Raw genomic sequence first — 144179 nt, 5'->3', positions numbered from 1 at the left:
ACTCTACTGGGTGGTGAGATGGAATCATGAAGGAGACCCATGGATCAGGACAATACTGGGTGATGATATGGAATCATGAAGGAGACCCATGGATCAGGACTCTACTGGGTGGTGAGTTGGAATCATGAAGGAGACCCATGGATCGGGACAATACTGGGTGATGATATGAAATCATGAAGGAGACACATGGATCAGGACTCTACTGGGTGGTGAGTTGGAATCATGAAGGAGACCCATGGATCGGGACTCTACTGGGTGGTGAGTTGGAATCATGAAGGAGACCCATGGAGCGGGACTCTACTAGGTGGTGAGATGGAATCATGAAGGAGACCCATGGATCGGGACAATACTGGGTGCTGAGATGGAAAAATGGAGGAGACCCATGGATCGGGACTCTACTGGGTGGTGAGTTGGAATCATGAAGGAGACCCATGGATCGGGATTCTACTGGGTGGTGAGATGGAATCATGAAGGAGACCCATGGATCGTGACTCTACTGGGTGGTGAGTTGGAATCATGAAGGAGACCCATGCAGCGGGACTCTACTGGGTGGTGAGATGGAATCATGAAGGAGACCCATGGATCGGGATTCTACTGGGTGATGATATGGAATCATGAAGGAGACCCATGGATCGTGACTCTACTGGGTGGTGAGTTGGAATCACGAAGGAGACCCATGGAGCGGGACTCTACTGGGTGGTGAGATGGAATCATGAAGGAGACCCATGGATCGGGACAATACTGGGTGATGAGATGGAAACATGAAGGAGACCGATGGATCGGGACTCTACTGGGTGGGGAGTTGGAATCATGAAGGAGACCCATGGAGCGGGACTCTACTGGATGGTGAGTTGGAATCATGAAGGAGACCCAATGAGCGGGACTCTACTGGGTGGTGAGATGGAATCATGAAGGAGACCCATGGATCGGGACTCTACTGGGTGGTGAGATGGAATCATGAAGGAGACCCATGGACCGGGACAATACTGGGTGATGATATGGAATCATGAAGGCGACCCATGGATCAGGACTCTACTGGGTGGTGAGAGGGAATCATGAAGTAGACTCAAGAATCGGGACAATACTGGGTGATGATATGAAATCATGAAGGAGACCCATGGATCGGGACTCTACTGGGTGGTGAGTTGGAATCATGAAGGAGACCCATGGATCGGGACTCTACTGGGTGGTGAGTTGGAATCATGAAGGAGACCCATGGATCAGGACTCTACTGGGTGGTGAGTTGGAATCATGAAGGAGACTCATGGATCGGGACCCTACTGGGTGCTGAGTTGGAATCATGAAGGAGACCCATGGATCAGGACTCTACTGGGCGGTGAGTTGGAATCATGAAGGAGACCCATGGATCGGGACTCTACTGGGTGGTGAGATGGAATCATGAAGGAGCCCCATGGATCGGGACAATACTGGGTGATGAGATGGAAACATGAAGGAGACCCATGGATCGGGACTCTACTGGGTGGTGAGTTGGAATCATGAAGGAGACCCATGGATCGGGACTCTACTGGGTGGTGAGATGGAATCATGAAGGAGACTCATGGATTCAGGACAATACTGGTTGATGATATGGAATCATGGAGGAGACCCATGGATCTGGACTCTACTGGGTGCTGAGTTGGAATCATGAAGGAGACCCATGGATCGGGACTCTACTGGGTGGTAAAATGGAATCATGAAGGAGACCCATGGATCGGGACAATACTGGGTGATGATATGGAATCATGAAGGAGACCCATGGATCGGGACTCTACTGGGTGGTGAGTTGGAATCATGAAGGAGACCCATGGAGCGGGGCTCTACTGGGTGGTGAGATGGAATCATGAAGGAGACCCATGGATCGGGACAATGCTGGGTGATGAGATGGAAACATGAAGGAGACCCATGGATCGGGACTCTACTGGGTGGGGAGTTGGAATCATGAAGGAGACCCATGGATCGGGACTCTACTGCGCGGTGAGTTGGAATCATGAAGGAGACCCATAGATCAGGACTCTACTGGGTGGTGAGTTGGAATCATGAAGGAGACCCATGGATCGGGACTCTACTGGGTGGTGAGTTGAAATCATGAAGGAGACCCATGGATCGGGAATCTACTGTGCGGTGAGTTGGGATCATGAAGGAGTCCCATGGATCGGGACTCTACTGGGGGATGAGTTGGAATCATGAAGGAGACCCATGGATCGGGACTCTACTTGGCGGTGAGTTGGAATCATGAAGGAGACCCATGGATCAGGACTCTACCGGGTGGTGAGTTGGAATCATGAAGGAGACCCATGGAGCGGGACTCTACTGGGTGGTGAGATGGAATCATGAAGGAGACCCAGAAATCGGGACAATACTGGATGATGAGATGGAAACATGAAGGAGACCCATGGATCGGGACTCTACTGGGTGGTGAGTTGGAATCATAAAGGAGACCCATGGATCAAGACTCTACTGGGTGGTGAGATGGAATCATGAAGGAGACCCATGGATCAGGACAATACTGGGTGATGATATGGAATCATGAAGGAGACCCATGGATCAGGACTCTACTGGGTGGTGAGTTGGAATCATGAAGGAGACCCATGGATCGGGACAATACTGGGTGATGATATGAAATCATGAAGGAGACACATGGATCAGGACTCTACTGGGTGGTGAGTTGGAATCATGAAGGAGACCCATGGATCGGGACTCTACTGGGTGGTGAGTTGGAATCATGAAGGAGACCCATGGAGCGGGACTCTACTAGGTGGTGAGATGGAATCATGAAGGAGACCCATGGATCGGGACAATACTGGGTGCTGAGATGGAAAAATGGAGGAGACCCATGGATCGGGACTCTACTGGGTGGTGAGTTGGAATCATGAAGGAGACCCATGGATCGGGATTCTACTGGGTGGTGAGATGGAATCATGAAGGAGACCCATGGATCGTGACTCTACTGGGTGGTGAGTTGGAATCATGAAGGAGACCCATGCAGCGGGACTCTACTGGGTGGTGAGATGGAATCATGAAGGAGACCCATGGATCGGGATTCTACTGGGTGATGATATGGAATCATGAAGGAGACCCATGGATCGTGACTCTACTGGGTGGTGAGTTGGAATCACGAAGGAGACCCATGGAGCGGGACTCTACTGGGTGGTGAGATGGAATCATGAAGGAGACCCATGGATCGGGACAATACTGGGTGATGAGATGGAAACATGAAGGAGACCGATGGATCGGGACTCTACTGGGTGGGGAGTTGGAATCATGAAGGAGACCCATGGAGCGGGACTCTACTGGGTGGTGAGATGGAATCATGAAGGAGACCCATGGATCGGGACAATGCTGGGTGAGGATATGGAATCATGAAGGAGACCCATGGATCGGGACTCTACTGGATGGTGAGTTGGAATCATGAAGGAGATCCAATGAGCGGGACTCTACTGGGTGGTGAGATGGAATCATGAAGGAGAACCACGGATCGGGACAATACTGGGTGATGAGATGGAAACATGAAGGAGACCCATGGATCGGGACTCTACTGGGTGGGGAGTTGGAATCATGAAGGAGACCCATGGATCGGGAATCTACTGGGCGGTGAGTTGGGATCATGAAGGAGACCCATGGATCGGGACTCTACTGGGTGGTGAGTTGAAATCATGAAGGAGACCCATGGATCGGGAATCTACTGTGCGGTGAGTTGGGATCATGAAGGAGTCCCATGGATCGGGACTCTACTGGGGGATGAGTTGGAATCATGAAGGAGACCCATGGATCGGGACTCTACTTGGCGGTGAGTTGGAATCATGAAGGAGACCCATGGATCAGGACTCTACCGGGTGGTGAGTTGGAATCATGAAGGAGATCCATGGAGCGGGACTCTACTGGGTGGTGAGATGGAATCATGAAGGAGACCCAGGGATCGGGACAATACTGGGTGATGAGATGGAAACATGAAGGAGACCCATGGATCGGGACTCTACTGGGTGGTGAGTTGGAATCATGAAGGAGACCCATGGATCAAGACTCTACTGGGTGGTGAGATGGAATCATGAAGGAGACCCATGGATCAGGACAATACTGGGTGATGATATGGAATCATGAAGGAGACCCATGGATCAGGACTCTACTGGGTGGTGAGTTGGAATCATGAAGGAGACCCATGGAGCGGGACTCTACTGGGTGGTGAGATGGAATCATGAAGGAGACCCATGGATCGGGACAATACTGGGTGATGATATGGAATCATGAAGGAGACCCATGGATCGGGACTCTACTGGATGGTGAGTTGGAATCATGAAGGAGACCCAATGAGCGGGACTCTACTGGGTGGTGAGATGGAATCATGAAGGAGAACCACGGATCGGGACAATACTGGGTGATGAGATGGAAACATGAAGGAGACCCATGGATCGGGAATCTACTGGGTGGGGAGCTGGAATCATGAAGGAGACCCATGGATCGGGAATCTACTGGGCGGTGAGCTGGGATCATGAAGGAGTCCCATGGATCAGGACTCTACTGGGCGGTGAGTTGGAATCATGAAGGAGACCCATAGATCAGGACTCTACTGGGTGGTGAGTTGGAATCATGAAAGAGACCCATGGATCGGGACTCTACTGGATGGTGAGTTGAAATCATGAAGGAGACCCATGGATCCGGAATCTACTTGGCGGTGAGTTGGAATCATGAAGGAGACTCATGGATCTGGACTCTACTGGATGGTGAGTTGCAATCATGAAGGAGACCCATGGATCGGGACTCTACTGGGTGGTGAGATGGAATCATGAAGGAGACCTATGGATCGGGATAATACTGGGTGATGATATGGAATCATGAAGGAGACCCATGGATCAGCACTACTGGGTGGTGAGTTGGAATCATGAAGGAGACCCAGGGAGCGGGAATCTACTGGGTGGTGAGATGGAATCATGAAGGAGACCCAGGGTTCGGGACAATACTGGGTGATGAGATGGAAACATGAAGGAGACCCATGGTTTGGGACTCTACTGGGTGGTGAGTTGGAATCATGAAGGAGACCCATGGATCGGGACTCTACTGGGTGGTGAGATGGAATCATGCAGGAGACCCATGGATCGGGACAATACTGGGTGATGATATGGAATCATGAAGGAGACCCATGGATCAGGACTCTACTGGGTGGTGAGAGGGAATCATGAAGTAGACTCAAGAATCGGGACAATACTGGGTGATGATATGAAATCATGAAGGAGACCCATGGATCGGGACTCTACTGGGTGGTGAGTTGGAATCATGAAGGAGACCCATGGATCGGGAGTCTACTGGGTGGTGAGTTGGAATCATGAAGGAGACCCATGGATCAGGACTCTACTGGGCGGTGAGTTGGAATCATGAAGGAGACTCATGGATCGGGACCCTACTGGGCGGTGAGTTGGAATCATGAAGGAGACCCATGGATCGGGACTCTACTGGGCGGTGAGTTGGAAACATGAAGGAGACCCATGGATCGGGACTCTACTGGGTGGTGAGATGGAATCATGAAGGAGCCCATGGATCGGGACAATACTGGGTGATGAGATGGAAACATGAAGGAGACCCATGGATCGGGACTCTACTGGGTGGTGAGTTGGAATCATAAAGGAGACCCATGGATCGGGACTCTACTGGGTGGTGAGATGGAATCATGAAGGAGACTCATGGATCGGGACAATACTGGTTGATGATATGGAATCATGGAGGAGACCCATGGATCTGGACTCTACTGGGTGGTGAGTTGGAATCATGAAGGAGACCAATGGATCGGGACTCTACTGGGTGGTAAGATGGAATCATGAAGGAGACCCATGGATCGGGACAATACTGGGTGGTGAGTTGGAATTATAAAGGAGACCCATGGATCGGGACTCTACTGGGTGATGATATGGAATCATGAAGGAGACCCATGGATCGGGACTCTACTGGGTGGTGAGTTGGAATCATGAAGGAGACCCATGGAGCGGGACTCTACTGGGTGGTGAGATGGAATCATGAAGGAGACCCATGGATCGGGACAATGCTGGGTGATGAGATGGAAACATGAAAGAGATCCATGGATCGGGACTCTAATGGGTGGGGAGTTGGAATCATGAAGGAGACCCATGGATCGGGACTCTACTGCGCGGTGAGTTGGAATCATGAAGCAGACACATAGATCAGGACTCTACTGGGTGGTGAGTTGGAATCATGAAGGAGACCCATGGATCTGGACTCTACTGGGTGGTGAGTTGAAATCATGAAGGAGACCCATGGATCGGGAATCTACTGGGCGGGGAGTTGGGATCATGAAGGAGTCCCATGGATCGGGACTCTTCTGGGCGGTGAGTTGGAATCATGAAGGAGACCCATGGATCGGGACTCTACTTGGCGGTGAGTTGGAATCATAAAGGAGACTCATGGATCTGGACTCTACTGGATGGTGAGTTGCAATCATGAAGGAGACCCATGGATCGGGACTCTACTGGGTGGTGAGACGGAATCATGAAGGAGACCTATGGATCGGGACAATACTGGGTGATGATATGGAATCATGAAAGAGACCCATGGATCAGGACTCTACTGGGTGGTGAGTTGGAATCATGAAGGAGACCCATGGAGCGGGACTCTACTGGGTGGTGAGATGGAATCATGAAGGAGACCCATGGATCGGGACTCTACTGGGTGGTGAGATGGAATCATGAAGGAGACCCATGGATCGGGACAATACTGGGTGATGATATGGAATCATGAAGGAGACCCATGGATCGGGAATTTACTGGGCGGTGAGTTGGGATCATGAAGGAGTCCCATGGATCGGGACTCTACTGGGCGGTGAGTTGGAATCATGAAGGAGACCCATGGATCGAGACTCTACTTGGCGGTGAGTTGGAATCATAAAGGAGACTCATGGATCTGGACTCTACTGGATGGTGAGTTGCAATCATGAAGGAGACCCATGGATCGGGACTCTACTGGGTGGTGAGATGGAATCATGAAGGAGACCTATGGATCGGGACAATACTGGGTGATGATATGGAATCATGAAGGAGACCCATGGATTAGGACTCTACTGGGTGGTGAGTTGGAATCATGAAGGAGACCCATGGATCGGGACAATACTGGGTGATGATATGGAATCATGAAGGAGACCCATGGATCGGGAATTTACTGGGCGGTGAGTTGGGATCATGAAGGAGTCCCATGGATCGGGACTCTACTGGGCGGTGAGTTGGAATCATGAAGGAGACCCATGGATCGAGACTCTACTTGGCGGTGAGTTGGAATCATAAAGGAGACTCATGGATCTGGACTCTACTGGATGGTGAGTTGCAATCATGAAGGAGACCCATGGATCGGGACTCTACTGGGTGGTGAGATGGAATCATGAAGGAGACCTATGGATCGGGACAATACTGGGTGATGATATGGAATCATGAAGGAGACCCATGGATTAGGACTCTACTGGGTGGTGAGTTGGAATCATGAAGGAGACCCATGGAGCGGGACTGTACTGGGTGGTGAGATGGAATCATGAAGGAGACCCAGGGATCGGGACAATACTGGGTGATGAGATGGAAACATGAAGGAGACCCATGGATCGGGACTCTACTGGGTGGTGAGTTGGAATCATGAAGGAGACCCATGGATCGGGACTCTACTGGGTGGTGAGATGGAATCATGAAGGAGGCCCATGGAGCGGGACTCTACTAGGTGGTGAGATGGAATCATGAAGGAGACCCATGGATCGGGACAATACTGGGTGATGAGATGGAATCATGGAGGAGACCCATGGATCGGGACTCTACTGGGTGGTTAGTTGGAATCATGAAGGAGACCCATGGATCGGGACTCTACTGGGTGATGATATGAAATCATGAAGGAGAAACATGGAATGGGACTCTACTGGGTGGTGAGTTGGAATCATGAAGGAGGCCCCTGGAGCGGGACTCTACTAGGTGGTGAGATGGAATCATGAAGGAGACCCATGGATCGGGACAATACTGGGTGATGAGATGGAATCATGGAGGAGACCCATGGATCGGGACTCTACTGGGTGGTGAGTTGGAATCATGAAGGAGACCCATGGATCGGGATTCTACTGGGTGGTGAGATGGAATCATGAACGAGACCCATGGATCGGGACAATACTGGGTGATGATATGGAATCATGAAGGAGACCCATGGATCGGGACTCTACTGGGTGGTGAGTTGGAATCATGAAGGAGACCCATGGAGCAGGACTCTACTGGGTGGTGAGATGGAATCATGAAGGAGACCCATGGATCGGGACAATACTGGGTGATGAGATGGAAACATGAAGGAGACCCATGGATCGGGACTCCACTGGGTGGGGAGTTGGAATCATGAAGGAGACCCATGGATCGGGACTCTACTGCGCGGGGAGTTGGAATCATGAAGGAAACTCATGGATCGGGACCCTACTGGGCGGTGAGTTGGAATCATGAAGGAGACCCATGGATCGGGACTCTACTGGGCGGTGAGTTGGAATCATGAAGGAGACCCAAGGATCGGGAATCTACTGGGTGGTGACTGGTGAGTTGGAATCATGAAGGAGACCCATCGAACGGGACTCTACTGGGCGGTGAGTTGGAATCATGAAGGAGACCCATGGATCGGGACTCTACTGTGCGGTGAGTTGGAATCATGAGGGAGACTCATGGATCGGGACAATACTGGTTGATGATATGGAATCATGGAGGAGACCCATGGATCTGGACTCTACTGGGTGGTGAGTTGGAATCATGAAGGAGACCAATGGATCGGGACTCTACTGGGTGGTAAGATGGAATCATGAAGGAGACCCATGGATCGGGACAATACTGGGTGGTGAGTTGGAATTATAAAGGAGACCCATGGATCGGGACTCTACTGGGTGATGATATGGAATCATGAAGGAGACCCATGGATCGGGACTCTACTGGGTGGTGAGTTGGAATCATGAAGGAGACCCATGGAGCGGGACTCTACTGGGTGGTGAGATGGAATCATGAAGGAGACCCATGGATCGGGACAATGCTGGGTGATGAGATGGAAACATGAAAGAGATCCATGGATCGGGACTCTAATGGGTGGGGAGTTGGAATCATGAAGGAGACCCATGGATCGGGACTCTACTGCGCGGTGAGTTGGAATCATGAAGCAGACACATAGATCAGGACTCTACTGGGTGGTGAGTTGGAATCATGAAGGAGACCCATGGATCTGGACTCTACTGGGTGGTGAGTTGAAATCATGAAGGAGACCCATGGATCGGGAATCTACTGGGCGGGGAGTTGGGATCATGAAGGAGTCCCATGGATCGGGACTCTTCTGGGCGGTGAGTTGGAATCATGAAGGAGACCCATGGATCGGGACTCTACTTGGCGGTGAGTTGGAATCATAAAGGAGACTCATGGATCTGGACTCTACTGGATGGTGAGTTGCAATCATGAAGGAGACCCATGGATCGGGACTCTACTGGGTGGTGAGACGGAATCATGAAGGAGACCTATGGATCGGGACAATACTGGGTGATGATATGGAATCATGAAAGAGACCCATGGATCAGGACTCTACTGGGTGGTGAGTTGGAATCATGAAGGAGACCCATGGAGCGGGACTCTACTGGGTGGTGAGATGGAATCATGAAGGAGACCCATGGATCGGGACTCTACTGGGTGGTGAGATGGAATCATGAAGGAGACCCATGGATCGGGACAATACTGGGTGATGATATGGAATCATGAAGGAGACCCATGGATCGGGAATTTACTGGGCGGTGAGTTGGGATCATGAAGGAGTCCCATGGATCGGGACTCTACTGGGCGGTGAGTTGGAATCATGAAGGAGACCCATGGATCGAGACTCTACTTGGCGGTGAGTTGGAATCATAAAGGAGACTCATGGATCTGGACTCTACTGGATGGTGAGTTGCAATCATGAAGGAGACCCATGGATCGGGACTCTACTGGGTGGTGAGATGGAATCATGAAGGAGACCTATGGATCGGGACAATACTGGGTGATGATATGGAATCATGAAGGAGACCCATGGATTAGGACTCTACTGGGTGGTGAGTTGGAATCATGAAGGAGACCCATGGATCGGGACAATACTGGGTGATGATATGGAATCATGAAGGAGACCCATGGATCGGGAATTTACTGGGCGGTGAGTTGGGATCATGAAGGAGTCCCATGGATCGGGACTCTACTGGGCGGTGAGTTGGAATCATGAAGGAGACCCATGGATCGAGACTCTACTTGGCGGTGAGTTGGAATCATAAAGGAGACTCATGGATCTGGACTCTACTGGATGGTGAGTTGCAATCATGAAGGAGACCCATGGATCGGGACTCTACTGGGTGGTGAGATGGAATCATGAAGGAGACCTATGGATCGGGACAATACTGGGTGATGATATGGAATCATGAAGGAGACCCATGGATTAGGACTCTACTGGGTGGTGAGTTGGAATCATGAAGGAGACCCATGGAGCGGGACTGTACTGGGTGGTGAGATGGAATCATGAAGGAGACCCAGGGATCGGGACAATACTGGGTGATGAGATGGAAACATGAAGGAGACCCATGGATCGGGACTCTACTGGGTGGTGAGTTGGAATCATGAAGGAGACCCATGGATCGGGACTCTACTGGGTGGTGAGATGGAATCATGAAGGAGGCCCATGGAGCGGGACTCTACTAGGTGGTGAGATGGAATCATGAAGGAGACCCATGGATCGGGACAATACTGGGTGATGAGATGGAATCATGGAGGAGACCCATGGATCGGGACTCTACTGGGTGGTTAGTTGGAATCATGAAGGAGACCCATGGATCGGGACTCTACTGGGTGATGATATGAAATCATGAAGGAGAAACATGGAATGGGACTCTACTGGGTGGTGAGTTGGAATCATGAAGGAGGCCCCTGGAGCGGGACTCTACTAGGTGGTGAGATGGAATCATGAAGGAGACCCATGGATCGGGACAATACTGGGTGATGAGATGGAATCATGGAGGAGACCCATGGATCGGGACTCTACTGGGTGGTGAGTTGGAATCATGAAGGAGACCCATGGATCGGGATTCTACTGGGTGGTGAGATGGAATCATGAACGAGACCCATGGATCGGGACAATACTGGGTGATGATATGGAATCATGAAGGAGACCCATGGATCGGGACTCTACTGGGTGGTGAGTTGGAATCATGAAGGAGACCCATGGAGCAGGACTCTACTGGGTGGTGAGATGGAATCATGAAGGAGACCCATGGATCGGGACAATACTGGGTGATGAGATGGAAACATGAAGGAGACCCATGGATCGGGACTCCACTGGGTGGGGAGTTGGAATCATGAAGGAGACCCATGGATCGGGACTCTACTGCGCGGGGAGTTGGAATCATGAAGGAAACTCATGGATCGGGACCCTACTGGGCGGTGAGTTGGAATCATGAAGGAGACCCATGGATCGGGACTCTACTGGGCGGTGAGTTGGAATCATGAAGGAGACCCAAGGATCGGGAATCTACTGGGTGGTGACTGGTGAGTTGGAATCATGAAGGAGACCCATCGAACGGGACTCTACTGGGCGGTGAGTTGGAATCATGAAGGAGACCCATGGATCGGGACTCTACTGTGCGGTGAGTTGGAATCATGAGGGAGACCCATGGATCAGGACTCTACTGGGCGGTGAGTTGGAATCATGAAGGAGACTCATGGATCAGGACCCTACTGGGCGGTGAGTTGGAATCATGAAGGAGACCCATGGATCGGGACTCTACTGGGCGGTGAGTTGAAATCATGACGGAGACCCATGGATCGGGACTCTACTGGGTGGTGAGATGGAATCATGAAGGAGCCCCATGGATCGGGACAATACTGGGTGATGAGATGGAAACATGAAGGAGACCCATGGATCGGGACTCTACTGGGTGGTGAGTTGGAATCATGAAGGAGACCCATGGATCGGGACTCTACTGGGTGGTGAGATGGAATCATGAAGGAGACCCACGGATCGGGACAATACTGGGTGATGAGATGGAAACATGAAGGAGACCCATGGATCGGGACTTTACTGGGTGGGGAGTTGGAATCATGAAGGAGACCCATGGATCGGGACTCTACTGCGCGGTGAGTTGGAATCATGAAGGAGACCCATAGATCAGGACTCTACTGGGTGGTGAGTTGGAATCATGAAGGAGACCCATGGATCGGGACTCTACTGGGTGGTGAGTTGAAATCATGAAGGAGACCCATGGATCGTGAATCTACTGGGCGGTGAGTTGGGATCATGAAGGAGTCCCATGGATCAGGACTCTACTGGGCGGTGAGGTGGAATCATGAAGGAGACCCATGGATCGGGACTCTACTTGGCGGTGAGTTGGAATCATGAATGAGACTCATGGATCTGGACTCTACTGGATGGTGAGTTGCAATCATGAAGGAGACCCATGGATCGGGACTCTACTGGGTGGTGAGATGGAATCATGAAGGAGACCTATGGATTGGGATAATACTGGGTGATGATATGGAATCATGAAGGAGACCCATGGATCAGCACTACTGGGTGGTGAGTTGGAATCATGAAGGAGACCCATGGAGCGGGACTCTACTGGGTGGTGAGATGGAATCATGAAGGAGACCCAGGGATCGGGACAATACTGGGTGATGAGATGGAATCATGAAGGAGACCTATGGATTGGGATAATACTGGGTGATGATATGGAATCATGAAGGAGACCCATGGATCAGCACTACTGGGTGGTGAGTTGGAATCATGAAGGAGACCCATGGAGCGGGACTCTACTGGGTGGTGAGATGGAATCATGAAGGAGACCCAGGGATCGGGACATTACTGGGTGATGAGATGGAAACATGAAGGAGACCCATGGTTCGGGACTCTACTGGGTGGTGAGTTGGAATCATGAAGGAGACCCATGGATCGGGACTCTACTGGGTGGTGAGATGGAATCATGAAGGAGACCCATGGATCGGGACAATACTGGGTGATGATATGGAATCATGAAGGCGACCCATGGATCAGGACTCTACTGGGTGGTGAGAGGGAATCATGAAGTAGACTCAAGAATCGGGACAATACTGGGTGATGATATGAAATCATGAAGGAGACCCATGGATCGGGACTCTACTGGGTGGTGAGTTGGAATCATGAAGGAGACCCATGGATCGGGACTCTACTGGGTGGTGAGTTGGAATCATGAAGGAGACCCATGGATCAGGACTCTACTGGGCGGTGAGTTGGAATCATGAAGGAGACTCATGGATCGGGACCCTACTGGGCGGTGAGTTGGAATCATGAAGGAGACCCATGGATCAGGACTCTACTGGGCGGTGAGTTGGAATCATGAAGGAGACCCATGGATCGGGACTCTACTGGGTAGTGAGATGGAAACATGAAGGAGACCCATGGATCGGGACTCTACTGGGTGGTGAGTTGGAATCATGAAGGAGACCCATGGATCGGGACTCTACTGGGTGGTGAGATGGAATCATGAAGGAGACTCATGGATCGGGACAATACTGGTTGATGATATGGAATCATGGAGGAGACCCATGGATCTGGACTCTACTGGGTGCTGAGTTGGAATCATGAAGGAGACCCATGGATCGGGACTCTACTGGGTGGTAAAATGGAATCATGAAGGAGACCCATGGATCGGGACAATACTGGGTGATGATATGGAATCATGAAGGAGACCCTTGGATCGGGACTCTACTGGGTGGTGAGTTGGAATCATGAAGGAGACCCATGGAGCGGGGCTCTACTGGGTGGTGAGATGGAATCATGAAGGAGACCCATGGATCGGGACAATGCTGGGTGATGAGATGGAAACATGAAGGAGACCCATGGATCGGGACTCTACTGGGTGGGGAGTTGGAATCATGAAGGAGACCCATGGATCGGGACTCTACTGCGCGGTGAGTTGGAATCATGAAGGAGACCCATAGATCAGGACTCTACTGGGTGGTGAGTTGGAATCATGAAGGAGACCCATGGATCGGGACTCTACTGGGTGGTGAGTTGAAATCATGAAGGAGACCCATGGATCGGGAATCTACTGTGCGGTGAGTTGGGATCATGAAGGAGTCCCATGGATCGGGACTCTACTGGGGGATGAGTTGGAATCATGAAGGAGACCCATGGATCGGGACTCTACTTGGCGGTGAGTTGGAATCATGAAGGAGACCCATGGATCAGGACTCTACCGGGTGGTGAGTTGGAATCATGAAGGAGACCCATGGAGCGGGATTCTACTGGGTGGTGAGATGGAATCATGAAGGAGACCCAGGGATCGGGACAATACTGGTTGATGAGATGGAAACATGAAGGAGACCCAAGGATCGGGACTCTACTGGGTGGTGAGTTGGAATCATGAAGGAGACCCATGGATCAAGACTCTACTGGGTGGTGAGATGGAATCATGAAGGAGACCCATGGATCAGGACAATACTGGGTGATGATATGGAATCATGAAGGAGACCCATGGATCAGGACTCTACTGGGTGGTGAGTTGGAATCATGAAGGAGACCCATGGATCGGGACAATACTGGGTGATGATATGAAATCATGAAGGAGACACATGGATCAGGACTCTACTGGGTGGTGAGTTGGAATCATGAAGGAGACCCATGGATCGGGACTCTACTGGGTGGTGAGTTGGAATCATGAAGGAGACCCATGGAGCGGGACTCTACTAGGTGGTGAGATGGAATCATGAAGGAGACCCATGGATCGGGACAATACTGGGTGCTGAGATGGAATCATGGAGGAGACCCATGGATCGGGACTCTACTGGGTGGTGAGTTGGAATCATGAAGGAGACCCATGGATCGGGATTCTACTGGGTGGTGAGATGGAATCATGAAGGAGACCCATGGATCGGGACAATACTGGGTGATGATATGGAATCATGAAGGAGACCCATGGATCGGGACTCTACTGGGTGGTGAGTTGGAATCATGAAGGATACCCATGGAGCGGGATTCTACTGGGTGGTGAGATGGAATCATGAAGGAGACCCATGGATCGGGACAATACTGGGTGATGAGATGGAAACATGAAGGAGACCCATGGATCGGGACTCTACTGGGTGGGGAGTTGGAATCATGAAGGAGACCCATGGAGCGGGACTCTACTGGGTGGTGAGATGGAATCATGAAGGAGACCCATGGATCGGGACAATACTGGGTGATGATATGGAATCATGAAGGAGACCCATGGATCGGGACTCTACTGGATGGTGAGTTGGAATCATGAAGGAGACCCAATGAGCGGGACTCTACTGGGTGGTGAGATGGAATCATGAAGGAGAACCACTGATCGGGACAATACTGGGTGATGAGATGGAAACATGAAGGAGACCCATGGATCGGGACTCTACTGGGTGGGGAGTTGGAATCATGAAGGAGACCCATGGATCGGGAATCTACTGGGCGGTGAGTTGGGATCATGAAGGAGTCCCATGGATCAGGACTCTACTGGGCGGTGAGTTGGAATCATGAAGGAGACCCATAGATCAGGACTCTACTGGGTGGTGAGTTGGAATCATGAAAGAGACCCATGGATCGGGACTCTACTGGGTGGTGAGTTGAAATCATGAAGGAGACCCATGGATCGGGAATCTACTGGGCGGTGAGTTGGGATCATGAAGGAGTCCCTTGGATCAGGACTCTACTGGGCTGTGAGTTGGAATCATGAAGGAGACCCATGGATTGGGACTCTACTTGGCGGTGAGTTGGAATCATGAAGGAGACTCATGGATCTGGACTCTACTGGATGGTGAGTTACAATCATGAAGGAGACCTATGGATCGGGACTCTACTGGGTGGTGAGATGGAATCATGAAGGAGACCTATGGATCGGGATAATACTGGGTGATGATATGGAATCATGAAGGAGACCCATGGATCAGCACTACTGGGTGGTGAGTTGGAATCATGAAGGAGACCCATGGAGCGGGACTCTACTGGGTGGTGAGATGGAATCATGAAGGAGACCCAGGGATCGGGACAATACTGGGTGATGAGATGGAAACATGAAGGAGACCCATGGTTTGGGACTCTACTGGGTGGTGAGTTGGAATCATGAAGGAGACCCATGGATCGGGACTCTACTGGGTGGTGAGATGGAATCATGCAGGAGACCCATGGATCGGGACAATACTGGTTGATGATATGGAATCATGAAGGAGACCCATGGATCAGGACTCTACTGGGTGGTGAGAGGGAATCATGAAGTAGACTCAAGAATCGGGACAATACTGGGTGATGATATGAAATCATGAAGGAGACCCATGGATCGGGACTCTACTGGGTGGTGAGTTGGAATCATGAAGGAGACCCATGGATCGGGACTCTACTGGGTGGTGAGTTGGAATCATGAAGCAGACCCATGGATCAGGACTCTACTGGGCGGTGAGTTGGAATCATGAAGGAGACTCATGGATCGGGACCCTACTGGGCGGTGAGTTGGAATCATGAAGGAGACCCATGGATCGGGACTCTACTGGGCGGTGAGTTGGAAACATGAAGGAGACCCATGGATCGGGACTCTACTGGGTGGTGAGATGGAATCATGAAGGAGCCCATGGATCGGGACAATACTGGGTGATGAGATGGAAACATGAAGGAGACCCATGGATCGGGACTCTACTGGGTGGTGAGTTGGAATCATAAAGGAGACCCATGGATCGGGACTCTACTGGGTGGTGAGATGGAATCATGAAGGAGACTCATGGATCGGGACAATACTGGTTGATGATATGGAATCATGGAGGAGACCCATGGATCTGGACTCTACTGTGTGGTGAGTTGGAATCATGAAGGAGACCAATGGATCGGGACTCTACTGGGTGGTAAGATGGAGTCATGAAGGAGACCCATGGATCGGGACAATACTCGGTGATGATATGGAATCATGAAGGAGACCCATGGATCGGGACTCTACTGGGTGGTGAGTTGGAATCATGAAGGAGACCCATGGAGTGGGACTCTACTGGGTGGTGAGATGGAATCATGAAGGAGACCCATGGATCGGGACAATGCTGGGTGATGAGATGGAAACATGAAGGAGATCCATGGATCGGGACTCTAATGGGTGGGGAGTTGGAATCATGAAGGAGACCCATGGATCGGGACTCTACTGGGTGGTGAGATGGAATCATGAAGGAGACCCATGGATCGGGACAATACTGGGTGATGATATGGAATCATGAAGGAGACCCATGGATCGGGAATCTACTGGGCGGTGAGTTGGGATCATGAAGGAGTCCCTTGGATCAGGACTCTACTGGGCTGTGAGTTGGAATCATGAAGGAGACCCATGGATTGGGACTCTACTTGGCGGTGAGTTGGAATCATGAAGGAGACTCATGGATCTGGACTCTACTGGATGGTGAGTTACAATCATGAAGGAGACCTATGGATCGGGACTCTACTGGGTGGTGAGATGGAATCATGAAGGAGACCTATGGATCGGGATAATACTGGGTGATGATATGGAATCATGAAGGAGACCCATGGATCAGCACTACTGGGTGGTGAGTTGGAATCATGAAGGAGACCCATGGAGCGGGACTCTACTGGGTGGTGAGATGGAATCATGAAGGAGACCCAGGGATCGGGACAATACTGGGTGATGAGATGGAAACATGAAGGAGACCCATTGTTTGGGACTCTACTGGGTGGTGAGTTGGAATCATGAAGGAGACCCATGGATCAGGACTCTACTGGGTGGTGAGATGGAATCATGCAGGAGACCCATGGATCGGGACAATACTGGTTGATGATATGGAATCATGAAGGAGACCCATGGATCAGGACTCTACTGGGTGGTGAGAGGGAATCATGAAGTAGACTCAAGAATCGGGACAATACTGGGTGATGATATGAAATCATGAAGGAGACCCATGGATCGGGACTCTACTGGGTGGTGAGTTGGAATCATGAAGGAGACCCATGGATCGGGACTCTACTGGGTGGTGAGTTGGAATCATGAAGCAGACCCATGGATCAGGACTCTACTGGGCGGTGAGTTGGAATCATGAAGGAGACTCATGGATCGGGACCCTACTGGGCGGTGAGTTGGAATCATGAAGGAGACCCATGGATCGGGACTCTACTGGGCGGTGAGTTGGAAACATGAAGGAGACCCATGGATCGGGACTCTACTGGGTGGTGAGATGGAATCATGAAGGAGCCCATGGATCGGGACAATACTGGGTGATGAGATGGAAACATGAAGGAGACCCATGGATCGGGACTCTACTGGGTGGTGAGTTGGAATCATAAAGGAGACCCATGGATCGGGACTCTACTGGGTGGTGAGATGGAATCATGAAGGAGACTCATGGATCGGGACAATACTGGTTGATGATATGGAATCATGGAGGAGACCCATGGATCTGGACTCTACTGTGTGGTGAGTTGGAATCATGAAGGAGACCAATGGATCGGGACTCTACTGGGTGGTAAGATGGAGTCATGAAGGAGACCCATGGATCGGGACAATACTCGGTGATGATATGGAATCATGAAGGAGACCCATGGATCGGGACTCTACTGGGTGGTGAGTTGGAATCATGAAGGAGACCCATGGAGTGGGACTCTACTGGGTGGTGAGATGGAATCATGAAGGAGACCCATGGATCGGGACAATGCTGGGTGATGAGATGGAAACATGAAGGAGATCCATGGATCGGGACTCTAATGGGTGGGGAGTTGGAATCATGAAGGAGACCCATGGATCGGGACTCTACTGGGTGGTGAGATGGAATCATGAAGGAGACCCATGGATCGGGACAATACTGGGTGATGATATGGAATCATGAAGGAGACCCATGGATCGGGAATCTACTGGGCGGTGAGTTGGGATCATGAAGATGTCCCTTGGATCAGGACTCTACTGGGCTGTGAGTTGGAATCATGAAGGAGACCCATGGATTGGGACTCTACTTGGCGGTGAGTTGGAATCATGAAGGAGACTCATGGATCTGGACTCTACTGGATGGTGAGTTACAATCATGAAGGAGACCTATGGATCGGGACTCTACTGGGTGGTGAGATGGAATCATGAAGGAGACCTATGGATCGGGATAATACTGGGTGATGATATGGAATCATGAAGGAGACCCATGGATCAGCACTACTGGGTGGTGAGTTGGAATCATGAAGGAGACCCATGGAGCGGGACTCTACTGGGTGGTGAGATGGAATCATGAAGGAGACCCAGGGATCGGGACAATACTGGGTGATGATATGGAATCATGAAGGAGACCTATGGATCGGGACTCTACTGGGTGGTGAGATGGAATCATGAAGGAGACCTATGGATCGGGATAATACTGGGTGATGAGATGGAAACATGAAGGAGATCCATGGATCGGGACTCTAATGGGTGGGGAGTTGGAATCATGAAGGAGACCCATGGATCGGGACTCTACTGGGTGGTGAGATGGAATCATGAAGGAGACCCATGGATCGGGACAATACTGGGTGATGATATGGAATCATGAAGGAGACCCATGGATCGGGAATCTACTGGGCGGTGAGTTGGAATCATGAAGGAGACCCATGGATCAGGACTCTACTTGACAGTGAGTTGGAATCATAAAGGAGACTCATGGATCTGGACTCTACTGGATGGTGAGTTGCAATCATGAAGGAGACCCATGGATCGGGACTCTACTGGGTGGTGAGACGGAATCATGAAGGAGACCTATGGATCGGGACAATACTGGGTGATGATATGGAATCATGAAAGAGACCCATGGATCAGGACTCTACTGGGTGGTGAGTTGGAATCATGAAGGAGAGCCATGGAGCAGGACTCTACTGGGTGGTGAGATGGAATCATGAAGGAGACCCAGGGATCGGGACAATACTGGGTGATGAGATGGAAACATGAAGGAGACCCATGGTTCGGGACTCTACTGGGTGGTGAGTTGGAATCATGAAGGAGACCCATGGATCGGGACTCTACTGGGTGGTGAGATGGAATCATGAAGGAGACCCATGGATCGGGACAATACTGGGTGATGATATGGAATCATGAAGGAGACCCATGGATCGGGAATCTACTGGGCGGTGAGTTGGAATCATGAAGGAGACCCATGGATCAGGACTCTACTGGGCGGTGAGTTGGAATCATGAAGGAGACCCATGGATCGGGACGATACTGGGTGATGATATCGAATCATGAAGGAGACTCATGGATCGGGACCCTACTGGGCGGTGAGTTGGAATCATGAAGGAGACCCATGGATCAGGACTCTACTGGGCGGTGAGTTGGAATCATGAAGGAGAGCCATGGATCGGGACTCTACTGGGTGGTGAGATGGAATCATAAAGGAGCCCCATGGATCGGGACAATACTGGGTGATGAGATGGAAACATGAAGGAGACCCATGGATCGGGACTCTACTGGGTGGTGAGTTGGAATCATGAAGGAGACCCATGGATCGGGACTCTACTGGGTGGTGAGATGGAATCATGAAGGAGACTCATGGATCGGGACAATACTGGTTGATGATATGGAATTGTTAGGGAGAATTCTCTGTTTAGGCTGAATTTCCCTACCTAGTGAGTCCCCCAGCAGCTTTGCTGGATTTCTGGGGTTTAATTTTTTTCTCCTGCCAAGAGTGAGACTCTTTTACCCTCACTCTTGGACATGTTGAAGTGTGTTTTCTTGGTTAAACCTTGTGTTGAATGGGCTATGGGGTCTTTTACTCCATAGGGCCTCATGTATTTTTGTGATGTGGGTCACACAGCACCCTCTGTGCCGTGACCCAGGGGTGTCCTAGGGACTCCCCAACATAGACTCCATACCCTGGGACTGACTACTGTCTCCCAGGGCATGTAAAGTCACCAAAGACTTTGCTAGTCTTGAATCCTGAACAGAACCAGTACAAACCATCATATTGTGGACGTACTGGCTGGGGCAATTCGATTGCCCCAGGGTCTGTTAGTCGAGGGGGCACGTCTCCGTCCCCCCTGATCGAGTTTTGGCTGGTGGCAGTGGAAACTACTTTTTATATTCGACCGCGAATATTTCCCTATGGGATTTCCCATTGTTTTAGGCTAACACATTTAATTATTTATTTACGGTAGCCTTAAACATACCGCCGGTTTATATATTTATTTTTATAACTCCGGTTGGGACTTTTTGCCAAAACTTGATTCTAAAATGGCGTTGGTGTTCGCCTCTGTAACTCTGACCCAAAGTGGAGCCCTTTGTTCCACTTTTGGCGGGCTTCTCCACAGAAGCCCTCCAAAGTGGTGCCACTCTGTCTGGGGTACTTAGGAGGGGTGGAGGGGGATTTAGGCACCCTGGACTGAGTTACCTTGGTAACTCAAGTCGCACTCCGTCCTGATTGGCCCAAGTGGTGAGCCGCCCGGCTCACCACTTAGCATGTTTGAGTGACAGCTAGGCTGGGTGAATGGGGGTTTGCTGCATAAAAGCAGGGCTTTGGGGACTGGGACTTCAGAAGTCGCCACAGGACCAAGAATCCGACGAGGGAAGAGCTGAGCCGACCTGCTTCGACGACACCACCCGGTGGAGCCCTGCTGAACCGTCTCACCACTTTTTCCCGACGACCGAGGAGAACTCTTAACGGAGTGGCTCCTTCCCTTGACTGGTGGGGACAACCAGTTTTCGCCTTCTTTCCGTCCTTTAGAGGTATCTCGTGGCCGCCTTGCCTGTGCCAAGCACCCCGGCATCCGGAATACCACACTTTACCCCCATACCGCGAAAGTCGGTACCAACCCTTTAACCGGAGGACTCCGCGGCTGGTTTCTTCCCGGGCAGTGCTACGACCTTTCTCTTCTGCTCTTCAGCGAGATATTCTTCTCCCCTGACCGACGTCGAGCCTTGCTGTCGCTGCCTGGAACAACTGCCCCCGCTGGAGGATCCTTTCCGCTTAAGGTACTGTGTTCCGCCTGGCTTCCCTTGCTACCGACTGTACGGGGTAGATTTAGTCCCCGGCTTTCGAACCTGGGAGTGCCTGGGACACTTTGGCTAAACTTTCTGAGCCACTCTAAACTCTTTTCGACTCTTTGCAAGACTTTGAATCTCTAACTAACAGTGTGATCTTGGGCACATTTTCGCTCCGGCTACTCTAAGAGTGGGCCCTGCCTAGTGACTTTTGCTCACCTGTGACTTTATTCTTCTTTAAGCCTATTGCAAGTGTTCTGGACCTTAGAGTGGTGTGTCTAACCTATTTCTGCTGTTTCTCTCCCTTTCTTGGAAACTACTAGAGTGTCATCTAACGTTAAGCACTCACCTCTGTTTTAATTAAGTGGTGTTAACCTAGAGTTGTCTAGATAGGAGAAAGGATTGAATTTACTTTCAGTATAACTGTGTTGAAGTGCTTTTACTATATTTTTGCTAGAGTGTTTTTAACTTATGTGTATTTTAAATAAATAACTATATACTTTTGAAACCAAGCTCTGGTCAGTGTTTGCTTGTGCTATTGTGTCTTGGTACATATTGTGTATACTTTACATACTGCCTAACTCTTCTTGAGAGAAGTCTGACTGCTCAGCCACAGCTACCAGGTAAATCTGGGTGGTACAGACTGCTACCAAAGGGGTTTACTGCTCTACCTGTAGTCTTAAATCTTTTGCAGTGTTCCCCAAGGGAACTGCACAGGTTTCTGCCTAACACTGGTGTACAGCGGTGGGATTTGTATTGAGTATACATTTTATTGTGCTTAGATACCTTAGTGCAACTAACCACAAAGCTTAGCACTGAAAAAGTAAAACCTCTAACATGTCAGTTATAGAAAGCTATAGTCAAGAGTCCCTTGCAGCCAAAACTGCTGATTGTTTAAGAGTGCTCTGTAAACATAAGGATCTCCTGACTAAGGGCAAGAAAATGGAGCTGATTGAAAGATTGTTAGCTAACCAAAGTCTGGGTGATGGTTCAGAGGAACCTACCACTCCAGCAACTGTAGATGACAGTGTTGAAGTTAACATGGAGCAAAATGTTGATGTTTCTGAGGAAGAGTCAGAAGAGGAGGGTGAGGCTGTTGTAACTGTCCCCCCTAGGCCTCTGCCTGCTCTACCTGCTGTGCCTACTGGACCTTTACCAGGTCCCACATTTAGTCCTCAGTACTTTGAACTGGAGAAAATGAAGCTAGAATTGGAGTATAAGAAACTTAATGCTCAAACTGACAAAGAACTAAGGCTAAGGGAAATGGAGCTCAAGTATGACTTAGAAATGAAGAAATTATCTGTTGAGAATGTTTCTCTCTCTGGCTCCTCTAGAAGTTCCAGTCCTAAAAGACCCCGGATGCCTAAAGAATTGGTTGGTATGTATGAGCCTAAGTTGGATGTGTTGGATTGGTTGTCTCTGTTTGAATATAATCATGGGCTCCAGAACATCACAGGAAATGACTTACTCACCTGGTTGTTCTCTAGGCTTCCCCCTGTTGCAACTGATGTGGTAATGGAGATGGGGGAGGAGGATAGGAAGGACTATGAATGTGTGAAACTAGCTTTGATAGCTAGGTTTGGGAAGACCCCTTCCCAGTATCTTAAGAGGTTTAGGAGCCTCAAAAAGCATGATGGTACCCCTTGGGCTACCTGGGTGAGTGAATGTTTGAAAAACTTAGAGGGATGGATTAAGGGTTACAAGGTGAACACTTATGAGGGGATGAGAAATCTCTTTATGTTGGAGTCAATTTATGATGCCTGCTCTCCTGAGCTCAGACAGCACTTGGCTGACTCACAGGAATTGGATCCTAGGAAGCTAGCTAAGGCTGCTGACTTGTGGGTTGCCAACAGGGCCACTCACAAGGATTCTGGGGTAACTCAGAAGAAGGATGGGGAGAAACAGCCTAAAAAGGACTCCAAAGAGAATTCTAATACCTCCCATACCCAAGAGGGCCACAAACAACCAAATAACCAGGGTAAGCCCCAGGGTAAACCGAATCAGGCTAGTGTACCTTCTGGCCACAAGCCAGAAGGAGGTCAGAACAAGCCACCCTTCCAGAGAGCATTTGGACAATGCTATGTCTGTCAGGGTACTGATCATATCAAAGGAGATCCCAAGTGCAAGGGTAAACCTGCAGGGATCAGCACAGTCTCCTTAGCCTTCACTCCTGAGGATGAAGTACAGATGGCTAGTGCCCACTTTGAACTCTTTGCTGAAGAACCCTTGGGTCTTCAAGCAACTGTAAATTTAGAGCCTATGGGTCTGGTTAGCCCCCAGAATAGGGTTGTGTATAACTCCCTACCTGTTAACTCTAAGGTGTATTATGTGGACAGTGTTCTTGTCAATGGCCAGGATACTCCTGCCAGGAGAGACACTGGGGCCAGCAGAACAGTAGTGGATGAAAGCTTCTTTCAACCTGAGGATGTGGCCAAAGCACCCAAAGGTCCCACTAAGATGTCTGGAGGCCCTGTCCAAATGGTTCCTATTCTACCAGCCCTCATTCAATGTAACAACATGACAGTAAGGATCCCTGTCAGTGTTCAGGCTGAGGTACCTGGGAAGGTCCTGTTAGGGAATGACCTAAGAACTCTAGGAGTAGTGTCACATACCCCCAGGCCTCCCAGTATGGAGAAGCAGAACTTAACCAAATTGGCTAGACAGGCTACCTTGAAGGACCCTTCTAAGCCTGTGGGACCCTCTACTGAGAACCCCACTACAAGCCCTGGTGTTAGTAAGTTGACCTCTAACCCAGGCACATTTCAGGATAGTATGCTAGGAACATGGGCGCCCCAACCAAGCTCCATCATTGTTCCCCTAGTCTCAGAGTCTCTGACTCCCCCTGCTTCTGAGGAAGAGGTGGATAGACCAACTAGGCCCCTATCTGAACCTGAGAGAACTGGTAATTCTCAGTGCTGGTGGAAAACCAGAAAAGAAAAGTCTAAGGCCAAAAACCTTCAGACTGTTGGACCTTCTACTGAAGACCCCAACTCAAATCCTAATATTAGGGGGGAAACTCCTAAAATAGGTAAGGGTAGATCTAAGAGGAAAGGGAAGCAGGTACATTGCCTAACCCCAACCCCTCCAACCAAGAGGCCTAAGACCCAACCTGCTCCCACAAGAGAGGTGGTGAGGAACCTTGGAGGCCCCTCTAGATCTAAGGGAATCCTTTATAAGGACCCCTTGAAAAAGCCTAACATAGGTTCAGGAGTTGTACCAACTTCTGAGGGACTGGTCAACCAGATCCCCTATAACAAAAAGACTGATGTTCCTCAAAGGGTTTGTAGGTCCTTTAGCTTGCAAAAGAAAACCTTTGAGTTCTCCCTTAAGCAAAGGTCAAGGTGTCACCATCAAAATGCTGATGGACTCTCTAGGATGTATATCATCGACTAGAGGTATGAGGTTCATCCAGGAGTGGATTAAATCCTCCTGTCCCTTAGTCTGGGGGGGGCGAGTGTTAGGGAGAATTCTCTGTTTAGGCTGAATTTCCCTACCTAGTGAGTCCCCCAGCAGCTTTGCTGGATTTCTGGGGTTTAATTTTTTTCTCCTGCCAAGAGTGAGACTCTTTTACCCTCACTCTTGGACATGTTGAAGTGTGTTTTCTTGGTTAAACCTTGTGTTGAATGGGCTATGGGGTCTTTTACTCCATAGGGCCTCATGTATTTTTGTGATGTGGGTCACACAGCACCCTCTGTGCCGTGACCCAGGGGTGTCCTAGGGACTCCCCAACATAGACTCCATACCCTGGGACTGACTACTGTCTCCCAGGGCATGTAAAGTCACCAAAGACTTTGCTAGTCTTGAATCCTGAACAGAACCAGTACAAACCATCATATTGTGGACGTACTGGCTGGGGCAATTCGATTGCCCCAGGGTCTGTTAGTCGAGGGGGCACGTCTCCGTCCCCCCTGATCGAGTTTTGGCTGGTGGCAGTGGAAACTACTTTTTATATTCGACCGCGAATATTTCCCTATGGGATTTCCCATTGTTTTAGGCTAACACATTTAATTATTTATTTACGGTAGCCTTAAACATACCGCCGGTTTATATATTTATTTTTATAACTCCGGTTGGGACTTTTTGCCAAAACTTGATTCTAAAATGGCGTTGGTGTTCGCCTCTGTAACTCTGACCCAAAGTGGAGCCCTTTGTTCCACTTTTGGCGGGCTTCTCCACAGAAGCCCTCCAAAGTGGTGCCACTCTGTCTGGGGTACTTAGGAGGGGTGGAGGGGGATTTAGGCACCCTGGACTGAGTTACCTTGGTAACTCAAGTCGCACTCCGTCCTGATTGGCCCAAGTGGTGAGCCGCCCGGCTCACCACTTAGCATGTTTGAGTGACAGCTAGGCTGGGTGAATGGGGGTTTGCTGCATAAAAGCAGGGCTTTGGGGACTGGGACTTCAGAAGTCGCCACAGGACCAAGAATCCGACGAGGGAAGAGCTGAGCCGACCTGCTTCGACGACACCACCCGGTGGAGCCCTGCTGAACCGTCTCACCACTTTTTCCCGACGACCGAGGAGAACTCTTAACGGAGTGGCTCCTTCCCTTGACTGGTGGGGACAACCAGTTTTCGCCTTCTTTCCGTCCTTTAGAGGTATCTCGTGGCCGCCTTGCCTGTGCCAAGCACCCCGGCATCCGGAATACCACACTTTACCCCCATACCGCGAAAGTCGGTACCAACCCTTTAACCGGAGGACTCCGCGGCTGGTTTCTTCCCGGGCAGTGCTACGACCTTTCTCTTCTGCTCTTCAGCGAGATATTCTTCTCCCCTGACCGACGTCGAGCCTTGCTGTCGCTGCCTGGAACAACTGCCCCCGCTGGAGGATCCTTTCCGCTTAAGGTACTGTGTTCCGCCTGGCTTCCCTTGCTACCGACTGTACGGGGTAGATTTAGTCCCCGGCTTTCGAACCTGGGAGTGCCTGGGACACTTTGGCTAAACTTTCTGAGCCACTCTAAACTCTTTTCGACTCTTTGCAAGACTTTGAATCTCTAACTAACAGTGTGATCTTGGGCACATTTTCGCTCCGGCTACTCTAAGAGTGGGCCCTGCCTAGTGACTTTTGCTCACCTGTGACTTTATTCTTCTTTAAGCCTATTGCAAGTGTTCTGGACCTTAGAGTGGTGTGTCTAACCTATTTCTGCTGTTTCTCTCCCTTTCTTGGAAACTACTAGAGTGTCATCTAACGTTAAGCACTCACCTCTGTTTTAATTAAGTGGTGTTAACCTAGAGTTGTCTAGATAGGAGAAAGGATTGAATTTACTTTCAGTATAACTGTGTTGAAGTGCTTTTACTATATTTTTGCTAGAGTGTTTTTAACTTATGTGTATTTTAAATAAATAACTATATACTTTTGAAACCAAGCTCTGGTCAGTGTTTGCTTGTGCTATTGTGTCTTGGTACATATTGTGTATACTTTACATACTGCCTAACTCTTCTTGAGAGAAGTCTGACTGCTCAGCCACAGCTACCAGGTAAATCTGGGTGGTACAGACTGCTACCAAAGGGGTTTACTGCTCTACCTGTAGTCTTAAATCTTTTGCAGTGTTCCCCAAGGGAACTGCACAGGTTTCTGCCTAACAGGAATCATGGAGGAGACCCATGGATCTGGACTCTACTGGGTGCTGAGTTGGAATCATGAAGGAGACCCATGGATCGGGACTCTACTGGGTGGTAAAATGGAATCATGAAGGAGACCCATGGATCGGGACAATACTGGGTGATGATATGGAATCATGAAGGAGACCCATGGATCGGGACTCTACTGGGTGGTGAGTTGGAATCATGAAGGAGACCCATGGAGCGGGGCTCTACTGGGTGGTGAGATGGAATCATGAAGGAGACCCATGGATCGGGACAATGCTGGGTGATGAGATGGAAACATGAAGGAGACCCATGGATCGGGACTCTACTGGGTGGGGAGTTGGAATCATGAAGGAGACCCATGGATCGGGACTCTACTGCGTGGTGAGTTGGAATCATGAAGGAGACCCATAGATCAGGACTCTACTGGGTGGTGAGTTGGAATCATGAAGGAGACCCATGGATCGGGACTCTAATGGGTGGTGAGTTGAAATCATGAAGGAGACCCATGGATCGGGAATCTACTGTGCGGTGAGTTGGGATCATGAAGGAGTCCCATGGATCGGGACTCTACTGGGGGATGAGTTGGAATCATGAAGGAGACCCATGGATCGGGACTCTACTTGGCGGTGAGTTGGAATCATGAAGGAGACCCATGGATCAGGACTCTACCGGGTGGTGAGTTGGAATCATGAAGGAGACCCATGGAGCGGGACTCTACTGGGTGGTGAGATGGAATCATGAAGGAGACCCAGGGATCGGGACAATACTGGGTGATGAGATGGAAACATGAAGGAGACCCATGGATCGGGACTCTACTGGGTGGTGAGTTGAAATCATGAAGGAGACCCATGGATCAAGACTCTACTGGGTGGTGAGATGGAATCATGAAGGAGACCCATGGATCAGGACAATACTGGGTGATGATATGGAATCATGAAGGAGACCCATGGATCAGGACTCTACTGGGTGGTGAGTTGGAATCATGAAGGAGACCCATGGATCGGGACAATACTGGGTGATGATATGAAATCATGAAGGAGACACATGGATCAGGACTCTACTGGGTGGTGAGTTGGAATCATGAAGGAGACCCATGGATCGGGACTCTACTGGGTGGTGAGTTGGTATCATGAAGGAGACCCATGGAGCGGGACTCTACTAGGTGGTGAGATGGAATCATGAAGGAGACCCATGGATCGGGACAATACTGGGTGCTGAGATGGAATCATGGAGGAGACCCATGGATCGGGACTCTACTGGGTGGTGAGTTGGAATCATGAAGGAGACCCATGGAGCGGGACTCTACTGGGTGGTGAGATGGAATCATGAAGGAGACCCATGGATCGGGACAATACTGGGTGATGAGATGGAAACATGAAGGAGACCCATGGATCGGGACTCTACTGGGTGGGGAGTTGGAATCATGAAGGAGACCCATGGAGCAGGACTCTACTGGGTGGTGAGATGGAATCATGAAGGAGACCCATGGATCGGGACAATACTGGGTGATGATATGGAATCATGAAGGAGACCCATGGATCGGGACTCTACTGGATGGTGAGTTGGAATCATGAAGGAGACCCAATGAGCGGGACTCTACTGGGTGATGAGATGGAATCATGAAGGAGAACCACGGATCGGGACAATACTGGGTGATGAGATGGAAACATGAAGGAGACCCATGGATCGGGTGGGGAGTTGGAATCATGAAGGAGACCCATGGATCGGGAATCTACTGGGCGGTGAGTTGGGATCATGAAGGAGTCCCATGGATCAAGACTCTACTGGGCGGTGAGTTGGAATCATGAAGGAGACCCATAGATCAGGACTCTACTGGGTGGTGAGTTGGAATCATGAAGGAGACCCATGGATCGGGACTCTACTGGGTGGTGAGATGGAATCATGAAGGAGCCCCATGGATCGGGACAATACTGGGTGATGAGATGGAAACATGAAGGAGACCCATGGATCGGGACTCTACTGGGTGGTGAGTTGGAATCATGAAGGAGACCCATGGATCGGGACTCTACTGGGTGGTGAGATGGAATCATGAAGGAGACTCATGGATCGGGACAATACTGGTTGATGATATGGAATCATGGAGGAGACCCATGGATCTGGACTCTACTGGGTGCTGAGTTGGAATCATGAAGGAGACCCATGGATCGGGACTCTACTGGGTGGTAAAATGGAATCATGAAGGAGACCCATGGATCGGGACAATACTGGGTGATGATATGGAATCATGAAGGAGACCCATGGATCGGGACTCTACTGGGTGGTGAGTTGGAATCATGAAGGAGACCCATGGAGCGGGGCTCTACTGGGTGGTGAGATGGAATCATGAAGGAGACCCATGGATCGGGACAATGCTGGGTGATGAGATGGAAACATGAAGGAGACCCATGGATCGGGACTCTACTGGGTGGGGAGTTGGAATCATGAAGGAGACCCATGGATCGGGACTCTACTGCGCGGTGAGTTGGAATCATGAAGGAGACCCATAGATCAGGACTCTACTGGGTGGTGAGTTGGAATCATGAAGGAGACCCATGGATCGGGACTCTAATGGGTGTTGAGTTGAAATCATGAAGGAGACCCATGGATCGGGAATCTACTGTGCGGTGAGTTGGGATCATGAAGGAGTCCCATGGATCGGGACTCTACTGGGGGATGAGTTGGAATCATGAAGGAGACCCATGGATCGGGACTCTACTTGGCGGTGAGTTGGAATCATGAAGGAGACCCATGGATCAGGACTCTACCGGGTGGTGAGTTGGAATCATGAAGGAGACCCATGGAGCGGGACTCTACTGGGTGGTGAGATGGAATCATGAAGGAGACCCAGGGATCGGGACAATACTGGGTGATGAGATGGAAACATGAAGGAGACCCATGGATCGGGACTCTACTGGGTGGTGAGTTGAAATCATGAAGGAGACCCATGGATCAAGACTCTTCTGGGTGGTGAGATGGAATCATGAAGGAGACCCATGGATCAGGACAATACTGGGTGATGATATGGAATCATGAAGGAGACCCATGGATCAGGACTCTACTGGGTGGTGAGTTGGAATCATGAAGGAGACCCATGGATCGGGACAATACTGGGTGATGATATGAAATCATGAAGGAGACACATGGATCAGGACTCTACTGGGTGGTGAGTTGGAATCATGAAGGAGACCCATGGATCGGGACTCTACTGGGTGGTGAGTTGGTATCATGAAGGAGACCCATGGAGCGGGACTCTACTAGGTGGTGAGATGGAATCATGAAGGAGACCCATGGATCGGGACAATACTGGGTGCTGAGATGGAATCATGGAGGAGACCCATGGATCGGGACTCTACTGGGTGGTGAGTTGGAATCATGAAGGAGACCCATGGAGCGGGACTCTACTGGGTGGTGAGATGGAATCATGAAGGAGACCCATGGATCGGGACAATACTGGGTGATGAGATGGAAACATGAAGGAGACCCATGGATCGGGACTCTACTGGGTGGGGAGTTGGAATCATGAAGGAGACCCATGGAGCAGGACTCTACTGGGTGGTGAGATGGAATCATGAAGGAGACCCATGGATCGGGACAATACTGGGTGATGATATGGAATCATGAAGGAGACCCATGGATCGGGACTCTACTGGATGGTGAGTTGGAATCATGAAGGAGACCCAATGAGCGGGACTCTACTGGGTGGTGAGATGGAATCATGAAGGAGAACCACGGATCGGGACAATACTGGGTGATGAGATGGAAACATGAAGGAGACCCATGGATCGGGTGGGGAGTTGGAATCATGAAGGAGACCCATGGATCGGGAATCTACTGGGCGGTGAGTTGGGATCATGAAGGAGTCCCATGGATCAGGACTCTACTGGGCGGTGAGTTGGAATCATGAAGGAGACCCATAGATCAGGACTCTACTGGGTGGTGAGTTGGAATCATGAAAGAGACCCATGGATCGGGACTCTACTGGGTGGTGAGTTGAAATCATGAAGGAGACCCATGGATCGGGAATCTACTGGGCGGTGAGTTGGGATCATGAAGGAGTCCCTTGGATCAGGACTCTACTGGGCGGTGAGTTGGAATCATGAAGGAGACCCATGGATTGGGACTCTGCTTGGCGGTGAGTTGGAATCATGAAGGAGACTCATGGATCTGGACTCTACTGGATGGTGAGTTGCAATCATGAAGGAGACCCATGGATCAGGACTCTACTGGGTGGTGAGATGGAATCATGAAGGAGACCTATGGATCGGGATAATACTGGGTGATGATATGGAATCATGAAGGAGACCCATGGATCAGCACTACTGGGTGGTGAGTTGGAATCATGAAGGAGACCCATGGAGCGGGACTCTACTGGGTGGTGAGATGGAATCATGAAGGAGACCCAGGGATCAGGACAATACTGGGTGATGAGATGGAAACATGAAGGAGACCCATGGTTTGGGACTCTACTGGGTGGTGAGTTGGAATCATGAAGGAGACCCATGGATCGGGACTCTACTGGGTGGTGAGATGGAATCATGCAGGAGACCCATGGATCGGGACAATACTGGGTGATGATATGGAATCAAGAATGAGACCCATGGATCAGGACTCTACTGGGTGGTGAGAGGGAATCATGAAGTAGACTCAAGAATCGGGACAATACTGGGTGATGATATGAAATCATGAAGGAGACCCATGGATCGAGACTCTACTGGGTGGTGAGTTGGAATCATGAAGGAGACCCATGGATCAGGACTCTACTGGGCGGTGAGTTGGAATCATGAAGGAGACTCATGGATCGGGACCCTACTGGCCGGTGAGTTGGAATCATGAAGGAGACCCATGGATCGGGACTCTACCGGGTGGTGAGTTGGAAACATGAAGGAGACCCATGGATCGGGACTCTACTGGGTGGTGAGATGGAATCATGAAGGAGCCCATGGATCGGGACAATACTGGGTGATGAGATGGAAACATGAAGGAGACCCATGGATCGGGACTCTACTGGGTGGTGAGTTGGAATCATAAAGGAGACCCATGGATCGGGACTCTACTGGGTGGTGAGATGGAATCATGAAGGAGACTCATGGATCGGGACAATACTGGTTGATGATATGGAATCATGGAGGAGACCCATGGATCTGGACTCTACTGGGTGGTGAGTTGGAATCATGAAGGAGACCAATGGATCGGGACTCTACTGGGTGGTAAGATGGAGTCATGAAGGAGACCCATGGATCGGGACAATACTCGGTGATGATATGGAATCATGAAGGAGACCCATGGATCGGGACTCTACTGGGTGGTGAGTTGGAATCATGAAGGAGACCCATGGAGCGGGACTCTACTGGGTGGTGAGATGGAATCATGAAGGAGACCCATGGATCGGGACAATGCTGGGTGATGAGATGGAAACATGAAGGAGATCCATGGATCGGGACTCTAATGGGTGGGGAGTTGGAATCATGAAGGAGACCCATGGATCGGGACTCTACTGCGCGGTGAGTTGGAATCATGAAGCAGACACATAGATCAGGACTCTACTGGGTGGTGAGTTGGAATCATGAAGGAGACCCATGGATCTGGACTCTACTGGGTGGTGAGTTGAAATCATGAAGGAGACCCATGGATCGGGAATCTACTGGGCGGGGAGTTGGGATCATGAAGGAGTCCCATGGATCGGGACTCTTCTGGGCGGTGAGTTGGAATCATGAAGGAGACCCATGGATCGGGACTCTACTTGGCGGTGAGTTGGAATCATAAAGGAGACTCATGGATCTGGACTCTACTGGATGGTGAGTTGCAATCATGAAGGAGACCCATGGATCGGGACTCTACTGGGTGGTGAGACGGAATCATGAAGGAGACCTATGGATCGGGACAATACTGGTTGATGATATGGAATCATGAAAGAGACCCATGGATCAGGACTCTACTGGGTGGTGAGTTGGAATCATGAAGGAGACCCATGGAGCGGGACTCTACTGGGTGGTGAGATGGAATCATGAAGGAGACCCAGGGATCGGGACAATACTGGGTGATGAGATGGAAACATGAAGGAGACCCATGGTTCGGGACTCTACTGGGTGGTGAGTTGGAATCATGAAGGAGACCCATGGATCGGGACTCTACTGGGTGGTGAGATGGAATCATGAAGGAGACCCATGGATTGGGACAATACTGGGTGCTGATATGGAATCATGAAGGAGACCCATGGATCGGGAATCTACTGGGCGGTGAGTTGGGATCATGAAGGAGTCCCATGGATCGGGACTCTACTGGGCGGTGAGTTGGAATCATGAAGGAGACCCATGGATCGGGACTCTACTTGGCGGTGAGTTGGAATCATAAAGGAGACTCATGGATCTGGACTCTACTGGATGGTGAGTTGGAATCATGAAGGAGACCCATGGAGCGGGACTCTACTGGGTGGTGAGATGGAATCATGAAGGAGACCCAGGGATCGGGACAATACTGGGTGATGAGATGGAAACATGAAGGAGACCCATGGATCGGGACTCTACTGGGTGGTGAGTTGGAATCATGAAGGAGACCCATGGATCGGGACTCTACTGGGTGGTGAGATGGAATCATGAAGGAGACCCATGGATCAGGACAATACTGGGTGATGATATGGAATCATGAAGGAGACCCATGGATCAGGACTCTACTGGGTGGTGAGTTGGAATCATGAAGGAGACCCATGGATCGGGACAATACTGGGTGATGATATGAAATCATGAAGGAGACACATGGATCAGGACTCTACTGGGTGGTTAGTTGGAATCATGAAGGAGACCCATGGATCGGGACTCTACTGGGTGATGATATGAAATCATGAAGGAGAAACATGGATTGGGACTCTACTGGGTGGTGAGTTGGAATCATGAAGGAGGCCCATGGAGCGGGACTCTACTAGGTGGTGAGATGGAATCATGAAGGAGACCCATGGATCGGGACAATACTGGGTGATGAGATGGAATCATGGAGGAGACCCATGGATCGGGACTCTACTGGGTGGTGAGTTGGAATCATGAAGGAGACCCATGGATCGGGATTCTACTGGGTGGTGAGATGGAATCATGAACGAGAACCATGGATCGGGACAATACTGGGTGATGATATGGAATCATGAAGGAGACCCATGGATCGGGACCCTACTGGGTGGTGAGTTGGAATCATGAAGGAGACCCATGGAGCAGGACTCTACTGGGTGGTGAGATGGAATCATGAAGGAGACCCATGGATCGGGACAATACTGGGTGATGAGATGGAAACATGAAGGAGACCCATGGATCGGGACTCTACTGGGTGGGGAGTTGGAATCATGGAGACCCATGGATCGGGACTCTACTGCGCGGGGAGTTGGAATCATGAAGGAGACCCATAGATCAGGACTCTACTGGGTGGTGAGTTGGAATCATGAAGGAGACCCATGGATCGGGACTCTACTCGGCGGTGAGTTGGAATCATGAAGGAAACTCATGGATCGGGACCCTACTGGGCGGTGAGTTGGAATCATGAAGGAGACCCATGGATCGGGACTCTACTGGGCGGTGAGTTGGAATCATGAAGGAGACCCAAGGATCGGGAATCTACTGGGTGGTGACTGGTGAGTTGGAATAATGAAGGAGACCCATCGATCGGGACTCTACTGGGCGGTGAGTTGGAATCATGAAGGAGACCCATGGATCGGGACTCTACTGCGCGGTGAGTTGGAATCATGAAGGAGACCCATGGATCAGGACTCTACTGGGCGGTGAGTTGGAATCATGAAGGAGACTCATGGATCAGGACCCTACTGGGCGGTGAGTTGGAATCATGAAGGAGACCCATGGATCGGGACTCTACTGGGCGGTGAGTTGGAATCATGACGGAGACCCATGGATCGGGACTCTACTGGGTGGTGAGATGGAATCATGAAGGAGCCCCATGGATCGGGACAATACTGGGTGATGAGATGGAAACATGAAGGAGACCCATGGATCGGGACTCTACTGCACGGTGAGTTGGAATCATGAAAGAGTCCCATAGATCATGACTCTACTGGGTGGTGAGTTGGAATCATGAAGGAGACCCATGGATCGGGACTCTACTGGGCGGTGAGTTGGAATCATGAAGGAGACCCATGGATCGGGACTCTACTTGGCGGTGAGTTGTAATCATGAAGGAGACTCATGGATCTGGACTCTACTAGATGGTGAGTTGCAATCATGAAGGAGACCCATGGATCGGGACTCTACTGGGTGATGAGATGGAAGCATGAAGGAGACCCATGGATCGGGACTCTACTGGGTGTGGAGTTGGAATCATGAAGGAGACCCATGGATCGGGGCTCTACTGCGCGGTGAGTTGGAATCATGAAGAAGACCCATAGATTAGGACTCTACTGGGTGGTGAGTTGGAATCATGAAGGAGACCCATGGATCGGGACTCTACTGGGTGGTGAGTTGAAATCATGAAGGAGACCCATGGATCTGGACTCTACTTGGCGGTGAGTTGGAATCATGAAGGAGACTCATGGATCTGGACTCTACTGGATGGTGAGTTGCAATCATGAAGGAGACCCATGGATCGGGACTCTACTGGGTGGTGAGATGGAATCATGAAGGAGACCTATGGATCGGGATAATACTGGGTGATGATATGGAATCATGAAGGAGACCCATGGATCAGGACTACTGGGTGGTGAGTTGGAATCATGAAGGAGACCCATGGAGCGGGACTCTACTGGGTGGTGAGATGGAATCATGAAGGAGACCCAGGGATCAGGACAATACTGGGTGATGAGATGGAAACATGAAGGAGACCCATGGTTCGGAACTCTACTGGGTGGTGAGTTGGAATCATGAAGGAGACCCATGGATCGGGACTCTACTGGGTGGTGAGATGGAATCATGAAGGAGACCCATGGATCGGGACAATACTGGGTGATGATATGGAATCATGAAGGAGACCAATGGATCAGGACACTACTGGGTGGTGAGAGGAAATCATGAAGTAGACTCCAGAATCGGGACAATACTGGGTGATGATATGAAATCATGGAGGAGACCCATGGATCGGGACTCTACTGGGTGGTGAGTTGGAATCATGAAGGAGACCCATGGATCGGGACTCTACTGGGTGGTGAGTTGGAATCATGAAGGAGACCCATGGATCAGGACTCTACTGGGCGGTGAGTTGGAATCATGAAGGAGACTCATGGATCAGGACTCTACTGGGCGGTGAGTTGGAATCATGAAGGAGACCCATGGATCGGGACTCTACTGGGTGGTGAGATAGAATCATGAAGGAGCCCCATGGATCGGGACTCTACTGCGTGGTGAGTTGGAATCATGAAGGAGACCCATGGATCGGGACTCTACTGGGTGGTGAGATGGAATCATGAAGGAGACTCATGGATCGGGACAATACTGGTTGATGATATGGAATCATGGAGGAGACCCATGGATATGGTCTCTACAGGGTGGTGAGTTGGAATCATGAAGGAGACCCATGGATCGGGACTCTACTGGGTGGTAAGATGGAATCATGAAGGAGACCCATGGATCGGGAGTCTACTCGGTGGGGAGTTGGAATCATGAAGGAGACCCATGGAGCGGGACTCTACTGGGTGGTGAGATGGAATCATGAAGGAGACCCATGGATCGGGACAATGCTGGGTGATGAGATGGAAACATGAAGGAGACCCATGGATCGGGACTCTACTGGGTGGGGAGTTGGAATCATGAAGGAGACCCATGGATCGGGACTCTACTGCACGGTGAGTTGGAATCATGAAGGAGTCCCATAGATCATGACTCTACTGGGTGGTGAGTTGGAATCATGAAGGAGACCCATGGATCGGGACTCTACTGGGCGGTGAGTTGGAATCATGAAGGAGACCCATGGATCGGGACTCTACTTGGCGGTGAGTTGGAATCATGAAGGAGACTCATGGATCTGGACTCTACTAGATGGTGAGTTGCAATCATGAAGGAGACCCATGGATCGGGACTCTACTGGGTGGTGAGATGGAATCATGAAGGAGACCTATGGATCGGGACAATACTGGGTGATGATATGGAATCCTGAAGGAGACCCATGGATCAGGACTCTACTGGTTGGTGAGTTGGAATCATGAAGGAAACCCATGGAGCGGGACTCTACTGGGTGGTGAGATGGAATCATGAAGGAGACCCAGGGATCGGGACAATACTGGGTGATGAGATGGAAACATGAAGGAGACCCATGGATCGGGACTCTACTGGGTGGTGAGTTGGAATCATGAAGGAGACCCATGGATCGGGACTCTACTGGGTGGTGAGTTGGAATCATGAAGGAGACCCATGGATCAGGACTCTACTGGGCGGTGAGTTGGAATCATGAAGGAGACCCATGGATCGGGAATCTATTGGGCGGTAATTTGGAATCATGAAGGAGACCCATGGATCGGGACTCTACTGGGTGGTGAGATAGAATCATGAAGGAGCCCCATGGATCGGGACTCTACTGCGTGGTGAGTTGGAATCATGAAGGAGACCCATGGATCGGGACTCTACTGGGTGGTGAGATGGAATCATGAAGGAGACTCATGGATCGGGACAATACTGGTTGATGATATGTAATCATGGAGGAGACCCATGGATCTGGTCTCTACAGGGTGGTGAGTTGGAATCATGAAGGAGACCCATGGATCGGGACTCTACTGGGTGGTAAGATGGAATCATGAAGGAGACCCATGGATCGGGAGTCTACTGGGTGGGGAGTTGGAATCATGAAGGAGACCCATGGAGCGGGACTCTACTGGGCGGTGAGTTGGAATCATGAAGGAGACTCATGGATCGGGACTCTACTGGGCGGTGAGTTGGAATCATGAAGGAGACCCATGGATCGGGACTCTACTGGGTGGTGAGATAGAATCATGAAGGAGCCCCATGGATCGGGACTCTACTGCGTGGTGAGTTGGAATCATGAAGGAGACCCATGGATCGGGACTCTACTGGGTGGTGAGATGGAATCATGAAGGAGACTCATGGATCGGGACAATACTGGTTGATGATATGGAATCATGGAGGAGACCCATGGATCGGGGCTCTACTGGGTGGTGAGTTGGAATCATGAAGGAGACCCATGGATCGGGACTCTACTGGGTGGTGAGTTGGAATCATGAAGGAGACCCATGGATCAGGACTCTACTGGGCGGTGAGTTGGAATCATGAAGGAGACTCATGGATCGGGACTCTACTGGGCGGTGAGTTGGAATCATGAAGGAGACCCATGGATCGGGACTCTACTGGGTGGTGAGTTGGAATCATGAAGGAGACCCATGGATAAGGACTCTACTGGGTGGTGAGATGGAATCATGAAGGAGACTCATGGATCGGGACAATACTGGTTGATGATATGGAATCATGGAGGAGACCCATGGATCTGGTCTCTACAGGGTGGTGAGTTGGAATCATGAAGGAGACTCATGGATCGGGACAATACTGGTTGATGATATGGAATCATGGAGGAGACCCATGGATCTGGTCTCTACAGGGTGGTGAGTTGGAATCATGAAGGAGACCCATGGATCGGGACTCTACTGGGTGGTAAGATGGAATCATGAAGGAGACCCATGGATCGGGAGTCTACTGGGTGGGGAGTTGGAATCATGAAGGAGACCCATGGAGCGGGACTCTACTGGGTGGTGAGATGGAATTATGAAGGAGACCCATGGATCGGGACAATGCTGGGTGATGAGATGGAAACATGAAGGAGACCCATGGATCGGGACTCTACTGGGTGGGGAGTTGGAATCATGAAGGAGACCCATGGATCGGGACTCTACTGCACGGTGAGTTGGAATCATGAAGGAGTCCCATAGATCATGACTCTACTGGGTGGTGAGTTGGAATCATGAAGGAGACCCATGGATCGGGACTCTACTGGGCGGTGAGTTGGAATCATGAAGGAGACCCATGGATCAGGACTCTACTTGGCGGTGAGTTGGAATCATGAAGGAGACTCATGGATCTGGACTCTACTAGATGGTGAGTTGCAATCATGAAGGAGACCCATGGATCGGGACTCTACTGGGTGGTGAGATGGAATCATGAAGGAGACCTATGGATCGGGACAATACTGGGTGATGATATGGAATCCTGAAGGAGACCCATGGATCAGGACTCTACTGGTTGGTGAGTTGGAATCATGAAGGAAACCCATGGAGCGGGACTCTACTGGGTGGTGAGATGGAATCATGAAGGAGACCCAGGGATCGGGACAATACTGGGTGATGAGATGGAAACATGAAGGAGACCCATGGATCGGGACTCTACTGGGTGGTGAGTTGGAATCATGAAGGAGACCCATGGATCGGGACTCTACTTGGTGGTGACTGGTGAGTTGGAATCATGAAGGAGACCCATGGATCGGGACTCTACTGCGCGGTGAGTTGGAATCATGAAGGAGACCCATGGATCGGGACTCTACTGGGCGGTGAGTTGAAATCATGAAGGAGACTCATCGATCGGGACCCTACTGGGCGGTGAGTTGGAATCATGAAGGAGACCCATGGATCGGGAATCTACTGGGCGGTGATTTGGAATCATGAAGGAGACCCATGGATCGGGACTCTACTGGGCGGTGAGATGGAATCATGAAGGAGCCCCATGGATCAGGACAATACTGGGTGATGAGATGGAAACATGAAGGAGACCCATGGATCGGGACTCTACTGGGTGGTGAGTTGGAATAATGAAGGAGACCCATGGATCGGGACTCTACTGGGTGGTGAGATGGAATCATGAAAGAGACCCATGGAACAGGACAATACTGGGTGATGATATGGAATCATGGAGGAGACCCATGGATCGGGACTCTACTGGGTGGTGAGTTGGAATCATGAAGGAGACCCATGGATCGGGATTCTACTCGGTGGTGAGATGGAATCATGAAGGAGACCCATGAATCGGGACAATACTGGGTGATGATATAGAATCATGAAGGAGACCCATGGATCGGGACTCTACTGGGTGGTGAGTTGGAATCATGAAGGAGACCCATGGAGCGGGACTCTACTGGGTGGTGAGATGGAATCATGAAGGAGACCCACAGATCGGGACAATACTGGGTGATGAGATGGAAACATGAAGGAGACCCATGGATCGGGACTCTACTGGGTGGGGAGTTGGAATCATGAAGGAGACCCAAGGATCGGGAATCTACTGGGCGGTGAGTTGGGATCATGAAGGAGTCCCATGGATCAGGACTCTACTGGGCGGTGAGTTGGAATCATGAAGGAGACCCATAGATCAGGACTCTAGTGGGTGGTGAGTTGGAATCATGAAGGAGACCCATGGATCAGGACTCTACTGGGCGGTGAGTTGGAATCATGAAGGAGACTCATCGATCGGGACCCTACTGGGCGGTGAGTTGGAATCATGAAGGAGACCCATGGATCGGGAATCTACTGGGCGGTGATTTGGAATCATGAAGGAGACCCATGGATCGGGACTCTACTGGGTGGTGACTGGTGAGTTGGAATCATGAAGGAGACCCATGGATCGGGACTCTACTGGGCGGTGAGTTGGAATCATGAAGGAGATCCATGGATCGGGACTCTACTGCGCGGTGAGTTGGAATCATGAAGGAGACCCATGGATCAGGACTCTACTGGGCGGTGAGTTGGAATCATGAAGGAGACTCATCGATCGGGACCCTACTGGGCGGTGAGTTGGAATCATGAAGGAGACCCATGGATCGGGAATCTACTGGGCGGTAATTTGGAATCATGAAGGAGACCCATGGATCGGGACTCTACTGGGCGGTGAGATGGAATCATGAAGGAGCCCCATGGATCAGGACAATACTGGGTGATGAGATGGAAACATGAAGGAGACCCATGGATCGGGACTCTACTGGGTGGTGAGTTGGAATAATGAAGGAGACCCATGGATCGGGACTCTACTGGGTGGTGAGATGGAATCATGAAGGAGACCCATGGAACAGGACAATACTGGGTGATGATATGGAATCATGGAGGAGACCCATGGATCGGGACTCTACTGGGTGGTGAGTTGGAATCATGAAGGAGACCCATGGATCGGGATTCTATTCGGTGGTGAGATGGAATCATGAAGGAGACCCATGAATCGGGACAATAATGGGGGATGATATGGAATCATGAAGGAGACCCATGGATCGGGACTCTACTGGGTGGTGAGTTGGAATCATGAAGGAGACACATGGAGCGGGACTCTACTGGGTGGTGAGATGGAATCATGAAGGAGACCCACAGATCGGGACAATACTGGGTGATGAGATGGAAACATGAAGGAGACCCATGGATCGGGACTCTACTGGGTGGGGAGTTGGAATCATGAAGGAGACCCAAGGATCGGGAATCTACTGGGCGGTGAGTTGGGATCATGAAGGAGTCCCATGGATCAGGACTCTACTGGGCGGTGAGTTGGAATCATGAAGGAGACCCATAGATCAGGACTCTAGTGGGTGGTGAGTTGGAATCATGAAGGAGACCCATGGATCGGGACTCTACTGGGTGGTGAGTTGAAATCATGAAGGAGACCCATGGATCGGGAATCTACTGGGCGGTGAGTTGGGATCATGAAGGAGTCCCATGGATCAGGACTCTACTGGGCGGTGAGTTGGAATCATGAAGGAGACCCATGGATCGGGACTCTACTTGGGGGTGAGTTGGAATCATGAAGGAGACTCATGGATCTGGACTCTACTGGATGGTGAGTTGCAATCATGAAGGAGACCCATGGATCGGGACTCTACTGGGTGGTGAGATGGAATCATGAAGGAGACCTATGGATCGGGATAATACTGGGTGATGATATGGAATCATGAAGGAGACCCATGGATCAGGACTACTGGGTGGTGAGTTGGAATCATGAAGGAGACCCATGGAGCGGGACTCTACTGGGTGGTGAGATGGAATCATGAAGGAGACCCAGGGATCGGGACAATACTGGGTGATGAGATGGAAACATGAAGGAGACCCATGGTTCGGGACTCTACTGGGTGGTGAGTTGGAATCATGAAGGAGACCCATGGATCGGGACTCTACTGGGTGGTGAGATGGAATCATGAAGGAGACCCATGGATTGGGACAATACTGGGTGATGATATGGAATCATGAAGGAGACCCATGGATCAGGACTCTACTGGGTGGTGAGAGGGAATCATGAAGTAGACTCAAGAATCGGGACAATACTGGGTGATGATATGAAATCATGAAAGAGACCCATGGATCGGGACTCTACTGGGTGGTGATTTGGAATCATGAAGGAGACCCATGGATCGGGACTCTACTGGGTGGTGAGTTGGAATCATGAAGGAGACCCATGGATCCGGACTCTACTGGGCGGTGAGTTGGAATCATGAAGGAGACTCATGGATCGGGACCCTACTGGGCGGTGAGTTGGAATCATGAAGGAGACCCATGGATCGGGACTCTACTGGGCGGTGAGTTGGAATCATGAAGGAGCCCCATGGATCGGGACAATACTGGGTGATGAGATGGAAACATGAAGGAGACCCATGGATCGGGACTCTACTGGGTGGTGAGTTGGAATCATGAAGGAGACCTATGGATCGGGACTCTACTGGGTGGTGAGATGGAATCATGAAGGAGACTCATGGATCGGGACAATACTGGTTGATGATATGGAATCATGGAGGAGACCCATGGATCTGGACTCTACTGGGTGGTGAGTTGGAATCATGAAGGAGACCCATGGATCGGGACTCTACTGGGTGGTAAGATGGAATCATGAAGGAGACCCATGGATCGGGACAATACTGGGTGATGAGATGGAAACATGAAGGAGACCCATGGATCGGGACTCTACTGGGTGGTGAGTTGGAATCATGAAGGAGACCCATGGATCGGGACTCTACTGGGTGGTGAGATGGAATCATGAAGGAGACCCATGGATCCGGACAATACTGGGTGATGATATGGAATCATGGAAGAGACCCATGGATCGGGACTCTACTGGGTGGTGAGTTGGAATCATGAAGGAGACCCATGGATCGAGATTCTACTGGGTGGTGAGATGGAATTATGAAGGAGACCCATGGATCGGGACAATACTGGGTGATGATATGGAATCATGAAGGAGACCCATGGATCGGGACTCTACTGGGTGGTGAGTTGGAATCATGAAGGAGACCCATGGAGCGGGACTCTACTGGGTGGTGAGATGGAAACATGAAGGAGACCCATGGATCGGGACTCTACTGGGTGGTGAGTTGGAATCATGAAGGAGACCCATGGAGCGGGACTCTACTGGGTGGTGAGATGGAATCATGAAGGAGACCCAGGGATCGGGACAATACTGGGTGATGAGATGGAAACATGAAGGAGACCCATGGTTCGGGACTCTACTGGGTGGTGAGTTGGAATCATGAAGGAGACCCATGGATCGGGACTCTACTGGGTGGTGAGATGGAATCATGAAGGAGACCCATGGATTGGGACAATACTGGGTGATGATATGGAATCATGAAGGAGACCCATGGATCAGGACTCTACTGGGTGGTGAGAGGGAATCATGAAGTAGACTCAAGAATCGGGACAATACTGGGTGATGATATGAAATCATGAAAGAGACCCATGGATCGGGACTCTACTGGGTGGTGATTTGGAATCATGAAGGAGACCCATGGATCGGGACTCTACTGGGTGGTGAGTTGGAATCATGAAGGAGACCCATGGATCCGGACTCTACTGGGCGGTGAGTTGGAATCATGAAGGAGACTCATGGATCGGGACCCTACTGGGCGGTGAGTTGGAATCATGAAGGAGACCCATGGATCGGGACTCTACTGGGCGGTGAGTTGGAATCATGAAGGAGCCCCATGGATCGGGACAATACTGGGTGATGAGATGGAAACATGAAGGAGACCCATGGATCGGGACTCTACTGGGTGGTGAGTTGGAATCATGAAGGAGACCTATGGATCGGGACTCTACTGGGTGGTGAGATGGAATCATGAAGGAGACTCATGGATCGGGACAATACTGGTTGATGATATGGAATCATGGAGGAGACCCATGGATCTGGACTCTACTGGGTGGTGAGTTGGAATCATGAAGGAGACCCATGGATCGGGACTCTACTGGGTGGTAAGATGGAATCATGAAGGAGACCCATGGATCGGGACAATACTGGGTGATGAGATGGAAACATGAAGGAGACCCATGGATCGGGACTCTACTGGGTGGTGAGTTGGAATCATGAAGGAGACCCATGGATCGGGACTCTACTGGGTGGTGAGATGGAATCATGAAGGAGACCCATGGATCCGGACAATACTGGGTGATGATATGGAATCATGGAAGAGACCCATGGATCGGGACTCTACTGGGTGGTGAGTTGGAATCATGAAGGAGACCCATGGATCGAGATTCTACTGGGTGGTGAGATGGAATTATGAAGGAGACCCATGGATCGGGACAATACTGGGTGATGATATGGAATCATGAAGGAGACCCATGGATCGGGACTCTACTGGGTGGTGAGTTGGAATCATGAAGGAGACCCATGGAGCGGGACTCTACTGGGTGGTGAGATGGAATCATGAAGGAGACCCACGGATCGGGACAATACTGGGTGATGAGATGGAAACATGAAGGAGACCCATGGATCGGGACTCTACTGGGTGGGGAGTTGGAATCATGAAGGAGACCCATGGATCGGGACTCTACTGCGCGGTGAGTTGGAATCATGAAGGAGACCCATAGATCAGGAAGCTACTGGGTGGTGAGTTGGAATCATGAAGGAGACCCATGGATCGGGACTCTACTGGGTGGTGAGTTGAAATCATGAAGGAGACCCATGGATCTGGACTCTACTTGACGGTGAGTTGGAATCATGAAGGAGACTCATGGATCTGGACTCTACTGGATGGTGAGTTGCAATCATGAAGGAGACCCATGGATCGGGACTCTACTGGGTGGTGAGATGGAATCATGAAGGAGACCTATGGATCGCGATAATACTGGGTGATGATATGGAATCATGAAGGAGACCCATGGATCAGGACTACTGGGTGGTGAGTTGGAATCATGAAGGAGACCCATGGAGCGGGACTCTACTGGGTGGTGAGATGGAATCATGAAGGAGACCCATGGATCAGGACAATACTGGGTGATGAGATGGAAACATGAAGGAGACCCATGGTTCGGAACTCTACTGGGTGGTGAGTTGGAATCATGAAGGAGACCCATGGATCGGGACTCTACTGGGTGGTGAGATGGAATCATGAAGGAGACCCATGGATCGGGACAATACTGGGTGATGATATGGAATCATGAAGGAGACCAATGGATCAGGACACTACTGGGTGGTGAGAAGAAATTATGAAGTAGACTCAAGAATCGGGACAATACTGGGTGATGATATGAAATCATGAAGGAGACCCATGGATCGGGACGCTACTGGGTGGTGAGTTGGAATCATGAAGGAGACCCATGGATCGGGACTCTACTGGGTGGTGAGTTGGAATCATGAAGGAGACCCATGGATCAGGACTCTACTGGGCGGTGAGTTGGAATCATGAAGGAGACTCATGGATCGGGACCCTACTGGGCGGTGAGTTGGAATCATGAAGGAGACCCATGGATCGGGACTCTACTGGGTGGTGAGATGGAATCATGAAGGAGACCCATGGATCCGGACAATACTGGGTGATAATATGGAATCATGGAAGAGACCCATGGATCGGGACTCTACTGGGTGGTGAGTTGGAATCATGAAGGAGACCCATGGATCGAGATTCTACTGGGTGGTGAGATGGAATTATGAAGGAGACCCATGGATCGGGACAATACTGGGTGATGATATGGAATCATGAAGGAGACCCATGGATCGGGACTCTACTGGGTGGTGAGTTGGAATCATGAAGGAGACCCATGGAGCGGGACTCTACTGGGTGGTGAGATGGAATCATGAAGGAGACCCACGGATCGGGACAATACTGGGTGATGAGATGGAAACATGAAGGAGACCCATGGATCGGGACTCTACTGGGTGGGGAGTTGGAATCATGAAGGAGACCCATGGATCGGGACTCTACTGCGCGGTGAGTTGGAATCATGAAGGAGACCCATAGATCAGGACTCTACTGGGTGGTGAGTTACAATCATGAAGGAGACCCATGGATCGGGACTCTACTGGGTGGTGAGTTGAAATCATGAAGGAGACCCATGGATCTGGACTCTACTTGGCGGTGAGTTGGAATCATGAAGGAGACTCATGGATCTGGACTCTACTGGATGGTGAGTTGCAATCATGAAGGAGACCCATGGATCGGGACTCTACTGGGTGGTGAGATGGAATCATGAAGGAGACCTATGGATCGCGATAATACTGGGTGATGATATGGAATCATGAAGGAGACCCATGGATCAGGACTACTGGGTGGTGAGTTGGAATCATGAAGGAGACCCATGGAGCGGAACTCTACTGGGTGGTGAGATGGAATCATGAAGGAGACCCATGGATCAGGACAATACTGGGTGATGAGATGGAAACATGAAGGAGACCCATGGATCGGGACAATACTGGGTGATGATATGGAATCATGAAGGAGACCAATGGATCAGGACACTACTGGGTGGTGAGAGGAAATCATGAAGTAGACTCAAGAATCGGGACAATACTGGGTGATGATATGAAATCATGAAGGAGACCCATGGATCGGGACTCTACTGGGTGGTGAGTTGGAATCATGAAGGAGACCCATGGATCGGGACTCTACTGGGTGGTGAGTTGGAATCATGAAGGAGACCCATGGATCAGGACTCTACTGGGCGGTGAGTTGGAATCATGAAGGAGACTCATGGATCGGGACCCTACTGGGCGGTGAGTTGGAATCATGAAGGAGACCCATGGATCGGGACTCTACTGGGCGGTGAGTTGGAATCATGAAGGAGACCCATGGATCGGGACTCTACTGGGTGGTGAGATAGAATCATGAAGGAGCCCCATGGATCGGGACAATACTGGGTGATGAGATGGAAACATGAAGGAGACCCATGGATCGGGACTCTACTGGGTGGTGAGTTGGAATCATGAAGGAGACACATTGATCGGGACTCTACTGGGTGGTGAGATGGAATCATGAAGGAGACTCATGGATCGGGACAATACTGGTTGATGATATGGAATCATGGAGGAGACCCATGGATCTGGTCTCTACAGTGTGGTGAGTTGGAATCATGAAGGAGACCCATGGATCGGGACAATACTGGGTGATGATATGGAATCATGAAGGAGACCCATGGATCAGGAGTCTACTGGGTGGTGAGTTGGAATCATGAAGGAGACCCATGGAGCGGGACTCTACTGGGTGGTGAGATGGAATCATGAAGGAGACCCATGGATCGGGACAATGCTGGGTGATGAGATGGAAACATGAAGGAGACCCATGGATCGGGACTCTACTGGCTGGGGAGTTGGAATCATGAAGGAGACCCATGGATCGGGACTCTACTGCAGGGTGAGTTGGAATCATGAAGGAGAGCCATAGATCAGGACTCTACTGGGTGGTGAGTTGGAATCATGAAGGAGACCCATGGATCGGGACTCTACTTGGCGGTGAGTTGGAATCATGAAGGAGACTCATGGATCTGGACTCTACTAGATGGTGAGTTGCAATCATGAAGGAGACCCATGGATCGGGACTCTACTGAGTGGTGAGATGGAATCATGAAGGAGACCTATGGATCGGGACAATACTGGGTGATGATATGGAATCATGAAGGAGACCCATGGATCAGGACTCTACTGGGTGGTGAGTTGGAATCATGAAGGAGACCCATGGAGCGGGACTCTACTGGGTGTTGAGATGGAATCATGAAGGAGACCCATGGATCAGGACAATACTGGGTGATGAGATGGAAACATGAAGGAGACCCATGGTTCGGAACTCTACTGGGTGGTGAGTTGGAATCATGAAGGAGACCCATGGATCGGGACTCTACTGGGTGGTGAGATGGAATCATGAAGGAGACCCATGGATCGGGACAATACTGGGTGATGATATGGAATCATGAAGGAGACCAATGGATCAGGACACTACTGGGTGGTGAGAGGAAATCATGAAGTAGACTCAAGAATCGGGACAATACTGGGTGATGATATGAAATCATGAAGGAGACCCATGGATCGGGACTCTACTGGGTGGTGAGTTGGAATCATGAAGGAGACCCATGGATCGGGACTCTACTGGGTGGTGAGTTTTAATCATGAAGGAGACCCATGGATCAGGACTCTACTGGGCGGTGAGTTGGAATCATGAAGGAGACTCATGGATCGGGACCCTACTGGGCGGTGAGTTGGAATCATGAAGGAGACCCATGGATCCGGACAATACTGGGTGATGATATGGAATCATGGAAGAGACCCATGGATCGGGACTCTACTGGGTGGTGAGTTGGAATCATGAAGGAGACCCATGGATCGAGATTCTACTGGGTGGTGAGATGGAATCATGAAGGAGACCCATGGATCGGGACTCTACTGGGTGGTGAGTTGGAATCATGAAGGAGACCCATGGAGCGGGACTCTACTGGGTGGTGAGATGGAATCATGAAGGAGACCCACGGATCGGGACAATACTGGGTGATGAGATGGAAACATGAAGGAGACCCATGGATCGGGACTCTACTGGGTGGGGAGTTGGAATCATGAAGGAGACCCATGGATCGGGACTCTACTGCGCGGTGAGTTGGAATCATGAAGGAGACCCATAGATCAGGACTCTACTGGGTGGTGAGTTGGAATCATGAAGGAGACCCATGGATCGGGACTCTACTGGGTGGTGAGTTGAAATCATGAAGGAGACCCATGGATCTGGACTCTACTTGGCGGTGAGTTGGAATCATGAAGGAGACTCATGGATCTGGACTCTACTGGATGGTGAGTTGCAATCATGAAGGAGACCCATGGATCGGGACTCTACTGGGTGGTGAGATGGAATCATGAAGGAGACCTATGGATCGCGATAATACTGGGTGATGATATGGAATCATTAAGGAGACCCATGGATCAGGACTACTGGGTGGTGAGTTGGAATCATGAAGGAGACCCATGGAGCGGGACTCTACTGGGTGGTGAGATGGAATCATGAAGGAGACCTATGGATCAGGACAATACTGGGTGATGAGATGAAACATGAAGGAGACCCATGGTTCGGAACTCTACTGGGTGGTGAGTTGGAATCATGAAGGAGACCCATGGATCGGGACTCTACTGGGTGGTGAGATGGAATCATGAAGGAGACCCATGGATCGGGACAATACTGGGTGATGATATGGAATCATGAAGGAGACCAATGGATCAGGACACTACTGGGTGGTGAGAGGAAATCATGAAGTAGACTCAAGAATCGGGACAATACTGGGTGATGATATGAAATCATGAAGGAGACCCATGGATCGGGACTCTACTGGGTGGTGAGTTGGAATCATGAAGGAGACCCATGGATCGGGACTCTACTGGGTGGTGAGTTGGAATCATGAAGGAGACCCATGGATCAGGACTCTACTGGGCGGTGAGTTGGAATCATGAAGGAGACTCATGGATCGGGACCCTACTGGGCGGTGAGTTGGAATCATGAAGGAGACCCATGGATCGGGACTCTACTGGGCGGTGAGTTGGAATCATGAAGGAGACCCATGGATCGGGACTCTACTGGGTGGTGAGATAGAATCATGAAGGAGCCCCATGGATCGGGACAATACTGGGTGATGAGATGGAAACATGAAGGAGACCCATGGATCGGGACTCTACTGGGTGGTGAGTTGGAATCATGAAGGAGACACATTGATCGGGACTCTACTGGGTGGTGAGATGGAATCATGAAGGAGACTCATGGATCGGGACAATACTGGTTGATGATATGGAATCATGGAGGAGACCCATGGATCTGGTCTCTACAGTGTGGTGAGTTGGAATCATGAAGGAGACCCATGGATCGGGACAATACTGGGTGATGATATGGAATCATGAAGGAGACCCATGGATCAGGAGTCTACTGGGTGGTGAGTTGGAATCATGAAGGAGACCCATGGAGCGGGACTCTACTGGGTGGTGAGATGGAATCATGAAGGAGACCCATGGATCGGGACAATGCTGGGTGATGAGATGGAAACATGAAGGAGACCCATGGATCGGGACTCTACTGGCTGGGGAGTTGGAATCATGAAGGAGACCCATGGATCGGGACTCTACTGCACGGTGAGTTGGAATCATGAAGGAGACCCATAGATCAGGACTCTACTGGGTGGTGAGTTGGAATCATGAAGGAGACCCATGGATCGGGACTCTACTTGGCGGTGAGTTGGAATCATGAAGGAGACTCATGGATCTGGACTCTACTAGATGGTGAGTTGCAATCATGAAGGAGACCCATGGATCGGGACTCTACTGGGTGGTGAGATGGAATCATGAAGGAGACCTATGGATCGGGACAATACTGGGTGATGATATGGAATCATGAAGGAGACCCATGGATCAGGACTCTACTGGGTGGTGAGTTGGAATCATGAAGGAGACCCATGGAGCGGGACTCTACTGGGTGTTGAGATGGAATCATGAAGGAGGCCCAGGGATCGGGACAATACTGGGTGATGAGATGGAAACATGAAGGAGACCCATGGATCGGGACTCTACTGGGTGGTGAGTGTTAGGGAGAATTCTCTGTTTAGGCTGAATTTCCCTACCTAGTGAGTCCCCCAGCAGCTTTGCTGGATTTCTGGGGTTTATTTTTTTCTCCTGCCAAGAGTGAGACTCTTTTACCCTCACTCTTGGGCATGTTGAAGTGTGTTTTCTTGGTTAAACCTTGTGTTGAATGGGCTATGGGGTCTTTTACTCCATAGGGCCTCATGTATTTTTCGGATGTGGGTTACACAGCACCCTCTGTGCCGTAACCCAGGGGTGTCCTAGGGACTCCCCAACATAGACTCCATACCCTGGGACTGACTACTGTCTCCCAGGGCATGTAAAGTCACCAAAGACTTTACTAGTCTTAAATCCTGAACAGAACCAGTACAAACCATCATATTGTGGACGTACTGGCTGGGGCAATTCGATTGCCCCAGGGTCTGTTAGTCGAGGGGGCACGTCTCCGTCCCCCCTGATCGAGTTTTGGCTGGTGGCAGTGGAAACTACTTTTTATATTCGACCGCGAATATTTTCCTATGGGATTTCCCATTGTTTTAGGCTAACACATTTAATTATTTATTTACGGTAGCCTTAAACATACCGCCGGTTTATATATTTATTATTATAACTCCGGTTGGGATTTTTTGCCAAAACTTGATACTAAAATGGCGTTGGCGTTCGCCTCTGTAACTCTGACCCAAAGTGGAGCCCTTTGTCCCACTTTTTGGCGGGCTTCTCCACAGAAGCCCTCCAAAGTGGTGCCACTCTGTCTGGGGTACTTAGGAGGGGTGGAGGGGGATTTAGGCACCCTGGACTGAGTTACCTCAAGTCGCACTCCGTCCTGATTGGCCCAAGTGGTGAGCCGGCCGAACCATCTCACCACTTTTCCCGACGACCGAGGAGAACTCTTAACGGAGTGGCTCCTTCCCTTGACTGGTGGGGACAACCAGTTTTCACCTTCTTTCCGTGCTTCGAGGTATCCCGTGGCCGCCTTGCCAGTGCCAAGCACCCCGGCAACCGGAACCCCACCACTTTTACCCCAACCGCGAAAGTCGGTACAACCCTTGAACCGGAGGACTCCGCGGCTGGTTTCTTCCCGGGCAGTGCAACGACCTTCTTCTTCTGCTCTTCAGCGAGATCTTCTTCTCCCCTGACCGACGTCGAGCCTTGCTGCCACTGCCTGGAACAACTGCCCCCGCTGGAGGATCCTTTCCGTTAAGGTACCGTGTTCCGCCTGGCTTCCCTTGCCACCGACTGTACGAGGTAGTTTTAGCCCTCGGCTTTCGATCCTGGGATTGCCTGGGACACTTTGGCTAAACTTTCTGAGCCTCTCTAACTCTTTTCCGAACTCTCTTGCAAGACTCTGAATCCCTAACAACTGTGTGATCTTGGGCACGTTTTCGCTCTGTCTGCTCTAAGAGTGGGCCCTGCTTAGTGACTTTTGCTCACCTGTGACTTTGTGCTTCTTTGAGCTTACCAAAAGTGTTCTTGACCTTAGAGTGGTGTGTTTATCCTAATTCTGCTCTTTTTCCCTCCCTTCTTTAACCTACTAGAGTGTCATCTAACGTTAAGCGCTCACCTCTGTTTTAATTATGTGGTGTTAACCTAGAGTTGTCTAGATAGGCATAAGGATTGGGACTGCTTTCCATATAACTGTGTTTGGAGTGTTTTATTATATTTTGCTAGAGTGTTTTCAATTTGTGTGTTCTTAAAAATAAATAACTATATACTTTTGAAACCAAGCTCTGGTCAGTGTTTGCTTGTGCTATTGTGCCTGAGTACATATTGTGTATACTTTGCATACTGCCTAACTCTTCTTGAGGGAAGTCTGACTGCTCAGCCACAGCTACCAGGTAAATCTGGGTGGTGCAGACTGCTACCAAGTGGGTTTACTGCTATACCTGTAGTCTTAAATCTTTTGCAGTGTTCCCCAAGGGAACTGCACAGGTTTCTGCCTAACACTGGTGTACAGCGGTGGGATTCGTATTGAGTATACATTTTATTGCGCTCTAGATACCTTAGTGCAACTAACCACAAAGCTTAGCACTGTAAAAGTAATCCTCTAACATGCCAGTTATAGAAAGCTATAGTCAAGAGTCCCTTGCAGCCAAAACTGCTGATTGTTTAAGAGTGCTCTGTAAACATAAGGATCTCCTGACTAAGGGCAAGAAAATGGAGCTGATTGAAAGATTGTTAGCTAACCAAAGTCTGGGTGATGGTTCAGAGGAACCTACCACTCCAGCAACTGTAGATGACAGTATTGAAATTAACATGGAGCAAAATGTTGATGATTCTGAGGAAGAGTCAGAAGAGGAGGGTGAGTCTGTTGTGACTGTCCCCCCTAGGCCTCTGCCTGCTCTACCTGCTGTACCTACTGGACCTTTACCAGGTCCCACATTTAGTCCTCAGTACTTTGAACTGGAGAAAATGAAACTAGAATTGGAGTATAAGAAACTTAATGCTCAAACTGACAAAGAACTAAGGCTAAGGGAAATGGAGCTCAAGTATGACTTAGAAATGAAGAAATTATCTGTTGAAAATGCTTCTCCCTCTGGCTCATCTAGAAGTTCCAGTCCTAAAAGACCCCGGATGCCTAAAGAATTGGTTGGATTGGTTGTCTCTGTTTGAATATAATCATGGGCTCCAGAACATCACAGGAAATGACTTACTCACCTGGTTGTTCTCTAGGCTTCCCCCTGTTGCAACTGATGTGGTAATGGAGATGGGGGAGGAGGATAAGAAGGACTATGAATGTGTGAAGCTAGCTTTGATAGCTAGATTTGGGAAGACCCCTTCCCAGTATCTTAAGAGGTTTAGGAGCCTCAAAAAGCATGATGGTACCCCTTGGGCTACCTAGGTGAGTGAAGGGTTGAAAAACTTAGAGGGATGGATTAAGGGTTACAAGGTGAACACTTATGAAGGTATGAAGAATTTGTTTATGTTGGAGACTATTTATGATGCCTGCTCTCCTGAGCTCAGACAACACTTGGCTGATTCCAAGGAATTAGATTCCCGGAAGCTAGCTAAGGCTGCTGACTTGTGGGTTGCCAACAGGGCCACTCACAAGGACTCTGGGGTAACTCAGAAGAGGGATGGGGAGAAACAGCCTAAAAAGGACTCCAAAGAGAATTCTAATACTACAAATTCCAAAGAGGGCCCCAAACAAAACTATAAGGGTAAGCCACCAGGGAAACCGAATCAGGCTAGTGTACCTTCTGGTCCCAGACCAGAAGGAGGTCAGAACAAGCCTCCATTCCAGCGAGCCTTTGGCTCATGCTTTGTTTGTAAGGCTACTGACCATGTGAAAGGAGATCCCAGATGTAAGGGTAAACCTTCAGGGGTCCAGCTTGCCTCCTTAGCCTTCGCTCCAGAAGAGGAAGTACATATGGCAAGTGGAAACTTTCTATTACTAGCTGATGAACCCACTGGAGTCTCAGCTAGTGTTTCTTTAGTCTCTCTGGGGTTGTGGGAACAACAGAATTTAGATGTCTATAACTCCATCCCAGATAATACTAAAGAGTATTATAAGGACAGTGTCCAGGTGAATGGTCAGGAGACTCCTGCCATTAGGGACACTGGAGCCAGCATAACTGTGGTGGATGAATCATTTTTCAATGCAGAGGATGTTGCTAAGGCACCCAAATGCCTCACCAAGTTAGCTGGTGGGCCTGTGCAGATGTGTCCCCAGTTACCAGTTCTCATCCAATGTAATGATATGGCTGTAAAAATACCTGTCAGTGTACAATGTGAAGTGCCAGGTAGGGTTCTGTTGGGTAATGACCTCAAGGCTCCTGGAGTTGTGTCACATACCCCCAGACCACCTAGCAAAAGGTTACAGGAGCTCACAAAACCTGCAAGAGAGAAAACCCTGCGAGGGTTATCTCAGGAGATGATGACGGAAATCACTCCTCTCCCACTGGAGCAACTTACTGCAGTAACTACCAGATCAGGAGCAAAGGGGCAACCCAAGACTCCTAGGAAAAAGCCAGCAGCAAGCACTCCAGTGCTTCCAACAAGGACTTCCCCTAGGTTGTCCAAAGTTACACCTGTAACTCCACCTCCAGCTGAGGCTGAGAGGGAGGTACAACCCTGTGTGGTTGAGCTAGACTCTGAGGAAGAGCTAGAAGGAGGCCCAAACCTTATTGGAGATTTGGACCCTGAGGACCATCCTGAGCTGCAGTCTTTACTGGCAGAAGGTGGGCCTAGCAGGGCCGCTTTTCGTAAGGGGCAAAGAGAATGTCCATCTCTGGAAGGTCTCCGCCACCAGGCAGCTTCTCAGGCTGATGGGCAAGAGCCTGGGAAGTATAGGTTACACTGGGAAGATGGCCTCTTCTACAGTGAACCAACTGAGTCTGAACCTGGAGACTACAAACGCCTTGTAGTCCCACAAGAGAACAGACAACAGTTCTTACAACTAGCCCATGAGATACCTTTGGCTGGTCACTTGAGTTTCAAGAAGACCAAGGAAAGGCTCTCTCTCTACTTTTATTGGCCAAAGATGGGGGCTGAAGTAGACAGATATTGTAAGAGCTGCCACACCTGCCAGACTTCTGGTAAGGTTGGTTCCAAGAATGTGGCACCTTTAGTGCCTCTCCCAGTTGTGGGAGTCCCATTTGAGAGGGTAGGGATTGACATTGTTGGTCCCCTTGATCCCCCAACCTCCTCAGGCAACAGGTTTATCCTTGTTGTAGTAGACCATGCTACTAGGTACCCTGAGGCAATTCCTATGAGGACTGTTACAGCTCCGGCTGTGGCTAAGGCCCTCCTTGGTATTTTTACCAGGGTTGGGTTTCCTAAGGAGGTAATCTCTGACAGGGGGTCAAACTTTATGTCCCACTACATGAAAGCCATGTGGAAAACCTGTGGAGTTACCTACAAGTTCTCAACCGCATACCACCCTCAGACAAACGGGTTGGTTGAAAGGTTTAACAGAACCATGAAGAGCATGATAGGTGCTTTAGAAGAACCCCTTAAGAAAAAGTGGGACCTTCTACTGCCATGCCTTCTCTTTGCTTATAGAGAAGTCCCTCAGGAGGGAGTAGGTTATTCTCCCTTTGAGCTTCTCTATGGCCATCCAGTCAGAGGTCCATTGGCCCTGATTAAGGAGGGATTGGAAGGTGCTCCTCCCCTCAAGCCAGTCAGAGGGACTGACTATGTGATCGGTCTCCGGAGGAGAATGTCACACATGATGGCAGAAGCAAGTGACAACTTGAAAGCTGGTCAAGCTCTGGTCAAACATTGGCACGACCAGAAGGCTAACATGGTTGAGTTTACTCAAGACCAGCTAGTTCTAGTTATGCTCCCAACAAGGCAGAGGGCCTTGCAAGACAAATGGATGGGACCCTTCAAGATTGTGGGAAAACTTGGGGAGGTCAACTATCTGGTGGATCTGGGCAGACCCAGGGAAGCTCCTAGAGTCTTCCACACCAACCGACTAAAAGCATACATCTCCAGACCTGATGTAGGAGCCTTGCTTCTAGCTTCAGCTGCAGAGGAAGAAGAGAGTGAATCTCTCCCTGATCTCCTCAGAGGTGTGCCTTTAGATGAAAAAGTCGAAGGAGTCAATCTCTCTTCAGACCTGACACCTGAGCAGCAAGAGGAGTGCAAATCTATGTTAAATCAGTTTGCCTCCCTGTTCTCACTGTCACCAGGCTTGACCCCTTGGGGCCAGCATGAGATACTCACTGGTGACTGTCTGCCAGTTAAAAGCAGAGGATACAGAATGTCAGAACATATCAGAACCCACATCAAAGGAGAGGTCAAGAAGATGCTTGATCTCGGGGTAATAGAGCCCTCTACTAGTCCATGGTCTAGCCCAGTTGTGTTAGTACCAAAGGCAGGATCCAAAGACTTGAGATTCTGTGTGGACTATAGAGCTCTAAATGCAGTCACCAAGACTGATGCCCACCCTTTGCCCAGGACAGATGAGTTGGTGGATAAACTTGGTGCAGCCAAGTACCTCAGCACATTTGACCTGACGTCAGGCTATTGGCAAATAGCCCTGACAGACCATGCCAAGGAGAAAACTGCATTTTCAACCCCAGTTAGCTTGTACCAGTTTAAGGTCATGCCTTTTGGACTAAAAAATGCACCTGCCACATTCCAAAGGATGGTGAACCAAGTTCTAGCTGGGATGGAAGATTTCTGCATGGCATACTTGGATGACATTGCAGTCTTCAGCCACTCCTGGGAGGAGCATGTGAACCACCTAGGACATGTGTTGCAGGCCCTTGAACAGGCCCATTTGACAATCAAAGCCAGTAAGTGCCAGATTGGTCAAAGTAAGGTGGTCTACCTTGGACATGAGGTAGGAGGTGGAGAAATCAGGCCTTTGCTCAGCAAGATTGAAGCTGTGCAAAATTGGACAACACCAACTACTCAAACCCAAGTGAGAGCTTTCCTAGGCCTCACTGGGTATTACAGGAATTTCATTGAGAACTATGGGACCATAGCTTCTCCACTGAATGTAATCTCCTCTCCCAAATTCCCTAAAAAGGTAAAATGGAATGAGGAGTGCAATCAGGCCTTTGAAAAACTGAAGAGAGCTCTTTGCCAAGCTCCAGTGTTAAGAGCTCCTGACTACCACCAAACTTTCATTGTACAAACTGATGCTTCCAATGTAGGTATAGGTGCAGTTCTAAGCCAACTGGATGAGAAGGGTAGGGAGCACCCCATTTGCTTCATCAGTAGGAAACTGAAGGATCCTGAGACAAGGTGGGCAACTATCGAAAGAGAATGCTTTGCTATTGTGTGGGACATCTAAACAGAAGAATGTACCCTTGCTAGTAATTATTTTCATATTATTTCTTTTTTTCACTTATTTCAAATAATAAATTAATATCTTTGAGAGGTTTCTGAATTATAGAAATCCTAAAATGGGATCTGCCGCTGTTCTTATATAACCACCCAAATAGTAAAGTAGCTATGTGTTTCAAAGGACAAACATTACGGTGATGCTTCCAGTGTTTGAGAAATAAAATAAGAGGTGACTAATATAATTAAGGAAGAGTACAGGACAGTCACTTTCTACCTCCGAAGGTATCAAAAACATACATTTAAAGAAAACCTGAACACATAATCGGAAGTCAACAAAAATATAATCTCAACCTAAAATAGAACAAAATACAAATACATCCACATGATACATTTAGGAGGCAACGTTTTTTGTAGAAAGAGATTACAATGTGCATAAGTGTTTTGACACAATTATATACAAAAACCAAAAAACAAAGAACATTGGGTTTATATTCATTTCTTTACATTATAAGAAGAGTGCAAGTAGGACATATATGTGATACTGGTTCAGTAGATAAGCAAGTATCATAGCCCAATTTCTAGGTATTGTTCAGTAATAGTCCCTTTTTGCAATTGTTAGTTTCAAGCAATTAATGCTGCAGGGTCTTTGGTACAAGATATCTTTTTTATCCTTGCCAACGTGAAATTTGATGGTTGGAACCGAAATGCAAGTTCCAAACGATCAGGGGTATGTATGTATGATTTGAATCCCTGTCTTCGTCACGTTTCGGCGGTTTATTCTATTACGATAGGTCCGCCTTCATCAGGGCTCCTAGTTGGTGACCCTGTGGAAAGTATATAGATATCGAGTCAGAAGGGTGGATGTGAAGAGGCGGTGGCCCCTAGTACTTAGGGCACTGTACAAATAAAAATATTTAAAAACTCTCGGCACCGGTGGCCGGCTTACCTGCCGGTGTTTGAGATCCCAGAGGTTCGGGTTGTGGGATACACGGGGAAGAAAATCAGGCGACAAGACCATGCGTCTATGTGAATACTGAGAACTCTCAAGTAAAGTCACAATCACGTCTTGGTGATATCCTGCATAAGGTATGAAGATGATAGAAAAGAGAGAAACAGAGACTATAAATCAGAGGTCTGGCCCCCAGGTTGTGTGGTGCTAATAGGTAATTGCTAAATAACCACATATAGCAAAGGTATAGATAGTGAGGAATTATGCTCTATCTATATTAATTACCTGATAGTAGAGAGATTTTACACCGCTTGGGTAAATTTTCACCTCTGTCAGTGTTTTGTGGAACGTGGTTGTTCACTGTAGGCTGGTGGCTGTTGCCTGTGTGAGGAAAGCACAACTAAGCACCAGGACTCGTTTGTTCCGAGGATATTAAGATGGTGGATTAAATCCTGTGCACAAAATATATATGTGACTTAACGTGGTGACTGATGGTGCTTATGTCCAAGACCAGGATAGTGACAGGAGTACTCCAAAGATACGCATTGTGTGTTTGGAAGCCAAAGTGCATTGATGATGCCAAGTGCACGTGAAATTTGCAAAAAACACAGTGCAACGGCCGGTCTGAATGTTTTAGACTCAATTACATGAGTCGAAGTGCCGGATGCATGGGCTTCGAAAGGAGTATTGAGTAAAGAGCGAGCCGGTGGCGTGAGGGGTTAAGGGCTGCATGCGGGGAAAAGACGTGCCTGTTGAAAAGGACAAAAAAAGGGGGGGAGGACCCTTTTTACGCTTACCCGCTGCAATGCTTTTTTTGACCTGTTGTACGACTCAGCAGACGTCCGCTACAAGGGGGAGAGGCTGGAGGCTTGTCTCGACCGTCTCGTCTTGTTCGAGGGTGTGTATAGACTGTGGCTGCCTGCTGTTGTGTGGGCACTGAAGAAGTTTAGGCCATACTTGTATGGTTCTACTTTTGTTATTCAGACTGACCACCAACCCTTGAGATGGTTAATGCAAATGAAAGGGGAAAATCCAAAACTATTGAGATGGTCAATCTGCCTGCAAGGGTTTGATTTCACCATTGAGCACAGGTCAGGGTGTCACCATCAAAATGCTGATGGACTCTCTAGGATGTATATCATCGACTAGAGGTATGAGGTTCATCCAGGAGTGGATTAAATCCTCCTGTCCCTTAGTCTGGGGGGGGCGAGTGTTAGGGAGAATTCTCTGTTTAGGCTGAATTTCCCTACCTAGTGAGTCCCCCAGCAGCTTTGCTGGATTTCTGGGGTTTATTTTTTTCTCCTGCCAAGAGTGAGACTCTTTTACCCTCACTCTTGGGCATGTTGAAGTGTGTTTTCTTGGTTAAACCTTGTGTTGAATGGGCTATGGGGTCTTTTACTCCATAGGGCCTCATGTATTTTTCGGATGTGGGTTACACAGCACCCTCTGTGCCGTAACCCAGGGGTGTCCTAGGGACTCCCCAACATAGACTCCATACCCTGGGACTGACTACTGTCTCCCAGGGCATGTAAAGTCACCAAAGACTTTACTAGTCTTAAATCCTGAACAGAACCAGTACAAACCATCATATTGTGGACGTACTGGCTGGGGCAATTCGATTGCCCCAGGGTCTGTTAGTCGAGGGGGCACGTCTCCGTCCCCCCTGATCGAGTTTTGGCTGGTAGCAGTGGAAACTACTTTTTATATTCGACCGCGAATATTTTCCTATGGGATTTCCCATTGTTTTAGGCTAACACATTTAATTATTTATTTACGGTAGCCTTAAACATACCGCCGGTTTATATATTTATTATTATAACTCCGGTTGGGATTTTTTGCCAAAACTTGATACTAAAATGGCGTTGGCGTTCGCCTCTGTAACTCTGACCCAAAGTGGAGCCCTTTGTCCCACTTTTTGGCGGGCTTCTCCACAGAAGCCCTCCAAAGTGGTGCTACTCTGTCTGGGGTACTTAGGAGGGGTGGAGGGGGATTTAGGCACCCTGGACTGAGTTACCTAGGTAACTCAAGTCGCACTCCGTCCTGATTGGCCCAAGTGGTGAGCCGGCCGGCTCACCACTTAGCATGATTGAGTGACAGCTAGGCTGGGTGAATGGGGGTTTGCTGCATAAAAGCAGGGCTTTGGGGACTGGAACGTCAGAAGTCGCCACAGGACCTAAGAATCCAACGAGGGACGAGCTGAGCTGATCTGCTACGACGACACCGCCGGTGGAGCCCTGCTGAACCATCTCACCACTTTTCCCGACGACCGAGGAGAACTCTTAACGGAGTGGCTCCTTCCCTTGACTGGTGGGGACAACCAGTTTTCACCTTCTTTCCGTGCTTCGAGGTATCCCGTGGCCGCCTTGCCAGTGCCAAGCACCCCGGCAACCGGAACCCCACCACTTTTACCCCAACCGCGAAAGTCGGTACAACCCTTGAACCGGAGGACTCCGCGGCTGGTTTCTTCCCGGGCAGTGCAACGACCTTCTTCTTCTGCTCTTCAGCGAGATCTTCGTCTCCCCTGACCGTCGTCGAGCCTTGCTGCCACTGCCTGGAACAACTGCCCCCGCTGGAGGATCCTTTCCGTTAAGGTACCGTGTTCCGCCTGGCTTCCCTTGCCACCGACTGTACGAGGTAGTTTTAGCCCTCGGCTTTCGATCCTGGGATTGCCTGGGACACTTTGGCTAAACTTTCTGAGCCTCTCTAACTCTTTTCCGAACTCTTTTGCAAGACTCTGAATCCCTAACAACTGTGTGATCTTGGGCACATTTCGCTCTGTCTGCTCTAAGAGTGGGCCCTGCTTAGTGACTTTTGCTCACCTGTGACTTTGTGCTTCTTTGAGCTTACCAAAAGTGTTCTTGACCTTAGAGTGGTGTGTTTATCCTAATTCTGCTCTTTTTCCCTCCCTTCTTTAACCTACTAGAGTGTCATCTAACGTTAAGCGCTCACCTCTGTTTTAATTATGTGGTGTTAACCTAGAGTTGTCTAGATAGGCATAAGGATTGGGACTGCTTTCCATATAACTGTGTTTGGAGTGTTTTATTATATTTTGCTAGAGTGTTTTCAATTTGTGTGTTCTTAAAAATAAATAACTATATACTTTTGAAACCAAGCTCTGGTCAGTGTTTGCTTGTGCTATTGTGCCTGAGTACATATTGTGTATACTTTGCATACTGCCTAACTCTTCTTGAGGGAAGTCTGACTGCTCAGCCACAGCTACCAGGTAAATCTGGGTGGTGCAGACTGCTACCAAGTGGGTTTACTGCTATACCTGTAGTCTTAAATCTTTTGCAGTGTTCCCCAAGGGAACTGCACAGGTTTCTGCCTAACAGTGAGTTGGAATCATGAAGGAGACCCATGGATCGGGACTCTACTGGGTGGTGACTTGTGAGTTGGAATCATGAAGGAGACCCATGGATCGGGACTCTACTGGGCGGTGAGTTGGAATCATGAAGGAGACCCATGGATCGGGACTCTACTGCGCGGTGAGTTGGAATCATGAAGGAGACCCATGGATCAGGACTCTACTGGGCGGTGAGTTGGAATCATGAAGGAGACTCATTGATCGGGACCCTACTGGGCGGTGAGTTGGAATCATGAAGGACACCCATGGATCGGGACTCTACTGGGCGGTGATTTGGAATCATGAAGGAGACCCATGGATCGGGACTCTACTGGGCGGTGAGATGGAATCATGAAGGAGCCCCATGGATCAGGACAATACTGGGTGATGAGATGGAAACATGAAGGAGACCCATGGATCGGGACTCTACTGGGTGGTGAGTTGGAATAATGAAGGAGACCCATGGATCGGGACTCTACTGGGTGGTGAGATGGAATCATGAAGGAGACCCATGGATCAGGACAATACTGGGTGATGATATGGAATCATGGAGGAGACCCATGGATCAGGACTCTACTGGGCGGTGAGTTGGAATCATGAAGGAGACCCATGGATCGGGACTCTACAGGGTGGTGAGATAGAATCATGAAGGAGCCCCATGGATCGGGACAATACTGGGTGATGAGATGGAAACATGAAGGAGACCCATGGATCGGGACAATGCTGGGTGATGAGATGGAAACATGAAGGAGACCCATGGATCGGGACTCTACTGGGGTAGGGAGTTGGAATCATGAAGGAGACCCATGGATCGGGACTCTACTGCACGGTGAGTTGGAATCATGAAGGAGACCCATAGATCAGGACTCTACTGGGTGGTGAGTTGGAATCATGAAGGAGACCCATGGATCGGGACTCTACTCGGCGGTGAGTTGGAATCATGAAGGAAACTCATGGATCGGGACCCTACTGAGCGGTGAGTTGGAATCATGAAGGAGACCCATGGATCGGGACTCTACTGGGCGGTGAGTTGGAATCATGAAGGAGACCCAAGGATCGGGAATCTACTGGGTGGTGACTGGTGAGTTGGAATCATGAAGGAGACCCATCGATCGGGACTCTACTGGGCGGTGAGTTGGAATCATGAAGGAGACCCATGGATCGGGACTCTACTGCGCGGTGAGTTGGAATCATGAAGGAGACCCATGGATCAGGACTCTACTGGGCGGTGAGTTGGAATCATGAAGGAGACTCATGGATCAGGACCCTACTGGGCGGTGAGTTGGAATCATGAAGGAGACCCATGGATCGGGACTCTACTGGGCGGTGAGTTGGAATCATGAAGGAGACCCAAGGATCGGGAATCTACTGGATGGTGACTGGTGAGTTGGAATCATGAAGGAGACCCATCGATCGGGACTCTACTGGGCGGTGAGTTGGAATCATGAAGGAGACCCATGGATCGGGACCCTACTGGGCGGTGAGTTGGAATCATGAAGGAGACCCATGGATCAGGACTCTACTGGGCGGTGAGTTGGAATCATGAAGGAGACTCATGGATCAGGACCCTACTGGGCGGTGAGTTGGAATCATGAAGGAGACCCATGGATCGGGATTCTACTGGGCGGTGAGTTGGAATCATGACGGAGACCCATGGATCGGGACTCTACTGGGTGGTGAGATGGAATCATGAAGGAGCCCCATGGATCGGGACAATACTGGGTGATGAGATGGAAACATGAAGGAGACCCATGGATCGGGACTCTACTGGGTGGTGAGATCGAATCATGAAGGAGACCCATGGATCCGGACAATACTGGGTGATGATATGGAATCATGGAAGAGACCCATGGATCGGGACTCTACTGGGTGATGAGTTGGAATCATGAAGGAGACCCATGGATCGAGATTCTACTGGGTGGTGAGATGGAATTATGAAGGAGACCCATGGATCGGGACAATACTGGGTGATGATATGGAATCATGAAGGAGACCCATGGATCGGGACTCTACTGGGTGGTGAGTTGGAATCATGAAGGAGACCCATGGAGCGGGACTCTACTGGGTGGTGAGATGGAATCATGAAGGAGACCCATGGATCGGGACAATACTGGGTGATGAGATGGAAACATGAAGGAGACCCATGGATCGGGACTCTACTGGGTGGGGAGTTGGAATCATGAAGGAGACCCATGGATCGGGACTCTACTGCGCGGTGAGTTGGAATCATGAAGGAGACCCATAGATCAGGACTCTACTGGGTGGTGAGTTGGAATCATGAAGGAGACCCATGGATCGGGACTCTACTGGGTGGTGAGTTGAAATCATGAAGGAGACCCATGGATCTGGACTCTACTTGGCGGTGAGTTGGAATCATGAAGGAGACTCATGGATCTGGACATTACTGGATGGTGAGTTGCAATCATGAAGGAGACCCATGGATCGGGACTCTACTGGGTGGTGAGGTGGAATCATGAAGGAGACCTATGGATCGGGATAATACTGGGTGATGATATGGAATCATGAAGGAGACCCATGGATCAGGACTACTGGGTGGTGAGTTGAAATCATGAAGGAGACCCATGGAGCGGGACTCTACTGGGTGGTGAGATGGAATCATGAAGGAGACCCAGGGATCAGGACAATACTGGGTGATGAGATGGAAACATGAAGGAGACCCATGGTTCGGAACTCTACTGGGTTGTGAGTTGGAATCATGAAGGAGACCCATGGATCGGGACTCTACTGGGTGGTGAGATGGAATCATGAAGGAGACCCATGGATCGGGACAATACTGGATGATGATATGGAATCATGAAGGAGACCAATGGATCAGGACACTACTGGGTGGTGAGATGGAATCATGAAGGAGACCCATGGATCAGGACAATACTGGGTGATGAGATGGAAACATGAAGGAGACCCATGGTTCGGAACTCTACTGGGTGGTGAGTTGGAATCATGAAGGAGACCCATGGATGGGGACTCTACTGGGTGGTGAGATGGAATCATGAAGGAGACCCATGGATCGGGACAATACTGGGTGATGATATGGAATCATGAAGGAGACCAATGGATCAGGACACTACTGGGTGGTGAGAGGAAATCATGAAGTAGACTCAAGAATCGGGACAATACTGGGTGATGATATGAAATCATGAAGGAGACCCATGGATCGGGACTCTACTGGGTGGTGAGTTGGAATCATGAAGGAGACCCCTGGATCGGGACTCTACTGGGTGGTGAGTTGGAATCATGAAGGAGACCCATGGATCAGGACTCTACTGGGCGGTGAGTTGGAATCATGAAGGAGACTCATGGATCGGGACCCTACTGGGCGGTGAGTTGGAATCATGAAGGAGACCCATGGATCGGGACTCTACTGGGCGGTGAGTTGGAATCATGAAGGAGACCCATGGATCGGGACTCTACTGGGTGGTGAGATAGAATCATGAAGGAGCCCCATGGATCGGGACAATACTGGGTGATGAGATGGAAACATGAAGGAGACCCATGGATCGGGACTCTACTGGGTGGTGAGTTGGAATCATGAAGGAGACACATTGATCGGGACTCTACTGGGTGGTGAGATGGAATCATGAAGGAGACTCATGGATCGGGACAATACTGGTTGATGATATGGAATCATGGAGGAGACCCATGGATCTGGTCTCTACAGTGTGGTGAGTTGGAATCATGAAGGAGACCCATGGATCGGGACAATACTGGGTGATGATATGGAATCATGAAGGAGACCCATGGATCAGGAGTCTACTGGGTGGTGAGTTGGAATCATGAAGGAGACCCATGGAGCGGGACTCTACTGGGTGGTGAGATGGAATCATGAAGGAGACCCATGGATCGGGACAATGCTGGGTGATGAGATGGAAACATGAAGGAGACCCATGGATCGGGACTCTACTGGCTGGGGAGTTGGAATCATGAAGGAGACCCATGGATCGGGACTCTACTGCACGGTGAGTTGGAATCATGAAGGAGAGCCATAGATCAGGACTCTACTGGGTGGTGAGTTGGAATCATGAAGGAGACCCATGGATCGGGACTCTACTTGGCGGTGAGTTGGAATCATGAAGGAGACTCATGGATCTGGACTCTACTAGATGGTGAGTTGCAATCATGAAGGAGACCCATGGATCGGGACTCTACTGGGTGTTGAGATGGAATCATGAAGGAGACCCATGGATCAGGACAATACTGGGTGATGAGATGGAAACATGAAGGAGACCCATGGTTCGGAACTCTAGTGGGTGGTGAGTTGGAATCATGAAGGAGACCCATGGATCGGGACTCTACTGGGTGGTGAGATGGAATCATGAAGGAGACCCATGGATCGGGACAATACTGGGTGATGATATGGAATCATGAAGGAGACCAATGGATCAGGACACTACTGGGTGGTGAGAGGAAATCATGAAGTAGACTCAAGAATCGGGACAATACTGGGTGATGATATGAAATCATGAAGGAGACCCATGGATCGGGACTCTACTGGGTGGTGAGTTGGAATCATGAAGGAGACCCATGGATCGGGACTCTACTGGGTGGTGAGTTGGAATCATGAAGGAGACCCATGGATCAGGACTCTACTGGGCGGTGAGTTGGAATCATGAAGGAGACTCATGGATCGGGACCCTACTGGGCGGTGAGTTGGAATCATGAAGGATACCCATGGATCGGGACTCTACTGGGTGGTGAGATGGAATCATGAAGGAGACCCATGGATCCGGACAATACTGGGTGATGATATGGAATCATGGAAGAGACCCATGGATCGGGACTCTACTGGGTGGTGAGTTGGAATCATGAAGGCTACCCATGGATCGAGATTCTACTGGGTGGTGAGATGGAATTATGAAGGAGACCCATGGATCGGGACTCTACTGGGTGGTGAGTTGGAATCATGAAGGAGACCCATGGAGCGGGACTCTACTGGGTGGTGAGATGGAATCATGAAGGAGACCCACGGATCGGGACAATACTGGGTGATGAGATGGAAACATGAAGGAGACCCATGGATCGGGACTCTACTGGGTGGGGAGTTGGAATCATGAAGGAGACCCATGGATCGGGACTCTACTGCGCGGTGAGTTGGAATCATGAAGGAGACCCATAGATCAGGACTCTACTGGGTGGTGAGTTGGAATCATGAAGGAGACCCATGGATCGGGACTCTACTGGGTGGTGAGTTGAAATCATGAAGGAGACCCATGGATCTGGACTCTACTTGGCGGTGAGTTGGAATCATGAAGGAGACTCATGGATCTGGACTCTACTGGATGGTGAGTTGCAATCATGAAGGAGACCCATGGATCGGGACTCTACTGGGTGGTGAGATGGAATCATGAAGGAGACCTATGGATCGCGATAATACTGGGTGATGATATGGAATCATGAAGGAGACCCATGGATCAGGACTACTGGGTGGTGAGTTGGAATCATGAAGGAGACCCATGGAGCGGGACTCTACTGGGTGGTGAGATGGAATCATGAAGGAGACCCATGGATCAGGACAATACTGGGTGATGAGATGGAAACATGAAGGAGACCCATGGTTCGGAACTCTACTGGGTGGTGAGTTGGAATCATGAAGGAGACCCATGGATCGGGACTCTACTGGGTGGTGAGATGGAATCATGAAGGAGACCCATGGATCGGGACAATACTGGGTGATGATATGGAATCATGAAGGTGACCAATGGATCAGGACACTACTGGGTGGTGAGAGGAAATCATGAAGTAGACTCAAGAATCGGGACAATACTGGGTGATGATATGAAATCATGAAGGAGACCCATGGATCGGGACTCTACTGAGTGGTGAGTTGGAATCATGAAGGAGACCCATGGATCGGGACTCTACTGGGTGGTGAGTTGGAATCATGAAGGAGACCCATGGATCAGGACTCTACTGGGCGGTGAGTTGGAATCATGAAGGAGACTCATGGATCGGGACCCTACTGGGCGGTGAGTTGGAATCATGAAGGAGACCCATGGATCGGGACTCTACTGGCGGTGAGTTGGAATCATGAAGGAGACCCATGGATCGGGACTCTACTGGGTGGTGAGATAGAATCATGAAGGAGCCCCATGGATCGGGACAATACTGGGTGATGAGATGGAAACATGAAGGAGACCCATGGATCGGGACTCTACTGGGTGGTGAGTTGGAATCATGAAGGAGACACATTGATCGGGACTCTACTGGGTGGTGAGATGGAATCATGAAGGAGACTCATGGATCGGGACAATACTGGTTGATGATATGGAATCATGGAGGAGACCCATGGATCTGGTCTCTACAGTGTGGTGAGTTGGAATCATGAAGGAGACCCATGGATCGGGACAATACTGGGTGATGATATGGAATCATGAAGGAGACCCATGGATCAGTAGTCTACTGGGTGGTGAGTTGGAATCATGAAGGAGACCCATGGAGCGGGACTCTACTGGGTGGTGAGATGGAATCATGAAGGAGACCCATGGATCGGGACAATGCTGGGTGATGAGATGGAAACATGAAGGAGACCCATGGATCGGGACTCTACTGGCTGGGGAGTTGGAATCATGAAGGAGACCCATGAATCGGGACTCTACTGCACGGTGAGTTGGAATCATGAAGGAGACCCATAGATCAGGACTCTACTGGGTGGTGAGTTGGAATCATGAAGGAGACCCATGGATCGGGACTCTACTTGGCGGTGAGTTGGAATCATGAAGGAGACTCATGGATCTGGACTCTACTAGATAGTGAGTTGCAATCATGAAGGAGACCCATGGATCGGGACTCTACTGGGTGGTGAGATGGAATCATGAAGGAGACCTATGGATCGGGACAATACTGGGTGATGATATGGAATCATGAAGGAGACCCATGGATCAGGACTCTACTGGGTGGTGAGTTGGAATCATGAAGGAGACCCATGGAGCGGGACTCTACTGGGTGTTGAGATGGAATCATGAAGGAGGCCCAGGGATCGGGACAATACTGGGTGATGAGATGGAAACATGAAGGAGACCCATGGTTCGGAACTCTAGTGGGTGGTGAGTTGGAATCATGAAGGAGACCCATGGATCGGGACTCTACTGGGTGGTGAGATGGAATCATGAAGGAGACCCATGGATCGGGACAATACTGGGTGATGATATGGAATCATGAAGGAGACCAATGGATCAGGACACTACTGGGTGGTGAGAGGAAATCATGAAGTAGACTCAAGAATCGGGACAATACTGGGTGATGATATGAAATCATGAAGGAGACCCATGGATCGGGACTCTACTGGGTGGTGAGTTGGAATCATGAAGGAGACCCATGGATCGGGACTCTACTGGGTGGTGAGTTGGAATCATGAAGGAGACCCATGGATCAGGACTCTACTGGGCGGTGAGTTGGAATCATGAAGGAGACTCATGGATCGGGACCCTACTGGGCGGTGAGTTGGAATCATGAAGGAGACCCATGGATCGGGACTCTACTGGGCGGTGAGTTGGAATCATGAAGGAGACCCATGGATCGGGACTCTACTGGGTGGTGAGATAGAATCATGAAGGAGCCCCATGGATCGGGACAATACTGGGTGATGAGATGGAAACATGAAGGAGACCCATGGATCGGGACTCTACTGGGTGGTGAGTTGGAATCATGAAGGAGACACATTGATCGGGACTCTACTGGGTGGTGAGATGGAATCATGAAGGAGACTCATGGATCGGGACAATACTGGTTGATGATATGGAATCATGGAGGAGACCCATGGATCTGGTCTCTACAGTGTGGTGAGTTGGAATCATGAAGGAGACCCATGGATCGGGACAATACTGGGTGATGATATGGAATCATGAAGGAGACCCATGGATCAGGAGTCTACTGGGTGGTGAGTTGGAATCATGAAGGAGACCCATGGAGCGGGACTCTACTGGGTGGTGAGATGGAATCATGAAGGAGACCCATGGATCGGGACAATGCTGGGTGATGAGATGGAAACATGAAGGAGACCCATGGATCGGGACTCTACTGGCTGGGGAGTTGGAATCATGAAGGAGACCCATGGATCGGGACTCTACTGCACGGTGAGTTGGAATCATGAAGGAGAGCCATAGATCAGGACTCTACTGGGTGGTGAGTTGGAATCATGAAGGAGACCCATGGATCGGGACTCTACTTGGCGGTGAGTTGGAATCATGAAGGAGACTCATGGATCTGGACTCTACTAGATGGTGAGTTGCAATCATGAAGGAGACCCATGGATCGGGACTCTACTGGGTGTTGAGATGGAATCATGAAGGAGACCCATGGATCAGGACAATACTGGGTGATGAGATGGAAACATGAAGGAGACCCATGGTTCGGAACTCTAGTGGGTGGTGAGTTGGAATCATGAAGGAGACCCATGGATCGGGACTCTACTGGGTGGTGAGATGGAATCATGAAGGAGACCCATGGATCGGGACAATACTGGGTGATGATATGGAATCATGAAGGAGACCAATGGATCAGGACACTACTGGGTGGTGAGAGGAAATCATGAAGTAGACTCAAGAATCGGGACAATACTGGGTGATGATATGAAATCATGAAGGAGACCCATGGATCGGGACTCTACTGGGTGGTGAGTTGGAATCATGAAGGAGACCCATGGATCGGGACTCTACTGGGTGGTGAGTTGGAATCATGAAGGAGACCCATGGATCAGGACTCTACTGGGCGGTGAGTTGGAATCATGAAGGAGACTCATGGATCGGGACCCTACTGGGCGGTGAGTTGGAATCATGAAGGATACCCATGGATCGGGACTCTACTGGGTGGTGAGATGGAATCATGAAGGAGACCCATGGATCCGGACAATACTGGGTGATGATATGGAATCATGGAAGAGACCCATGGATCGGGACTCTACTGGGTGGTGAGTTGGAATCATGAAGGCTACCCATGGATCGAGATTCTACTGGGTGGTGAGATGGAATTATGAAGGAGACCCATGGATCGGGACAATACTGGGTGATGATATGGAATCATGAAGGAGACCCATGGATCGGGACTCTACTGGGTGGTGAGTTGGAATCATGAAGGAGACCCATGGAGCGGGACTCTACTGGGTGGTGAGATGGAATCATGAAGGAGACCCACGGATCGGGACAATACTGGGTGATGAGATGGAAACATGAAGGAGACCCATGGATCGGGACTCTACTGGGTGGGGAGTTGGAATCATGAAGGAGACCCATGGATCGGGACTCTACTGCGCGGTGAGTTGGAATCATGAAGGAGACCCATAGATCAGGACTCTACTGGGTGGTGAGTTGGAATCATGAAGGAGACCCATGGATCGGGACTCTACTTGGCGGTGAGTTGGAATCATGAAGGAGACTCATGGATCTGGACTCTACTGGATGGTGAGTTGCAATCATGAAGGAGACCCATGGATCGGGACTCTACTGGGTGGTGAGATGGAATCATGAAGGAGACCTATGGATCGCGATAATACTGGGTGATGATATGGAATCATGAAGGAGACCCATGGATCAGGACTACTGGGTGGTGAGTTGGAATCATGAAGGAGACCCATGGAGCGGGACTCTACTGGGTGGTGAGATGGAATCATGAAGGAGACCCATGGATCAGGACAATACTGGGTGATGAGATGGAAACATGAAGGAGACCCATGGTTCGGAACTCTACTGGGTGGTGAGTTGGAATCATGAAGGAGACCCATGGATCGGGACTCTACTGGGTGGTGAGATGGAATCATGAAGGAGACCCATGGATCGGGACAATACTGGGTGATGATATGGAATCATGAAGGTGACCAATGGATCAGGACACTACTGGGTGGTGAGAGGAAATCATGAAGTAGACTCAAGAATCGGGACAATACTGGGTGATGATATGAAATCATGAAGGAGACCCATGGATCGGGACTCTACTGAGTGGTGAGTTGGAATCATGAAGGAGACCCATGGATCGGGACTCTACTGGGTGGTGAGTTGGAATCATGAAGGAGACCCATGGATCAGGACTCTACTGGGCGGTGAGTTGGAATCATGAAGGAGACTCATGGATCGGGACCCTACTGGGCGGTGAGTTGGAATCATGAAGGAGACCCATGGATCGGGACTCTACTGGCGGTGAGTTGGAATCATGAAGGAGACCCATGGATCGGGACTCTACTGGGTGGTGAGATAGAATCATGAAGGAGCCCCATGGATCGGGACAATACTGGGTGATGAGATGGAAACATGAAGGAGACCCATGGATCGGGACTCTACTGGGTGGTGAGTTGGAATCATGAAGGAGACACATTGATCGGGACTCTACTGGGTGGTGAGATGGAATCATGAAGGAGACTCATGGATCGGGACAATACTGGTTGATGATATGGAATCATGGAGGAGACCCATGGATCTGGTCTCTACAGTGTGGTGAGTTGGAATCATGAAGGAGACCCATGGATCGGGACAATACTGGGTGATGATATGGAATCATGAAGGAGACCCATGGATCAGTAGTCTACTGGGTGGTGAGTTGGAATCATGAAGGAGACCCATGGAGCGGGACTCTACTGGGTGGTGAGATGGAATCATGAAGGAGACCCATGGATCGGGACAATGCTGGGTGATGAGATGGAAACATGAAGGAGACCCATGGATCGGGACTCTACTGGCTGGGGAGTTGGAATCATGAAGGAGACCCATGGATCGGGACTCTACTGCACGGTGAGTTGGAATCATGAAGGAGACCCATAGATCAGGACTCTACTGGGTGGTGAGTTGGAATCATGAAGGAGACCCATGGATCGGGACTCTACTTGGCGGTGAGTTGGAATCATGAAGGAGACTCATGGATCTGGACTCTACTAGATGGTGAGTTGCAATCATGAAGGAGACCCATGGATCGGGACTCTACTGGGTGGTGAGATGGAATCATGAAGGAGACCTATGGATCGGGACAATACTGGGTGATGATATGGAATCATGAAGGAGACCCATGGATCAGGACTCTACTGGGTGGTGAGTTGGAATCATGAAGGAGACCCATGGAGCGGGACTCTACTGGGTGTTGAGATGGAATCATGAAGGAGGCCCAGGGATCGGGACAATACTGGGTGATGAGATGGAAACATGAAGGAGACCCATGGATAGGGACTCTACTGGGTGGTGAGTTGGAATCATGAAGGAGACCCATGGATCGGGACTCTACTGGGTGGTGACTTGTGAGTTGGAATCATGAAGGAGACCCATGGATCGGGACTCTACTGGGCGGTGAGTTGGAATCATGAAGGAGACCCATGGATCGGGACTCTACTGCGCGGTGAGTTGGAATCATGAAGGAGACCAATGGATCAGGACTCTACTGGGCGGTGAGTTGGAATCATGAAGGAGACTCATCGATCGGGACCCTACTGGGCGGTGAGTTGGAATCATGAAGGACACCCATGGATCGGGACTCTACTGGGCGGTGATTTGGAATCATGAAGGAGACCCATGGATCGGGACTCTACTGGGCGGTGAGATGGAATCATGAAGGAGCCCCATGGATCAGGACAATACTGGGTGATGAGATGGAAACATGAAGGAGACCCATGGATCGGGACTCTACTGGGTGGTGAGTTGGAATAATGAAGGAGACCCATGGATCGGGACTCTACTGGGTGGTGAGATGGAATCATGAAGGAGACCCATGGATCAGGACAATACTGGGTGATGATATGGAATCATGGAGGAGACCCATGGATCAGGACTCTACTGGGCGGTGAGTTGGAATCATGAAGGAGACCCATGGATCAGGACTCTACAGGGTGGTGAGATAGAATCATGAAGGAGCCCCATGGATCGGGACAATACTGGGTGATGAGATGGAAACATGAAGGAGACCCATGGATCGGGACAATGCTGGGTGATGAGATGGAAACATGAAGGAGACCCATGGATCGGGACTCTACTGGGGTGGGGAGTTGGAATCATGAAGGAGACCCATGGATCGGGACTCTACTGCACGGTGAGTTGGAATCATGAAGGAGACCCATGGATCGGGACTCTACTGCACGGTGAGTTGGAATCATGAAGGAGACCCATAGATCAGGACTCTACTGGGTGGTGAGTTGGAATCATGAAGGAGACCCATGGATCGGGACTCTACTCGGCGGTGAGTTGGAATCATGAAGGAAACTCATGGATCGGGACCCTACTGGGCGGTGAGTTGGAATCATGAAGGAGACCCATGGATCGGGACTCTACTGGGCGGTGAGTTGGAATCATGAAGGAGACCCAAGGATCGGGAATCTACTGGGTGGTGACTGGTGAGTTGGAATCATGAAGGAGACCCATGGATCGGGACTCTACTGGGCGGTGAGTTGGAATCATGAAGGAGACCCAAGGATCGGGAATCTACTGGATGGTGACTGGTGAGTTGGAATCATGAAGGAGACCCATCGATCGGGACTCTACTGGGCGGTGAGTTGGAATCATGAAGGAGACCCATGGATCGGGACTCTACTGCGCGGTGAGTTGGAATCATGAAGGAGACCCATGGATCAGGACTCTACTGGGCGGTGAGTTGGAATCATGAAGGAGACTCATGGATCAGCACCCTACTGGGCGGTGAGTTGGAATCATGAAGGAGACCCATGGATCGGGACTCTACTGGGCGGTGAGTTGGAATCATGACGGAGACCCATGGATCGGGACTCTACTGGGCGGTGAGATGGAATCATGAAGGAGCCCCATGGATCGGGACAATACTGGGTGATGAGATGGAAACATGAAGGAGACCCATGGATCGGGACTCTACTGGGTGGTGAGATGGAATCATGAAGGAGACCCATGGATCCGGACAATACTGGGTGATGATATGGAATCATGGAAGAGACCCATGGATCGGGACTCTACTGGGTGATGAGTTGGAATCATGAAGGAGACCCATGGATCGAGATTCTACTGGGTGGTGAGATGGAATTATGAAGGAGACCCATGGATCGGGACAATACTGGGTGATGATATGGAATCATGAAGGAGACCCATGGATCGGGACTCTACTGGGTGGTGAGTTGGAATCATGAAGGAGACCCATGGAGCGGGACTCTACTGGGTGGTGAGATGGAATCATGAAGGAGACCCATGGATCGGGACAATACTGGGTGATGAGATGGAAACATGAAGGAGACCCATGGATCGGGACTCTACTGGGTGGGGAGTTGGAATCATGAAGGAGACCCATGGATCGGGACTCTACTGCGCGGTGAGTTGGAATCATGAAGGAGACCCATAGATCAGGACTCTACTGGGTGGTGAGTTGGAATCATGAAGGAGACCCATGGATCGGGACTCTACTGGGTGGTGAGTTGAGATCATGAAGGAGACCCATGGATCTGGACTCTACTTGGCGGTGAGTTGGAATCATGAACGAGACTCATGGATCTGGACATTACTGGATGGTGAGTTGCAATCATGAAGGAGACCCATGGATCGGGACTCTACTGGGTGGTGAGGTGGAATCATGAAGGAGACCTATGGATCGGGATAATACTGGGTGATGATATGGAATCATGAAGGAGACCCATGGATCAGGACTACTGGGTGGTGAGTTGGAATCATGAAGGAGACCCATGGAGCGGGACTCTACTGGGTGGTGAGATGGAATCATGAAGGAGACCCAGGGATCAGGACAATACTGGGTGATGAGATGGAAACATGAAGGAGACCCATGGTTCGGAACTCTACTGGGTGGTGAGTTGGAATCATGAAGGAGACCCATGGATCGGGACTCTACTGGGTGGTGAGATGGAATCATGAAGGAGACCCATGGATCGGGACAATACTGGATGATGATATGGAATCATGAAGGAGACCAATGGATCAGGACACTACTGGGTGGTGAGAGGAAATCATGAAGTAGACTCAAGAATCGGGACAATACTGGGTGATGATATGAAATCATGAAGGAGACCAATGGATCGGGACTCTACTGGGTGGTGAGTTGGAATCATGAAGGAGACCCATGGATCGGGACTCTACTGGGTGGTGAGTTGGAATCATGAAGGAGACCCATGGATCAGGACTCTACTGGGCGGTGAGTTGGAATCATGAAGGAGACTCATGGATCGGGACCCTACTGGGCGGTGAGTTGGAATCATGAAGGAGACCCATGGATCGGGACTCTATTGGGCGGTGAGTTGGAATCATGAAGGAGACCCATGGATCGGGACTCTACTGGGTGGTGAGATAGAATCATGAAGGAGCCCCATGGATCGGGACAATACTGGGTGATGAGATGGAAACATGAAGGAGACCCATGGATCGGGACTCTACTGGGTGGTGAGTTGGAATCATGAAGGAGACACATTGATCGGGACTCTACTGGTTGATGATATGGAATCATGGAGGAGACCCATGGATCTGGTCTCTACAGGGTGGTGAGTTGGAATCATGAAGGAGACCCATGGATCGGGACTCTACTGGGTGGTAAGATGGAATCATGAAGGAGACCCATGGATCGGGACAATACTGGGTGATGATATGGAATCATGAAGGAGACCCATGGATCGGGAGTCTACTGGGTGGTGAGTTGGAATCATGAAGGAGACCCATGGAGCGGGACTCTACTGGGTGGTGAGATGGAATCATGAAGGAGACCCATGGATCGGGACAATGCTGGGTGATGAGATGGAAACATGAAGGAGATCAATGGATCGGGACTCTACTGGGTGGGGAGTTGGAATCATGAAGGAGACCCATGGATCGGGACTCTACTGGGTGGTGAGTTGGAATCATGAAGGAGACACATTGATCGGGACTCTACTGGGTGGTGAGATGGAATCATGAAGGAGACTCATGGATCGGGACAATACTGGTTGATGATATGGAATCATGGAGGAGACCCATGGATCTGGTCTCTACAGTGTGGTGAGTTGGAATCATGAAGGAGACCCATGGATCGGGACAATACTGGGTGATGATATGGAATCATGAAGGAGACCCATGGATCGGGAGTCTACTGGGTGGTGAGTTGGAGTCATGAAGGAGACCCATGGAGCGGGACTCTACTGGGTGGTGAGATGGAATCATGAAGGAGACCCATGGATCGGGACAATGCTGGGTGATGAGATGGAAACATGAAGGAGACCAATGGATCGGGACTCTACTGGCTGGGGAGTTGGAATCATGAAGGAGACCCATGGATCGGGACTCTACTGCACGGTGAGTTGGAATCATGAAGGAGACCCATAGATCAGGACTCTACTGGGTGGTGAGTTGGAATCATGAAGGAGACCCATGGATCGGGACTCTACTAGATGGTGAGTTGCAATCATGAAGGAGACCCATGGATCGGGACTCTACTGGATGGTGAGATGGAATCATGAAGGAGACCTATGGATCGGGACAATACTGGGTGATGATATGGAATCATGAAGGAGACCCATGGATCAGGACTCTACTGGGTGGTGAGTTGGAATCATGAAGGAGACTCATGGAGCGGGACTCTACTGGGTGTTGAGATGGAATCATGAAGGAGACCCAGGGATCGGGACAATACTGGGTGATGAGATGGAAACATGAAGGAGACCCATGGATCGGGACTCTACTGGGTGGTGAGTTGGAATCATGAAGGAGACCCATGGATCGGGACTCTACTGGGTGGTGACTGGTGAGTTGGAATCATGAAGGAGACCCATGGATCGGGACTCTACTGGGCGGTGAGTTGGAATCATGAAGGAGACCCATGGATCGGGACTCTACTGCGCGGTGAGTTGGAATCATGAAGGAGACCCATGGATCAGGACTCTACTGGGCGGTGAGTTGGAATCATGAAGGAGACTCATCGATCGGGACCCTACTGGGTGGTGAGTTGGAATCATGAAGGACACCCATGGATCGGGACTCTACTGGGCGGTGATTTGGAATCATGAAGGAGACCCATGGATCGGGACTCTACTGGGCGGTGAGATGGAATCATGAAGGAGCCCCATGGATCAGGACAATACTGGGTGATGAGATGGAAACATGAAGGAGACCCATGGATCGGGACTCTACTGGGTGGTGAGTTGGAATAATGAAGGAGACCCATGGATCGGGACTCTACTGGGTGGTGAGATGGAATCATGAAGGAGACCCATGGATCAGGACAATACTGGGTGATGATATGGAATCATGGAGGAGACCCATGGATCAGGACTCTACTGGGCGGTGAGTTGGAATCATGAAGGAGACTCATGGATCGGGACCCTACTGGGCGGTGAGTTGGAATCATGAAGGAGACCCATGGATCGGGACTCTACTGGGCGGTGAGTTGGAATCATGAAGGAGACCCATGGATCGGGACTCTACAGGGTGGTGAGATAGAATCATGAAGGAGCCCCATGGATCGGGACAATACTGGGTGATGAGATGGAAACATGAAGGAGACCCATGGATCGGGACAATGCTGGGTGATGAGATGGAAACATGAAGGAGACCCATGGATCAGGACTCTACTGGGGTGGGGAGTTGGAATCATGAAGGAGACCCATGGATCTTGACTCTACTGCACGGTGAGTTGGAATCATGAAGGAGACCCATGGATCGGGACTCTACTGCACGGTGAGTTGGAATCATGAAGGAGACCCATAGATCAGGACTCTACTGGGTGGTGAGTTGGAATCATGAAGGAGACCCATGGATCGGGACTCTACTCGGCGGTGAGTTGGAATCATGAAGGAAACTCATGGATCGGGACCCTACTGGGCGGTGAGTTGGAATCATGAAGGAGACCGATGGATCGGGACTCTACTGGGCGGTGAGTTGAAATCATGAAGGAGACCCAAGGATCGGGAATCTACTGGGTGGTGACTGGTGAGTTGGAATCATGAAGGAGACCCATCGATCGGGACTCTACTGGGCGGTGAGTTGGAATCATAAAGGAGACCCATGGATCGGGACTCTACTGCGCGGTGAGTTGGAATCATGAAGGAGACCCATGGATCAGGACTCTACTGGGCGGTGAGTTGGAATCATGAAAGAGACTCATGGATCAGGACCCTACTGGGCGGTGAGTTGGAATCATGAAGGAGACCCATGGATCGGGACTCTACTGGGCGGTGAGTTGGAATCATGAAGGAGACCCAAGGATCGGGAATCTACTGGATGGTGACTGGTGAGTTGGAATCATGAAGGAGACCCATCGATCGGGACTCTACTGGGCGGTGAGTTGGAATCATGAAGGAGACCCATGGATCGGGACTCTACTGCGCGGTGAGTTGGAATCATGAAGGAGACCCATGGATCAGGACTCTACTGGGCGGTGAGTTGGAATCATGAAGGAGACTCATGGATCAGGACCCTACTGGGCGGTGAGTTGGAATCATGAAGGAGACCCATGGATCGGGACTCTACTGGGCGGTGAGTTGGAATCATGACGGAGACCCATGGATCGGGTCTCTACTGGGTGGTGAGATGGAATCATGAAGGAGCCCCCTGGATCGGGACAATACTGGGTGATGAGATGGAAACAAGAAGGAGACCCATGGATCGGGACTCTACTAGGTGGTGAGTTGGAATCATGAAGGAGACCCATGGATCGGGACTCTACTGGGTGGTGAGATGGAATCATGAAGGAGACCCATGGATCCGGACAATACTGGGTGATGATATGGAATCATGGAAGAGACCCATGGATCGGGACTCTACTGGGTGATGAGTTGGAATCATGAAGGAGACCCATGGATCGAGATTCTACTGGGTGGTGAGATGGAATTATGAAGGAGACCCATGGATCGGGACAATACTGGGTGATGATATGGAATCATGAAGGAGACCCATGGATCGGGACTCTACTGGGTGGTGAGTTGGAATCATGAAGGAGACCCATGGAGCGGGACTTTACTGGGTGGTGAGATGGAATCATGAAGGAGACCCACGGATCGGGACAATACTGGGTGATGAGATGGAAACATGAAGGAGACCCATGGATCGGGACTCTACTGCGCGGTGAGTTGGAATCATGAAGGAGACCCATAGATCAGGACTCTACTGGGTGGTGAGTTGGAATCATGAAGGAGACCCATGGATCGGGACTCTACTGGGTGGTGAGTTGAAATCATGAAGGAGACCCATGGATCTGGACTCTACTTGGCGGTGAGTTGGAATCATGAAGGAGACTCATGGATCTGGACATTACTGGATGGTGAGTTGCAATCATGAAGGAGACCCATGGATCCGGACTCTACTGGGTGGTGAGGTGGAATCATGAAGGAGACCTATGGATCGGGATAATACTGGGTGATGATATGGAATCATGAAGGAGACCCATGGATCAGGACTACTGGGTGGTGAGTTGGAATCATGAAGGAGACCCATGGAGCGGGACTCTACTGGGTGGTGAGATGGAATCATGAAGGAGACCCAGGGATCAGGACAATACTGGGTGATGAGATGGAAACATGAAGGAGACCCATGGTTCGGAACTCTACTGGGTGGTGAGTTGGAATCATGAAGGAGACCCATGGATCGGGACTCTACTGGGTGGTGAGATGGAATCATGGAGGAGACCCATGGATCGGGACAATACTGGATGATGATATGGAATCATGAAGGAGACCAATGGATCAGGACACTACTGGGTGGTGAGAGGAAATCATGAAGTAGACTCAAGAATCGGGACAATACTGGGTGATGATATGAAATCATGAAGGAGACCAATGGATCGGGACTCTACTGGGTGGTGAGTTGGAATCATGAAGGAGACCCATGGATCGGGACTCTACTGGGTGGTGAGTTGGAATCATGAAGGAGACCCATGGATCAGGACTCTACTGGGCGGTGAGTTGGAATCATGAAGGAGACTCATGGATCGGGACCCTACTGGGCGGTGAGTTGGAATCATGAAGGAGACCCATGGATCGGGACTCTATTGGGCGGTGAGTTGGAATCATGAAGGAGACCCATGGATCGGGACTCTACTGGGTGGTGAGATAGAATCATGAAGGAGCCCCATGGATCGGGACAATACTGGGTGATGAGATGGAAACATGAAGGAGACCCATGGATCGGGACTCTACTGGGTGGTGAGTTGGAATCATGAAGGAGACACATTGATCGGGACTCTACTGGTTGATGATATGGAATCATGGAGGAGACCCATGGATCTGGTCTCTACAGGGTGGTGAGTTGGAATCATGAAGGAGACCCATGGATCGGGACTCTACTGGGTGGTAAGATGGAATCATGAAGGAGACCCATGGATCGGGACAATACTGGGTGATGATATGGAATCATGAAGGAGACCCATGGATCGGGAGTCTACTGGGTGGTGAGTTGGAATCATGAAGGAGACCCATGGAGCGGGACTCTACTGGGTGGTGAGATGGAATCATGAAGGAGACCCATGGATCAGGACAATGTTGGGTGATGAGATGGAAACATGAAGGAGACCAATGGATCGGGACTCTACTGGGTGGGGAGTTGGAATCATGAAGGAGACCCATGGATCGGGACTCTACTGGGTGGTGAGTTGGAATCATGAAGGAGACACATTGATCGGGACTCTACTGGGTGGTGAGATGGAATCATGAAGGAGACTCATGGATCGGGACAATACTGGTTGATGATATGGAATCATGGAGGAGACCCATGGATCTGGTCTCTACAGTGTGGTGAGTTGGAATCATGAAGGAGACCCATGGATCGGGACAATACTGGGTGATGATATGGAATCATGAAGGAGACCCATGGATCGGGAGTCTACTGGGTGGTGAGTTGGAGTCATGAAGGAGACCCATGGAGCGGGACTCTACTGGGTGGTGAGATGGAATCATGAAGGAGACCCATGGATCGGGACAATGCTGGGTGATGAGATGGAAACATGAAGGAGACCCATGGATCGGGACTCTACTGGCTGGGGAGTTGGAATCATGAAGGAGACCCATGGATCGGGACTCTACTGCACGGTGAGTTGGAATCATGAAGGAGACCCATAGATCAGGACTCTACTGGGTGGTGAGTTGGAATCATGAAGGAGACCCATGGATCGGGACTCTACTAGATGGTGAGTTGCAATCATGAAGGAGACCCATGGATCGGGACTCTACTGGATGGTGAGATGGAATCATGAAGGAGACCTATGGATCGGGACAATACTGGGTGATGATATGGAATCATGAAGGAGACCCATGGATCAGGACTCTACTGGGTGGTGAGTTGGAATCATGAAGGAGACTCATGGAGCGGGACTCTACTGGGTGTTGAGATGGAATCATGAAGGAGACCCAGGGATCGGGACAATACTGGGTGATGAGATGGAAACATGAAGGAGACCCATGGATCGGGACTCTACTGGGTGGTGAGTTGGAATCATGAAGGAGACCCATGGATCGGGACTCTACTGGGTGGTGACTGGTGAGTTGGAATCATGAAGGAGACCCATGGATCGGGACTCTACTGGGCGGTGAGTTGGAATCATGAAGGAGACCCATGGATCGGGACTCTACTGCGCGGTGAGTTGGAATCATGAAGGAGACCCATGGATCAGGACTCTACCGGGCGGTGAGTTGGAATCATGAAGGAGACTCATCGATCGGGACCCTACTGGGTGGTGAGTTGGAATCATGAAGGACACCCATGGATCGGGACTCTACTGGGCGGTGATTTGGAATCATGAAGGAGACCCATGGATCGGGACTCTACTGGGCGGTGAGATGGAATCATGAAGGAGCCCCATGGATCAGGACAATACTGGGTGATGAGATGGAAACATGAAGGAGACCCATGGATCGGGACTCTACTGGGTGGTGAGTTGGAATAATGAAGGAGACCCATGGATCGGGACTCTACTGGGTGGTGAGATGGAATCATGAAGGAGACCCATGGATCAGGACAATACTGGGTGATGATATGGAATCATGGAGGAGACCCATGGATCAGGACTCTACTGGGCGGTGAGTTGGAATCATGAAGGAGACTCATGGATCGGGACCCTACTGGGCGGTGAGTTGGAATCATGAAGGAGACCCATGGATCGGGACTCTACTGGGCGGTGAGTTGGAATCATGAAGGAGACCCATGGATCGGGACTCTACAGGGTGGTGAGATAGAATCATGAAGGAGCCCCATGGATCGGGACAATACTGGGTGATGAGATGGAAACATGAAGGAGACCCATGGATCGGGACAATGCTGGGTGATGAGATGGAAACATGAAGGAGACCCATGGATCGGGACTCTACTGGGGTGGGGAGTTGGAATCATGAAGGAGACCCATGGATCGGGACTCTACTGCACGGTGAGTTGGAATCATGAAGGAGACCCATGGATCGGGACTCTACTGCACGGTGAGTTGGAATCATGAAGGAGACCCATAGATCAGGACTCTACTGGGTGGTGAGTTGGAATCATGAAGGAGACCCATGGATCGGGACTCTACTCGGCGGTGAGTTGGAATCATGAAGGAAACTCATGGATCGGGACCCTACTGGGCGGTGAGTTGGAATCATGAAGGAGACCCATGGATCGGGACTCTACTGGGCGGTGAGTTGGAATCATGAAGGAGACCCAAGGATCGGGAATCTACTGGGTGGTGACTGGTGAGTTGGAATCATGAAGGAGACCCATCGATCGGGACTCTACTGGGCGGTGAGTTGGAATCATAAAGGAGACCCATGGATCGGGACTCTACTGCGCGGTGAGTTGGAATCATGAAGGAGACCCATGGATCAGGACTCTACTGGGTGGTGAGTTGGAATCATGAAAGAGACTCATGGATCAGGACCCTACTGGGCGGTGAGTTGGAATCATGAAGGAGACCCCTGGATCGGGACTCTACTGGGCGGTGAGTTGGAATCATGAAGGAGACCCAAGGATCGGGAATCTACTGGATGGTGACTGGTGAGTTGGAATCATGAAGGAGACCCATCGATCGGGACTCTACTGGGCGGTGAGTTGGAATCATGAAGGAGACCCATGGATCGGGACTCTACTGTGCGGTGAGTTGGAATCATGAAGGAGACCCATGGATCAGGACTCTACTGGGCGGTGAGTTGGAATCATGAAGGAGACTCATGGATCAGGACCCTACTGGGCGGTGAGTTGGAATCATGAAGGAGACCCATGGATCGGGACTCTACTGGGCGGTGAGTTGGAATCATGACGGAGACCCATGGATCGGGTCTCTACTGGGTGGTGAGATGGAATCATGAAGGAGCCCCCTGGATCGGGACAATACTGGGTGATGAGATGGAAACAAGAAGGAGACCCATGGATCGGGACTCTACTAGGTGGTGAGTTGGAATCATGAAGGAGACCCATGGATCGGGACTCTACTGGGTGGTGAGATGGAATCATGAAGGAGACCCATGGATCCGGACTATACTGGGTGATGATATGGAATCATGGAAGAGACCCATGGATCGGAACTCTACTGGGTGATGAGTTGGAATCATGAAGGAGACCCATGGATCGAGATTCTACTGGGTGGTGAGATGGAATTATGAAGGAGACCCATGGATCGGGACAATACTGGGTGATGATATGGAATCATGAAGGAGACCCATGGATCGAGACTCTACTGGGTGGTGAGTTGGAATCATGAAGGAGACCCATGGAGCGGGACTCTACTGGGTGGTGAGATGGAATCATGAAGGAGACCCACGGATCGGGACAATACTGGGTGATGAGATGGAAACATGAAGGAGACCCATGGATCGGGACTCTACTGGGTGGGGAGTTGGAATCATGAAGGAGACCCATGGATCGGGACTCTACTGCGCGGTGAGTTGGAATCATGAAGGAGACCCATAGATCAGGACTCTACTGGGTGGTGAGTTGGAATCATGAATGAGACCCATGGATCGGGACTCTACTGGGTGGGGAGTTGAAATCATGAAGGAGACCCATGGATCTGGACTCTACTTGGCGGTGAGTTGGAATCATGAAGGAGACTCATGGATCTGGACTCTACTGGATGGTGAGTTGCAATCATGAAGGAGACCCATGGATCGGGACTCTACTGGGTGGTGAGGTGGAATCATGAAGGAGACCTATGGATCGGTATAATACTGGGTGATGATATGGAATCATGAAGAAGACCCATGGATCAGGACTACTGGGTGGTGAGTTGGAATCATGAAGGAGACCCATGGAGCGGGACTCTACTGGGTGGTGAGATGGAATCATGAAGGAGACCCAGGGATCAGGACAATACTGGGTGATGAGATGGAAACATGAAGGAGACCCATGGTTAGGAACTCTACTGGGTGGTGAGTTGGAATCATGAAGGAGACCCATGGATCGGGACTCTACTGGGTGGTGAGATGGAATCATGAAGGAGACCCATGGATCGGGACAATACTGGATGATGATATGGAATCATGAAGGAGACCAATGGATCAGGACAATACTGGGTGGTGAGAGGAAATCATGAAGTAGACTCAAGAACCGGGACAATACTGGGTGATGATATGAAATCATGAAGGAGACCAATGGATCGGGACTCTACTAGGTGGTGAGTTGGAATCATGAAGGAGACCCATGGATCGGGACTCTACTGGGTGGTGAGTTGGAATCATGAAGGAGACCCATGGATCAGGACTCTACTGGGCGGTGAGTTGGAATCATGAAGGAGACTCATGGATCCGGACCCTACTGGGCGGTGAGTTGGAATCATGAAGGAGACCCATGGATCGGGACTCTACTGGGCGGTGAGTTGGAATCATGAAGGAGACCCATGGATCGGGACTCTACTGGGTGGTGAGATAGAATCATGAAGGAGCCCCATGGATCGGGACAATACTGGGTGATGAGATGGAAACATGAAGGAGACCAATGGATCGGGACTCTACTGGGTGGTGAGTTGGAATCATGAAGGAGACACATTGATCGTGACTCTACTGGTTGATGATATGGAATCATGGAGGAGACCCATGGATCTGGTCTCTACAGGGTGGTGAGTTGGAATCATGAAGGAGACCCATGGATCGGGACTCTACTGGGTGGTAAGATGGAATCATGAAGGAGACCCATGGATCGGGACAATACTGGGTGATGATATGGAATCATGAAGGAGACCCATGGATCGGGAGTCTACTGGGTGGTGAGTTGGAATCATGAAGGAGACCCATGGAGCGGGACTCTACTGGGTGGTGAGATGGAATCATGAAGGAGACCCATGGATCGGGACTCTACTGGGCGGTGAGTTGGAATCATGAAGGAGACCCATGGATCGGGACTCTACTTGGCGGTGAGTTGGAATCATGAAGGAGACTCATGGATCTGGACTCTACTAGATGGTGAGTTGCAATCATGAAGGAGACCCATGGATCGGGACTCTACTGGGTGGTGAGATGTGTTAGGGAGAATTCTCTGTTTAGGCTGAATTTCCCTACCTAGTGAGTCCCCCAGCCGCTTTGCTGGATTTCTGGGGTTTAATTTTTTTCTCCTGCCAAGAGTGAGACTCTTTTACCCTCACTCTTGGACATGTTGAAGTGTGTTTTCTTGGTTAAACCTTGTGTTGAATGGGCTATGGGGTCTTTTACTCCATAGGGCCTCATGTATTTTTGTGGTGTGGGTCACACAGCACCCTCTGTGCCGTGACCCAGGGGTGTCCTAGGGACTCCCCAACATAGACTCCATACCCTGGGACTGACTACTGTCTCCCAGGGCATGTAAAGTCACCAAAGACTTTGCTAGTCTTGAATCCTGAACAGAACCAGTACAAACCATCATATTGTGGACGTACTGGCTGGGGCAATTCGATTGCCCCAGGGTCTGTTAGTCGAGGGGGCACGTCTCCGTCCCCCCTGATCGAGTTTTGGCTGGTGGCAGTGGAAACTACTTTTTATATTCGACCGCGAATATTTCCCTATGGGATTTCCCATTGTTTTAGGCTAACACATTTAATTATTTATTTACGGTAGCCTTAAACATACCACCGGTTTATATATTTATTTTTATAACTCCGGTTGGGACTTTTTGCCAAAACTTGATTCTAAAATGGCGTTGGTGTTCGCCTCTGTAACTCTGACCCAAAGTGGAGCCCTTTGTTCCACTTTTGGCGGGCTTCTCCACAGAAGCCCTCCAAAGTGGTGCCACTCTGTCTGGGGTACTTAGGAGGGGTGGAGGGGGATTTAGGCACCCTGGACTGAGTTACCTTGGTAACTCAAGTCGCACTCCGTCCTGATTGGCCCAAGTGGTGAGCCGCCCGGCTCACCACTTAGCATGGTTGAGTGACAGCTAGGCTGGGTGAATGGGGGTTTGCTGCATAAAAGCAGGGCTTTGGGGACTGGGACTTCAGAAGTCGCCACAGGACCAAGAATCCGACGAGGGAAGAGCTGAGCCGACCTGCTTCGACGACACCACCCGGTGGAGCCCTGCTGAACCGTCTCACCACTTTTTCCCGACGACCGAGGAGAACTCTTAACGGAGTGGCTCCTTCCCTTGACTGGTGGGGACAACCAGTTTTCGCCTTCTTTCCGTTCTTTGAGGTATCTCGTGGCCGCCTTGCCTGTGCCAAGCACCCCGGCAACCGGAATACCACACTTTACCCCCATACCGCGAAAGTCGGCACCAACCCTTTAACCGGAGGACTCCGCGGCTGGTTTCTTCCCGGGCAGTGCAACGACCCTCTTCTTCTGCTCTTCAGCGAGAACTTCTTCTCCCCTGACCGACGTCGAGCCCTGCTGCCACTGCCTGGAACAACTGCCACCGCTGGAGGATCCTTTCCGCTTAAGGTACCGTGTTCTGCCTGGCTTCCCTTGCTACCGACTGTACGGGGTAGATTTAGTCCCCGGCTTTCGAACCTGGGAGTGCCTGGGACACTTTGGCTAAACTTTCTGAGCCACTCTAACCTCTTTTTGACTCTTTGCAAGACTTTGAATCTCTAACTAACAGTGTGATCTTGGGCACATTTTCGCTCCGGCTACTCTAAGAGTGGGCCCTGCCTAGTGACTTTTGCTCACCTGTGACTTTATTCTTCTGTAAGCCTATTGCAAGTGCTCTGGACCTTAGAGTGGTGTGTCTAACCCATTTCTACTTTTTCTCTCCCTTTCTTGGAAACTACTAGAGTGTCATCTAACGTTAAGCACTCACCTCTGTTTTAATTAAGTGGTGTTTTACCTAGAGTTGTCTAGATAGGAGAAAGGATTGAATCTACTTTCATTATAACTGTGTTGAAGTACTTTTACTATATTTTTGCTAGAGTGTTTTTAACTTATGTGTATTTTAAATAAATAACTATATACTTTTGAAACCAAGCTCTGGTCAGTGTTTGCTTGTGCTATTGTGTTTTGGTACATATTGTGTATACTTTACATACTGCCTAACTCTTCTTGAGAGAAGTCTGACTGCTCAGCCACAGCTACCAGGTAAATCTGGGTGGTACAGACTGCTACCAAAGGGGTTTACTGCTCTACCTGTAGTCTTAAATCTTTTGCAGTGTTCCCCAAGGGAACTGCACAGGTTTCTGCCTAACACTGGTGTACAGCGGTGGGATTTGTATTGAGTATACATTTTATTGTGCTTTAGATACCTTAGTGCAACTAACCACAAAGCTTAGCACTGAAAAAGTAAAACCTCTAACATGTCAGTTATAGAAAGCTATAGTCAAGAGTCCCTTGCAGCCAAAACTGCTGATTGTTTAAGAGTGCTCTGTAAACATAAGGATCTCCTGACTAAGGGCAAGAAAATGGAGCTGATTGAAAGATTGTTAGCTAACCAAAGTCTGGGTGATGGTTCAGAGGAACCTACCACTCCAGCGACTGTAGATGACAGTGTTGAAGTTAACATGGAGCAAAATGTTGATGTTTCTGAGGAAGAGTCAGAAGAGGAGGGTGAGGCTGTTGTAACTGTCCCCCCTAGGCCTCTGCCTGCTCTACCTGCTGTACCTACTGGACCTTTACCAGGTCCCACATTTAGTCCTCAGTACTTTGAACTGGAGAAAATGAAGCTAGAATTGGAGTATAAGAAACTTAATGCTCAAACTGACAAAGAACTAAGGCTAAGGGAAATGGAGCTCAAGTATGACTTAGAAATGAAGAAATTATCTGTTGAGAATGTTTCTCTCTCTGGCTCCTCTAGAAGTTCCAGTCCTAAAAGACCCCGGATGCCTAAAGAATTGGTTGGTATGTATGAGCCTAAGTTGGATGTGTTGGATTGGTTGTCTCTGTTTGAATATAATCATGGGCTCCAGAACATCACAGGAAATGACTTACTCACCTGGTTGTTCTCTAGGCTTCCCCCTGTTGCAACTGATGTGGTAATGGAGATGGGGGAGGAGGATAGGAAGGACTATGAATGTGTGAAACTAGCTTTGATAGCTAGGTTTGGGAAGACCCCTTCCCAGTATCTTAAGAGGTTTAGGAGCCTCAAAAAGCATGATGGTACCCCTTGGGCTACCTGGGTGAATGAATGTTTGAAAAACTTAGAGGGATGGATTAAGGGTTACAAGGTGAACACTTATGAAGGTATGAAGAATTTGTTTATGTTGGAGACTATTTATGATGCCTGCTCTCCTGAGCTCAGACAACACTTGGCTGATTCCAGGGAATTAGATTCCCGGAAGCTAGCTAAGGCTGCTGACTTGTGGGTTGCCAACAGGGCCACTCACAAGGATTCTGGGGTAACTCAGAAGAAGGATGGGGAAAAACAGTCTAGGAAGGACTCCAAAGAGAATTCTAATACTACAAATTCCAAAGAGGGCCCCAAACAAAACTATAAGGGTAAGCCACAAGGGAAACCAAATCAGGCTAGTGTACCTTCTGGTCCCAGACCAGAAGGGGGTCAGAACAAGCCTCCATTCCAGCGAGCCTTTGGCTCATGCTTTGTTTGTAAGGCTACTGACCATGTGAAAGGAGATCCCAGATGTAAGGGTAAACCTTCAGGGGTCCAGCTTGCCTCCTTAGCCTTCGCTCCCGAAGAGGAAGTACCCATGGCAAGTGGAAACTTTCTATTACTAGCTGATGAACCCACTGGAGTCTCAGCTAGTGTTTCTTTAGTCTCTCTGGGGTTGTGGGAGCAACAGAATTTAGATGTCTATAACTCTATCCCAGATAATACTAAAGAGTATTATAAGGACAGTGTCCAGGTGAATGGTCAGGAGACTCCTGCCATTAGGGACACTGGAGCCAGCATAACTGTGGTGGATGAATCATTTTTCAAGGCAGAGGATGTTGCTAAGGCACCCAAATGCCTCACCAAGTTAGCTGGTGGGCCTGTGCAGATGTGTCCCCAGTTACCAGTTCTCATCCAATGTAATGATATGGCTGTAAAAATACCTGTCAGTGTACAATGTGAAGTGCCAGGTAGGGTTCTGTTGGGTAATGACCTCAAAGCTCTTGGAGTTGTATCTCATACCCCCAGACCTCCTAGCAAAAGGTTTCAGGAACTCACAAAACCTGCAAGGGAGAAAACCCTGAGAGGGTTATCTCAGGAGATGATGACAGAAATCACTCCTCTACCACTGGAGCAACTTACTGCAGTAACTACCAGATCAGGAGCAAAGGGGCAACCCAAGACTCCTAGGAAAAAGCCAGCAGCAAGCACTCCAGTGCTTCCAACAAGGACTTCCCCTAGGTTGTCCAAAGTTACACCTGTAACTCCACCTCCAGCTGAGGCTGAGAGGGAGGTACAACCCTGTGTGGTTGAGCTAGACTCTGAGGAAGAGCTAGAAGGAGGCCCCAACCTTATTGGAGATTTGGACCCTGAGGACCATCCTGAGCTGCAGTCTTTACTGGCAGAAGGTGGGCCTAGCAGGGCAGCTTTTCGTAAGGGGCAAAGAGAATGTCCAACTCTGGAGGGTCTCCGCCACCAAGCAGCTTCTCAAGCTGATGGGCAAGAGCCTGGGAAGTATAGGTTGCACTGGGAAGATGGCCTCTTCTACAGTGAACCCACTGAGTCTGAACCTGGAGACTACAAACGCCTTGTAGTCCCACAGGAAAACAGACAACAGTTCTTACAACTAGCCCATGAGATACCTTTGGCTGGCCACTTGAGTTTCAAGAAGACCAAGGAAAGGCTCTCACTCTACTTTTATTGGCCAAAGATGGGGGCCGAAGTAGATAGATATTGTAAGAGCTGCCATACCTGCCAGACTTCTGGTAAGGTCGGTTCCAAGAATGTGGCACCTTTAGTGCCTCTCCCAGTTGTGGGAGTCCCATTTGAGAGGGTAGGGATTGACATTGTTGGTCCCCTTGATCCTCCAACCTCCTCAGGCAACAGGTTTATCCTTGTTGTAGTAGACCATGCTACTAGGTACCCGGAGGCCATTCCTATGAGGACTGTTACAGCTCCGGCTGTGGCTAAGGCCCTCCTTGGTATTTTTACCAGGGTTGGGTTTCCTAAGGAGGTAATCTCTGACAGGGGGTCAAACTTTATGTCCCACTACATGAAGGCCATGTGGAAAACCTGTGGAGTTACCTACAAGTTCTCAACCGCCTACCACCCTCAGACAAACGGGTTGGTTGAAAGGTTTAACAGAACCATGAAGAGCATGATAGGTGCTTTGGAAGAACCCCTTAAGAAAAAGTGGGACCTTCTACTGCCATGCCTTCTCTTTGCTTATAGAGAAGTCCCTCAGGAGGGAGTAGGTTATTCTCCCTTTGAGCTTCTCTATGGCCATCCAGTCAGAGGTCCATTGGCCCTGATTAAGGAGGGGTTGGAAGGTGCTCCTCCCCTCAAGCCAGTCAGAGTGACTGACTATGTGATAGGTCTCCGGAGGAGAATGTCACACATGATGGCAGAAGCAAGTGACAACTTGAAAGCTGGTCAAGCCCTGGTCAAACATTGGCACGACCAGAAGGCTAACATGGTTGAGTTTACTCAAGACCAGCTTGTTCTAGTTATGCTCCCAACAAGGCAGAGGGCCTTGCAAGACAAATGGATGGGACCCTTCAAGGTTGTGGGAAAACTTGGAGAGGTCAACTATCTGGTGGATCTGGGCAGACCCAGGGAAGCTCCTAGAGTCTTCCACACCAACCGACTAAAAGCCTACATCTCCAGACCTGATGTAGGAGCCTTGCTCCTAGCTTCAGCTGCAGAGGAGGAAGAGAGTGAATCTCTCCCTGATCTCCTCAGAGGTGTACCTTTAGATGAAAAAGTTGAAGGAGTCAATCTCTCTTCAGACCTGACACCTGAGCAACAAGAGGAGTGCAAATCTATGTTAAATCAGTTTGCCTCCCTGTTCTCACTGTCACCAGGCTTGACCCCTTGGGGCCAGCATGAGATACTCACTGGTGACTGTCTGCCAGTCAAAAGCAGAGGATACAGAATGTCAGAACATATCAGAGCCCACATCAAAGGAGAGGTCAAGAAGATGCTTGATCTCGGGGTAATAGAACCCTCTACTAGTCCATGGTCTAGCCCAGTTGTGTTAGTACCAAAGGCAGGATCCAAAGACTTGAGATTCTGTGTGGACTATAGAGCTCTAAATGCAGTCACCAAGACTGATGCCCACCCTTTGCCCAGGACAGATGAGTTGGTGGATAAACTTGGTGCAGCCAAGTACCTCAGCACATTTGACCTGACGTCAGGCTATTGGCAAATAGCCCTGACAGACCATGCCAAGGAGAAAACTGCATTTTCAACCCCAGTTGGCTTGTACCAGTTTAAGGTCATGCCTTTTGGACTGAAAAACGCACCTGCCACATTCCAAAGGATGGTGAACCAAGTTCTGGCTGGGATGGAAGATTTCTGCATGGCATACTTGGATGACATTGCAGTCTTCAGCCACTCCTGGGAAGAACATGTGAACCACCTAGGCCATGTGTTGCAGGCTCTGAAACAGGCCCATTTGACAATCAAAGCCAGTAAGTGCCAGATTGGTCAAAGTAAAGTGGTCTACCTTGGACATGAGGTAGGAGGTGGAGAAATAAGGCCTTTGCCCAGCAAGATTGAAGCTGTGCAAAATTGGACAACACCAACTACTCAAACCCAAGTGAGAGCTTTTCTAGGCCTCACTGGGTATTACAGGAATTTCATTGAGAACTATGGGACCATAGCTTCTCCACTGAATGTAATCTCCTCTCCCAAATTCCCTAAAAAGGTGAAATGGAATGAGGAGTGCAATCAGGCCTTTGAAAAACTGAAGAGAGCTCTTTGCCAGGCTCCAGTATTGAGAGCTCCTGACTACCACCAACCTTTCATTGTACAAACTGATGCTTCCAATGTAGGTATAGGTGCAGTTCTAAGCCAACTGGATGAGAAGGGTAGGGAGCACCCCATTTGCTTCATCAGTAGGAAACTGAAGGATCCTGAGACAAGGTGGGCAACTATCGAAAGAGAATGCTTTGCTATTGTGTGGGCACTGAAGAAGTTTAGGCCATACTTGTATGGTTCTACTTTTGTTATTCAGACTGACCACCAACCCTTGAGATGGTTAATGCAAATGAAAGGGGAAAATCCAAAACTATTGAGATGGTCAATCTGCCTGCAAGGGTTTGATTTCACCATTGAGCACAGGTCAGGGTGTCACCATCAAAATGCTGATGGACTCTCTAGGATGTATATCATCGACTAGAGGTATGAGGTTCATCCAGGAGTGGATTAAATCCTCCTGTCCCTTAGTCTGGGGGGGGCGAGTGTTAGGGAGAATTCTCTGTTTAGGCTGAATTTCCCTACCTAGTGAGTCCCCCAGCCGCTTTGCTGGATTTCTGGGGTTTAATTTTTTTCTCCTGCCAAGAGTGAGACTCTTTTACCCTCACTCTTGGACATGTTGAAGTGTGTTTTCTTGGTTAAACCTTGTGTTGAATGGGCTATGGGGTCTTTTACTCCATAGGGCCTCATGTATTTTTGTGGTGTGGGTCACACAGCACCCTCTGTGCCGTGACCCAGGGGTGTCCTAGGGACTCCCCAACATAGACTCCATACCCTGGGACTGACTACTGTCTCCCAGGGCATGTAAAGTCACCAAAGACTTTGCTAGTCTTGAATCCTGAACAGAACCAGTACAAACCATCATATTGTGGACGTACTGGCTGGGGCAATTCGATTGCCCCAGGGTCTGTTAGTCGAGGGGGCACGTCTCCGTCCCCCCTGATCGAGTTTTGGCTGGTGGCAGTGGAAACTACTTTTTATATTCGACCGCGAATATTTCCCTATGGGATTTCCCATTGTTTTAGGCTAACACATTTAATTATTTATTTACGGTAGCCTTAAACATACCACCGGTTTATATATTTATTTTTATAACTCCGGTTGGGACTTTTTGCCAAAACTTGATTCTAAAATGGCGTTGGTGTTCGCCTCTGTAACTCTGACCCAAAGTGGAGCCCTTTGTTCCACTTTTGGCGGGCTTCTCCACAGAAGCCCTCCAAAGTGGTGCCACTCTGTCTGGGGTACTTAGGAGGGGTGGAGGGGGATTTAGGCACCCTGGACTGAGTTACCTTGGTAACTCAAGTCGCACTCCGTCCTGATTGGCCCAAGTGGTGAGCCGCCCGGCTCACCACTTAGCATGGTTGAGTGACAGCTAGGCTGGGTGAATGGGGGTTTGCTGCATAAAAGCAGGGCTTTGGGGACTGGGACTTCAGAAGTCGCCACAGGACCAAGAATCCGACGAGGGAAGAGCTGAGCCGACCTGCTTCGACGACACCACCCGGTGGAGCCCTGCTGAACCGTCTCACCACTTTTTCCCGACGACCGAGGAGAACTCTTAACGGAGTGGCTCCTTCCCTTGACTGGTGGGGACAACCAGTTTTCGCCTTCTTTCCGTTCTTTGAGGTATCTCGTGGCCGCCTTGCCTGTGCCAAGCACCCCGGCAACCGGAATACCACACTTTACCCCCATACCGCGAAAGTCGGCACCAACCCTTTAACCGGAGGACTCCGCGGCTGGTTTCTTCCCGGGCAGTGCAACGACCCTCTTCTTCTGCTCTTCAGCGAGAACTTCTTCTCCCCTGACCGACGTCGAGCCCTGCTGCCACTGCCTGGAACAACTGCCACCGCTGGAGGATCCTTTCCGCTTAAGGTACCGTGTTCTGCCTGGCTTCCCTTGCTACCGACTGTACGGGGTAGATTTAGTCCCCGGCTTTCGAACCTGGGAGTGCCTGGGACACTTTGGCTAAACTTTCTGAGCCACTCTAACCTCTTTTTGACTCTTTGCAAGACTTTGAATCTCTAACTAACAGTGTGATCTTGGGCACATTTTCGCTCCGGCTACTCTAAGAGTGGGCCCTGCCTAGTGACTTTTGCTCACCTGTGACTTTATTCTTCTGTAAGCCTATTGCAAGTGCTCTGGACCTTAGAGTGGTGTGTCTAACCCATTTCTACTTTTTCTCTCCCTTTCTTGGAAACTACTAGAGTGTCATCTAACGTTAAGCACTCACCTCTGTTTTAATTAAGTGGTGTTTTACCTAGAGTTGTCTAGATAGGAGAAAGGATTGAATCTACTTTCATTATAACTGTGTTGAAGTACTTTTACTATATTTTTGCTAGAGTGTTTTTAACTTATGTGTATTTTAAATAAATAACTATATACTTTTGAAACCAAGCTCTGGTCAGTGTTTGCTTGTGCTATTGTGTTTTGGTACATATTGTGTATACTTTACATACTGCCTAACTCTTCTTGAGAGAAGTCTGACTGCTCAGCCACAGCTACCAGGTAAATCTGGGTGGTACAGACTGCTACCAAAGGGGTTTACTGCTCTACCTGTAGTCTTAAATCTTTTGCAGTGTTCCCCAAGGGAACTGCACAGGTTTCTGCCTAACAAGATGGAATCATGAAGGAGACCTATGGATCGGGACAATACTGATTGATGATATGGAATCATGAAGGAGACCCATGGATCAGGACTCTACTGGGTGGTGAGTTGGAATCATGAAGGAGACCCATGGAGCGGGACTCTACTGGGTGGTGAGTTGGAATCATGAAGGAGACCCATGGATCGGGACTCTACTGGGTGGTGACTGGTGAGTTGGAATCATGAAGGAGACCCATGGATCGGGACTCTACTGGGCGGTGAGTTGGAATCATGAAGGAGACCCATGGATCGGGACTCTACTGCGCGGTGAGTTGGAATCATGAAGGAGACCCATGGATCAGGACTCTACTGGGCGGTGAGTTGGAATCATGAAGGAGACTCATCGATCGGGACCCTACTGGGCAGTGAGTTGGAATCATGAAGGAGACCCATGGATCGGGACTCTACTGGGCGGTGATTTGGAATCATGAAGGAGACCCATGGATCGGGACTCTACTGGGCGGTGAGATGGAATCATGAAGGAGCCCCATGGATCAGGACAATACTGGGTGATGAGATGGAAACATGAAGGAGACCCATGGGCCGGGACTCTACTGGGTAGTGAGTTGGAATAATGAAGGAGACCCATGGATCGGGACTCTACTGGGTGGTGAGATGGAATCATGAAGGAGACCCATGGATCAGGACAATACTGGGTGATGATATGGAATCATGGAGGAGACCCATGGATCAGGACTCTACTGGGCGGTGAGTTGGAATCATGAAGGAGACTCATGGATCGGGACCCTACTGGGCGTTGAGTTGGAATCATGAAGGAGACCCATGGATCAGGACTCTACTGGGTGGTGAGATAGAATCATGAAGGAGCCCCATGGATCGGGACAATACTGGGTGATGAGATGGAAACATGAAGGAGACCCATGGATCGGGACAATGCTGGGTGATGAGATGGAAACATGAAGGAGACCCATGGATCGGGACTCTACTGGGTGGGGAGTTGGGATCATGAAGGAGACCCATGGATCGGGACTCTACTGCACGGTGAGTTGGAATCATGAAGGAGACCCATAGATCAGGACTCTACTGGGTGGTGAGTTGGAATCATGAAGGAGACCCATGGATCGGGACCCTACTGGGCGGTGAGTTGGAATCATGAAGGAGACCCATGGATCGGGACTCTACTGGGCGGTGAGTTGGAATCATGAAGGAGACCCATGGATCGGGACTCTACTCGGCGGTGAGTTGGAATCATGAAGGAGACCCATGGATCGGGACTCTACTGGGCGGTGAGTTGGAATCATGACGGAGACCCATGGATCGGGACTCTACTGGGTGGTGAGATGGAATCATGAAGGAGCCCCATGGATCGGGACAATACTGGGTGATGAGATGGAAACATGAAGGAGACCCATGGATCGGGACTCTACTGGGTGGTGAGTTGGAATCATGAAGGAGACCCATGGATCGGGACTCTACTGGGTGGTGAGATGGAATCATGAAGGAGACCCATGGATCGGGACTCTACTTGGCGGTGAGTTGGAATCATGAAGGAGACTCATGGATCTGGACTCTACTAGATGGTGAGTTGCAATCATGAAGGAGACCCATGGATCGGGACTCTACTGGGTGGTGAGATGGAATCATGAAGGAGACCCATGGATCGGGACTCTACTTGGCGGTGAGTTGGAATCATGAAGGAGACTCATGGATCTGGACTCTACTAGATGGTGAGTTGCAATCATGAAGGAGACCCATGGATCGGGACTCTACTGGGTGGTGAGATGGAATCATGAAGGAGACCCATGGATCGGGACTCTACTGGGTGGTGAGTTGGAATCATGAAGGAGACCCATGGATCAGGACTCTACTGGGCGGTGAGTTGGAATCATGAAGGAGACTCATGGATCGGGACCCTACTGGGCGGTGAGTTGGAATCATGAAGGAGACCCATGGATCGGGACTCTACTGGGCGGTGAGTTGGAATCATGAAGGAGACCCATGGATCGGGACTCTACTCGGCGGTGAGTTGGAATCATGAAGGAGACCCATGGATCGGGACTCTACTGGGCGGTGAGTTGGAATCATGACGGAGACCCATGGATCGGGACTCTACTGGGTGGTGAGATGGAATCATGAAGGAGCCCCATGGATCGGGACAATACTGGGTGATGAGATGGAAACATGAAGGAGACCCATGGATCGGGACTCTACTGGGTGGTGAGTTGGAATCATGAAGGAGACCCATGGATCGGGACTCTACTGGGTGGTGAGATGGAATCATGAAGGAGACCCATGGATCCGGACAATACTGGGTGATGATATGGAATCATGGAAGAGACCCATGGATCGGGACTCTACTGGGTGGTGAGTTGGAATCATGAAGGAGACCCATGGATCGAGATTCTACTGGGTGGTGAGATGGAATTATGAAGGAGACCCATGGATCGGGACAATACTGGGTGATGATATGGAATCATGAAGGAGACCCATGGATCGGGACTCTACTGGGTGGTGAGTTGGAATCATGAAGGAGACCCATGGAGCGGGACTCTACTGGGTGGTGAGATGGAATCATGAAGGAGACCCACGGATCGGGACAATACTGGGTGATGAGATGGAAACATGAAGGAGACCCATGGATCGGGACTCTACTGGGTGGGGAGTTGGAATCATGAAGGAGACCCATGGATCGGGACTCTACTGCGCGGTGAGTTGGAATCATGAAGGAGACCCATAGATCAGGACTCTACTGGGTGGTGAGTTGGAATCATGAAGGAGACCCATGGATCGGGACTCTACTGGGTGGTGAGTTGAAATCATGAAGGAGACCCATGGATCTGGACTCTACTTGGCGGTGAGTTGGAATCATGAAGGAGACTCATGGATCTGGACTCTACTGGATGGTGAGTTGCAATCATGAAGGAGACCCATGGATCAGGACAATACTGGGTGATGAGATGGAATCATGAAGGAGACCTATGGATCGGGATAATACTGGGTGATGATATGGAATCATGAAGGAGACCCATGGATCAGGACTACTGGGTGGTGAGTTGGAATCATGAAGGAGACCCATGGAGCGGGACTCTACTGGGTGGTGAGATGGAATCATGAAGGAGACCCAGGGATCAGGACAATACTGGGTGATGAGATGGAAACATGAAGGAGACCCATGGTTCGGAACTCTACTGGGTGGTGAGTTGGAATCATGAAGGAGACCCATGGATCGGGACTCTACTGGGTGGTGAGATGGAATCATGAAGGAGACCCATGGATCGGGACAATACTGGGTGATGATATGGAATCATGAAGGAGTCCAATGGATCAGGACACTTCTGGGTGGTGAGAGGAAATCATGAAGTAGACTCAAGAATCGGGACAATACTGGGTGATGATATGAAATCATGAAGGAGACCCATGGATCGGGACTCTACTGGGTGGTGAGTTGGAATCATGAAGGAGACCCATGGATCGGGACTCTACTGGGTGGTGAGTTGGAATCATGAAGGAGACCCATGGATCGGGACTCTACTGGGCGGTGAGTTGGAATCATGAAGGAGACTCATGGATCGGGACCCTACTGGGCGTTGAGTTGGAATCATGAAGGAGACCCATGGATCGGGACTCTACTGGGCGGTGAGTTGGAATCATGAAGGAGACCCATGGATCGGGACTCTACTGGGTGGTGAGATAGAATCATGAAGGAGCCCCATGGATCGGGACAATACTGGGTGATGAGATGGAAACATGAAGGAGACCCATGGATCGGGACTCTATTGGGTGGTGAGTTGGAATCATGAAGGAGACACATTGATCGGGACTCTACTGGGTGGTGAGATGGAATCATGAAGGAGACTCATGGATCGGGACAATACTGGTTGATGATATGGAATCATGGAGGAGACCCATGGATCTGGTCTCTACAGGGTGGTGAGTTGGAATCATGAAGGAGACCCATGGATCGGGACTCTACTGGGTGGTAAGATGGAATCATGAAGGAGACCCATGGATCGGGACAATACTGGGTGATGATATGGAATCATGAAGGAGACCCATGGATCGGGAGTCTACTCGGTGGTGAGTTGGAATCATGAAGGAGACCCATGGAGCGGGACTCTACTGGGTGGTGAGATGGAATCATGAAGGAGACCCATGGATCGGGACAATGCTGGGTGATGAGATGGAAACATGAAGGAGACCCATGGATCGGGACTCTACTGGGTGGGGAGTTGGAATCAAGAAGGAGACCCATGGATCGGGACTCTACTGCACGGTGAGTTGGAATCATGAAGGAGACCCATAGATCAGGACTCTACTGGGTGGTGAGTTGGAATCATGAAGGAGACCCATGGATCGGGACTCTACTGGGCGGTGAGTTGGAATCATGAAGGAGACCCATGGATCGGGACTCTACTTGGCGGTGAGTTGGAATCATGAAGGAGACTCATGGATCTGGACTCTACTAGATGGTGAGTTGCAATCATGAAGGAGACCCATGGATCGGGACTCTACTGGGTGGTGAGATGGAATCATGAAGGAGAGCTATGGATCGGGACAATACTGGGTGATGATATGGAATCATGAAGGAGACCCATGGATCAGGACTCTACTGGGTGGTGAGTTGGAATCATGAAGGAGACCCATGGAGCGGGACTCTACTGGGTGGTGAGATGGAATCATGAAGGAGACCCAGGGATCGGGACAATACTGGGTGATGAGATGGAAACATGAAGGAGACCCATGGATCGGGACTCTACTGGGTGGTGAGTTGGAATCATGAAGGAGACCCATGGATCGGGACTCTACTGGGTGGTGACTGGTGAGTTGGAATCATGAAGGAGACCCATGGATCGGGACTCTACTGGGCGGTGAGTTGGAATCATGAAGGAGACCCATGGATCGGGACTCTACTGCGCGGTGAGTTGGAATCATGAAGGAGACCCATGGATCAGTACTCTACTGGGCGGTGAGTTGGAATCATGAAGGAGACTCATCGATCGGGACCCTACTGGGCGGTGAGTTGGAATCATGAAGGAGACCCATGGATCGGGACTCTACTGGGCGGTGATTTGGAATCATGAAGGAGACCCATGGATCGGGACTCTACTGGGCGGTGAGATGGAATCATGAAGGAGCCCCATGGATCAGGACAATACTGGGTGATGAGATGGAAACATGAAGGAGACCCATGGATCGGGACTCTACTGGGTGGTGAGTTGGAATAATGAAGGAGACCCATGGATCGGGACTCTACTGGGTGGTGAGATGGAATCATGAAGGAGACCCATGGATCAGGACAATACTGGGTGATGATATGGAATCATGGAGGAGACCCATGGACCAGGACTCTACTGGGCGGTGAGTTGGAATCATGAAGGAGACTCATGGATCGGGACCCTACTGGGCGGTGAGTTGGAATCATGAAGGAGACCCATGGATCGGGACTCTACTGGGCGGTGAGTTGGAATCATGAAGGAGACCCATGGATCGGGACTCTACTGGGTGGTGAGATAGAATCATGAAGGAGCCCCATGGATCGGGACAATACTGGGTGATGAGATGGAAACATGAAGGAGACCCATGGATCGGGACAATGCTGGGTGATGAGATGGAAACATGAAGGAGACCCATGGATCGGGACTCTACTGGGTGGGGAGTTGGAATCATGAAGGAGACCCATGGATCGGGACTCTACTGCACGGTGAGTTGGAATCATGAAGGAGACCCATAGATCAGGACTCTACTGGGTGGTGAGTTGGAATCATGAAGGAGACCCATGGATCGGGACTCTACTGGGCGGTGAGTTGGAATCATGAAGGAGACCCATGGATCGGGACAATACTGGGTGATGAGATGGAAACATGAAGGAGACCCATGGATCGGGACTCTACTGGGTGGTGAGTTGGAATCATGAAGGAGACCCATGGATAGGGACTCTACTGGGTGGTGACTGGTGAGTTGGAATCATGAAGGAGACCCATGGATCGGGACTCTACTGGGCGGTGAGTTGGAATCATGAAGGAGACCCATGGATCGGGACTCTACTGCGCGGTGAGTTGGAATCATGAAGGAGACCCATGGATCGGGACTCTACTGGGCGGTGAGTTGGAATCATGAAGGAGACTCATCGATCGGGACCCTACTGGGCGGTGAGTTGGAATCATGAAGGAGACCCATGGATCGGGACTCTACTGGGCGGTGATTTGGAATCATGAAGGAGACCCATGGATCGGGACTCTACTGGGCGGTGAGATGGAATCATGAAGGAGCCCCATGGATCAGGACAATACTGGGTGATGAGATGGAAACATGAAGGAGACCCATGGATCGGGACTCTACTGGGTGGTGAGTTGGAATAATGAAGGAGACCCATGGATCGGGACTCTACTGGGTGGTGAGATGGAATCATGAAGGAGACCCATGGATCAGGACAATACTGGGTGATGATATGGAATCATGGAGGAGACCCATGGATCAGGACTCTACTGGGCGGTGAGTTGGAATCATGAAGGAGACTCATGGATCGGGACCCTACTGGGCGGTGAGTTGGAATCATGAAGGAGACCCATGGATCGGGACTCTACTGGGCGGTGAGTTGGAATCATGAAGGAGACCCATGGATCGGGACTCTACTGGGTGGTGAGATAGAATCATGAAGGAGCCCCATGGATCGGGACAATACTGGGTGATGAGATGGAAACATGAAGGAGACCCATGGATCGGGACTATGCTGGGTGATGAGATGGAAACATGAAGGAGACCCATGGATCGGGACTCTACTGGGTGGGGAGTTGGAATCATGAAGGAGACCCATGGATCGGGACTCTACTGCACGGTGAGTTGGAATCATGAAGGAGACCCATAGATCAGGACTCTACTGGGTGGTGAGTTGGAATCATGAAGGAGACCCATGGATCGGGACTCTACTGGGCTGTGAGTTGGAATCATGAAGGAGACCCATGGATCGGGACTCTACTTGGCAGTGAGTTGGAATCATGAAGGAGACTCATGGATCTGGACTCTACTAGATGTTGAGTTGCAATCATGAAGGAGACCCATGGATCGGGACTCTACTGGGTGGTGAGATGGAATCATGAAGGAGACCCATGGATCGGGACTCTACTGGGTGGTGAGTTGGAATCATGAAGGAGACCCATGGATCGGGACTCTACTGGGTGGTGACTGGTGAGTTGGAATCATGAAGGAGACCCATGGATCGGGACTCTACTGGGCGGTGAGTTGGAATCATGAAGGAGACCCATGGATCGGGACAATACTGGGTGATGAGATGGAAACATGAAGGAGACCCATGGATCGGGACTCTACTGGGTGGTGAGTTGGAATCATGAAGGAGACCCATGGATCGGGACTCTACTGGGTGGTGACTGGTGAGTTAGAATCATGAAGGAGACCCATGGATCGGGACTCTACTGGGCGGTGAGTTGGAATCATGAAGGAGACCCATGGATCGGGACTCTACTGCGCGGTGAGTTGGAATCATGAAGGAGACCCATGGATCAGGACTCTACTGGGCGGTGAGTTGGAATCATGAAGGAGACTCATCGATCGGGACCCTACTGGGCGGTGAGTTGGAATCATGAAGGAGACCCATGGATCGGGACTCTACTGGGCGGTGATTTGGAATCATGAAGGAGACCCATGGATCGGGACTCTACTGGGTGGTGAGATAGAATCATGAAGGAGCCCCATGGATCGGGACAATACTGGCTGATGAGATGGAAACATGAAGGAGACCCATGGATCGGGACAATGCTGGGTGATGAGATGGAAACATGAAGGAGACCCATGGATCGGGACTCTACTGGGTGGGGAGTTGGAATCATGAAGGAGACCCATGGATCGGGACTCTACTGCACGGTGAGTTGGAATCATGAAGGAGACCCATAGATCAGGAATCTACTGGGTGGTGAGTTGGAATCATGAAGGAGACCCATGGATCGGGACTCTACTGGGCGGTGAGTTGGAATCATGAAGGAGACCCATGGATCGGGACAATACTGGGTGATGAGATGGAAACATGAAGGAGACCCATGGATCGGGACTCTACTGGGTGGTGAGTTGGAATCATGAAGGAGACCCATGGATAGGGACTCTACTGGGTGGTGACTGGTGAGTTGGAATCATGAAGGAGACCCATGGATCGGGACTCTACTGGGCGGTGAGTTGGAATCATGAAGGAGACCCATGGATCGGGACTCTACTGCGCGGTGAGTTGGAATCATGAAGGAGACCCATGGATCGGGACTCTACTGGGCGGTGAGTTGGAATCATGAAGGAGACTCATCGATCGGGACCCTACTGGGCGGTGAGTTGGAATCATGAAGGAGACCCATGGATCGGGACTCTACTGGGCGGTGATTTGGAATCATGAAGGAGACCCATGGATCGGGACTCTACTGGGCGGTGAGATGGAATCATGAAGGAGCCCCATGGATCAGGACAATACTGGGTGATGAGATGGAAACATGAAGGAGACCCATGGATCGGGACTCTACTGGGTGGTGAGTTGGAATAATGAAGGAGACCCATGGATCGGGACTCTACTGGGTGGTGAGATGGAATCATGAAGGAGACCCATGGATCAGGACAATACTGGGTGATGATATGGAATCATGGAGGAGACCCATGGATCAGGACTCTACTGGGCGGTGAGTTGGAATCATGAAGGAGACTCATGGATCGGGACCCTACTGGGCGGTGAGTTGGAATCATGAAGGAGACCCATGGATCGGGACTCTACTGGGCGGTGAGTTGGAATCATGAAGGAGACCCATGGATCGGGACTCTACTGGGTGGTGAGATAGAATCATGAAGGAGCCCCATGGATCGGGACAATACTGGGTGATGAGATGGAAACATGAAGGAGACCCATGGATCGGGACTATGCTGGGTGATGAGATGGAAACATGAAGGAGACCCATGGATCGGGACTCTACTGGGTGGGGAGTTGGAATCATGAAGGAGACCCATGGATCGGGACTCTACTGCACGGTGAGTTGGAATCATGAAGGAGACCCATAGATCAGGACTCAACTGGGTGGTGAGTTGGAATCATGAAGGAGACCCATGGATCGGGACTCTACTGGGCTGTGAGTTGGAATCATGAAGGAGACCCATGGATCGGGACTCTACTTGGCGGTGAGTTGGAATCATGAAGGAGACTCATGGATCTGGACTCTACTAGATGTTGAGTTGCAATCATGAAGGAGACCCATGGATCGGGACTCTACTGGGTGGTGAGATGGAATCATGAAGGAGACCCATGGATCGGGACTCTACTGGGTGGTGAGTTGGAATCATGAAGGAGACCCATGGATCGGGACTCTACTGGGTGGTGACTGGTGAGTTGGAATCATGAAGGAGACCCATGGATCGGGACTCTACTGGGCGGTGAGTTGGAATCATGAAGGAGACCCATGGATCGGGACAATACTGGGTGATGAGATGGAAACATGAAGGAGACCCATGGATCGGGACTCTACTGGGTGGTGAGTTGGAATCATGAAGGAGACCCATGGATCGGGACTCTACTGGGTGGTGACTGGTGAGTTAGAATCATGAAGGAGACCCATGGATCGGGACTCTACTGGGCGGTGAGTTGAAATCATGAAGGAGACCCATGGATCGGGACTCTACTGCGCGGTGAGTTGGAATCATGAAGGAGACCCATGGATCAGGACTCTACTGGGCGGTGAGTTGGAATCATGAAGGAGACTCATCGATCGGGACCCTACTGGGCGGTGAGTTGGAATCATGAAGGAGACCCATGGATCGGGACTCTACTGGGCGGTGATTTGGAATCATGAAGGAGACCCATGGATCGGGACTCTACTGGGTGGTGAGATAGAATCATGAAGGAGCCCCATGGATCGGGACAATACTGGCTGATGAGATGGAAACATGAAGGAGACCCATGGATCGGGACAATGCTGGGTGATGAGATGGAAACATGAAGGAGACCCATGGATCGGGACTCTACTGGGTGGGGAGTTGGAATCATGAAGGAGACCCATGGATCGGGACTCTACTGCACGGTGAGTTGGAATCATGAAGGAGACCCATAGATCAGGAATCTACTGGGTGGTGAGTTGGAATCATGAAGGAGACCCATGGATCGGGACTCTACTGGGCGGTGAGTTGGACTCATGAAGGAGACCCATGGATCGGGACAATACTGGGTGATGAGATGGAAACATGAAGGAGACCCATGGATCGGGACTCTACTGGGTGGTGAGTTGGAATCATGAAGGAGACCCATGGATAGGGACTCTACTGGGTGGTGACTGGTGAGTTGGAATCATGAAGGAGACCCATGGATCGGGACTCTACTGGGCGGTGAGTTGGAATCATGAAGGAGACCCATGGATCGGGACTCTACTGCGCGGTGAGTTGGAATCATGAAGGAGACCCATGGATCGGGACTCTACTGGGCGGTGAGTTGGAATCATGAAGGAGACTCATCGATCGGGACCCTACTGGGCGGTGAGTTGGAATCATGAAGGAGACCCATGGATCGGGACTCTACTGGGCGGTGATTTGGAATCATGAAGGAGACCCATGGATCGGGACTCTACTGGGCGGTGAGATGGAATCATGAAGGAGCCCCATGGATCAGGACAATACTGGGTGATGAGATGGAAACATGAAGGAGACCCATGGATCGGGACTCTACTGGGTGGTGAGTTGGAATAATGAAGGAGACCCATGGATCGGGACTCTACTGGGTGGTGAGATGGAATCATGAAGGAGACCCATGGATCAGGACAATACTGGGTGATGATATGGAATCATGGAGGAGACCCATGGATCAGGACTCTACTGGGCGGTGAGTTGGAATCATGAAGGAGACTCATGGATCGGGACCCTACTGGGCGGTGAGTTGGAATCATGAAGGAGACCCATGGATCGGGACTCTACCGGCGGTGAGTTGGAATCATGAAGGAGACCCATGGATCGGGACTCTACTGGGTGGTGAGATAGAATCATGAAGGAGCCCCATGGATCGGGACAATACTGGGTGATGAGATGGAAACATGAAGGAGACCCATGGATCGGGACTATGCTGGGTGATGAGATGGAAACATGAAGGAGACCCATGGATCGGGACTCTACTGGGTGGGGAGTTGGAATCATGAAGGAGACCCATGGATCGGGACTCTACTGCACGGTGAGTTGGAATCATGAAGGAGACCCATAGATCAGGACTCAACTGGGTGGTGAGTTGGAATCATGAAGGAGACCCATGGATCGGGACTCTACTGGGCTGTGAGTTGGAATCATGAAGGAGACCCATGGATCGGGACTCTACTTGGCGGTGAGTTGGAATCATGAAGGAGACTCATGGATCTGGACTCTACTAGATGTTGAGTTGCAATCATGAAGGAGACCCATGGATCGGGACTCTACTGGGTGGTGAGATGGAATCATGAAGGAGACCCATGGATCGGGACTCTACTGGGTGGTGAGTTGGAATCATGAAGGAGACCCATGGATCGGGACTCTACTGGGTGGTGACTGGTGAGTTGGAATCATGAAGGAGACCCATGGATCGGGACTCTACTGGGCGGTGAGTTGGAATCATGAAGGAGACCCATGGATCGGGACAATACTGGGTGATGAGATGGAAACATGAAGGAGACCCATGGATCGGGACTCTACTGGGTGGTGACTGGTGAGTTGGAATCATGAAGGAGACCCATGGATCGGGACTCTACTGGGCGGTGAGTTGGAATCATGAAGGAGACCCATGGATCGGGACTCTACTGCGCGGTGAGTTGGAATCATGAAGGAGACCCATGGATCAGGACTCTACTGGGCGGTGAGTTGGAATCATGAAGGAGACTCATCGATCGGGACCCTACTGGGCGGTGAGTTGGAATCATGAAGGAGACCCATGGATCGGGACTCTACTGGGCGGTGATTTGGAATCATGAAGGAGACCCATGGATCGGGACTCTACTGGGCGGTGAGATGGAATCATGAAGGAGCCCCATGGATCAGGACAATACTGGGTGATGATATGGAATCATGGAGGAGACCCATGGATCAGGACTCTACTGGGCGGTGAGTTGGAATCATGAAGGAGACTCATGGATCGGGACCCTACTGGGCGGTGAGTTGGAATCATGAAGGAGACCCATGGATCGGGACTCTACTGGGCGGTGAGTTGGAATCATGAAGGAGACCCATGGATCGGGACAATGCTGGGTGATGAGATGGAAACATGAAGGAGACCCATGGATCGGGACTCTACTGGGTGGGGAGTTGGAATCATGAAGGAGACCCATGGATCGGGACTCTACTGCACGGTGAGTTGGAATCATGAAGGAGACCCATAGATCAGGACTCTACTGGGTGGTGAGTTGGAATCATGAAGGAGACCCATGGATCGGGACTCTACTGGGCGGTGAGTTGGAATCATGAAGGAGACTCATGGATCGGGACCCTACTGGGCTGTGAGTTGGAATCATGAAGGAGACCCATGGATCGGGACAATACTGGGTGATGAGATGGAAACATGAAGGAGACCCATGGATCGGGACAATGCTGGGTGATGAGATGGAAACATGAAGGAGACCCATGGATCGGGACTCTACTGGGTGGGGAGTTGGAATCATGAAGTAGCCCCATGGATCGGGACTCTACTGCATGGTGAGTTGGAATCATGAAGGAGACCCATAGATCAGGACTCTACTGGGTGGTGAGTTGGAATCATGAAGGAGACCCATGGATCGGGACTCTACTGGGCGGTGAGTTGGAATCATGAAGGAGACCCATGGATTGGGACTCTACTTGGCGGTGAGTTGGAATCATGAAGGAGACTCATGGATCTGGACTCTACTAGATGGTGAGTTGCAATCATGAAGGAGACCCATGGATCGGGACTCTACTGGGTGGTGAGTTGGAATCATGAAGGAGACCCATGGATCAGGACTCTACTGGGCGGTGAGTTGGAATCATGAAGGAGACTCATGGATCGGGACCCTACTGGGCGGTGAGTTGGAATCATGAAGGAGACTCATGGATCTGGACTCTACTAGATGGTGAGATGGAATCATGAAGGAGACCCATGGATCGGGACTCTACTGGGTGGTGAGTTGGAATCATGAAGGCGACCCATGGATCAGGACTCTACTGGGCGGTGAGTTGGAATCATGAAGGAGACTCATGGATCGGGACCCTACTGGGCGGTGAGTTGGAATCATGAAGGAGACCCATGGATCGGGACTCTACTGGGCGGTGAGTTGGAATCATGAAGGAGACCCATGGATCGGGACTCTACTGGGTGGTGAGATGGAAACATGAAGGAGATCCATGGATCAGGACTCTACTGGGTGGTGAGTTGGAATCATGAAGGAGACCCATGGATCGGGACTCTACTGGGTGGTGAGATGGAATCATGAAGGAGACTCATGGATCGGGACAATACAGGTTGATGATATGGAATCATGGAGGAGACCCATGGATCTGGTCTCTACAGGGTGGTGAGTTGGAATCATGAAGGAGACCCATGGATCGGGACTCTACTGGGTGGTAAGATGGAATCATGAAGGAGACCCATGGATCGGGACAATACTGGGTGATGATATGGAATCATGGAGGAGACCCATGGATCGGGAGTCTACTGGGTGGTGAGTTGGAATCATGAAGGAGACCCATGGAGCGGGACTCTACTGGGTGGTGAGATGGAATCATGAAGGAGACCCATGGATCGGGACAATGCTGGGTGATGAGATGGAAACATGAAGGAGACCCATGGATCGGGACTCTACTGGGTGGGGAGTTGGAATCATGAAGGAGACCCATGGATCGGGACTCTACTGCACGGTGAGTTGGAATCATGAAGGAGACCCATAGATCAGGACTCTACTGGGTGGTGAGTTGGAATCATGAAGGAGACCCATGGATCGGGACTCTACTGGGCGGTGAGTTGGAATCATGAAGGAGACCCATGGATCGGGACTCTACTTGGCGGTGAGTTGGAATCATGAAGGAGACTCATGGATCTGGACTCTACTAGATGGTGAGTTGCAATCATGAAGGAGACCCATGGATCAGGACTCTACTGGGCGGTGAGTTGGAATCATGAAGGAGACCCATGGATCGGGACTCTACTGGGTGTTGAGTAGAAATCATGAAGGAGACCCATGCATCGGGAATCTACTGGGCGGTGAGTTGGGATCATGAAGGAGTCCCATGGATCGGGACTCTTCTGGGCGGTGAGTTGGAATCATGAAGGAGACCCATGGATCGGGACTCTACTGGGTGGGGAGTTGGAATCATGAAGGAGACCCATGGATCGGGACTCTACTGGGTGGTGAGTTGGAATCATGAAGGAGACCCATGGATCGGGACTCTACTGGGTGGTGAGTTGGGATCATGAAGGAGTCCCATGGATCAGGACTCTACTGGGCGGTGAGTTGGAATCATGAAGGAGACCCATGGATCGGGACTCTACTTGGCGGTGAGGTTGAATCATGAAGGAGACTCATGGATCTGGACTCTACTGGATGGTGAGATGGAATCATGAAGGAGACCCATGGATCGGGACAATACTGGGTGATGAGATGGAAACATGAAGGAGACCCTTGGATCGGGACAATACTGGGTGATGATATGGAATCATGAAGAAGACCCATGGATCGGGACTCTACTGGGTGGTGAGTTGGAATCATGAAGGAAACCCATGGAGCAGGACTCTACTGGGTGGTGAGATGGAATCATGAAGGAGACCCATGGATCGGGACAATACTGGGTGATGAGATGGAAACATGAAGGAGACCCTTGGATCGGGAATCTACTGGGTGGGGAGTTGGAATCATGAAGGAGACCCATTTATGGGAACTCTACTGGGTGGTGAGATGGAATCATGAAGGAGACCTATGGATCGGGACAATACTGGGTGATGATATGGAATCATGAAGAAGACCCATGGATCGGGACTCTACTGGGTGGTGAGTTGGAATCATGAAGGAAACCCATGGAGCAGGACTCTACTGGGTGGTGAGATGGAATCATGAAGGAGACCCATGGATCGGGACAATACTGGGTGATGAGATGGAAACATGAAGGAGACCCTTGGATCGGGAATCTACTGGGTGGGGAGTTGGAATCATGAAGGAGACCCATGGATCGGGACTCTACTGGGTGGTGAGTTGGAATCATGAAGGAGACCCATGGATCGGGACTCTACTGGGTGGTGAGTTGGAATCATGAAGGAGACCCATGGATCTGGACTCTACTTGGCGGTGAGTTGGAATCATGAAGGAGACTAATGGATCTGGACTCTACTGGATGGTGAGTTGGAATCATGAGGGAGACCCATGGATCAGGACTCTACTGGGTGGTGAGAGGGAATCATGAAGTAGACTCAAGAATCGGGACAATATTGGGTGATGATATGAAATCATGAAGGAGACACATGGATCAGGACTCTACTGGGTGGCAAGTTGGGATCATGAAGGAGTCCCATGGATCGGGACTCTACTGGGTGGTGAGTTTGAATCATGAAGGAGGCCCATGGAGCGGGACTCTACTAGGTGGTGAGATGGAATCATGAAGGAGACCCATGGATCGGGACAATACTGGGTGATGAGATGGAATCATGGATGAGACCCATGGATCGGGACTCTACTGGGTGGTGAGTTGGAATCATGAAGGAGACCCATGGATCGGGATTCTACTGGGTGGTGAGATGGAATCATGAACGAGACCCATGGATCGGGACAATACTGGGTGATGATATGGAATCATGAAGGAGACCCATGTATCGGGACTCTACTGGGTGGTGAGTTGGAATCATGAAGGAGACCCATGGAGCAGGACTCTACTGGGTGGTGAGATGGAATCATGAAGGAGACCCATTAATCGGGACAATACTGGGTGATGAGATGGAAACATGAAGGAGACCCATGGATCGGGACTCTACTGGGTGGGGAGTTGGAATCATAAGGAGACCCATGGATCGGGACTCTACTGCGCGGGGAGTTGGAATCATGAAGGAGACCCGTAGATCAGGACTCTACTGGGTGGTGAGTTGGAATCATGAAGGAGACCCATGGATCCGGACTCTACTCGGCGGTGAGTTGGAATCATGAAGGAGACCCATGGATCGGGACTCTACTGGGCGGTGAGTTAGAATCATGAAGGAGACCCAAGGATCGGGAATCTACTGGGTGGTGACTGGTGAGTTGGAATCATGAAGGAGACCCATGGATCGGGACTCTACTGAGCGGTGAGTTGGAATCATGAAGGAGACCCATGGATCGGGACTCTACTGTGCGGTGAGTTGGAATCATGAAGGAGACCCATGGATCAGGACTCTACTGGGTGGTGAGTTGGAATCATGAAGGAGACTCATGGATCGGGACCCTACTGGGCGGTGATTTGGAATCATGAAGGAGACCCATGGATCGGGACTCTAATGGGCGGTGAGTTGGAATCATGAAGGAGACCCATGGATCGGGACTCTACTGGGCGGTGAGATGGAATCATGAAGGAGCCCCATGGATCGGGACAATACTGGGCGATGAAATGGAAACATGAAGGAGACCCATGGATCGGGACTCTACTGGGTGGTGAGTTGGAATCATGAAGGAGACCCATGGATCGGGACTCTACTGGGTGGTGAGATGGAATTATGAAGGAGACTCATGGATCGGGACCCTACTGGGCGGTGATTTGGAATCATGAAGGAGACCCATGGATCGGGACTCTAATGGGCGGTGAGTTGGAATCATGAAGGAGACCCATGGATCGGGACTCTACTGGGCGGTGAGATGGAATCATGAAGGAGCCCCATGGATCGGGACAATACTGGGCGATGAAATGGAAACATGAAGGAGACCCATGGATCGGGACTCTACTGGGTGGTGAGTTGGGATCATGAAGGAGTCCCATGGATCAGGACTCTACTGGGCGGTGAGTTGGGATCATGAAGGAGACCCATGGATCGGGACTCTACTGGGTGGTAAGATGGAATCATGAAGGAGACCCATGGATCGGGACAATACTGGGTGATGATATGGAATCATGAAAGAGACCCATGGATCGGGACTCTACTGGGTGGTGAGTTGGAATCATGAAGGAGACCCATGGAGCGGGACTCTACTGGTGGTGAGATGGAATCATGAAGGAGACCCATGGATCGGGACAATGCTGGGTGATGAGATGGAAACATGAAGGAGACCCATGGATCGGGACTCTACTGGGTGGGGAGTTGGAATCATGAAGAAGACCCATGGAGCGGGACTCTACTGTGTGGTGAGATGGAATCATGAAGGAGACCCATAGATCGGGACTCTACTGGGCGGTGAGATGGAATCATGGAGGAGCCCCATGGATCAAGACAATACTGGGTGATGAGATGGAAACATGAAGGAGACCCATGGATCGGGACTCTACTGGGTGGTGAGTTGGAATCATAAAGGAGACCCATGGATCGGGACTCTACTGGGTGGTGAGATGGAATCATGAAGGAGACCCATGGATCGGGACTCTACTGCGCGGTGAGTTGGAATCATGAAGGAGACCCATAGATCAGGACTCTACTGGGTGGTGAGTTGGAATCATGAAGGAGACCCATGGATCGGGACTCTACTGGGCGGTGAGTTGGAATCATGAAGGAGACTCATGGATCGGGACCCTACTGGGCGGTGAGTTGGAATCATGAAGGAGACCCATGGATCGGGACTCTACTGGGCGGTGAGTTGGAATCATGAAGGAGACCCATGGATCGGGACTCTACTGGGTGGTGAGATGGAAACATGAAGGAGATCCATGGATCAGGACTCTACTGGGTGGTGAGTTGGAATCATGAAGGAGACCCATGGATCGGGACTCTACTGGGTGGTGAGATGGAATCATGAAGGAGACTCATGGATCGGGACAATACAGGTTGATGATATGGAATCATGGAGGAGACCCATGGATCTGGTCTCTACAGGGTGGTGAGTTGGAATCATGAAGGAGACCCATGGATCGGGACTCTACTGGGTGGTAAGATGGAATCATGAAGGAGACCCATGGATCGGGACAATACTGGGTGATGATATGGAATCATGGAGGAGACCCATGGATCGGGAGTCTACTGGGTGGTGAGTTGGAATCATGAAGGAGACCCATGGAGCGGGACTCTACTGGGTGGTGAGATGGAATCATGAAGGAGACCCATGGATCGGGACAATGCTGGGTGATGAGATGGAAACATGAAGGAGACCCATGGATCGGGACTCTACTGGGTGGGGAGTTGGAATCATGAAGGAGACCCATGGATCGGGACTCTACTGCACGGTGAGTTGGAATCATGAAGGAGACCCATAGATCAGGACTCTACTGGGTGGTGAGTTGGAATCATGAAGGAGACCCATGGATCGGGACTCTACTGGGCGGTGAGTTGGAATCATGAAGGAGACCCATGGATCGGGACTCTACTTGGCGGTGAGTTGGAATCATGAAGGAGACTCATGGATCTGGACTCTACTAGATGGTGAGTTGCAATCATGAAGGAGACCCATGGATCAGGACTCTACTGGGCGGTGAGTTGGAATCATGAAGGAGACCCATGGATCGGGACTCTACTGGGTGTTGAGTAGAAATCATGAAGGAGACCCATGCATCGGGAATCTACTGGGCGGTGAGTTGGGATCATGAAGGAGTCCCATGGATCGGGACTCTTCTGGGCGGTGAGTTGGAATCATGAAGGAGACCCATGGATCGGGACTCTACTGGGTGGGGAGTTGGAATCATGAAGGAGACCCATGGATCGGGACTCTACTGGGTGGTGAGTTGGAATCATGAAGGAGACCCATGGATCGGGACTCTACTGGGTGGTGAGTTGGGATCATGAAGGAGTCCCATGGATCAGGACTCTACTGGGCGGTGAGTTGGAATCATGAAGGAGACCCATGGATCGGGACTCTACTTGGCGGTGAGGTTGAATCATGAAGGAGACTCATGGATCTGGACTCTACTGGATGGTGAGATGGAATCATGAAGGAGACCCATGGATCGGGACAATACTGGGTGATGAGATGGAAACATGAAGGAGACCCTTGGATCGGGACAATACTGGGTGATGATATGGAATCATGAAGAAGACCCATGGATCGGGACTCTACTGGGTGGTGAGTTGGAATCATGAAGGAAACCCATGGAGCAGGACTCTACTGGGTGGTGAGATGGAATCATGAAGGAGACCCATGGATCGGGACAATACTGGGTGATGAGATGGAAACATGAAGGAGACCCTTGGATCGGGAATCTACTGGGTGGGGAGTTGGAATCATGAAGGAGACCCATTTATGGGAACTCTACTGGGTGGTGAGATGGAATCATGAAGGAGACCTATGGATCGGGACAATACTGGGTGATGATATGGAATCATGAAGAAGACCCATGGATCGGGACTCTACTGGGTGGTGAGTTGGAATCATGAAGGAAACCCATGGAGCAGGACTCTACTGGGTGGTGAGATGGAATCATGAAGGAGACCCATGGATCGGGACAATACTGGGTGATGAGATGGAAACATGAAGGAGACCCTTGGATCGGGAATCTACTGGGTGGGGAGTTGGAATCATGAAGGAGACCCATGGATCGGGACTCTACTGGGTGGTGAGTTGGAATCATGAAGGAGACCCATGGATCGGGACTCTACTGGGTGGTGAGTTGGAATCATGAAGGAGACCCATGGATCTGGACTCTACTTGGCGGTGAGTTGGAATCATGAAGGAGACTAATGGATCTGGACTCTACTGGATGGTGAGTTGGAATCATGAGGGAGACCCATGGATCAGGACTCTACTGGGTGGTGAGAGGGAATCATGAAGTAGACTCAAGAATCGGGACAATATTGGGTGATGATATGAAATCATGAAGGAGACACATGGATCAGGACTCTACTGGGTGGCAAGTTGGGATCATGAAGGAGTCCCATGGATCGGGACTCTACTGGGTGGTGAGTTTGAATCATGAAGGAGGCCCATGGAGCGGGACTCTACTAGGTGGTGAGATGGAATCATGAAGGAGACCCATGGATCGGGACAATACTGGGTGATGAGATGGAATCATGGATGAGACCCATGGATCGGGACTCTACTGGGTGGTGAGTTGGAATCATGAAGGAGACCCATGGATCGGGATTCTACTGGGTGGTGAGATGGAATCATGAACGAGACCCATGGATCGGGACAATACTGGGTGATGATATGGAATCATGAAGGAGACCCATGTATCGGGACTCTACTGGGTGGTGAGTTGGAATCATGAAGGAGACCCATGGAGCAGGACTCTACTGGGTGGTGAGATGGAATCATGAAGGAGACCCATTAATCGGGACAATACTGGGTGATGAGATGGAAACATGAAGGAGACCCATGGATCGGGACTCTACTGGGTGGGGAGTTGGAATCATAAGGAGACCCATGGATCGGGACTCTACTGCGCGGGGAGTTGGAATCATGAAGGAGACCCGTAGATCAGGACTCTACTGGGTGGTGAGTTGGAATCATGAAGGAGACCCATGGATCCGGACTCTACTCGGCGGTGAGTTGGAATCATGAAGGAGACCCATGGATCGGGACTCTACTGGGCGGTGAGTTAGAATCATGAAGGAGACCCAAGGATCGGGAATCTACTGGGTGGTGACTGGTGAGTTGGAATCATGAAGGAGACCCATGGATCGGGACTCTACTGAGCGGTGAGTTGGAATCATGAAGGAGACCCATGGATCGGGACTCTACTGTGCGGTGAGTTGGAATCATGAAGGAGACCCATGGATCAGGACTCTACTGGGTGGTGAGTTGGAATCATGAAGGAGACTCATGGATCGGGACCCTACTGGGCGGTGATTTGGAATCATGAAGGAGACCCATGGATCGGGACTCTAATGGGCGGTGAGTTGGAATCATGAAGGAGACCCATGGATCGGGACTCTACTGGGCGGTGAGATGGAATCATGAAGGAGCCCCATGGATCGGGACAATACTGGGCGATGAAATGGAAACATGAAGGAGACCCATGGATCGGGACTCTACTGGGTGGTGAGTTGGAATCATGAAGGAGACCCATGGATCGGGACTCTACTGGGTGGTGAGATGGAATTATGAAGGAGACTCATGGATCGGGACCTACTGGGCGGTGATTTGGAATCATGAAGGAGACCCATGGATCGGGACTCTAATGGGCGGTGAGTTGGAATCATGAAGGAGACCCATGGATCGGGACTCTACTGGGCGGTGAGATGGAATCATGAAGGAGCCCCATGGATCGGGACAATACTGGGCGATGAAATGGAAACATGAAGGAGACCCATGGATCGGGACTCTACTGGGTGGTGAGTTGGGATCATGAAGGAGTCCCATGGATCAGGACTCTACTGGGCGGTGAGTTGGGATCATGAAGGAGACCCATGGATCGGGACTCTACTGGGTGGTAAGATGGAATCATGAAGGAGACCCATGGATCGGGACAATACTGGGTGATGATATGGAATCATGAAGGAGACCCATGGATCGGGACTCTACTGGGTGGTGAGTTGGAATCATGAAGGAGACCCATGGAGCGGGACTCTACTGGTGGTGAGATGGAATCATGAAGGAGACCCATGGATCGGGACAATGCTGGGTGATGAGATGGAAACATGAAGGAGACCCATGGATCGGGACTCTACTGGGTGGGGAGTTGGAATCATGAAGAAGACCCATGGAGCGGGACTCTACTGTGTGGTGAGATGGAATCATGAAGGAGACCCATAGATCGGGACTCTACTGGGCGGTGAGATGGAATCATGGAGGAGCCCCATGGATCAAGACAATACTGGGTGATGAGATGGAAACATGAAGGAGACCCATGGATCGGGACTCTACTGGGTGGTGAGTTGGAATCATAAAGGAGACCCATGGATCGGGACTCTACTGGGTGGTGAGATGGAATCATGAAGGAGACCCATGGATCGGGACTCTACTGCGCGGTGAGTTGGAATCATGAAGGAGACCCATAGATCAGGACTCTACTGGGTGGTGAGTTGGAATCATGAAGGAGACCCATGGATCGGGACTCTACTGGGTGGTGAGTTGAAATCATGAAGGAGACCCATGGATCGTGAATCTACTGGGCGGTGAGTTGGGATCATGAAGGAGTCCCATGGATCAGGACTCTACTGGGCGGTGAGTTGGAATCATGAAGGAGACCCATGGATCGGGACTCTACTTGGCGGTGAGTTGGAATCATGAAGGAGACTCATGGATCTGGACTCTACTGGAAGGTTGAGTTGCAATCATGAAGGAGACCCATGGATCGGGACTCTACTGGGTGGTGAGATGGAATCATGAAGGAGACCTATGGATCGGGATAATACTGGGTGATGATATGGAATCATGAAGGAGACCCATGGATCAGCACTACTGGGTGGTGAGTTGGAATCATGAAGGAGACCCATGGAGCGGGACTCTACTGGGTGGTGAGATGGAATCATGAAGGAGACCCAGGGATCGGGACAATACTGGGTGATGAGATGGAAACATGAAGGAGACCCATGGTTCGGGACTCTACTGGGTGGTGAGTTGGAATCATGAAGGAGACCCATGGATCGGGACTCTACTCGGTGGTGAGATGGAATCATGAAGGAGACCCATGGATCGGGACTCTACTGCGCGGTGAGTTGGAATCATGAAGGAGACCCATAGATCAGGACTCTACTGGGTGGTGAGTTGGAATCATGAAGGAGACCCATGGATCGGGACTCTACTGGGTGGTGAGATGGAATCATGAAGGAGACCCAGGGATCGGGACAATACTGGGTGATGAGATGGAAACATGAAGGAGACCCATGGTTCGGGACTCTACTGGGTGGTGAGTTGGAATCATGAAGGAGACCCATGGATCGGGACTCTACTCGGTGGTGAGATGGAATCATGAAGGAGACCCATGGATCGTGACAATACTGGGTGGTGAGATGGAATCATGAAGGAGACCCATGGATCGGGACAATGCTGGGTGATGAGATGGAAACATGAAGGAGACCCATGGATCGGGACTCTACTGGGTGGGGAGTTGGAATCATGAAGGAGACCCATGGATCGGGACTCTACTGGGTGGTGAGATGGAATTATGAAGGAGACTCATGGATCGGGACCCTACTGGGCGGTGATTTGGAATCATGAAGGAGACCCATGGATCGGGACTCTAATGGGCGGTGAGTTGGAATCATGAAGGAGACCCATGGATCGGGACTCTACTGGGCGGTGAGATGGAATCATGAAGGAGCCCCATGGATCGGGACAATACTGGGCGATGAAATGGAAACATGAAGGAGACCCATGGATCGGGACTCTACTGGGTGGTGAGTTGGGATCATGAAGGAGTCCCATGGATCAGGACTCTACTGGGCGGTGAGTTGGGATCATGAAGGAGACCCATGGATCGGGACTCTACTGGGTGGTAAGATGGAATCATGAAGGAGACCCATGGATCGGGACAATACTGGGTGATGATATGGAATCATGAAGGAGACCCATGGATCGGGACTCTACTGGGTGGTGAGTTGGAATCATGAAGGAGACCCATGGAGCGGGACTCTACTGGTGGTGAGATGGAATCATGAAGGAGACCCATGGATCGGGACAATGCTGGGTGATGAGATGGAAACATGAAGGAGACCCATGGATCGGGACTCTACTGGGTGGGGAGTTGGAATCATGAAGAAGACCCATGGATCGGGACTCTACTGCGCGGTGAGTTGGAATCATGAAGGAGACCCGTGGATCAGGACTCTACTGGGCGGTGAGATGGAATCATGGAGGAGCCCCATGGATCAGGACAATACTGGGTGATGAGATGGAAACATGAAGGAGACCCATGGATCGGGACTCTACTGGGTGGTGAGTTGGAATCATGAAGGAGACTCATCGATCGGGACTCTACTGGGTGGTGAGATGGAATCATGAAGGAGACCCATGGATCGGGACAATACTGGGTGATGATATGGAATCATGAAGGAGACCCTTGGATCGGGACTCTACTGGGTGGTGAGTTGGAATCATGAAGGAGACCCATGGAGCGGGACTCTACTGTGTGGTGAGATGGAATCATGAAGGAGACCCATAGATCGGGACTCTACTGGGCGGTGAGATGGAATCATGGAGGAGCCCCATGGATCAAGACAATACTGGGTGATGAGATGGAAACATGAAGGAGACCCATGGATCGGGACTCTACTGGGTGGTGAGTTGGAATCATAAAGGAGACCCATGGATCGGGACTCTACTGGGTGGTGAGATGGAATCATGAAGGAGACCCATGGATCGGGACTCTACTGCGCGGTGAGTTGGAATCATGAAGGAGACCCATAGATCAGGACTCTACTGGGTGGTGAGTTGGAATCATGAAGGAGACCCATGGATCGGGACTCTACTGGGTGGTGAGTTGAAATCATGAAGGAGACCCATGGATCGTGAATCTACTGGGCGGTGAGTTGGGATCATGAAGGAGTCCCATGGATCAGGACTCTACTGGGCGGTGAGTTGGAATCATGAAGGAGACCCATGGATCGGGACTCTACTTGGCGGTGAGTTGGAATCATGAAGGAGACTCATGGATCTGGACTCTACTGGAAGGTTGAGTTGCAATCATGAAGGAGACCCATGGATCGGGACTCTACTGGGTGGTGAGATGGAATCATGAAGGAGACCTATGGATCGGGATAATACTGGGTGATGATATGGAATCATGAAGGAGACCCATGGATCAGCACTACTGGGTGGTGAGTTGGAATCATGAAGGAGACCCATGGAGCGGGACTCTACTGGGTGGTGAGATGGAATCATGAAGGAGACCCAGGGATCGGGACAATACTGGGTGATGAGATGGAAACATGAAGGAGACCCATGGTTCGGGACTCTACTGGGTGGTGAGTTGGAATCATGAAGGAGACCCATGGATCGGGACTCTACTCGGTGGTGAGATGGAATCATGAAGGAGACCCATGGATCGGGACTCTACTGCGCGGTGAGTTGGAATCATGAAGGAGACCCATAGATCAGGACTCTACTGGGTGGTGAGTTGGAATCATGAAGGAGACCCATGGATCGGGACTCTACTGGGTGGTGAGATGGAATCATGAAGGAGACCCAGGGATCGGGACAATACTGGGTGATGAGATGGAAACATGAAGGAGACCCATGGTTCGGGACTCTACTGGGTGGTGAGTTGGAATCATGAAGGAGACCCATGGATCGGGACTCTACTCGGTGGTGAGATGGAATCATGAAGGAGACCCATGGATCGTGACAATACTGGGTGGTGAGATGGAATCATGAAGGAGACCCATGGATCGGGACAATGCTGGGTGATGAGATGGAAACATGAAGGAGACCCATGGATCGGGACTCTACTGGGTGGGGAGTTGGAATCATGAAGAAGACCCATGGATCGGGACTCTACTGCGCGGTGAGTTGGAATCATGAAGGAGACCCGTGGATCGGGACTCTACTGGGCGGTGAGATGGAATCATGGAGGAGCCCCATGGATCAGGACAATACTGGGTGATGAGATGGAAACATGAAGGAGACCCATGGATCAGGACTCTACTGGGTGGTGAGTTGGAATCATGAAGGAGACTCATGGATGGGGACAATACTGGGTGATGATATGGAATCATGAAGGAGACCCTTGGATCGGGACTCTACTGGGTGGTGAGTTGGAATCATGAAGGAGACCCATGGAGCGGGACTCTACTGTGTGGTGAGATGGAATCATGAAGGAGACCCATGGATCGGGACTCTACTGGGCGGTGAGATGGAATCATGGAGGAGCCCCATGGATCAGGACAATACTGGGTGATGAGATGGAAACATGAAGGAGACCCATGGATCGGGACTCTACTGGGTGGTGAGTTGGAATCATAAAGGAGACCCATGGATCGGGACTCTACTGGGTGGTGAGATGGAATCATGAAGGAGACCCATGGATCGGGACTCTACTGCGCGGTGAGTTGGAATCATGAAGGAGACCCATAGATCAGGACTCTACTGGGTGGTGAGTTGGAATCATGAAGGAAACCCATGGATCGGGACTCTACTGGGTGGTGAGTTGAAATCATGAAGGAGACCCATGGATCGTGAATCTACTGGGCGGTGAGTTGGGATCATGAAGGAGTCCCATGGATCAGGACTCTACTGGGCGGTGAGTTGGAATCATGAAGGAGACCCATGGATCGGGACTCTACTTGGCGGTGAGTTGGAATCATGAAGGAGACTCATGGATCTGGACTCTACTGGAAGATTGAGTTGCAATCATGAAGGAGACCCATGGATCGGGACTCTACTGGGTGGTGAGATGGAATCATGAAGGAGACCTATGGATCGGGATAATACTGGGTGATGATATGGAATCATGAAGGAGACCCATGGATCGGGACAATACTGGGTGATGATATGGAATCATGAAGGAGACCCTTGGATCGGGACTCTACTGGGTGGTGAGTTGGAATCATGAAGGAGACCCATGGAGCGGGACTCTACTGTGTGGTGAGATGGAATCATGTAGGAGACCCATGGATCGGGACTCTACTGGGCGGTGAGATGGAATCATGGAGGAGCCCCATGGATCAGGACAATACTGGGTGATGAGATGGAAACATGAAGGAGACCCATGGATCGGGACTCTACTGGGTGTGGAGTTGGAATCATGAAGAAGACCCATGGATCGGGACTCTACTGCGCGGTGAGTTGGAATCATGGAGGAGCCCCATGGATCAGGACAATACTGGGTGATGAGATGGAAACATGAAGGATACCCATGGATCGGGACTCTACTGGGTGGTGAGTTGGAATCATAAAGGAGACCCATGGATCGGGACTCTACTGGGTGGTGAGATGGAATCATGAAGGAGACCCATGGATCGGGACTCTACTGCGCGGTGAGTTGGAATCATGAAGGAGACCCATAGATCAGGACTCTACTGGGTGGTGAGTTGGAATCATGAAGGAAACCCATGGATCGGGACTCTACTGGGTGGTGAGTTGAAATCATGAAGGAGACCCATGGATCGTGAATCTACTGGGCGGTGAGTTGGGATCATGAAGGAGTCCCATGGATCAGGACTCTACTGGGCGGTGAGTTGGAATCATGAAGGAGACCCATGGATCGGGACTCTACTTGGCGGTGAGTTGGAATCATGAAGGAGACTCATGGATCTGGACTCTACTGGAAGATTGAGTTGCAATCATGAAGGAGACCCATGGATCGGGACTCTACTGGGTGGTGAGATGGAATCATGAAGGAGACCTATGGATCGGGATAATACTGGGTGATGATATGGAATCATGAAGGAGACCCATGGATCGGGACTCTACTGGGCGGTGAGATGGAATTATGAAGGAGCCCCGTGGATCGGGACTCTACTGGGTGGTGAGTTGGAATCATGAAGGAGACCCATGGATCGGGACTCTACTCGGTGGTGAGATGGAATCATGAAGGAGACCCATGGATCGTGACAATACTGGGTGATGATATGGAATCATGAAGGAGACCCATGGATCGGGACAATACTGGGTGATGATATGGAATCATGAAGGAGACCCATGGATCGGGACTCTACTGGGTGGTGAGTTGGAATCATGAAGGAGACCCATGGAGCGGGACTCTACTGGGTGGTGAGATGGAATCATGAAGGAGACCCATGGATCGGGACAATGCTGGGTGATGAGATGGAAACATGAAGGAGACCCATGGATCGGGACTCTACTTGGTGGGGAGTTGGAATCATGAAGAAGACCCATGGATCGGGACTCTACTGCGCGGTGAGTTGGAATCATGAAGGAGACCCGTGGATCGGGACTCTACTGGGCGGTGAGATGGAATCATGGAGGAGCCCCATGGATCAGGACAATACTGGGTGATGAGATGGAAACATGAAGGAGACCCATGGATCGGGACTCTACTGGGTGGTGAGTTGGAATCATGAAGGAGACTCATGGATCGGGACTCTACTGGGTGGTGAGATGGAATCATGAAGGAGACCCATGGATCGGGACAATACTGGGTGATGATATGGAATCATGAAGGAGACCCTTGGATCGGGACTCTACTGGGTGGTGAGTTGGAATCATGAAGGAGACCCATGGAGCGGGACTCTACTGTGTGGTGAGATGGAATCATGAAGGAGACCCATGGATCGGGACTCTACTGGGCGGTGAGATGGAATCATGGAGGAGCCCCATGGATTAGGACAATACTGGGTGATGAGATGGAAACATGAAGGAGACCCATGGATCGGGACTCTACTGGGTGGTGAGTTGGAATCATAAAGGAGACCCATGGATCGGGACTCTACTGGGTGGTGAGATGGAATCATGAAGGAGACCCATGGATCGGGACTCTACTGCGCGGTGAGTTGGAATCATGAAGGAGACCCATAGATCAGGACTCTACTGGGTGGTGAGTTGGAATCATGAAGGAAACCCATGGATCGGGACTCTACTGGGTGGTGAGTTGAAATCATGAAGGAGACCCATGGATCGTGAATCTACTGGGCGGTGAGTTGGGATCATGAAGGAGTCCCATGGATCAAGACTCTACTGGGCGGTGAGTTGGAATCATGAAGGAGACCCATGGATCGGGACTCTACTTGGCGGTGAGTTGGAATCATGAAGGAGACTCATGGATCTGGACTCTACTGGAAGATTGAGTTGCAATCATGAAGGAGACCCATGGATCGGGACTCTACTGGGTGGTGAGATGGAATCATGAAGGAGACCTATGGATCGGGATAATACTGGGTGATGATATGGAATCATGAAGGAGACCCATGGATCGGGACAATACTGGGTGATGATATGGAATCATGAAGGAGACCCTTGGATCGGGACTCTACTGGGTGGTGAGTTGGAATCATGAAGGAGACCCATGGAGCGGGACTCTACTGTGTGGTGAGATGGAATCATGTAGGAGACCCATGGATCGGGACTCTACTGGGCGGTGAGATGGAATCATGGAGGAGCCCCATGGATCAGGACAATACTGGGTGATGAGATGGAAACATGAAGGAGACCCATGGATCGGGACTCTACTGGGTGGTGAGTTGGAATCATGAAGGAGACCCAGGGATCGGGACAATACTGGGTGATGAGATGGAAACATGAAGGAGACCCATGGTTCGGGACTCTACTGGGTGGTGAGTTGGAATCATGAAGGAGACCCATGGAGCGGGACTCTACTGGGTGGTGAGATGGAATCATGAAGGAGACCCAGGGATCGCGACAATACTGGGTGATGAGATGGAAACATGAAGGAGACCCATGGTTCGGGACTCTACTGGGTGGTGAGTTGGAATCATGAAGGAGACCCATGGATCGGGACTCTACTCGGTGGTGAGATGGAATCATGAAGGAGACCCATGGATCGTGACAATACTGGGTGATGATATGGAATCATGAAGGAGACCCATGGATCAGAACTCTACTGGGTGGTGAGAGGGAATCATGAAGTAGACTCAAGAATCGGGACAATACTGGGTGATGATATGAAATCATGAAGGAGACCCATGGATCGGGACTCTACTGGGTGGTGAATTGGAATCATGAAGGAGACCCATGGATCAGGACTCTACTGGGCGGTGAGTTGGAATCATGAAGGAGACTCATGGATCGGGACCCTACTGGGCGGTGAGTTGGAATCATGAAGGAGACCCATGGATCAGGACTCTACTGGGCGGTGAGTTGGAATCATGAAGGAGACCCGTGGATCGGTACTCTACTGGGTGGTGAGATGGAATCATGAAGGAGACTCATGGATCGGGACTCTACTGGGTGGTGAGATGGAATCATGAAGGAGACCCATGGATCGGGACAATACTGGGTGATGATATGGAATCATGAAGGAGACCCATGGATCGGGACTCTACTGGGTGGTGAGATGGAATCATGAAGGAGCCCCATGGATCGGGACAATACTGGGTGATGAGATGGAAACATGAAGGAGACCCATGGATCAGGACTCTACTGGCCGGTGAGTTGGAATCATGAAGGAGACTCATGGATCGGGACCCTACTGGGCGGTGATTTGGAATCATGAAGGAGACCCATGGATCAGGACTCTACTGGGCGGTGAGTTGGAATCATGAAGGAGACCCATGGATCGGGACTCTACTGGGTGGTGAGATGGAATCATGAAGGAGACCCATGGATCGGGACTCTACTGGGTGGTGAGTTGGAATCATGAAGGAGACCCATGGATCGGGACTCTACTGGGTGGTGAGATGGAATCATGAAGGAGACTCATGGATCGGGACAATACTGGTTGATTATATGAAATCATGGAGGAGACCCATGGATCTGGACTCTACTGGGTGCTGAGTTGGAATCATGAAGGAGACCCATGGATCGGGACTCTACTGGGTGGTAAAATGGAATCATGAAGGAGACCCATGGATCGGGACAATACTGGGTGATGATATGGAATCATGAAGGAGACCCATGGATCGGGACTCTACTGGGTGGTGAGTTGGAATCATGAAGGAGAACCATGGAGCGGGACTCTACTGGGTGGTGAGATGGAATCATGAAGGAGACCCATGGATCGGGACAATGCTGGGTGATGAGATGGAAACATGAAGGAGACCCATGGATCGGGACTCTACTGGGTGGGGAGTTGGAATCATGAAGGAGACCCATGGATCGGGACTCTACTGCGCGGTGAGTTGGAATCATGAAGGAGACCCATAGATCAGGACTCTACTGGGTGGTGAGTTGGAATCATGAAGGAGACCCATGGATCGGGACTCTACTGGGTGGCGAGTTGAAATCATGAAGGAGACCCATGGATCGGGAATCTACTGTGCGGTGAGTTGGGATCATGAAGGAGTCCCATGGATCGGGACTCTACTGGGCGGTGAGTTGGAATCATGAAGGAGACCCATGGATCGGCACTCTACTTGGCGGTGAGTTGGAATCATGAAGGAGACTCATGGATCTGGACTCTACTGGATGGTGAGTTGCAATCATGAAGGAGACCCATGGATCGGGACTCTACTGGGTGGTGAGATGGAATCATGAAGGAGACCTATGGATCGGGACAATACTGGGTGATGATATGGAATCATGAAGGAGACCCATGGATCAGGACTCTACCGGGTGGTGAGTTGGAATCATGAAGGAGACCCCTGGAGCGGGACTCTACTGGGTGGTGAGATGGAATCATGAAGGAGACCCAGGGATCGGGACAATACTGGGTGATGAGATGGAAACATGAAGGAGACCCATGGATCGGGACTCTACTGGGTGGTGAGTTGGAATCATGAAGTAGACCCATGGATCGGGACTCTACTGGGTGGTGAGATGGAATCATGAAGGAGACACATGGATCAGGACAATACTGGGTGATGATATGGAATCATGAAGGAGACCCATGGATCAGGACTCTACTGGGTGGTGAGTTGGAATCATGAAGGAGACCCATGGATCGGGACAATACTGGGTGATGATATGAAATCATGAAGGAGACACATGGATCAGGACTCTACTGGGTGGTGAGTTGGAATCATGAAGGAGACCCATGGATCGGGACTCTACTGGGTGGTGAGTTGGAATCATGAAGGAGACCCATGGAGCGGGACTCTACTAGGTGGTGAGATGGAATCATGAAGGAGACCCATGGATCGGGACAATACTGGGTGCTGAGATGGAATCATGGAGGAGACCCATGGATTGGGACTGTACTGGGTGGTGAGTTGGAATCATGAAGGAGACCCATGGATCGGGATTCTACTGGGTGGTGAGATGGAATCATGAAGGAGACCCATGGATCGGGACAATACTGGGTGATGATATGGAATCATGAAGGAGACCCATGGATCGGGACTCTACTGGGTGGTGAGTTGGAATCATGAAGGAGACCGATGGAGCGGGACTCTACTGGGTGGTGAGATGGAATCATGAAGGAGACCCATGGATTGGGACTCTACTGGGTGGGGAGTTGGAATCATGAAGGAGACCCATGGATCGGGACTCTACTGCGCGGTGAGTTGGAATCGTGAAGGAGACCCATAGATCAGAACTCTACTGGGTGGTGAGTTGGAATCATGAAGGAGACCCATGGATCGGGACTCTACTCGGTGGTGAGTTGGAATCATGAAGGAAACTCATGGATCGGGACCCTACTGGGCGGTGAGTTGGAATCATGAAGGAGACCCATGGATCGGGACTCTACTGGGCGGTGAGTTGGAATCATGAAGGAGACCCATGGATCGGGAATCTACTGAGTGGTGGCTGGGGAGTTGGAATCATGAAGGAGACCCATGGATAGGGACTCTACTGGGCGGTGAGTTGGAATCATGAAGGAGACCCATGGATCGGGACACTACTGCGCGGTGAGTTGGAATCATGAAGGAGACCCATGGATCAGGACTCTACTGGGCGGTGAGTTGGAATCATGAAGGAGACCCATGGATCGGGACTCTACTGGGCGGTGAGTTGGAATCATGAAGGAGACCCATGGATCGGGACTCTACTGGGCGGTGAGATGGAATCATGAAGGTGCCCCGTGGATCGGGACAATACTGGGTGATGAGATGGAAACATGAAGGAGACCCATGGATCGGGACTCTACTGGGTGGTGAGTTGCAATCATGAAGGAGACCCATGGATCGGGACAATACTGGGTGATGATATGGAATCATGGAGGAGACCCATGGATCGGGACTCTACTGGGTGGTGAGTTGGAATCATGAAGGAGACCCATGGATCGGGATTCTACTGGGTGGTGAGATGGAATCATGAAGGAGACCCATGGATCGGGACAATACTGGGTGATGATATGGAATCATGAAGGAGACCCATGGATCGGGACTCTACTGGGTGGTGAGTTGGAATCATGAAGGAGACCCATGGAGCGGGACTCTACTGGGTGGTGAGATGGAATCATGAAGGAGACCCATGGATCGGGACAATACTGGGTGATGAGATGGAAACATGAAGGAGACCCATGGATCCGGACTCTACTGGGTGGGGAGTTGGAATCATGAAGGAGACCCATGGATCGGGACTCTACTGCGCGGTGAGTTGGAATCATGAAGGAGACCCATAGATCAGGACTCTACTGGGTGGTGAGTTGGAATCATGAAGGAGACCCATGGATCGGGACTCTACTGGGTGGTTAGTTGAAATCATGAAGGAGACCCATGGATCGGGAATCTACTGGGCGGTGAGTTGGGATCATGAAGGAGTCCCATGGATCGGGACTCTTCTGGGTGGTGAGTTGGAATCATGAAGGAGACCCATGGATCGGGACTCTACTTGGCGGTGAGTTGGAATCATGAAGGAGACTCATGGATCTGGACTCTACTGGATGGTGAGTTGCAATCATGAAGGAGACCCATGGATCAGGACTCTACTGGGTGGTGAGATGGAATCATGAAGGAGACCTATGGATCGGGACAATACTGGGTGATGATATGGAATCATGAAGGAGACCCATGGATCAGGACTCTACTGGGTGGTGAGTTGGAATCATGAAGGAGACCCATGGAGCGGGACTCTACTGGGTGGTGAGATGTAATCATGAAGGAGACCCAGGGATCGGGACAATACTGGGTGATGAGATGGAAACATGAAGGAGACCCATGGTTCGGGACTCTACTGGGTGGTGAGTTGGAATCATGAAGGAGACCCATGGATCGGGACTCTACTGGGTGGTGAGATGGAATCATGAAGGAGACCCATGGATCGGGACAATTCTGGGTGATGATATGGAATCATGAAGGAGACCCATGGATCAGGACTCTACTGGGTGGTGAGAGGGAATCATGAAGTAGACTCAAGAATCGGGACAATACTGGGTGATGATATGAAATCATGAAGGAGACCCATGGAGCGGGACTCTACTGGGTGGTGAGTTGGAATCATGAAGGAGACCCATGGATCGGGACTCTACTGGTTGGTGAGTTGGAATCATGAAGGAGACCCATGGATCAGGACTCTACTGGGCGGTGAGTTGGAATCATGAAGGAAACTCATGGATCGGGACCCTACTGGGCGATGAGTTGGAATCATGAAGGAGACCCATGGATCAGGACTCTACTGGGTGGTGAGTTGGAATCATGAAGGAGACCCATTGATCGGGACTCTACTGGGTGGTGAGATGGAATCATGAAGGAGCCCCATGGATCGGGAAAATAATGGGTGATGAGATGGAAACATGAAGGAGACCCATGGATCGGGACTCTACTGGGTGGTGAGTTGGAATCATGAAGGAGACCCCTGGATCGGGACTCTACTGGGTGGTGAGATGGAATCATGAAGGAGACTCATGGATCGGGACAATACTGGGTGATGATATGGAATCATGGAGGAGACCCATGGATCGGGACTCTATTGGGTGGTGAGTTGGAATCATGAAGGAGACCCATGGAGCGGGACTCTACTGGGTGGTGAGATGGAATCATGAAGGAGACCCATGGATCGGGACAATGCTGGGTGATGAGATGGAAACATGAAGGAGACCCATGGATCGGGACTCTACTGGGTGGGGAGTTGGAATCATGAAGGAGACCCATGGATCGGGACTCTACTGCGCGGTGAGTTGGAATCATGAAGGAGACCCATAGATCAGGACTCTACTGGGTGGTGAGTTGGAATCATGAAGGAGACCCATGGATCGGGACAATACTGGGTGATGATATGGAATCATGAAGGAGACCCATGGATCAGGACTCTACTGGGTGGTGAGTTGGAATCATGAAGGAGACCCATGGATCGGGACAATACTGGGTGATGATATGAAATCATGAAGGAGACTCATGGATTAGGACTCTACTGGGTGGTGAGTTGGAATCATGAAGGAGACCCATGGATCGGGACTCTACTGGGTGGTGAGTTGGAATCATGAAGGAGACCCATGGAGCGGGACTCTACTAGGTGGTGAGATGGAATCATGAAGGAGACCCATGGATCGGGACAATACTGGGTGCTGAGATGGAATCATGGAGGAGACCCATGGATTGGGACTCTACTGGGTGGTGAGTTGGAATCATGAAGGAGACCCATGGCTCGGGATTCTACTGGGTGGTGAGATGGAATCATGAAGGAGACCCATGGATCGGGACAATACTGGGTGATGAGATGGAATCATGAAGGAGACCCATGGATCGGGACTCTACTGGGTGGTGAGTTGGAATCATGAAGGAGACCCATGGATCGGGACAATACTGGGTGATGAGATGGAAACATGAAGGAGACCCATGGATTGGGACTCTACTGGGTGGGGAGTTGGAATCATGAAGGAGACCCATGGATCGGGACTCTACTGCGCGGTGAGTTGGAATCATGAAGGAGACCCATAGATCAGAACTCTACTGGGTGGTGAGTTGGAATCATGAAGGAGACCCATGGATCGGGACTCTACTCGGTGGTGAGTTGGAATCATGAAGGAAACTCATGGATCGGGACCCTACTGGGCGGTGAGTTGGAATCATGAAGGAGACCCATGGATCGGGACTCTACTGGGCAGTGAGTTGGAATCATGAAGGTGACCCATGGATCGGGAATCTACTGGGTGGTGGCTGGTGAGTTGGAATCATGAAGGAGACCCATGGATCGGGACTCTACTGGGCGGTGAGTTGGAATCATGAAGGAGACCCATGGATCGGGACACTACTGCGCGGTGAGTTGGAATCATGAAGGAGACCCATGGATCAGGACTCTACTGGGCGGTGAGTTGGAATCATGAAGGAGACTCATGGATCGGAACCCTACTGGGCGGTGAGTTGGAATCATGAAGGAGACCCATGGATCGGGACTCTACTGGGCGGTGAGTTGGAATCATGAAGGAGACCCATGGATCGGGACTCTACTGGGCGGTGAGATGGAATCATGAAGGAGCCCCGTGGATCGGGACAATACTGGGTGATGAGATGGAAACATGAAGGAGACCCATGGATCGGGACTCTACTGGGTGGTGAGTTGGAATCATGAAGGAGACCCATGGATCGGGACTCTACTGGGTGGTGAGATGGAATCATGAAGGAGACCCATGGATCGGGACAATACTGGGTGATGATATGGAATCATGGAGGAGACCCATGGATCGGGACTCTACTGGGTGGTGAGTTGGAATCATGAAGGAGACCCATGGATCGGGATTCTACTGGGTGGTGAGATGGAATCATGAAGGAGACCCATGGATCGGGACAATACTGGGTGATGATATGGAATCATGAAGGAGACCCATGGATCGGGACTCTACTGGGTGGTGAGTTGGAATCATGAAGGAGACCCATGGAGCGGGACTCTACTGGGCGGTGAGATGGAATCATGAAGGAGACCCATGGATCGGGACAATACTGGGTGATGAGATGGAAACATGAAGAAGACCCATGGATCCGGACTCTACTGGGTGGGGAGTTGGAATCATGAAGGAGACCCATGGATCGGGACTCTACTGCGCGGTGAGTTGGAATCATGAAGGAGACCCATAGATCAGGACTCTACTGGGTGGTGAGTTGGAATCATGAAGGAGACCCATGGATCGGGACTCTACTGGGTGGTGAGTTGAAATCATGAAGGAGACCCATGGATCGGGAATCTACTGGGCGGTGAGTTGGAATCATGAAGGAGACCCATGGATCGGGACTCTACTGGGTGGTGAGATGGAATCATGAAGGAGACTCATGGATCGGGACAATACTGATTGATGATATGAAATCATGGAGGAGACCCATGGATCTGGACTCTACTGGGTGCTGAGTTGGAATCATGAAGGAGACCCATGGATCGGGACTCTACTGGGTGGTAAAATGGAATCATGAAGGAGACCCATGGATCGGGACAATACTGGGTGATGATATGGAATCATGAAGGAGACCCATGGATCGGGACTCTACTGGGTGGTGAGATGGAATCATGAAGGAGACTCATGGATCGGGACAATACTGGGTGATGATATGGAATCATGGAGGAGACCCATGGATCGGGACTCTATTGGGTGGTGAGTTGGAATCATGAAGGAGACCCATGGAGCGGGACTCTACTGGGTGGTGAGATGGAATCATGAAGGAGACCCATGGATCGGGACAATGCTGGGTGATGCGATGGAAACATGAAGGAGACCCATGGATCGGGACTCTACTGGGTGGGGAGTTGGAATCATGAAGGAGACCCATGGATCGGGACTCTACTGCGCGGTGAGTTGGAATCATGAAGGAGACCCATAGATCAGGACTCTACTGGGTGGTGAGTTGGAATCATGAAGGAGACCCATGGATCGGGACAATACTGGGTGATGATATGGAATCATGAAGGAGACCCATGGATCAGGACTCTACTGGGTGGTGAGTTGGAATCATGAAGGAGACCCATGGATCGGGACAATACTGGGTGATGATATGAAATCATGAAGGAGACACATGGATTAGGACTCTACTGGGTGGTGAGTTGGAATCATGAAGGAGACCCATGGATCGGGACTCTACTGGGTGGTGAGTTGGACTCATGAAGGAGACCCATGGAGCGGGACTCTACTAGGTGGTGAGATGGAATCATGAAGGAGACCCATGGATCAGGACAATACTGGGTGCTGAGATGGAATCATGGAGGAGACCCATGGATTGGGACTCTACTGGGTGGTGAGTTGGAATCATGAAGGAGACCCATGGCTCGGGATTCTACTGGGTGGTGAGATGGAATCATGAAGGAGACCCATGGATCGGGACAATACTGGGTGATGATATGGAATCATGAAGGAGACCCATGGATCGGGACTCTACTGGGTGGTGAGTTGGAATCATGAAGGAGACCCATGGAGCGGGACTCTACTGGGTGGTGAGATGGAATCATGAAGGAGACCCATGGATCGGGACAATACTGGGTGATGAGATGGAAACATGAAGGAGACCCATGGATTGGGACTCTACTGGGTGGGGAGTTGGAATCATGAAGGAGACCCATGGATCGGGACTCTACTGCGCGGTGAGTTGGAATCATGAAGGAGACCCATAGATCAGAACTCTACTGGGTGGTGAGTTGGAATCATGAAGGAGACCCATGGATCGGGACTCTACTCGGTGGTGAGTTGGAATCATGAAGGAAACTCATGGATCGGGACCCTACTGGGCGGTGAGTTGGAATCATGAAGGAGACCCATGGATCGGGACTCTACTGGGCGGTGAGTTGGAATCATGAAGGAGACCCATGGATCGGGAATCTACTGGGTGGTGGCTGGTGAGTTGGAATCATGAAGGAGACCCATGGATCGGGACTCTACTGGGCGGTGAGTTGGAATCATGAAGGAGACTCATGGATCGGAACCCTACTGGGCGGTGAGTTGGAATCATGAAGGAGACCCATGGATCGGGACTCTACTGGGCGGTGAGTTGGAATCATGAAGGAGACCCATGGATCGGGACTCTACTGGGCGGTGAGATGGAATCATGAAGGAGCCCCGTGGATCGGGACAATACTGGGTGATGAGATGGAAACATGAAGGAGACCCATGGATCGGGACTCTACTGGGTGGTGAGTTGGAATCATGAAGGAGACCCATGGATCGGGACTCTACTGGGTGGTGAGATGGAATCATGAAGGAGACCCATGGATCGGGACAATACTGGGTGAAGATATGGAATCATGGAGGAGACCCATGGATCGGGACTCTACTGGGTGGTGAGTTGGAATCATGAAGGAGACCCATGGATCGGGATTCTACTGGGTGGTGAGATGGAATCATGAAGGAGACCCATGGATCGGGACAATACTGGGTTATGATATGGAATCATGAAGGAGACCCATGGATCGGGACTCTACTGGGTGGTGAGTTGGAATCATGAAGGAGACCCATGGATCGGGACTCTACTTGGCGGTGAGTTGGAATCATGAAGGAGACTCATGGATCTGGACTCTACTGGATGGTGAGTTGCAATCATGAAGGAGACCCATGGATCAGGACTCTACTGGGTGGTGAGATGGAATCATGAAGGAGACCTATGGATCGGGACAATACTGGGTGATGATATGGAATCATGAAGGAGACCCATGGATCAGGACTCTACTGGGTGGTGAGATGTAATCATGAAGGAGACCCAGGGATCGGGACAATACTGGGTGATGAGATGGAAACATGAAGGAGACCCATGGTTCGGGACTCTACTGGGTGGTGAGTTGGAATCATGAAGGAGACCCATGGATCGGGACTCTACTGGGTGGTGAGATGGAATCATGAAGGAGACCCATGGATCGGGACAATACTGGGTGATGATATGGAATCATGAAGGAGACCCATGGATCAGGACTCTACTGGGTGGTGAGAGGGAATCATGAAGTAGACTCAAGAATCGGGACAATACTGGGTGATGATATGAAATCATGAAGGAGACCCATGGAGCGGGACTCTACTGGGTGGTGAGTTGGAATCATGAAGGAGACCCATGGATCGGGACTCTACTGGTTGGTGAGTTGAAATCATGAAGGAGACCCATGGATCAGGACTCTACTGGGCGGTGAGTTGGAATCATGAAGGAAACTCATGGATCGGTACCCTACTGGGCGATGAGTTGGAATCATGAAGGAGACCCATGGATCAGGACTCTACTGGGTGGTGAGTTGGAATCATGAAGGAGACCCATTGATCGGGACTCTACTGGGTGGTGAGATGGAATCATGAAGGAGCCCCATGGATCGGGAAAATAATGGGTGATGAGATGGAAACATGAAGGAGACCCATGGATCGGGACTCTACTGGGTGGTGAGTTGGAATCATGAAGGAGACCCCTGGATCGGGACTCTACTGGGTGGTGAGATGGAATCATGAAGGAGACTCATGGATCGGGACAATACTGGGTGATGATATGGAATCATGGAGGAGACCCATGGATCGGGACTCTATTGGGTGGTGAGTTGGAATCATGAAGGAGACCCATGGAGCGGGACTCTACTGGGTGGTGAGATGGAATCATGAAGGAGACCCATGGATCGGGACAATGCTGGGTGATGAGATGGAAACATGAAGGAGACCCATGGATCGGGACTCTACTGGGTGGGGAGTTGGAATCATGAAGGAGACCCATGGATCGGGACTCTACTGCGCGGTGAGTTGGAATCATGAAGGAGACCCATAGATCAGGACTCTACTGGGTGGTGAGTTGGAATCATGAAGGAGACCCATGGATCGGGACAATACTGGGTGATGATATGGAATCATGAAGGAGACCCATGGATCAGGACTCTACTGGGTGGTGAGTTGGAATCATGAAGGAGACCCATGGATCGGGACAATACTGGGTGATGATATGAAATCATGAAGGAGACTCATGGATTAGGACTCTACTGGGTGGTGAGTTGGAATCATGAAGGAGACCCATGGATCGGGACTCTACTGGGTGGTGAGTTGGAATCATGAAGGAGACCCATGGAGCGGGACTCTACTAGGTGGTGAGATGGAATCATGAAGGAGACCCATGGATCGGGACAATACTGGGTGCTGAGATGGAATCATGGAGGAGACCCATGGATTGGGACTCTACTGGGTGGTGAGTTGGAATCATGAAGGAGACCCATGGCTCGGGATTCTACTGGGTGGTGAGATGGAATCATGAAGGAGACCCATGGATCGGGACAATACTGGGTGATGAGATGGAATCATGAAGGAGACCCATGGATCGGGACTCTACTGGGTGGTGAGTTGGAATCATGAAGGAGACCCATGGATCGGGACAATACTGGGTGATGAGATGGAAACATGAAGGAGACCCATGGATTGGGACTCTACTGGGTGGGGAGTTGGAATCATGAAGGAGACCCATGGATCGGGACTCTACTGCGCGGTGAGTTGGAATCATGAAGGAGACCCATAGATCAGAACTCTACTGGGTGGTGAGTTGGAATCATGAAGGAGACCCATGGATCGGGACTCTACTCGGTGGTGAGTTGGAATCATGAAGGAAACTCATGGATCGGGACCCTACTGGGCGGTGAGTTGGAATCATGAAGGAGACCCATGGATCGGGACTCTACTGGGCAGTGAGTTGGAATCATGAAGGTGACCCATGGATCGGGAATCTACTGGGTGGTGGCTGGTGAGTTGGAATCATGAAGGAGACCCATGGATCGGGACTCTACTGGGCGGTGAGTTGGAATCATGAAGGAGACCCATGGATCGGGACACTACTGCGCGGTGAGTTGGAATCATGAAGGAGACCCATGGATCAGGACTCTACTGGGCGGTGAGTTGGAATCATGAAGGAGACTCATGGATCGGAACCCTACTGGGCGGTGAGTTGGAATCATGAAGGAGACCCATGGATCGGGACTCTACTGGGCGGTGAGTTGGAATCATGAAGGAGACCCATGGATCGGGACTCTACTGGGCGGTGAGATGGAATCATGAAGGAGCCCCGTGGATCGGGACAATACTGGGTGATGAGATGGAAACATGAAGGAGACCCATGGATCGGGACTCTACTGGGTGGTGAGTTGGAATCATGAAGGAGACCCATGGATCGGGACTCTACTGGGTGGTGAGATGGAATCATGAAGGAGACCCATGGATCGGGACAATACTGGGTGATGATATGGAATCATGGAGGAGACCCATGGATCGGGACTCTACTGGGTGGTGAGTTGGAATCATGAAGGAGACCCATGGATCGGGATTCTACTGGGTGGTGAGATGGAATCATGAAGGAGACCCATGGATCGGGACAATACTGGGTGATGATATGGAATCATGAAGGAGACCCATGGATCGGGACTCTACTGGGTGGTGAGTTGGAATCATGAAGGAGACCCATGGAGCGGGACTCTACTGGGCGGTGAGATGGAATCATGAAGGAGACCCATGGATCGGGACAATACTGGGTGATGAGATGGAAACATGAAGGAGACCCATGGATCCGGACTCTACTGGGTGGGGAGTTGGAATCATGAAGGAGACCCATGGATCGGGACTCTACTGCGCGGTGAGTTGGAATCATGAAGGAGACCCATAGATCAGGACTCTACTGGGTGGTGAGTTGGAATCATGAAGGAGACCCATGGATCGGGACACTACTGGGTGGTGAGTTGAAATCATGAAGGAGACCCATGGATCGGGAATCTACTGGGCGGTGAGTTGGAATCATGAAGGAGACCCATGGATCGGGACTCTACTGGGTGGTGAGATGGAATCATGAAGGAGACTCATGGATCGGGACAATACTGGTTGATGATATGAAATCATGGAGGAGACCCATGGATCTGGACTCTACTGGGTGCTGAGTTGGAATCATGAACGAGACCCATGGATCGGGACTCTACTGGGTGGTAAAATGGAATCATGAAGGAGACCCATGGATCGGGACAATACTGGGTGATGATATGGAATCATGAAGGAGACCCATGGATCGGGACTCTACTGGGTGGTGAGATGGAATCATGAAGGAGACTCATGGATCGGGACAATACTGGGTGATGATATGGAATCATGGAGGAGACCCATGGATCGGGACTCTATTGGGTGGTGAGTTGGAATCATGAAGGAGACCCATGGAGCGGGACTCTACTGGGTGGTGAGATGGAATCATGAAGGAGACCCATGGATCGGGACAATGCTGGGTGATGCGATGGAAACATGAAGGAGACCCATGGATCGGGACTCTACTGGGTGGGGAGTTGGAATCATGAAGGAGACCCATGGATCGGGACTCTACTGCGCGGTGAGTTGGAATCATGAAGGAGACCCATAGATCAGGACTCTACTGGGTGGTGAGTTGGAATCATGAAGGAGACCCATGGATCGGGACAATACTGGGTGATGATATGGAATCATGAAGGAGACCCATGGATCAGGACTCTACTGGGTGGTGAGTTGGAATCATGAAGGAGACCCATGGATCGGGACAATACTGGGTGATGATATGAAATCATGAAGGAGACACATGGATTAGGACTCTACTGGGTGGTGAGTTGGAATCATGAAGGAGACCCATGGATCGGGACTCTACTGGGTGGTGAGTTGGACTCATGAAGGAGACCCATGGAGCGGGACTCTACTAGGTGGTGAGATGGAATCATGAAGGAGACCCATGGATCGGGACAATACTGGGTGCTGAGATGGAATCATGGAGGAGACCCATGGATTGGGACTCTACTGGGTGGTGAGTTGGAATCATGAAGGAGACCCATGGCTCGGGATTCTACTGGGTGGTGAGATGGAATCATGAAGGAGACCCATGGATCGGGACAATACTGGGTGATGATATGGAATCATGAAGGAGACCCATGGATCGGGACTCTACTGGGTGGTGAGTTGGAATCATGAAGGAGACCCATGGAGCGGGACTCTACTGGGTGGTGAGATGGAATCATGAAGGAGACCCATGGATCGGGACAATACTGGGTGGTGAGATGGAAACATGAAGGAGACCCATGGATTGGGACTCTACTGGGTGGGGAGTTGGAATCATGAAGGAGACCCATGGATCGGGACTCTACTGCGCGGTGAGTTGGAATCATGAAGGAGACATATAGATCAGAACTCTACTGGGTGGTGAGTTGGAATCATGAAGGAGACCCATGGATCGGGACTCTACTCGGTGGTGAGTTGGAATCATGAAGGAAACTCATGGATCGGGACCCTACTGGGCGGTGAGTTGGAATCATGAAGGAGACCCATGGATCGGGACTCTACTGGGCGGTGAGTTGGAATCATGAAGGAGACCCATGGATCGGGAATCTACTGGGTGGTGGCTGGTGAGTTGGAATCATGAAGGAGACCCATGGATCGGGACTCTACTGGGCGGTGAGTTGGAATCATGAAGGAGACTCATGGATCGGAACCCTACTGGGCGGTGAGTTGGAATCATGAAGGAGACCCATGGATCGGGACTCTACTGGGCGGTGAGTTGGAATCATGAAGGAGACCCATGGATCGGGACTCTACTGGGCGGTGAGATGGAATCATGAAGGAGCCCCGTGGATCGGGACAATACTGGGTGATGAGATGGAAACATGAAGGAGACCCATGGATCGGGACTCTACTGGGTGGTGAGTTGGAATCATGAAGGAGACCCATGGATCGGGACTCTACTGGGTGGTGAGATGGAATCATGAAGGAGACCCATGGATCGGGACAATACTGGGTGATGATATGGAATCATGGAGGAGACCCATGGATCGGGACTCTACTGGGTGGTGAGTTGGAATCATGAAGGAGACCCATGGATCGGGATTCTACTGGGTGGTGAGATGGAATCATGAAGGAGACCCATGGATCGGGACAATACTGGGTTATGATATGGAATCATGAAGGAGACCCATGGATCGGGACTCTACTGGGTGGTGAGTTGGAATCATGAAGGAGACCCATGGAGCGGGACTCTACTGGGTGGTGAGATGGAATCATGAAGGAGACCCATGGATCGGGACAATACTGGGTGATGAGATGGAAACATGAAGGAGACCCATGGATCCGGACTCTACTGGGTGGAGAGTTGGAATCATGAAGGAGACCCATGGATCGGGACTCTACTGGGTGGTGAGTTGAAATCATGAAGGAGACCCATGGATCGGGACAATACTGGGTGATGATATGAAATCATGAAGGAGACACATGGATTAGGACTCTACTGGGTGGTGAGTTGGAATCATGAAGGAGACCCATGGATCGGGACTCTACTGGGTGGTGAGTTGGACTCATGAAGGAGACCCATGGAGCGGGACTCTACTAGGTGGTGAGATGGAATCATGAAGGAGACCCATGGATCGGGACAATACTGGGTGCTGAGATGGAATCATGGAGGAGACCCATGGATTGGGACTCTACTGGGTGGTGAGTTGGAATCATGAAGGAGACCCATGGCTCGGGATTCTACTGGGTGGTGAGATGGAATCATGAAGGAGACCCATGGATCGGGACAATACTGGGTGATGATATGGAATCATGAAGGAGACCCATGGATCGGGACTCTACTGGGTGGTGAGTTGGAATCATGAAGGAGACCCATGGAGCGGGACTCTACTGGGTGGTGAGATGGAATCATGAAGGAGACCCATGGATCGGGACAATACTGGGTGATGAGATGGAAACATGAAGGAGACCCATGGATTGGGACTCTACTGGGTGGGGAGTTGGAATCATGAAGGAGACCCATGGATCGGGACTCTACTGCGCGGTGAGTTGGAATCATGAAGGAGACATATAGATCAGAACTCTACTGGGTGGTGAGTTGGAATCATGAAGGAGACCCATGGATCGGGACTCTACTCGGTGGTGAGTTGGAATCATGAAGGAAACTCATGGATCGGGACCCTACTGGGCGGTGAGTTGGAATCATGAAGGAGACCCATGGATCGGGACTCTACTGGGCGGTGAGTTGGAATCATGAAGGAGACCCATGGATCGGGAATCTACTGGGTGGTGGCTGGTGAGTTGGAATCATGAAGGAGACCCATGGATCGGGACTCTACTGGGCGGTGAGTTGGAATCATGAAGGAGACTCATGGATCGGAACCCTACTGGGCGGTGAGTTGGAATCATGAAGGAGACCCATGGATCGGGACTCTACTGGGCGGTGAGTTGGAATCATGAAGGAGACCCATGGATCGGGACTCTACTGGGCGGTGAGATGGAATCATGAAGGAGCCCCGTGGATCGGGACAATACTGGGTGATGAGATGGAAACATGAAGGAGACCCATGGATCGGGACTCTACTGGGTGGTGAGTTGGAATCATGAAGGAGACCCATGGATCGGGACTCTACTGGGTGGTGAGATGGAATCATGAAGGAGACCCATGGATCGGGACAATACTGGGTGATGATATGGAATCATGGAGGAGACCCATGGATCGGGACTCTACTGGGTGGTGAGTTGGAATCATGAAGGAGACCCATGGATCGGGATTCTACTGGGTGGTGAGATGGAATCATGAAGGAGACCCATGGATCGGGACAATACTGGGTTATGATATGGAATCATGAAGGAGACCCATGGATCGGGACTCTACTGGGTGGTGAGTTGGAATCATGAAGGAGACCCATGGAGCGGGACTCTACTGGGTGGTGAGATGGAATCATGAAGGAGACCCATGGATCGGGACAATACTGGGTGATGAGATGGAAACATGAAGGAGACCCATGGATCCGGACTCTACTAGGTGGAGAGTTGGAATCATGAAGGAGACCCATGGATCGGGACTCTACTGCGCAGTGAGTTGGAATCATGAAGGAGACCCATAGATCAGGACTCTACTGGGTGGTGAGTTGGAATCATGAAGGAGACCCATGGATCGGGACTCTACTGGGTGGTGAGTTGAAATCATGAAGGAGACCCATGGATCGGGAATCTACTGGGCGGTGAGTTGGAATCATGAAGGAGACCCATGGATCGGGACTCTACTGGGTGGTGAGATGGAATCATGAAGGAGACTCATGGATCGGGACAATACTGGTTGATGATATGAAATCATGGAGGAGACCCATGGATCTGGACTCTACTGGGTGCTGAGTTGGAATCATGAAGGAGACCCATGGATCGGGACTCTACTGGGTGGTAAAATGGAATCATGAAGGAGACCCATGGATCGGGACAATACTGGGTGATGATATGGAATCATGAAGGAGACCCATGGATCGGGACTCTACTGGGTGGTGAGTTGGAATCATGAAGGAGACCCATGGAGCGGGACTCTACTGGGTGGTGAGATGGAATCATGAAGGAGACCCATGGATCGGGACAATGCTGGGTGATGAGATGGAAACATGAAGGAGACCCATGGATCGGGACTCTACTGGGTGGGGAGTTGGAATCATGAAGGAGACCCATGGATCGGGACTCTACTGCGCGGTGAGTTGGAATCATGAAGGAGACCCATAGATCAGGACTCTACTGGGTGGTGAGTTGGAATCATGAAGGAGACCCATGGATCGGGACTCTACTGGGTGGTTAGTTGAAATCATGAAGGAGACCCATGGATCGGGAATCTACTGTGCGGTGAGTTGGGATCATGAAGGAGTCCCATGGATCGGGACTCTACTGGGCGGTGAGTTGGAATCATGAAGGAGACCCATGGATCGGGACTCTACTTGGCGGTGAGTTGGAATCATGAAGGAGACTCATGGATCTGGACTCTACTGGATGGTGAGTTGCAATCATGAAGGAGACCCATGGATCGGGACTCTACTGGGTGGTGAGATGGAATCATGAAGGAGACCTATGGATCGGGACAATACTGGGTGATGATATGGAATCATGAAGGAGACCCATGGATCAGGACTCTACCGGGTGGTGAGTTGGAATCATGAAGGAGACCCCTGGAGCGGGACTCTACTGGGTGGTGAGATGGAATCATGAAGGAGACCCAGGGATCGGGACAATACTGGGTGATGAGATGGAAACATGAAGGAGACCCATGGATCGGGACTCTACTGGGTGGTGAGTTGGAATCATGAAGTAGACCCATGGATCAGGACTCTACTGGGTGGTGAGATGGAATCATGAAGGAGACCCATGGATCAGGACAATACTGGGTGATGATATGGAATCATGAAGGAGACCCATGGATCAGGACTCTACTGGGTGGTGAGTTGGAATCATGAAGGAGACCCATGGATCGGGACAATACTGGGTGATGATATGAAATCATGAAGGAGACACATGGATCAGGACTCTACTGGGTGGTGAGTTGGAATCATGAAGGAGACCCATGGATCGGGACTCTACTGGGTGGTGAGTTGGAATCATGAAGGAGACCCATGGAGCGGGACTCTACTAGGTGGTGAGATGGAATCATGAAGGAGACCCATGGATCGGGACAATACTGGGTGCTGAGATGGAATCATGGAGGAGACCCATGGATTGGGACTCTACTGGGTGGTGAGTTAGAATCATGAAGGAGACCCATTGATCGGGATTCTACTGGGTGGTGAGATGGAATCATGAAGGAGACCCATGGATCGGGACAATACTGGGTGATGATATGGAATCATGAAGGAGACCCATGGATCGGGACTCTACTGGGTGGTGAGTTGGAATCATGAAGGAGACCCATGGAGCGGGACTCTACTGGGTGGTGAGATGGAATCATGAAGGAGACCCATGGATCGGGACAATACTGGGTGATGAGATGGAAACATGAAGGAGACCCATGGATTGGGACTCTACTGGGTGTGGAGTTGGAATCATGAAGGAGACCCATGGATCGGGACTCTACTGCGCGGTGAGTTGGAATCATGAAGGAGACCCATAGATCAGAACTCTACTGGGTGGTGAGTTGGAATC

The sequence above is a fragment of the Ambystoma mexicanum genome, chromosome 12, assembly GCF_040938575.1.
Source record: "Ambystoma mexicanum isolate Mex_15411 chromosome 12, UKY_AmexF1_1, whole genome shotgun sequence".
In the NCBI taxonomy this organism is placed as follows: Eukaryota; Metazoa; Chordata; class Amphibia; order Caudata; family Ambystomatidae; genus Ambystoma; species Ambystoma mexicanum.
Note: the sequence above shows the minus strand (reverse complement) of the source record.